Source organism: Rhineura floridana, chromosome 1 (assembly GCF_030035675.1).
Source record: "Rhineura floridana isolate rRhiFlo1 chromosome 1, rRhiFlo1.hap2, whole genome shotgun sequence".
NCBI lineage: Eukaryota > Metazoa > Chordata > Lepidosauria > Squamata > Rhineuridae > Rhineura > Rhineura floridana.
This window is the reverse complement of record NC_084480.1, coordinates 162,464,662-162,608,840: the sequence shown is the minus strand read 5'-3', so window position 1 is coordinate 162,608,840 and position 144,179 is coordinate 162,464,662. Positions and strand designations below refer to the sequence as shown.

General features: G+C 43.0%; 3 protein-coding genes across 9 annotated transcripts; 2 read left to right on the top strand and 1 right to left on the bottom strand.

Moving 5' to 3' along the window:
- The first annotated feature begins 21,257 nt into the window (after positions 1–21,257).
- Positions 21,258–24,597, top strand: AICDA (activation induced cytidine deaminase). Its single transcript, XM_061630661.1, has 4 exons — positions 21,258–21,419; positions 22,614–22,884; positions 22,991–23,106; positions 24,544–24,597. Exons 1-4 carry the CDS (start codon positions 21,258–21,260, stop codon positions 24,595–24,597), a joined length of 603 nt encoding a protein of 200 aa, XP_061486645.1.
- Positions 24,598–48,802: 24,205 nt separating this feature from the next.
- Positions 48,803–108,127, top strand: PHC1 (polyhomeotic homolog 1). 7 transcript variants are annotated; one of them, XM_061583050.1, is made up of 15 exons: positions 68,100–68,279; positions 81,214–81,372; positions 84,101–84,211; positions 85,798–85,875; positions 86,634–86,783; positions 87,677–87,826; positions 89,179–89,680; positions 90,540–91,333; positions 92,730–92,892; positions 93,398–93,606; positions 93,840–93,951; positions 94,473–94,581; positions 97,631–97,778; positions 106,550–106,781; positions 107,175–108,127. In XM_061583050.1, exons 1-15 carry the CDS (start codon positions 68,229–68,231, stop codon positions 107,327–107,329), a joined length of 3,123 nt encoding a protein of 1,040 aa, XP_061439034.1. In that variant the 5' UTR covers positions 68,100–68,228; the 3' UTR covers positions 107,330–108,127. The 7 variants fall into 7 exon arrangements, with proteins under 7 accessions (XP_061439008.1, XP_061439034.1, XP_061439026.1 ...); XM_061583024.1 differs by lacking the exons at positions 68,100–68,279; positions 87,677–87,826 and adding an exon at positions 48,803–49,162; XM_061583042.1 differs by lacking the exons at positions 87,677–87,826; positions 107,175–108,127 and adding an exon at positions 104,054–104,096 and having other exon boundaries at positions 106,550–106,659.
- Positions 108,128–109,764: 1,637 nt separating this feature from the next.
- Positions 109,765–125,292, bottom strand: M6PR (mannose-6-phosphate receptor, cation dependent). The gene is made up of 7 exons (XM_061582983.1): positions 125,013–125,292; positions 123,037–123,209; positions 121,782–121,948; positions 121,579–121,688; positions 120,889–121,019; positions 112,239–112,365; positions 109,765–111,340 (listed from the first exon to the last, which is right to left on the bottom strand). Exons 2-7 carry the CDS (start codon positions 123,192–123,194, stop codon positions 111,218–111,220), a joined length of 816 nt encoding a protein of 271 aa, XP_061438967.1. The 5' UTR covers positions 123,195–123,209; positions 125,013–125,292; the 3' UTR covers positions 109,765–111,217.
- Positions 125,293–144,179: the final 18,887 nt, after the last annotated feature.

Here is a 144,179-nt window from a genome sequence, read left to right as displayed (position 1 = left end):
GTTTCAGCGTTTGCATTTACGAAGTAGAGAAAGTTTAGATGTGAGGTTTTCACTTTAGGGGAAAGGAAGTGAATATTCACATGTGGCTAAATAAAAAAAATTGGCCAACTGAAGCTGTCGGCGCGTAATTCAAAATGTGATTTCTGAACAAGCAGGTGAGTGGAAAACAAATAGTTATTTATATCTCACAAGAAGATCACACCACTTCCTGTTGATTAAACAGACAACTTACCCCTCAAGTGAAGTGCTTCAGCTGAAATTTATTTCTGTTCTTGATTGATTTTTGTCAGATTTCTATTGACTGAATCTTCAGCAAGAACTGATGGTTCAAGGGATATTTTAAGGCAATGCCCATCAAATACAAACATTACTAATTCAGACCTGGTTCACACATGTATATGTATCACTTGATTTCTCTACACTTGATTAGCAACTCTGTGTGTGAACTGGTTCCGTTGGATAGCACTGCATCTAAGCAATATAAACATTCTCTCTGAGGAAGTCAAACATGCTAGTTCTCCCTTGATGTTGCAATTAACTTGATCCAAATATGAGTGCCAATATCATATCTTTGAAGGTGTTTGTCTAAGTTAGTAATAATAATGATGATGAAGTCAACGATGATAATGTAGCAGTCTGAACAGAAGCTCATTCTTCTCTATAATATATAAAAAGGGTGACGTCTTGCGATGTTTACTAGGCAGACCGTATATATGGGGTGGGATTGCCGGTTCCTTCCCCTGCCTTTCTTTACCCCCCAGCATATGCCGGGTACTCATTTTACCGACCACGGATGGATGGAAGGCTGAGTGGACCTCGACCCCTTTTACCGGAGATTCAACTTCCTCCTTCCGTTGGAATCGAACTCCGGCCATGAGCAGAGCTTTCGGCTTCATTACCACCGCTTACCACTCTGAGCCACAGAGGATCTTATAATATATAAGACCACTGTTTATGTTGCTCTTGCAATGTAGCTGATTTTATTGTCTGCCACTTGTCATGGGAAAGTTGTAGAACTGTTTTCTCTTTTGCGTGATGTGAAAATGCCCACGTCATCTGCAGCCAGGAGGGGATACTGGGACAATAATATTAAGGAGATTCCTGCTGGGGATTTCTCTCTTGAGACCGACGGCCCATCTAATTCAGCATCCTGTTTCCCACAGTGTCCAAAAACATGCCCATGGGAAGCCCACAAGCAGAACATGAGGGCAACAGCACTAACCACACTTGTGGTTCCCAGCAACTGGTATTCAGAGACATTCTGCCTCTGACAGTGAAAGTATATAAGCATTGTGGCTAGTGGCCATTGTTAGTCTTCTCGATTAATTTGTCTAATCCCCTTTAAAGCTGCCTAAGTTGGTGGCCAACACTACATCTTTTGGTAATGAATTCCATAGTTTAACTATGCTTTGTTGAAGAAGTACTTCCTTTTATCTGTCCTGAATCTCCCACCATTCAGCTTCATTGGAAGTCTTCTGGTTCTAGTATTCTCTCTCTTTCCACACCATGCATAGTTTTATAAACCTCTATCATGTCCCCACTTACCTTTTTCTAAGCTAAAAAGACCCAAATGTTGTAAGTCAAGGGATGGACAGCTTCGTCTGCTTCTATACTGTGTCCATTTCACACTTGTTCATTCATAAATCTGTTCCATCCAGTTACCTAATTAAACTGCAATTATTTTAAAAACTGCACAAAAATAACATTTAAAAACATATTTAAATATTTTATCTCATTGTATGCATTTCTAGACACATTTCATCCTAAAATACATAATTTTAAACACCATTTGGTAATTTCTTTTAGCTGAGAACTGTATTGCAAATTCCAGAGAAGTATGAGATCCAGAGGATAATTATTTTCTGATCTAGTCCAGGAGCAGCAGATCAGATTAGTTTATATTGGAATTGACAGAAATTAAATTCCTCAAACATCCCTAGTTGTAATATTTTATCATACAGGAGTTGCTTCAGCCGCCTAATCATTTTGGTTGTTTTTCTTCTTTTTGCATGTTTTGCAGTTCTACAGTATCACTTTTGAGATGTGTATTAGTGATAGTATTCCTGAAGAATATTATAGTAAAAGATTTAGTATCTAGGACCAAAAAGCCCCTGCGAGGGAGACAGGAGGGCTAGTGTCCTTTGTTAGCAAGTATCAAGTACAACCATGTTGCCATATGTGTTCTTTTAAATTGACAAGGAGTTTTGTATTTCCCCACAGATCCCAAAGAGAGGCTGTTGACTCAGAGTTGCTAAATATCATATGTGAGTTAGGATGCCACAGTAGCTAAGGGGCTTTGCTGAGCTCCAAGTAATTCCTGGTACGCAGAGCTACAATTCGCAGAGTGGTTTAACAGCTAATCCCTCTTTTCAAGGAACTCCAGGAATTGTAGCTCTGTGAGAGGAAAAGGGTTTCCTAACAACTCTCAGCACCCTAACAAATGAAAGTTCCCAAGATTCTTTGGGGAAGCCATAACTAGGTATGATATTGCTCTAAATGTATACTGCAGGTGGAATCTGAATTACATGCATTTACTGTATAGGACTCTTATGGGGTGCTTAGATAATGTATATGAAGTTCTTTGAACACTAATATAAATGCTAAACATTATTATTACTGTATGTCTTTGTTGTGCAGATTATATAGCAATGTAAATTGAACAGTTAATATCTGTACCAACTGACCATTGTGCACATTCACCAGGCTTTGTGGAGAATGTTCACAATAATCTTTCCACATTTGTGCACAATTCCTGATCAATACATATAATCTCCAACAGGCCTTAGGGAATGTATGTATTTTGACTGCATTTTTACACTCTCTGGGCAGTATGCACATTCTCCACAGAATCAGTGCCTCCACTCATCAGCTGTTGAGCCGAAGGAATGATCCTGCATGGTGTGGGTACTGCTTTGCAAGAGGCTTCCTGTAGGAAAGCCATTTGCAAACCATCACTGAGCAGAGGGCGCAGTCCTGAGAGGTGCAGATGCTGTTTTGCAAGGGGCTTTCCTGCAGGCCATAGCTCAGAGGTAGAACATCTGCTTTGATACAGAAAGATTCCATCCCGGCATCTCCAGGTAGGGTTGGGAATGTCATCCAGGTAAGGTTGGGAATGCTGCCAGTTGGTATAGAAGACAATTCTGAGCTTGATGGACCAATGGTTTCATTCAGTCTAAGGCAGCTTCCTATGTTTCACGCTATAGGGTCCCAGTCAGACCATGCTTCAAAGCACTGACACCAGCAAGGCCATAACAGACCAGTCTGGAATCAAGATTCTCACGTGCAACCTGATCGTGAAACCATACTTAAGGCATGAATCTGAAAAACATATTACCAGTAGCAGACAGTTGGGATCTTTGTAGCCAGCTATTGATGAGACACATATGTTTTATTGTGGCATACACTTCCTAGGAATGTAACGTAAGTCTATATCACATCCATTAAAGTAGAATCCCTGTTAAAAAAACAAACTGAGGCTCCTTCTGGGAGGAAGGGCGGGATATAAATGTAACAAACAAACAAACAAATAAGAGCAACCATGGAATAACTGAAAAGAAATGCTAGAAGTAAAACCGAGGCATCTTAACCTTTTTTTTTTGCTGTAACCAATAACTATTGTTCTAATCTACTTTCATTTTAATTTTATAATAGACATATATTTCTTAGGAGGGAGGACACTGATGAAATGTGAGCCAATCAGAATCAAGCATCTTTTTAGAAGTGATGATCACAGCTCCAGTGAACTGTGTGACTCCACCCCAGAAAAAACTGTCTCCTAGCAGGAGTCAAGGGGGGTGGGGACACCCACCCATCAATACTTCTCATTTCTGGACAAGGCTATTCAGACACAGCACAGGAGCTTGGTGACTCACAGGAGATTTCCCACATCAGCTCAGCACAGTCATGGACAGGTAAATGGGCAGCTTCTGCCCCTGTGCATAATTACTACATACAGCATTCATTTGGTAGGCACTTGCTCTGGTTTTAGTCTCCTTTTCCCCATCTGACTCAGCTTTCCAGATGGCTTCTTCACATATCTCTCACTAACTGATACTCTGAAGCTGCAGCCTTGGTCTCTCTCTCACTCTGACCAATTTTTGTCATCATTATGGTCTTTTGCTGTTTCCCCAGTAATTTTTCTATTCTTTCTATCTCGCTTTTGTGAACGGTTTGCTTAGATGATCTCTTTTTTGTCCCTCTTTACTCTGTTCTATATGATCTTGATAATAAGGTACAATATTATTTCTTCTTCTAAATGTCCATAGCAGTTTACAGAATAACATAAGCAAAATAGACAGACACTTGCCCCAAGGAGCTTACAATCAACAGTGATGGGTTCAACAACAGGGACAGTAAGAAGGTTAACAGGCAATGAATATATAAAAAAGTAGTTTCACGTACTTAAGCTTTGGTTACAATGCTTTTTTTGTAACTAAGATAATTAGACAAATGGACAGGAGATTTCTGTTTAACTCAAAAGATTACATTTTTCTGCATCAAGAATTGTTGCTCCAATAAAGATATCCAATACTTTGTGTGTACTGGTGTCTGGTGGGACACATGTCTAGCCTATGGCTGAATGGATCTATTTTCAAATGTTCTGAATCTGCACCCATTCACATTTACATTGACAAATATAATGCATTATAATTAGCAAATGCATCTTTTATTTTGAGATTAGCAAGACAGGAAACGGCAGTTTCCAAATCTGAATGATTAATCTCTATCTGTCTTAATATTTTTGTCCCAATGTTGGGCTCACAGTGGGATTCCTTGGCAGCTTATAAAATTTAACATTTAAAAACCTAATACAATTTAAAAAGAAAAATAATTTTAAAATGAGTTTAACTAACCTAGGTAGTGCTATCTTCACCTGATTGGTCTTAAATTATATAGGTACCTGTCTTCTAGTCTCTCGTATGATGATATGCTTGTGCTTAGATGTAGATTCCCCATTTAAGAATTTCAGAATACTGCATAACAAAATTTTCATAAATTTTCATAAAACACTTCAACCAACATGGTTGGAGGTTTTCCTTCATCACTGAGGATCATAATTTGTATTGAGTTGTACTAACCTCCTCCACTGTTTAATTTTTTAAAAATACACACAAATGACTTAGATACGAGTTACACACAAGTGAGTAAGTTAGGGGTATGTCTCATTTTGTACAGTCTGTCACTGAAAATAGTATGAGATCCTACTTGAGTTTTCCCCTCATCTTGCAATGTGCCCCGATCAAGGCTCTAGTTTTTGGGCTCCCCATCCCTCTGAGAAGTGTTACCCCAGTAAAGAGTTGACCATTTTTCTTGATTAATCTGGAGAAATGTGAAAGCTAATAACTCATTGAAGAGTTATAAGCTTTACATTATTAACCTGGAAAAATATCTTGTAGTATGTCTTTTCCCAACTTTGTCCCATCCCTCTTCCTATGGAGTAGTTTGTAAGCTCTCATTTTCAGAAGAGTAGAAACTTGGGGGTACAAGACAGCCAAAGATAAGCACTTTCAACTCCCGCATTTATTTTAATAGGTGACAGATAAGCATGTGCATAAATCTTGTCCTGTGAATTCTGTGGGTTGTAAAAGTGCTTAACTTTGGCTGGAACATGCCCCTGGTTTCTGTTCTTCTGGAAACCAGAGGTTACAGTCTACTGCTATTGAGCTAGTGGAGTTCAGTGTTACTGCAATTGATAATTGGAACTGAAACCCACGTTCAGCTATGAGACTTACAGGGTTGACTTGGGATCTTTCAGCCTAACCTACTTCGCGGAGTTGCCACGATGCTTCTGGGCTTCATGCAGGAAAGGCTGATGTTGATAATACAGGATTTAGTTGCAAGGAACTTTCAGCCCAAAGCCAGTCCTGCTTTAACATGTGATCAGTTTTTGAATTGTTAGATCAGGATTGGCTATTCATCTATAGCTTTTTCTTATTCTGGGGCAAGATCTTTGAACAGGACTACAGGACTTGAAAGCAGTCTAGGGCCTTGTGGATACTACCAGTCTGACAAAAAAACAACCAGAGCTCAGCCATTTTTCTTCTTCTTCAGACTGAGCCTGCCTCTCCTCTTCACAGTGTCCAATGCATTTGGCAGATGTATTGCTGTCTGCCTTCTACCCTGCCATTTTTATTTCTAAAATGCTTTAGTCAATTAAATGTACATTTGTCAATGTTTTAAAATATTAAAAAACAGCTTAGGGAATGGGAAGAAAGGAAGGTTCATACAAATTGCAGCCAATCTGTGCCATGCCTATGCACGGCCAATTTCTGCTGCAAACACACAAAAATCAGTTTGAGTTCCAACCTGAAGGGAAAACTGTATGTTTGAATAAAACTTGGGGTGTGCTTCCGCAGTGGGGCACACTGTTCAAATGCTGTGCATTAGTACTTACCCTTAGAATGTGTAAAAGTAAGAACTGACATCATCAGAGCACCCCATCCTCCTATGCTTCTGCTTGAGTAATTGGTCTGGATATGCTGCCTGATGGGACAGAAAGAAGCCCAGAACAATGGCTCATACAGAAACACAACAGGCAGCTTCTTCTTATGGTAGATGTTTCTTCTCTGTATCAGAAGTGACTAGAGAATCCAATCACATTTGATGTACCAGAATTACCTGAATCCAGTGAAGGCTGTATGAAAGGAGGCAAAGCCAGAGTAAAAGTACAATGAGCAAAGGTGCTCTGGGCTCACAGGGATGTTTCATCAGTTAATGGATTTCTTATGACACACTGTTATCTCACATAACTCTAACCTGCTTTAGCTGACAGCAGTGGTGGGGAACCTGTGGGCTAGAGGGCCACATAAGAGTCTAATTTCATGTTATCCACTTCAGACCATCCCTCTGAGAATCACCTCTGTGTGTGTGTGTGTGTGTGTGTGTGTGAGTGAGTGAGTGACAGAAGAAGGACAGAAGAAGGGGGAGGAGCCTTCTGCAAGTGATCAGTTAATGGATGGGGAGAAATGAGGCAGGGGGAGCTGAAATGAATCACATAGAATCATAGAATTGTAGAGCTGGAAGGGGCCTATTAGGCTACTGTCCAACCCCCTGCTCAATGCATCAATCTAACTTAAAGCATACCTGACACGTGGCTGTCCAGCTGCCTCTTGAATGCCTCCAGTGTTGAAGAGCAAATGAACAAAGATATTCAGGGTACGGCTCAGAGAGAGAAGGAGGGAGGGAGGTATGCAATCCTGCAATGTTTCAAACTCCTCTCGCATTTGACTCTAGTCCTAACCATCACTGGCCTGTGGCCTCTGACAGATTCCTCCAGAGAAAATGTAGTCCTTGACAGAAAACATGTTACCCACTCCTGGCCTATAATTTGCTGGAAATTATGCAGAAAATAATGGATATAACTTAGCACAGGCACTGTTTCTTATAGTCCAAACATGTCCATATATACTCAGGACAGCATCTTCCCACTGTAGCCCTGAACCCATCTGAAAGAAGCTATAGACTTGAGTGGTTCAAATTATAAAGGCTGCATTGCAATCTGGCCATCCATGCATGGACTCTAGTATGAAACCAAAGTAGTTGGTTGAGCCCACGTTGATATTGAGAGTTCATCAGAGAAAGGAGGCGATTATGGGCTAGGATTATTTTTAACCCATTCACTCCTGTTTTGCATTGCCTTTGGGGGTGGTGTTTCACTTTGGTTAAACATAGTGGTTCACAACTTCCGGTCTCTACTTCACACACTTGCTCCAACCCTGCTTTAGAGCCATTATACAGAAAAAAGCCTGTGGCAGACATCACAGTCGTATTATCGTTCACTTGGTTTCTTTCCTTTAGCTCAAGTACAGAGTAACAATATTGACAATATTTTTAAAGTGTTTTGCCTAGTTTGTGACGTGATTACACGAAAGAAAAAACACACCACTCTCTCAAAGCATTAGGAAATACTTCCTGATTTCCCCAAATTTCCTAACCCAGATTTCTCCTACCAGGAGGGGCACAATCCTATTAGGGATGGAAAGATCTGTCAGTTTTAGTTCTCTGAGTTTCTCACTTTTCTAATGTTAATAATAATAATAGAATTTTATTTTTGAGTCGCCTATCTGGCCGAATTAAATTCAGTCCTCTACATTTCTGCAGCAATCTGCAATTTTTTTTAAAAAAAGAATCCTCATGAAAATTCTCCACCATCTTAGCACAAATTTCTCCAAATAAACACATTTTTGTAGGCAGTTTTGACAAAGGTATGTATTTTTGCGAGCCATTTCTCATCATTTCATGCCTTTTTGCATGTTATTTTCACTCGTGTATTCATTTTTATGAACACTTTCCCCTGATATATGCATATGATATATGTTGTTTAGTTGGCGGACTGAATCCCAAAATTCTAATAAATGTGAATTTTGAAGGATGGCTGTGATTCAGTTCTCATATTGTTTCAGAAAGTGCGAATTTGATAAATTCTGCTTGAAATGAAAACTAAATTGAAATTCTTGCCCATCCCTAAATCCTATAATACCTATATGCTGGCTGAGGGGTTGAATTTGGCCCACAAGGCTGATCCTGAAAAGGATCTGACCCATGGAGCCAAAAAAGGTTTTCCATCCCATAGGCTAAAGGATATGGTGTAAGCCTGGTTATGCCAGCACAACAGCAAATATACTGCAGCCACATGTGACAGGCTGGTGCAACTCCTCAGTGGTACTAGTGTAACACTTTGATGAGCTGGTGTTGCATCTGCTGTGCTGGCAAAAATGCTCAAATGTGGCAGAGCACCTTTATCATTTACTCCTCCAGACTATGACCATGTCATCACTGATGACACAGCTTTACACCAATTTCAGATCTGGTTCAAATATTTTTTGAAAAAAAATATTCACCCCTCTTATGACTACTGCCCTATCCATGTCACCCAGAACAGGATATATGCTACGATACAAGTCAGCACCCAATCACATCACATCACATCACAACCAGCATATAAATGTCACACAGACCACACCTTGGGACTATAACTCTCTGGTCTCAGATTGTGCATATTTATAGCTCACAAAAATACATTCTGGTTAGGGAAAAGAGAAGGAAGCAGCATTCTGAACAAAATGGGAGTACTTTGTACAGTCTATCTCTAGAACTCTCATGAAAACTTGAGCTCATTGCTAACACTTCCCTGTCTAGAACCCCCAAACTACATTGGTATGAAACTACTCCAGACACAAACACCCAGACAGTCACTCCTCTCCCATAACTGAGGATGCCAGGACAGACCACCTCACAAAAGTAAGCAAGGGGAGGGGGGCAACCCTGCTACAAAGCAGAACTGCCAGAACTGTCTCCCATCTCTCTCCCTCCTCTTGCCCCCAACACACACACTTTGCTGTATATGAATCATGCCTCAAGTATATTGTTCTAACACTCTTTCCCCACAACAGTGAGAAGTGCCTCCTGCACACAGGTGAACATTCACCCCGCCACCTCCATACATGTAAGCTCTCTGCTGGCCAAACACAAACACTCACACACCAGCTGTTCCTGCACAGAGTTCTGATGCAACTCCAAGAGGGGAGCCACAGTCTACAGTGTTTCCCTCCTTCCATTTTGGAGACTGAGCAGCATTGACAGTGCACTTAAGTGGCTGGCACCACTCCGCTGTCTCTCTTACTCCCCCAGAAACATCTACGGTACATCCAGGTTCAGAGACTATACGCTGCAGCTGCTGACTATGGCTTACTGCTTCTCTGGTTCTCATTTTTCCAGACTTAAATTCAGTTCTCCACATTTTTGCAGCAATTAGCAAGTTTTTTAAAAAAACCCTCCTGAAAATTCCTTGGCATTTTATTGCCAATTTATCCCAATCAACTAACTTTTATATATGATTTTGATTAATGTACACATTTTTGCATTTTTTCCAGATATAATGCATTTTTGTATGCTTTCATTAATATAATGTACATTTTTGCCTACTATGTGGATTTCGTAAACAAAAAACAAAACTTTGGATTTCAAGGGATGGCTGTGTTTCAGTTTTCATTTGTTTTAGATAGTGCAAATTTGGTAGGTTCACATTTATATATGAACTGAATTGAATTTCTCCTCCATACCTACTCTTCGCAGGCTCGTTTCCACAGGTACAAGAACTCTCATACCCTGTGTCATGCAGGCTGTGACAGAGACCCACCCCATAAGAAGCAGCAGTGAATAGGATGCTCAATGCTGTTCCTCTCCTGGCATTGCCAATCAACTCGATCTAGCCAGGCAGGCTCCTACAGCCTTGAAAGCTCCATCACAGACATTATACAACAGGTGATGGTGTTCCTAACATGGAACTGCAATGATGAGGCCGAATACATCTGTTACCTTACCATCTGTGGAGCCAGAGATCAGCACAGAAGCTGTGCTTGGTTGACTAGCTCACAATCCTGCATGCCTTTTCCTTCAGGATCTCCTCCTCAGGGATTCTATAAAGGCTATAATTTTGCTAAATGAATATTTTAGTTGTTGCTAGAATGTTAGATAAGGATCCCTTTCACTGCCCTGGCTTCAGCTTGCCTTAGGATGGGGATCAGTGGAGTGGGTGCTTGATGGTCTCCAAGCGTATGGCCTCTCTACTCTCTGCTCACTCATGCTGCTTACACACCATACATTTAAAGCACATGACTTTCTCCCAAAAGAATCCTGGAAACTGTAGTTTGTTAAGGGTGCTGGGAATTGCAGTACTGTGAGGGGTAAAGTACAGGTTCTAGGATTCTTGCAGCCTTTCCCTAATGTTGAGGAAATGTTTAGATAGTAGCATGTAGGAATAAAGATGGATGCCCCTGAAGGCTGCCATTCTAAACACACTAAGGGAGTAAACTTCACAGAACTCAACAGGACTTATTTCTGAATAGATATAGTTTGGATTGTGCTGTTGGTAAAGCTTGACTAGGGATCCTCTGCAAAGACATCCATATCCAAGCAGGGTTGGCAACCCCCTGCCTGGAATGCCCTGCCCCTGTCTTTTAATATGGCTGCTCCAAACTTCTTCACAGATTTGACCCTTCACTTCAGAAACAGGTCTGAGAAATGAGTAAGAGTAAGAAGATTCTCTATCCTTTTCTGTCTACCCTGTGGGCTGCTATAAACTCACTTTGACAGCCAGCCGAATTCCAGTGAGTAATAACTGACAGAGAGAAAACACACATGGTTTGGTCTACCTTCACAGGGAGCAGCTTGGGAACAACTGCAGCCACACTTCAGGGAGAGGTGTTGGAGAAGGAGGAGGAGGCGGCTTTTGAGGACATTGAGGGAGGGGAAGATGCTGACAGCCCGCAAGTTCCCACGGACAGTCCTCCCGTCGAAGCAGCTCCCACTCCAACTGCAAGCACTCCAACAGAGCTGTTGGCAAGCAATCTTGTGCGTGCACCAACTCCACCCCCCCAGGATTCCCCACATGGCACTTCAAATGCTTCCCTGCCAACCTGCACCCCGCCCTCGAGGTTGAGCCAGCCATCTTGAGGGCAGTCGTTTAGAGCACAGAGCGGAGCTGCTCCTTTCCCAGGCACCTTTATCACTCCCTGTGTCTGTTATTCTACTAGCGTGGGAACCTCGACCTCATCAGGAGTGGAGCCCATGCAAATTGGTGGAGCTTGACCACGCTTGTCGGAGGAGGAGAAAGAGAAGCGCAGGAGGGAGGGGCTATGCCTATACAGTAGGGCCCCATTTATATGGTGGGTTCTGTTCTGGACCCCCACTGTAAAGCGGAAATCGCCGTAAAGCGGAAATCGCCGTAAAGTGGAACCCCATTGATTTTAATGGGGCGCATTGCGCGAAAATGATGCAAAATGACGCAAAAGCAGCTTTAAAAGAGGGGAGGAAAGCCACCGCATTAGTGGAACGCCGGGAAGCAGAGCGCCGGGAAGCGGGGCCCTACTGTACTGCACAAAAGGGGGACACCTGGCCCGAGGGTGCCCTTCCAAAAACAAAAAGGCCCTGGTGACAGAAAACTCCAAATTCCAGGTCTCATAGAGACAGGTGCACTGGGCCCAGTTCTTCACCCGTTTTCACTTCAAAATCCACTATATCCCTCAAGCACAGAACAAGCAAGCAGATGCATTGTCCCGCAAGCCGGAATACCTCAAAAACCTGATTCTGAGACTGCCACAACTGATTATACCCCCCAAGAAGATAGGAGGAGGAGCGTGCTAGGAATCCTGGCTGATGGATCTGCGGGCGGCGCAAGAGCAGGATCCATTCGCCAAAGAGAAGTGCTCAGAGTTGGTGATTCCACTCTCCAGGAATCCCAAGGATTTCGCACTGAGGGAAGGGGTGCTACATTACCATGATGCCTCCTAGAGAAATGAGAGCCAAGGTGCTGCATCAGTGTCATGACTCCCCTGCTGTGGGACATTATGGAGTCTACAAAACTTTACAAGCAGTCGCCAGGGAATTCTGGTGGCCTCAAATGAAGCGAGAGGTGGAACATTTTGTCCGGTCCTGTCCCACCTGTGCTCAGGCCAAGCATACCACGTGGTGACCTGTGGGGCTCTTGGAGCCACTCCCAACCCCTCAAGGACCCTGGCAGATGGTCACCATGGACTTCATCACTGATCTCCCTTCCTCACAAGGGAAAACGACAGTGCTGTCGGTAGTGGATGCCTTCATGAAGATGGTGCACTTCATTCTGTGTGCAGGTCTCCCAAATGCTCAAGATGTGGCCCGTTTGTATGTGAAGCATGTGTACAGCTTGCACGGTCTCCCAGACAGTTTGGTCTCTGACCAAGGAACCCAGTTCACAGCACGTTTCTAGTGAGCAATGTGGCAAATCCTGCAGAGCGAACTGAGACTTTCATAATTCCATCATGCGCAGATGGATGAGCAAATGGAAAGGGTTAATGCCATGTTAGAACAGTACCTGCATTGTTATGTCAACTATCAGAAGGACAACTGGGTCTCCTTCTTGCCCCTAGCAGAGTTCGCTTACAACAATGTTGTGCATACAACCACACAACAGACTCTGGTTTTTGCCAACCTTACTCCATACACTGCAGAGAATGTCTAGTTAGCCTAGTTAGGGTCATTAGTGAGTCAGCACAGTTAGGTCTGTGAAGCGCACTGCTTTTGATGTAACCATTACTTTAATAAAACAAGTATTCCAGTCTTGCCTCCATCTCGTGTCTTGCACTCTGGGCAAGACAGAAATGTGCAGAGAACTGCAACTTCAAGTGATAAGGAACTTCATTCACCCAGCCCAAAATTCAGAATCCATGCCACTTTAAGCTGTTTTGCAACTGTTTATACATGTTTTTATGGTTATTGGATTTTAAAGGGATTTATTTCTTATTGTGAGCTGCCTTGGTTTCCAGTCACCAACCCTACCTCACAGGATTGTTGCAAAGACTCCATACACACACAATGCAGATGTAAAAATATATACACCCCATATAATAATTTATTGTCAAACCAGTTGGTCATTGCAGAACATTTTTTTAAAAAATCAGTATTAGTTTCCTACATAATAAAAACTGTGATACCTAAGTAAGCCCTGCCTAACTGCTTTAAAAATAGGATTGGAGGAGGAGAGAAAGATTTACAACACAAACACAATTCTTTGCTGTGTTCACTCAAAAGTCCCATTAATTTACAGCACAATCCTAACCATGTCTACTCAAAAGTAAGTCCTATTGAATCCAATGGGGTTTACTCCGGGTATGTGGGATTAGCATTGCAGCTTTACTCCCAGAAAAGCGAGTATTCGGTTAAAGCTTCATATTGGGAAGGTTTTCAAAACACTGTCCTCTTCAACAGCCCAGGATAATTTAAACTTGTTTGAACTCCTGCACACAAGAAAGAAAAAAACTGAAAGCTATATACTTACTCTATTTATGAGATTTTCATATAAAAAAACAACCATTTTCTGGTGTTGCAATGGGGTCTAGGCACTGCCTGGAGGTCAACAAATCACAACCCTGACTTCACTTATTGGCTACAAACTTGAAAGGGCAATGTTAGAGTAGCTTGCTACGAGCTGATTTAACAGAGGTTGCGGGGAGGAGCTGATGTTTTGGTGTATATCTCATGAACCAGACCACCTAGATACTTAATTTTTTTTAAAAAAAATTAAAGCCGAGAGTCCAGAGATTAAGGTGACTCAGCCGGAGACCCAGAGAGGACCCCCAAAATCTGGAGTCTCTGGGCAAAAACCAGACACCTGGCAAAACTAGAGGAGATGGAGGAGGAGAGGCAAAGGTGACATTTGGGGGAGGGATGGAGGAGAGTAGGTAGACTCACATGGTTTGCCAGAGGAAGGGATTGACCAAAAGGTGTAGCTGAGCCGTGCAGGAGCCAGATTATTGGGCTATGAGGCACTCCTTCTGATCATCTCATCTGTGTCTGAATGTGGGAACTCATCCTTGCCTTTTCTAATGTGGGGATTTACCCTGGATTTGAACTTGGGACCTTTTGCATGTGAAATCTGAGTTGTTCCCCCCTACCAGGGCTCTTTTGCAGCCCCTAAGCAGCGGCATATATGGGTTCGTTTTGAGGCTATTGTAGAAGACAGATGCCCCTTGATGTGTTTGTCTGCTGCTGTGGCTGAGCATTAGAGAACTGCTCTGTAGATCTTGCAGAGTGCACTCAATTCTGAATGTACCCCCCCATTTTCCCTCTGACATTACTGTTCTTGACCAGGAATACAAAAGGTGAGTGCGTCCATATTTCTCCTTCCCCTGGTGGGGCTCTATCACAGAGAATTAGGAAGGTTATGGTTAAATTGATGAAAATGTATAAAATGTTTAAATTGACCTTGCTACACCCCAAGTGGTCCTTCCCGCTTTCCTTGCTCACCCTTCCTTCCTAAATGAGCAGTCAAGGTTGACCTTTGTGACCCTTGTTTCACCCCTGCCAGCATCCCAACACAGTGTAGGCCACTGGGTCAGTTTCACAGGCAAAGACCTAGAAAGGTTTAGCCAAATCCTGTGCTCAGAGTCTTCAGCTAGAGTTAGTTGGAGAAGGTATATGAAGTCCAGGAGGGAAGGAGGGAAGACTGCTGAATCTAGGCTGATCTATTCCTGCTGCACATAAGAGAAGGTATCTGCCAACGTTTGTTGGTTTATTATTTAAGACATTTATATACTCCTGGACACTCCTGGATCCAGCATTGTCACTGGACGCTCAGGTGGCCTCAGTGGCTAGGAGTGCCTTTCTTCAGCTCCGGCTTGTTCACCAGCTTCAGCCCTTTTTGGACAGAGATGACTTGGCCACGGTACCCCTTGTTCTGGTAACTTCCAGATTGGATTACTGCAATGTGGTCCATGTGGGGCTGCAGCCAGATTACTGACTGGGATTGTGTTGGGGAATTTTGTAGTTCATTGGACTGGGGGTCCTTGAGGGAATTGAAGACACAGGCTTGCAGCAAAAAGGTAGGCTTTTGTTGGATGACAAGCGTATGCTTGGTTGGTCTCCCTCAGAGTGAGTAGAGAACTGCCCCATGGCACTGGTTGCCTGGAGTTTTTATACACTTCACGACAAAGAAATTAGCATTAACAAATCAGGAACTTACACATCAGTATTTCCTAGGCATTCCAGTATTACATAGGCATTGCACAGACATTGCATAGAATTGCATTAGAATTGCATTGGCATTGCATTATGTTCTAGTCAATTTGGCAATGTTTAAAACTTCACATTCCAGTACATTTTAGCCATGAGCTGAGTACTCCAGCTAATGAGCTAAGCATTTTAGTTAATGAAATCCTTCCTATGTTTAGGAGAGTACAGAGATGTTCAGTGTCTGTTCAGTGTTATTTTATTTTGTAGAGTTCTAGCTGTTCCATACAAACAAAAACAGTCAGGGAAGACAGCTCCAAGAAGAAAAGAGTTCTGGTTGGCTACTAAACTTATTAAAATATTATAAACTTTTATAGCTTTATAAAAGAATATATTTTGCTTTTTGTTTGAATGTAAAAATTCCCCATCATTGCCCCATTGCTTTTAGATCTCATATAACTCCTCTTTTAAAACAGCTGCATTGGTTGCTAGTTTGTTTCTGGGCTCAATTTAAGATGATCATACTAGTGTTTAAAGCCCTAAATGACTTAGGCTCCAATCCAACACATGTCTGGTCAGAAGTAATCTCCATTGTGTTCAATGGGACATATTCCCAGGTGAATGTGTATTGGATCGCAGCCTTAGTTCCCAAATATTTAAAAGATCAGCTCTTCCCTACAGACCTTCTTGGGTATTGAGGTCAGCTGAAGGGGCCTTTTTAGTAGTTCCACCACCCTTAGAAGCTTGGTGGGGTGCTGCTGACTTGGGAGAGGACATTCTCTGTGGCAGCCCCTAAACTGTGGAACTGTCTCCCCACCAAGATATGTCTGGCAACCTTGCTGTACTGCTTTAGGCGAATGCCCTGGCCTTTGACACCTGAGATCTATATTTTTAGGACCCACCCTATTTTGTGATTCTGATTGTTTTTAACAGTGTATTTTAAGGTTGTTCAAACCTGCCCTGGGACCTCTGGAAGAAGGGCGGACAATAAATGCTAATAATGATGATGATGATATACTACTTTTCAGGTGGACCCCACAAAGCGGTTTACGTTACAACATATATAAACACAGAATAAAACCATATAAAAATTAAAATCAAAAATCAATTAACTATTGCAGAAAGATATTCTCAGTTGCCTGCGTAAGCCTAGTGACATAGAAAGTTTTCAGCAGACATTTAAAAATCAGGAGAGAAGGTGCCTGCTGAATCTCTGTCAGCCAATGACAGTAAACGCTTGATTTCTTCTTGTTGCCAAATGAGCCTTGCCTGCTTGGGGGATGGCCAATGTTGTTCTGACAGACTATCTCAGTGATTGAGCTGGGATATAAGAATTCAGGTGGTCCTAAGATACCCTGGACCTAAGTTGTTCAGGACTTTGTACATTTATACGAGGACCTGGCACCTGGCTCAGTAGTGGATGGGTAGCCAATGCAGGTGTTTTAACAATGTTAGTAAGTAGTGTAAGCTTAGAAGTCAGCTTTTAGCCAAGCTACAGTTGAGTAGCTACTGCCCTGTATGCAGTAAGTAGTGGCAGCTAACAATCCATTGGGCTATTATATTGTGGATTTAATCCCAGTATCAAAAGTGGAGCATTTAGATGACCAGGTAAATTAATCTTCCTAATGACTGCCAGGGGCCTCCAAGGTATAGAAGTGTAAGGACTTTCATAAGGATCTCTGGGTACATCAGAGGCTTGAAATTGCACCTCCTGCTTTCCAATCCTATGCAGCAAACCACTGGAGAGTGCTGCTTCTGAGTGTGTGGTTATTGTTTCCCTTGCTATGTGTCCTCATTTTCCTACTTGATGAAAAAAAAATATTTCTCTCCCTTAGTGTTGAATCCTTGTCCCAAGAAAAGTTGTTTGTCTACAGGCTTCCTGCCATGGGAGCTGTGTGGCTGTTGTATCGTATGGCATCTCCTTCCTTTCCTTTGTGCATGTGAGGAGTGTGTGGGATAAGGGGAGTCAAACCCATGGCTTGAGGGATTCCTGGGAACTCACACCGGCAAGATTGTTGCTGTCTGTGCCACTGGAACTCATGCAGTGAGGGTGCTATGGGAGTATTTTGTGTGTGTGAGGTGTGTTGTGGTGCAGAGAGATGTTTTGGGAGTAAGGATGGGGGAGAAATTCAATTCAGTTCGCATTTAAACCAGAATTTATCTCTGATATGAGAATGGAAACACCGTCATTCTTCCAAATTCTCATTCATCAGAATTTTGCAATGGAGTCCTCCAACTAAGCAATGTTTGCAAGAATGCATTATTTGGAGAAAGTGCATAAAAATTAATATATTAGCTAAAATACCATACAAAAATGAATTATATCATGGGACATTGCTTGCAAAAATGTGTACATGAGTCAAAGCTGCATATAAAAATTAGTTTAATAAGAGAAATTCTCACAAAAATGCTGGATAATTTTCATGAGGATTTTTTAAAGAAATTACAAACTGCTGCAGAAATTTAGAGAACCAAATTTCAGATTAGAAAAATGAGAAAGTGAAAGAACTGAAATGGACAGATCCTTCCATCCTTATCTGGGAGGATGTCCCCATGGCCATGAGACATTATTTATTATTATTTATTTATTATTTGATTTATATGCTGCCCTTCCTCCCAGCAGGAGACATCAGCGCCCTTGGTGTGTGGGTGGCATGTGGGCTTCTCCTTCCCACCCCATGTAACTATTAAGCTCTCTTGTCACCTTTCCAACCCAATTTCTGAAGTCACTTCTCTTCTATTCTGCAGCCCTGCTTTGCACCTGTTTTCACCTTCACCCCTACGTCTATGTCTTCTCCTTCTCTTTTTGTACAACTCCCCCTTGCACACAGACCACCCCATGGTAACCTCCTGCATCGTCCACCTCCTACACATTGCAACAACTAAGCACCCCCATTTTTACCTTCATCCACTTTTCTTCCCTTCCTCCTTCCTCATCTTCATGCCATTCCCATGCCTCCAGCTCCCTCCTTTTATACAACCCCCATCTGCACCCCCACTGTTAGCTTCGTCCACTTTTCCTCCTCTCCTTTTCTCAACTCCTCCTTGCACACAGACCACCCCATTTCCACACCTTCTCTCCTCTCTCCTAGTCTGCAGCCCCTTTTCAGACACACACAAGATGATAGATGTTGCAGTATCTTTAAGATGAATAGAATCTTAAGAGCAAGCCTGTCATTTAGCTTGTTCAGTTAGAGAAGGTTACGTTCAGTTGACAGATGTTGCACATGTTTGGGTGTTTGCTTGTTAATAAAATATCTGTTCTAAATTACTACATTGAATCTGGAACTGCATGACGAAGACAACACACGATACCAGGAGTGAAACACATTGTGTGAAGGTACTATGGAATATTTGAGGGCTCTGCATCCTTTAACTCTCTCACATCAGGCAACTGAGGAATGGAAGAGGGAGATGTTTGAGTACAGCGAGAAGGGAGGGACACTAAAGGCCCATCCTTTAATCTGGGATCTAAGCCCTTTGTGTTTCTATTAATTCTCCAATGTCCATATGATGTTCCCCACCATTTCAGACTTTCTCATACTTAAATCTGCATTTCCCCCACCCTGCTATAAACTGGTTACTACTGCAATCCCAATTGTTAACCACTGTAACATCTGTAGTGAGGACGTCTTGTCTCTTTCTTTGCATTGTGGGCGGATCATAGGGGTAAGTCCACTCTCTGTCCACGTCTCCTCCTTCTTCCCTGCAGCTCATTCGTGCTTCCAGTACCAAACCTGGGCACTTTCTTCTCGCTTCTGTAGCTGCGTCATATTGCTCATTGTCTTTCCTTTTTTCAAAACCTATATGTTGCGATCAAACGTAAAAGCAATTATTTTCTCAAAGACAGTATCACTTTTCTTTTTAAAAGCTATTTTGCTGTATTATGACAACAATTGAAAAATTAATTATTCCTTGGAACCACGGAATGCACCTCTTTCCTTCACTACAAAGGTTTATATTGTATTAATATCTTTTAAGTCCTATGTACTGTGCTCTGTGTAACAGCCCATGGAAAGGTTTTTGAGTAAAACCCCTTGTTGTTGTTGTGTTTGCTTGAGCGTTTGGCACCCAATTGCAAATCGATTATATACAAGTGCACATTTTTGCATTTTAAAAAAAAACGTACATTTTGTTATAAGATGATTTGTGGATTTTCAAGGCTTAGGAATGGTGGGGGGGTTTTGCTTGCACTTTGTGGGAGGAATACTGTTAACTTTGCTGTTTTACACGTTCATTTCCTGTTTATGTTTTGATGCCTTTTAACAAAGGGTCAATTAACTTCTGGTCTGCACACTTTTCTTTGTAAGCCTTCTTTTCCTTCCTTTGCAGATAACCATTTTCTGCAGCCCATTGTCAGTGTAGGATGGAAACTACCTGCTCCTCTGATTTCTAAGCAGGCTGTCAGTCCTCCTCCTAAAATTATTCTTGCAGATCCTCCCTCATCTGACCGACCCTATATCTTTAACGCTCTACTCAAGTTCTGGATCTTTTTTTCCTACATAAATACAAACCTGCGCACGTGCATCAATAAAAAAAAACCGCATATACATTTTCGTGCTCTCTCAGGGGTGCGTCAGAACAGAAGAACATGCAAAAAGCAAAGAACCTTTAAGTACCAATCACCAATCATATTAAAGACTTAGAGGTGTGACAAAACACAAACATGAAATAGACAAAAAAATCCACCCACATAATATCTGAAAATTCAGGTTTTCAAAAATAAACCCGAGCACAAACAGGACATGTATAGATCTCGAGGCCACCAACCAAATATGGAAAATGTGGATTTTGAAGTTAGGTGTGGATAGACCCTTAAAGGGGAAAAGTGGTTGTCAAACAATGGCAGAGGTTTGAGTAGAATGAGCAGGGTTTTGAGTACTGCAAGAAGGGAGTTACAAAACACTGTTGTATTAGCTTTTGTGTTGTACCCATCTCTATCTCTCTTGTTAAAACTTTAAAAAAACTCTCAATGTTACTTCCTTGACCATCTATTCAGACCTATCTTGTGTTAAACATTTTCACCTCTCAGTGCCCCTCCCTTCCTGCTCCCATGCCATAGCCATTGCTGTTGTGCAACCTGCCTTCTCCCTTACTTGTCCTTACTTCATGCAAATCCCAGGATTGTGATGAGGCATCACAAATTGTCCACTGGGGGTTCAGTGATGACATTTAATGTTTTTATTATATGTAAACCCTGTCCTTACATAGTTAGAATTCTGAAGCATGTTTCTCTTCCAAGGAAGAATGCAATACACTGCTGCAAGCCTGAAACTTAGTACCTCTTTTTAGAGAAATTAAACATTGCTTCCACCTCCCCTAATGATATTCTGAACATAGCCCTATTTTGTTTAGTTAGTAACATTTTATTGACTGTTTCTCATAATAAGTAAAAAGTGGTAATTTAAGCAAGATATAAAACAATCACCAAATTCATACCTCTCAAACAGATTATATTAAATTGCATTTAACACCATTGTCAGTCCATGTTGGTGTTTCCATACCAGCAGTGGTATGTTATGTTGGCACTTTGATCATTCCTGCACACTTTCATCAATGATCTTCCTTCACCCCTGTGTTTTCACTCTTTATGTGCCTGAATACATATGGAACCTTATTTTGCCAAAGTAGAAAATGGGCCACACTTTATTTTTTGTTCTCTCCAGACCTCTTCTAAAGTTGCCCTCTGTTCAAACCACAGCTGCCTTATAGCTCCCCACAATAACCTCACCACCTTCATACTTGAATACATGCTGTTAATTCTTCTGATGTCCATGTTCCCCTGCAGTCTCCTTATGAAACAAAAGAAATTCCTCTACAACTTCAAGAACTTGCGCTGGGCCAAAGGCCGTCATGAAACATACCTTTGCTATGTGGTGAAACAGCGGAACAGTGCAACATCCTGCTCCTTAGACTTTGGATATCTGCGCAACAAGGTACAGAACATGAGTGAAGCCCACATTCATAGATACAGTACATCATTCCGCATATTCACAGAAATACCCATTATCTTATCCAAAATTTTAGCCATCTGTGTCACTCTATCACAGACTAGGATCAGTTTCTCTTAGTGGTGCAAATGCCATTCTGCTTGTTCCCACACTGCTTCAGTACTGCTGGACTGGGAGAGGTCAAATTGGATGACCTGACAATATGATTACTTCCTATGCCAATGTTGCCTAGCTTTCAGGAAGAAGTGATTCTGGCACTGGAAGTAACCACATTGTGGCATCTCAGTTCCAACATTAGCATTGTGGCATGTGAACTGGTGGCATGGAAATAGCAACCACACAAAATCGGATTTGGTACCAAATTTTCTATTAATTTGCTGTTGTTGTGGATATGATTGTTATGTAGAGATTTTCCATGGCTATTTTTGGAAACAACTTTTTTTTAATCCACATCTAAAATATTGATATTAATATTGATATTTTTTTAAGAGGGGGGAAACAGTCAGTAAAAGCTGTGGCTTGTGGAGAAAGAACACACTTGAATCAGTTACCAGCTGGTTAGGTCAATGGAATGCTTTCAAACTGTTACCAGTCAACAGTTCCTGTCCCTAACTTGAACCAACACATGTATTTCTTCTTAGCTAAGCAAGCACCTCCATTACCCATTCTTCCACTTTTCCTGCCAATCATCCATATATCTTCTAAACATCTTCTTCTAATGGCCAGCTAATACAATTAACAAAACCAAATGGCAAAACTTTACCTCTTTGAGGCAGATATGGGGAGTTGTTGAATGCTCCCCCTAACCTCCTCCCTTCACACAGAAATCATACATAAGATATGGGCCCTCTTCAGGTGTTCGTATGTAAAATAAAGATGTGAGGGGGGAGGTGGGGTGGACCAAGCATGCTCATCTTCGTTGCCCCCCCATGTATTTTACACACGTACAAAATGTCTGATGAGTCATCCTAATATGTGTATATTTCACCTAATCTTCTCTCTGACATGCTATTTTTTTTGTTTACTGGGAGCTTCTGGCAGGGAGGGAAGGTATCATTGAAATATGCATCCAAACTAGTACCCTCAAGTAAAAGCTTTCATTCTACTAATTGTTTGACAATTCATTGTCTATCAGTTGTATTTTGGTCCTACCCCTATCCTTCTGTGTCACTACTTCAGTCAGGTTGCCATGTTGAAGTTCTCTTCCTGCGTTATATTTCCACTTGGGACCTGGACCCAAGACATTGTTATCGGATCACCTGGTTCACCTCATGGAGCCCCTGTTATGACTGCGCTCGGCATGTGGCTGACTTCTTGTGTGCTTATCCTAACCTAACATTGCGCATCTTTGCTGCCCGCCTGTACTTCTGTGAGGAATGCAATGCTGAACCTGAAGGGCTGCGTCGTCTCCACCGTGCAGGAGCTCAGATCACCATCATGACCTTCAAAGGTGAGACAAAGTAGAGGGATGGGTTTAGGAGATGGAAAAAAATACAGAGAAAGAGACACAGTCAAGCACTGAGATAAAATTGTACACCATGCCCCTCTTTTGTCAGATTACTTTTACTGCTGGAACACCTTTGTAGAGAATCGCAAGAAGACCTTTAGAGCTTGGGAAGGGCTTCATGAAAATTCGGTCCGTCTTGCCAGAAAGCTCCGTCGTATCCTTCTGGTAAGTGTTGCACACCTCCAATCTCCGAGTGGTGAGATTTCACGGTGTCCTGCTCTCATCCAGGGTTTGGTTTCCTTTGGGAAGAAGGTCAGCGGAGACTGCGGTGTCTTTATGAAATATGGTTTATTTATTTACACACATTTCAACTTGAGCTCAAGGATAATAATAATAATAATAATAATAATAAAATTTTATTTCTAGGCCGCCTATCTGGCTGAATTAACGGCCACTCTAGGCGGCACACATAGACTAAAATATAACATAGAGTAAAATATAACATATAATACAAAACAAAACCCCAGTAGTCTATAGACATCCCGAGCAGCAGGGTCACGCACACATACACACACACGGTCTCTGGCCCCTTCAGCAGTTGCTGCTTTTGTAGCTGGAGAGAGACAGGGCCCCGCCCTTCCAGGCCAGGTGGAAATCAGCCAGAAATGCAGGGAGCAGGTCTTGCAGAAACTCACACAGGTAGATGGTCTCTGGCCCCTTCAGCAGTTGCTGCTTTTGTAGCTGGAGAGAGACAGGGCCCCACCCTTCCAGGCCAGGTGGAAATCAGCCAGAAATGCAGGGAGCAGGTCTTGCAGAAACTCACACAGGTAGATGGTCTCTGGCCCCTTCAGCAGTTGCTGCTTTTGTAGCTGGAGAGAGACAGGGCCCTGCCCTTCCAGGCCAGGTGGAAATCAGCCAGAAATGCAGGGAGCAGGTCTTGCAGAAACTCACACAGGTAGATGGATGGAGGGGTTCAATGCATCAGCAGTCCACTATTCAGCTTTTCCATCTGGATGCAGGGGCATCCTATAGCCATGATGCAGAGGGATAGCCTCTCTGCATGCCAGCAGCCCCAGCCATTCTCTAGAATACACTAAAAACTACAAACACCTGCCAGCTCCCAGGAGTGGGGGGAGAGACTCTCCTCCAGAAGAGTTTCAATAAGAAAAGGATCTTCCTGGCCCATTTCACCAGTTGCTGGGGCAACAAAATAGGCCCATCATCTTACCTGGCCACTCTATTTGATTAACAAAGGGCTAGCAGAGCCAGCCCCCAGGGCATAGGATTCCAAATCAGAGGCTGGAAATGTGACCCATAGAAATCATCCATTCCAACCCCCCCCCCCCATACTCATAACAGTAAGGAAGTATCATGGAGTGAGGTTTTCTGCTTCCTTTCTCTTCTACCTCTCCTTGCTGCCCTTTTCTCTCTCTTGCCATTCCCTGCTTCCTCTCACTAGGTTTTTCTTCCCCGCTTATCTCTTCTTAACATTTCTCATTCACTTCATTTTCTCCCTTTTATCCTAGCTCATCCCCCTTTTTACACCCCCACCTTTTGTTCTGTTTCCCTATTCTTTTTATCCTTTTCTCTTCTGGTCTCCTTCTACTTGTACCCTCAAATGACTGATCCCTGCAAATTTGACCATTCTTCTTTCTTTCCCAGCCACTTTATGAGGTTGACGACTTGCGAGATGCCTTCCGAATCCTTGGACTTTAATGTGCTAAGGTAATGGGGAATGGGGAGGAAAATGGCATGCCAGCAACACTGCGGGAGTGATAGTCTCAAAGTATTTAACTCTTTGTTCCAGTTTTCCCTTCCCTGCTGTCATGAACATCTGCATCCTCAGAAAAGTTCGGAATAAATGAGGAAGATCCTCTGAGGCTACCTTCATTTGCACACTGGGGCTCTCTGTCCTTTTTGGGGAGAAGCCAGAGCTACAGTTATCAAGCCAAGCAAGATTGTTGCTGTCAGTGGGGACACCCAAGACAAACGGACATTGTACAGAGACAGCAAGTAGAGCTGGAGAAGGTCCAGCCAAACCACTTAGCAAAATTATTAGTTTGGATTTCAAAACCATAGACCTAGCTTAAATTCCATCTACAAAAGCACTGACTTTATTTGGAGCAACAGATAAAATTTCAACCTTGATGTCTTATACTGAGCAGCATACAGAACCTCTAATGCAGAGACCCAGGGACATGGAATGGACTTGGAAACTATAATGCCGGCATTACACAGCACAAGCACTGCTGGTTTGACATTGGCTTTGTGCTGATATGCAATCAATACACAGTCTTCATTGTGCCATGGTTCCAAGCTGGACTGATCTTGCAAGTGTGATTGTTGGTGGAAATACACTACAGTGGTCTGTTACCCTTGTTGGTAGTGGTGCTTACACTAGATTGCTCTGCACCATGCTGTTGTTATTTTCATCACGTTACAAAGAACCTAGTAATCTTTCCTTGCATATGTCTTTTCCCATTCGCAAGAAGGGAAATAGAAAAACATGCTGGAGTGGAAACTAGGGCTGCAACATTTAATTTTTTTAACTGATCAGACTAACCAGTTAAAAATATTTTAAACCAACTGATAATATACTTCTGATTAATTGGGAATAACAACAACAACAATGTTGCAAATTCTGCAGATGGCAAACGTCATCTTAAAAGGGGTATCCTCCCTTCTCAGAGACACAAGATGATGCTGGCTGCATGTATCATCTAAATAATAAAGTATGCCTCTTGTTTCAGAAATATTGTTTTAGCCCTATGCAGATTTAATCACTAATCAATCAATTAAACAGGAAGCTCATAAGATGAATTAATTAAAATACCATTAATTGGGTTGCAGTGCTATTGGAACAGAAGCATACCTCAGTGTTAGACTACATTATTTTTGTACAGAAGATGCCAGGTGCAATCTTCATCTGAGTTAGAAGATCAGGTGGCAAGGCCTCTGCTGAGATGACAGAGAACTGCTAGTAGCCAAAGTAGACAATACTGTTCTAGTTGGAGAGGACTGTTCTGATTTAGTATAAGATAGCTTCATATGCTTAAATTTAGCTGGAATTTGAAATTGTATAACATTTCATAATTAAAACCTGAATGTTAACATAAAATCCTCTTTTAGGAGAATTTAAACATTGAGGGATACTTCTGAAGAACTGGAATCTTGTTTACTTGCCAAATCCTCTACTTTTATACCTAATTTTCCTGAAGTTGTGTATCTATGTCCATTTAGTACCTGATTGAAAATGTTTGCATCTCAAACTTTGTGATGCTTGAGCTGAAATCCTATTAAGTGCTTCCTGAACAATCTGTAAAATCCTGCAGATGGGCATCTACCATGAGACATGGATAGCTTGGAGGAAAGATGCTGGCTTCCTACAATGGCTTCCTCTTTGAGGCACAAAACAGACTGTTGATTTACACAACTTCTCAATTGAGAATTGTACATGGAACAAGGTGGTAGAATTCTGGGCTGAAACATATTAGAGGGTAGGGGTGTGTGTGTTCCATATTTTTGAATTTATTTTATTTAATGAAATTTCTATACTGCTTCATTGTAAAAAACCCTCTAAGTGGCACCTTAAAAATTAAAATTATCAATAAAACAGTTAAAAACAAATAATTAAAAACATTGTTAAAGCAATAAAAACAGCAACAGAGTAAAAAGATTACGCAGCAACATCTACCCCACCTAAAATGCTACTAAATTGTAGTAACTTAGCACACAGGTTAGAACTCTCTGGTAAACTTGATATGCTAGTTTCCTCTGTGCTGTCTTTTTTTTTAATTTGAAGGGATGATTTAAAAATATGCCCACCACCACCTAGAGTCTGATGTTGCATAACCCAAGAAATTAATTTGCTCCCAAAAATTATCTTTTGTGAATTTTGATATCAAATAGTAACCAGAGGATCTCTTAATATTTGCCAAATAGCTAACAAATATTTGTATCCGAGATCTAATTATATTTGATTTCATTATAGGGATAGCTGATATGTAATTACTAGGAGCTCTACCCCTGCATACTTGGTGCACCAGCCCCACCACCTATCCCCAGGAACAGAAACCCCAGGCACCCACCATGCCAACCTGCCCAGTGGTTCCAGTCATTGCTGCATGGCTGCCATCACCTCACTTTCCTGCCCCCTCCCCCAGGTGTCCAAGACACCTCCCCCTCCTCCAGGTTGCCAGTGCCCTTCCCATCTCCCCCTCCCACAGGTTGCCAAGGCACCTTCCCCCCAGACCTCCCACAGAAGAGAAGGAAAGCTTGGCCAGCTCCGCAGCAACCATCCTGCCTCTTCCCTCCTCGTCATCCTCCATTAGTGAGGTAGGAGGTGGCAGTGGCAGCAGAAAAGCAGGACACTTGCTGAGGAGCTACCCCAGCTTGTCACTCTGCAACTCGCCCAGGCTTCCACCTGCTACTGTTGCCCATTCACTGTCTGACTGGTTTTGCCTGTCCATCCACCATCCTTCCTCCCCCACCATGGCTTGGAGGAAAGGGAGGTGTCACAGCAGTGATGCTGAGGCCTCGCATGAACTGGCTCCATGGTTTGCCCAGACTGCCACCTGTCACCACTGCCTGCTCACTCTCTGCCTGATCTCACCAGCACCACCACATGGCCTAGGTGGAAACGGAGGTCTCTCTTGGCTCACATACCATGTGCCTTGCTCCCCCATGGAACGCTGCAGTCATGCTGTGTGATGGCTTATAAAAATATTAGTTAGATATTTAGTATTAATAAATTACATACAATGGTGTTACTACATAATAATTGATATTTGCTGCATCTGTGGTTTAAAAAAAGAATAATTCTTCTCATCCAAACAGTTTTTCAGTGCTTCATTATTGCAGATCCAGAGAGGGAACTCCAAAATCATAGTAACTGTGAAATTTCTTTGCTAAGCATTATTTCCTTTTAATGTAGCAGACTAGCATGCTAATTCATGTATGTAAATAAATACATTTTTAAGTGTACAAGCCAGTCTTCTTTTGCTATGGTAATCTGTGTCAGAAGAGTTTAAATGTTGGAAGAAAAACTAGAGTTTAAAAGAGAGTAATCCTTAGCACCTGCGAAGGACAGAGGAGGGGCTGTTGGGTTCTGTGGGAGGGACCTCCTAACCACAGCAATAATTTTGGATTCAGACTAGCTGAATAGTAGGGATGGGTTGAGACATTTGGCAAACTGTACATCAGACTGCCCTAAGGTTCAAACGTTCACAATCTCTGCAGACTGATCTTGTTTGCTGCAAGCTTTTGTGACTTTTTCTAATATTTACTCATAGGCAAAAAACCTTGCGGTTTAAGAATGTACCTATAGCCCACAGATATTTCTATCAAACTTTAAAAAGCAGGGAAATTGGGCAGCTATAGTGAATGCACCAGGGGAGCAGGAGACCTGAACTCCTCTCTAAGATATTGTACTGCCCTACAAATTGGTCAAAATGCCAACACAATTTGGGTTGGTCTTTCACAGTCCAATCCACTTCCTGTGTACCTTGGAAGAATTTGGTAACATGTGCCTCTGAGCATATGGTGAGTGGTGGCAACACCTGCCATCTCCAAAGATGGAGAATTATATTTTTGTATGTTTGTTGGTGTTCTTCTTACTTTGCTTCATTCCTGTGTTACTATTGTTTCAACAGAGAATCTACACTAGAAAATTTTATTTCCCTCATTATTCATCCCAGAAATCTGTGTCAAATTTATTTTTATTAATTTCAAAGCTTTTTTATTGGTCAGTGTCATATGATGATGAAGACAGCCTTTTGTGTTTCAAATTGGAGGTTATGTTCTATTTCTATTTTGGGTGCATTAACAGTTGAATCTGAAACTGCAGTTTGATGTAAAATCAAACTGATTGCAATATGTTGCTACTTAAGCAATACTTAGCCTGCCCAAGATGGATGTTTTCAGCCTGCTGTGTTTAAACTACTTCATTTAAGGCAAGGTGGGCACGTTCAATTAAAAACATAGAGCACACTGTGATGCTCCTGCTTATATTGTAAATATGGTAAGTGCTGTTTATATAGAAGACATATGGTAAGTGGAGTGAAAGAGGAGGGGGGAGTACATGAGCAGTAGAATGCTGGATGATTGGCTGAGCGTTTGAATGGCTGGGAGTATAAATGGAAGAATGACAGTTGAATCTGGGTGGTGTTTGAGAGGTTGAGAGAGAGGTTGGAGATTTGAGGTTTGGTGGTGTTGAGACTGAGTCGGAGTTCTGAGGCAATTAGTAAGAAGTCAAGTACCTAACAGAATATAGATGAAACCATACGCTTGTGAAACATTCTAAAAGTAATCTTGTTATTTCTAATTCTTAATAAATATATTACTTGGTTAAACATAAGCTTGATTCCTTTAGCTGGGAACACATACCAGGGGGAATAGCAAAGTAACCAAGGCTGAACAGTTGTATCGAATGGTGGCAGCGGCAGATCAGAGGAAAGTGTATCCAGTCCCACAGAGAAACCCAGGGCTGTATGCTTCAGAGACAAGAGGCTGCGGGGGGGGGTTGTGAATTACCTATACCCATAGACACAAGGTATCGAGATAGCCTAGCAGAGACTAAGGCACAGTCTATTGGCTAAAAGGGATATAGAGTGTGGGGTAGTAAGGCCTAGCAGGGGGATTTGTTGAAATCTGTGCTAGAGCTGTAAAGGGTAAGAAGAAAACCTGACGTTCCTGTCTGCTGGTAGCCACAAGTGAGAGCTTCACAGGTGGTGCCGGGGAAGGACATCACACACACCTAGAATTTAGCTAGAATATATTTCACCTCCCACTGTTTTATCTTTGCAGACTGAAACACTCCTGATGTCCACTGGAGACTATTCTGCAGAATAGTGATTGCCATTATTCCACAATTATTTTTGGACTTTTTTTAGTGTAAATTTTGCAAAGTGTTGCTGTACTTCACATATTCACAGAAATAGAAGCAAAAGAAAATGATTTCCTATAGGAAACGTCACTAAAATTGCAAAGGAAATCAGACATATTTAAAGTGATTATCTGAACTATGTCAACTGTCTTAATAATGTTGCTTCCTCCCTGCTAAAACAAAATCAGGACAGCACATGTCTTGTTTCTATTATTTGGGCTGATTACAGGTGTTGCCACCACTCCCATTCAAAAGTGTGGTTATTGCACTGACTGCCCAATGTGTTCTGGTAACTGATGCAGCTGGGTTGGGCTTGAACCAGTGGAGGCCCTGCAGGGTTGGACTTGAGCCGGTGATGACCATTCAGAGTTCCTGGGTCCAGCACCTGTTGTCCTATTTGTCAAGATCATTGGGTCCCAAAACCTTGAGAACCAGCTGTGGTAGGCAAACAGCAGCTGCCAACTTAGCAGGATATAACACCAACCCTGTCACCTCTCTTTATGTCCTCCAGTCCAGGCCAGGATTCTCCCATACCTTAAAATCCAGATGTCCCTGGGATTCCAAAGAGCCAAGAACCAGACTCTGTGTTTCCTGGAGGCCTAAGCTAATAGGTTACTTCGCAGCAATTAGCTAAGATTGGCAAGGTGCTGGATTTAATACTAACCTAAAAGAACACACAGCAGTATATATGATGTAGCTTTATTAAAAATAATTAATTAAAAGCAGCAGCATAAAAAGAATCAGAGCACCAACATGAAATACAGTTAGAAAAAAACATTAAGAATAACTCTGGAAATTACAAAACAAATAAAACAAAACAAGCTAACTGATCCTAACTCTAAAACATACCAAGGGAACACCGGTGCATTGGCTCCACCAGGAACAAAGGATAGCATACAAAGTGTTGCGTGGCTGCAAGAAAGATTGTGGGGCATCAGGACAAAGAAAAAGGCTAGCTTCATAGAAGAAAAGGCATAGCAACTAAGATGAACCCTAAAAGCCAAGAAGAAGGCTTCTATGACAGGACTTTCCAGTGTTTTTCCTGTGCCATGTCATCCATGTGTTCCCACAGCCCAGGACTTTTAAAAAAGGATTTTCACTGGGGCAGAGGAATGAACACAAAAGGGCACTTGAAAATTCTGTGAAAGGGCATTTTTAATCTTCATTTTAAATAATGAAACACACATTTAAATAAACAGATGCCATGAACATGCATTTTAATAGTAAACGTTTGAAAAGTCTTTCACTATTTGGCAGTGTGCAGCTCACCTAAACACCAACATCAGAATAACATCAGTAACATGCCCTGAATTCCTGACCTCCACCTTGCCCTGCACTAGGTCCCAACAGGGTGTCTCACCTTCATTCAGAAGGGACCACTGCGGTCACACTTTCTAATGTGGGCTCATGTCACAGGAACTGTACATTACTCAGAATATGCCCCACTGAATGCCATGGGGATTGCTCCCTGATAAGTAGGTATAGTACTGCAGCTTGAATTGCTTCGTTTTAAAAGTGCTAAATGGGGGGGGACCCATAAATTTCCAGACTTACGGGAAAAATTATTCCCTTCCCCCAGCTTATTCACTTCTATATCTTTTTTCCCCATAATGTGGAATAAGGTGGATATTAAACGGACTAAGACCTGAGAGACCAAGATTAAATTAGCCATGAAACTCACAGAGAGACCTTGGGCCAGTCACTGTCTCTCAGCCTAACCTACCTCACAGGGCTGTTGTTGGGATAACATGGAGAAAAGGAGACAAGAGTTTAGAGCAGCCTTTCCCATCCTTTGGGTCCCCAGATGTTGCTGGACTACAGTTCCCATCATTCCGTACCATCGGCTATGCTGGCTGGGGCTGATGGGAGTTGTAGTCCAGCAATAGCTAGGGACCCAAAGGTTGGGGAAGGCTGGTCTAGACTAGAATCATGACTCGTAGATTAGTAGAGTTGGAAGGGGCCTATAAAGCCATTGAGTCTAAATTCAGGAATTCAAAGTAAAGCATACCTGACAGGTGGCTGTCCAGCTGCCTCTTGAATGCCTTCAGTGTTAGAGAGTCCACCACCACCTCCTTAGGTCATTGGCTCCATTGTCAAACTGCTCTAACAGTTAGGAAGGTTTTCCTGATGTTCAGCCAAAATCTGGCTTCCTGTAATTTGAGCCCATTATTCCATGTCCTGTACTCTGGGATGATTGAGAAGAGATCATCTAAACCAAAACACGTACATAATCTAAATCTGCATTTTGTTTTCCCCAAATGTAAACCAGGGCCAGGCAGAATTAAAAGGGCACGAGTGGAGGGGGGGATTTTGAGTTCATGGGGGGGGATCTATGAGGACAGGGGGGGGATTTTTCACACACTTTATGTGTTGAAAATACTCTGCCACAGCCAACCAACCATCTCAATTAGTAGCTTTGGCCTTGAAGCACCACTCTCTCCTGATAGTCTCCAGGATGAGATCATTTCTCTTATAATGTGAACAAACTTTTTGCAGAAACAAGATCTGACCCACAAATCAGGGAAGCCCTTCTCAGATTTTCTTGACACTGTCCTCCCTTTGTTATGACAAAAAGAAAAAAACTAAAAGAGGGGGAACTGTCCCTCCATGACCAGAGAGCCTACTGCTGCCATAACCATGAGGTAGGCAGATTTGAAAGTAACCAAGTGAGGCCCCACTGGCTGCTGCCCCCTCCCACATTCAGGCAAAAGAACGGGAAAAAACTGCCTCCTTCCATGGCCTCCTGCTGCCACAACTAGATGGGTGTGTAAGTGATCCAGGGACTGCCATGGTGTGTGTGTGCAGTTATGAGGCTTCAAGGTCCACCTGAAATGACACTGAGGCCAGTAGTGGGCTGTAGCCCACCATGTTTTAAGGGGATATCTATACTGCATATTTATATTAGTTTTATCTCAGCTCCATTGACAAGGGTCTTTCCCCCCCCCCAAGAATTCTGGGAGTTGTAGCATGGTGAGAGTGGTGAAAATTTGGTTAATCCGTCTCTAGCCTGGCCCTCCCACACAGGTCTGGTGCCTGCAGGTGGCTGGGTTGTGTACTGGCTGAGGGCCCATGTGGCTGGGAGGGGGCTCTGCTGCTGAGGCTGGTCAGGTGTACCTCCTGCTCTGTGATCCTTGATAGAGCCACTGCCATCTTTGAGCCCCAGTGCAGTCTGGTGCCCGAGGGCCTACTGCAGTTTAGTGCCAGCCCTGCCAGGGCTGGTGCCAGAGGGTGGTCAGGTTGGGCCCAGCCCAGGGGGCCCTGTGGCTCAGGGGGCCCCTGAAGACCCCTCCTTAGGGTAGGGGGTAGTGTTCCCATTCTGCGGTCTGTGTTAGTGTTGGCTCCTGACCCTGCCGTGGATTGCACAGAGGGAGCTTCCAGGCATCCCCCCCCCCATACAGACAGTGTGGACTTTAATAAGCCAGGCTGCTCACCCCACCTACCTCTCCTGTCCCTGTGAATGCCTTGCAAGTTGTGCTCACGTGCCTGCCCTCAACCAAGATGGCAGTGGGGGCTTCCCTAAGGGGCTGACACCCCTGCTGCCATCTTGGTTGATGGCAGGCATGTGCACTACGCTCGCATGTCATTCACATGGGTCAACGCAAGAAGTAGGTGGGATGCACGAGCAGGTGCTGTGGGCCTGGGGCAAGCTGGAGCCCAAGGGCCCAGTCATGCCTGGCACCAGCCCTGCTAGAGCTTCCTGTGGGTGCATAGCATGCTAAAATACATCTATGCACACCAACGGTAGCTAAAATATGGGCCAGAATAAATCATACACCCAAGGAAATGGGAGGGAATACAAGATGGCATTGGATCCCGCCCTGCCCAGAGCTTCCTGTGGACACATGACACAGATAAGGGCATCTATACACACCAACAGTAGCCAAAATACATAGGGAGAAAAAGTAACTCTGGGTGCCCACCCCAAGATATGCTTTGGGTCACCAAATCATACACCCCTGCATATAAGAGAGTGTTCTCTACAAGATACCAATGCATCCTGCTTGGCCCAGCGGTTCCTACAGACACATGTCCCAATCAAGGGCATCTATATACACCAACATTACTCAAAATATGTAAAAACTAGGGGCTGCACACCTGCTTGCTCCACTCATTAATCTACCATCACTGGATTGATCCCTAGACCTTCCCCTTCCTACTCCATGCAACTAAACTCCCTTTTCACCTCCCACCCAGTAATGAAGCCACCATTCTCTCCTATTCTGCAGCCCCTTTACACCCTCACTTTCATCTTCATCCCCATATCTCCAGCTTCCTCCTTTTTTGCAACCTCCGTCTGCACCCCATTTTTACCTTCACCTATTTGTCCTCCCTTCCTCCTCTTCCCTTTTCTCAACTCCTCCGTTCACACAGACCACCCCCATTTCCATGCCTCCTCTTCTCATTCCCACAGCCCCCCTTTGCACACCCACCCCATTTTTACTTCAACCCCTTTCCCTACCTCTTCCCTCTCCTTTTCTCAACTATCCCTTGCACAAAGACCACCCCAATCTCCACACCTTCTCCCCTCTCTCCTATTCTGCAGCGTAGGGTTCCCAGGTGTCCAGTTTTTGCCCACAGACTCAGGCTTTTGGGGGTCCTCTCTGGGTCTCCGAGTGAGTCATCTTAATCTCTGGACTCTCAGCTTTAATTTTAAAAAAATAAGTATCTAGGTGGTCTGGTTTACGAGATATACACCAAAACATCAGTCCCCCCGGAACTTCTGTTAAATCAGCTCATAGCAGGCTGCTCTAACCCTGCCCTTTCAGATTTGCAGCCAATAAGTGAAGTCAGGGTTGTGATTTGTTGACCTCCAGGCAGTGCCTAGACCCCATTGGAATGCCAGAAAATGATTGTTTTTTCCCCTGTTTATCTGAAAATCTCATAAACTGAGTAAGTATATAGTTTCTCTCTTGTGTTCAGGAGTTCAAACAAGTTTAAATTTTCCTGGGTGGTGTCCCATCCAGAGCCGAAAGAATGAGGCTGGAGTGTGTGTGCAAGTAAATCTCTTTTTATTAGAGTAATGGATACATCAAAGGCATTGCGCTTCATAGGAAACCCTACGCTAACTCACTAGAGTCCCTAACTATACTCTAGACATGCTCTGCAGCGTGTGAAGGAAGTTGACTCAACGACCCCCCACCGGGAGCGGCAGGCTTATATAGGAAATGTTTTCGAATGTAATCTCTGACTCCTTCGTAATTCCTGTCTTTGCCCTGTCCGTTTCTCGCGGCGACGGGAACAAGGAGACAGGGGACGCGCATCCAACGGCTCATCTGAAGACACCTACTCCCGAGCAACGGGCTCGAGGTCAGGGGGCGGTGCCACACTGGAATCCTCCTGGGAACTGCTTGGCAAGGGAGAAGCTGGCACTGTCTCTGAAGCTTCCCCCCACAAGTCCTCTGCATCAACTGGGGGCGGTGCGCTCAGCTCCTCGGAAAGGGTGTTACTCGTGGGAACTGGCTGGAGAGCAGGCTGCCCCCCTCCCGCACGATCCTGCTCAGACACAACAATCCCCAACTCGGCTTCTTCTGGCTGCGGAGGCGCCTGAAACTCATGCCTCCCCCCTTCCTGTCCCTTCTGAGTTGGCTGCAGCGCAACATCATCCCCCCCTCCATGCTTTAACCCTTCCCACCCCTGAGGTCTAGGTTTCTCTGGATAAGCCTCATGGAATTCTCTCACCAAAGTCGGAACGTGCACATTCTCCTCTGTTTCCCAGGAATGTTCAGTTGGATCGTACCCCTTCCAATGAATCAGGTACTGAAGACACCCTCGGCGTTTTCGCGAGTCCAAAATCTGTTCTACTTCGTATTCCTCCTCCCCCTCTACCAACAACGGCGGCGCGGGCTCCACTCGCGGACGGTGAGGCTCGGGGGCAGCATCCTTGGTCAACAATGCCCTGTGGAAAACTGGGTGCATCTTGAAGGTGGGCGGCAATTTTAGTCTGTAAGCCACGGGGTTAATCTGTGCCTCCACCTCAAAGGGCCCTACACGCCGATCCTGCAGTTTACGACACCGGCCAGGCATAGCTAGGAAATGTGTAGAGATCCAGACCTGGTCTCCCACTCGTATGAGGTCCCCCTCTCTCCAATGCTGGTCAGCTGCGCGTTTGTAATCCGCTTTGGCCTGTTCTAGTTGCTCTTGGAGTAGCTGTTGCATAGCGTGAAGTTCCTGCAAGTAATCCTCAGCGGCTGGGACTGAGAGACTGTCTTTCGGGGCAGGGAAGGCTCGGGGGTGGTAGCCAAAATTGGCGAAGAAAGGAGTCTGTTGCGTGTGCGAATGCACAGCATTATTATAGGCAAATTCTGCTAAATGCAGGTAGGACATCCAGTTGTCCTGCTGATACCCCACAAAATGTAAATATTGTTGCAACACTGTGTTGACCCTCTCGGACTGCCCATCCGTTTGGGGATGATGGGCAGACGACAGTCTCAGCTCACTTTGCAGCAACTTCCACAACGCTTGCCAAAAACGCGAGATGAATTGTGCGCCCCGATCGGAAACCAGGCTGTCTGGCAGACCGTGCAGCCGATACACATTTTGCACGTACAACTTGGCAGTGTCTTGAGCGCTTGGAAGCCCTGCGCACGGAATGAAGTGAGCCATTTTCGAGAAGGCATCAACGACCACCAAAACTGTGGTTTTCCCCTGCGAAGGTGGAAGGTCTGTTATAAGATCCATAGTAATCATTCGCCAAGGTCCTCCTGGAGTAGGAAGGGGTTCCAGTAGCCCCGGTGGCTTCCCAGTGGCATGTTTAGCCCTCATGCAAGTGGGGCAAGAGCGATCGTAATGCTCTACGTCCTTCTTCACCTTGGGCCACCAGAACTCCAGAGTGACAGCTTGATTGGTCTTAAAGACCCCAAAGTGGCCTGACGTGGGGGCGTCATGGCACTGACGTAGTACCCTCACTCGCAGTTCTCTGGGGGGCACATAAACAGCTTCCTGATGGTGCAGTATGCCATCCTTCCATATAAGGTCCTTCTGTTCTGCCTGGTGTGACGCGCCCTCTTCGACCCACTGCTCCTGCACGAAAGGGTCCTGTTGTTGCCCTTCATGCACTTCAGCTTCCCAAGAATCTTGGCAGGCCCCTACTACTCCCCGCTCGGGAGGGATTATGTACTGTAACGGTCTTGGAGTGGGATCCCTCAGAAATTCTGGCTTCCTTGAGAGGGCATCAGCCCGCTTATTCTGTGCTTGGGAGATATAATGAATTTTGAAATGGAACCGTGCGAAGAACTCAGCCCAGCACACTTGCCTCCGATTGAGCTTACGGGCAGTATGAAGACTCTCTAGATTACGATGGTCCGTGCGCACCTCAATTTCATGCTGCACCCCTTCCAGATGGTGTCTCCAGGCTTCAAAGGCATCTCTAATGGCTAATAGCTCCTTTTCCCACACAGTGTAGTTTTGTTCAGAGTCGGTTAACTTTCTGGAAAAATAGGCAAAAGGCATCAGTTCTCCCCCTTTCTGGGCCGGTTGCAAAAGAACCCCTCCAATCGCGACATCCGACGTATCCGTCTCTACCACAAAAGGGAGCGCCGGGTCGGCATGCTGTAGTATGGGTTCGGTAGCAAACCTTTGCTTCAGGCTCTCGAAAGCCTCTTGTGCAGCTTCTGTCCGTTGGAAAGGTCCTGAGCCCTTCAGGCAATCCATGAGCGGTGCGGTCTGATGGGAGTAGTTGGCTATGAAACGATGGTAGTAATTCGCAAAGCCCAAGAAGCGTTGCAAATCCTTCTTGGTCTTGGGGGGTTGCCACGTAAGTACACAACAAACTTTTTCTGGGTCCATTTCTACTCCTGCTGGAGAGAACCGATACCCCAGAAAGTCCAATGTGGTTAGGTCAAACCCACACTTTTCCAGCTTCGCGTAAAGACGGTGTTCCCGTAACTTCTGCAGCACTGCACGTACATGCGAGTCATGTTCCTCGGGAGTATTCGAATAAATCAGGATATCATCCAAATACACTATCATAAAGCGGTCCACAAAGTCCCGAAAGATGTCATTCATAAAATTTTGGAAGACTCCAGGTGCTCCCGACAACCCGTATGGCATCACCAAATACTCAAACTGACCGTAATGGGTCTTAAACGCAGTCTTCCATTCATGACCTGCCTTAATCCTCACCAAGTTGTAAGCTCCTCTCAAGTCCAGTTTTGTGAAAATTTTGGCAGAACGCAACCTCTCCAACATTTCCCTAATGACCGGCAGCGGGTAACTATTGGGGATAGTGAGCTGGTTTAGGGCTCGATAATCATTACAGGGATGGAGCTCCCCCCCTTTTTTCTTCACAAACAGCAGGGGTGCACCAGCTGGGGACTGTGAAGGGCAAATGAAGCCTTTCTTCAAATTGGCATCCAGAAACTCCCTTATCGCTGCCAACTCTGGTTCAGATAGAGAGTAGATCCGCCCGGCGGGGATGCGTGCCCCAGGCACCAAGTCAATGGCACAATCATAGGGCCAGTGAGGAGGGAGTTGCTCCGCTTCCTTTTTATCAAAGACGTCCCGAAAACTCCCATACTTGGTGGGCAAAGTTATCTCCCTTGGGGGAGGCGCCCCTGCCAACACCTGTGGCTCCTTTTCAGGCTGGCAATGTTGATGGCAGTACTTGAAGGTAAAAACCACCACAGCTTCATCCCAAAAGATTATGGGGTTGTGCCTAACCAGCCAAGGCATACCCAACACCACCGGGAAACGCGGCAAGGACGCCACATAGAACGACAGGTCTTCCCGATGCCCAGGGACCTTCACTTCCACAGACTCAGTCACCCGAGTCACCCCCCCAGACTTCAGAGGCCGGCCATCTCTAGTTTCTACTGCCAACGGCTGACTCAGTTCTCTTGTGGGAATAGCGTGGTGTAGCGCCAACTCTCGGTCAATGAAACAAGAGGATGCTCCGCTGTCGATCATAGCCTTGGCTGAGAAGCTCTCGCCTGAGGATAGGGTGATGCGAATGGGCAACAGAAGGGCCCCTTGGGAGGGAAGGGGTCGTAACGGAGGCTCAGTGTCTGTAGCACCCCCCAACTCTCTAGCCTCTACGAGAGCAGGGATGTGAAGTTTTCCGGCGGCTGGGATCTTCCAGTTTTGGCTGCACAATTTCTGGCGAGGTGTCCAGACTTTCCGCAATAGAGACACAGTCCTTCCCTCTGGTGTCTTTCCCTCTCCTCCTCTGTCAATCGTGGTCTAGCCCCCCCAATCTGCATGGGCTCCTCTCCCGAGACAGTAGGGATGCCAGGATTGGGCACAGGGTGCGCACGGGGCAGCGGAGCAGCGGAGCAGCAACCTGACTCCGTGAAGGCTCCATTCTTCGCTCCAACTTTCTTCCTTCTAAGCGGCTGTCTATCTGCAAACTCAGTTGAATCAAACCCCTCAGTGAGTCGGGGTGTGTGGAGCGCGCCAGTTCATCCAACACTTCTGGACTCAGTCCATTTCTGTAGAAGTACATCAAGGGTGGGTCATTGTACTCCGTCTCCTGAGACAAAACACGAAAAGCATTCGTGTATTGCCCTACAGACCCCCTTCCCTGTCTCAGGGTCCCTAACTGGCGGGCAACCGTCTCCTTCCTCTGGGGGTCTCGGAACATGTCCCCCATCGCATTCTTGAAGGGGTCAAACTGGTGCAATATCTGGTCATTGCAAATCAAATACGGGGTGGCCCATTTTGCTGCTTCCCCTTCCAATAAACTGATGATGAACGCCACCTTCGCGTCATCAGTTGGGAACTCAGCTCTGCGCACTTGAATGTACAACTCACATTGGGCTAGAAACGTGGCAAACTGTTCACTCTGGCCCCCGTATCGCACAGGGAGCCCCACTGGAGACTTTACAGGGGCTGCCGCCCCGGGAGGCGCAGCCTGGACTTGGGCGACCAAGGCATGGAGATTCTGGTTATCCACTTGCAAGGCTTGCGTTGCAGCTCTGAGGTTTTGGTTCTCGGCTTGTAGGGCTTGCGTAGTCACTCGGAGGTTCTGGATCTCGGCATACAAGGCTTACATGGTGATAGGTACTCCCCCTCTTGCTCCGTTCTGGTCCATGTCATCCGCCATGGGAACAGGTATGAGTAGGGATGTTGGTTGAGTCAATCTGTCCCATCCAGAGCCAAAAGAATGAGGCTGGAGTGTGTGTGCAAGTAAATCTCGTTTTTACATCAAAGGCATTGCGCTTCATAGGAAACTCTACACTAACTCACTAGAGTCCCTAACTATACTCTAGACATGCTCTGCAGCATGTGAAGGAAGTTGACTCAGTGACCCCCCACCGGGAGCGGCAGGCTTATATAGGAAATGTTTTCGAACGTAATCTCTGACTCCTTCGTAATTCCTGTCTTTGCCCTGTCCGTTTCTCGCGGTGACGGGAACGAGGAGACAGGGGACGCGCATCCAACGGCTCATCTGAAGACACCTACTCCCGAGCAACGGGCTCGAGGTCAGGGGGCGGTGCCACACTGGAATCCTCCTGGGAACTGCTTGGCAAGGGAGAAGCTGGCACTGTCTCTGAAGCTTCCCCCCACAAGTCCTCTGCATCAACTGGGGGCGGTGCGCTCAGCTCCTCGGAAAGGGTGTTACTCGTGGGAACTGGCTGGAGTTCTGGAACTGGCTCCCCCCTTCCTGTCCCTTCTGAGTTGGCTCCAGCGCAACAGGTGGTTGAAGAGGGCAGTGTTTTAAAAACCTTCCGAATATGAAGCTTTAACCCAATACTCGCTTCTCTGGGAGTAAAGCTGCAATGCTAATCCCACGTACCTGGAGTAAACCCCATTGAATAGGACTTACTTTTGAGTAGACATGGTTAGGATTGTGCTGTAAATTAATGGGACTTGATTAATCAAAGAATTGTGTTTGTGTTGTAAATCTTTCTCTCCTCCTCCAACCCTATTTTTAAAGCCACTGGCAGGGCTTACCTAGGTATCACAGTTTTTATTATGTAGGAAACTAATACTGATTTAAAAAAATGTTCTGCAATGACCAACTGGTTTGACAATAAATTATTATATGGTGTGTATGTATTTTTACATCTGCAGTGTGTGTGTATGGAGTCTTTGCAAGAATCCTGTGAGGTAGGGTTGGTGACTGGAAACCAAGGCAGCTCACAATAAGAAATAAATCCCTTTAAAATCCAATAACCATAAAAACATGTATAAACAGTTGCAAAACAGCTTAAAGTGGCGTGGATTCTGAATTTTGGGTTGGGTGAATGAAGTTCCTTATCACTTGAAGTTGCAGTTCTCTGTGCACTTCCCTGTTTGAGTAAGCCCCATTGAATACATTGGGACTTGCTTCTGCGTAAACCAACATAGGATTGCACTATAAATATCTTTACAGGTTGTGTAAATAATAAACATTTCTTCATTCTATGTCCCAATAAGTATTTGATTTCACTCTATGGTTGTAGATTATTATTTCCTCTACATTTTAAGTGTGAAACAGGAGTGAAACACATTGTGTGAAGGTACTATGGAATATTTGAGGGCTCTGCATCCTTTAACTCTCTCACATGAGGCAACTGAGGAATGGAAGAGGGAGATGTTTAAGTACAGTGTCCACAACTCAAAGATGAGGCCGCACCAGTGATGAATAGAGGGCAAGTAGTACTTCACGCAATTTGCAAGCTATACTTCTGCTTAAGCGGCTTAAAATTTGGTTTCTTTCCTAGGTGTAGAACTTTGCACATATCCCTGTTAAATTTCATTCTGTTGTTTTCACCAAAATGCTCCAGCCTGTTTATTATATTTGTGAAATTATGGAAGACGGGTAAAGTACTGGATAACTGGAAGAGGGCTAATGTCCTAATCTTCAAAAAGGGCAAAAAGAGGAACCTGGGAACTACAGACCAGTCAGTCTGACATCAATCCCTAGGAAAATTCTGAGCAGATTATGAAGCAGTCAGTCTGTAAGCACCTTGAAAACAATGCAGTGATTACTAGAAGCCAACATGGATTTATCAAGAACAAATCCTGCCAGACTAATCTTATCTTATTTTTGATTGGGTAACCTTCCTGGTAGATGGTGGGAATGCTGTGGACATAATATATCTTGACTCCAGGAAAGTTTTTTACAAAGTGCCCCATGATATTCTGATTAGCAAGCTTGCTAAATGTGGGCTGGATGGAACAACTATCAGGTGGATCCACATAAGAACATAAGAAGAGCCTGCTGGATCAGGCCAGTGGCCCATCTAGTCCAGCATCCTGTTCTCACAGTGGCCAACCAGGTGCCTGGGGGAAGCCCGCAAGCAGGACCTGAGTGCAAGAACACTCTCCCCTCCTGAGGCTTCTGGCAACTGGTTTTCTGAAGCATACTGCCTCTGACTAGGGTGGCAGAGCACAGCCATCATGGCTAGTAGCCATTGATAGCCCTGTCCTCCATGAATTTGTCTAATCTTCTTTTAAAGCCATCCAAGCTGGTGGCCATTACTGCATCTTGTGGGAGCAAATTCCATAGTTTGACTATGCGCTGAGTAAAGAAGTACTTCCTTTTGTCTGTCCTGAATCTTCCAACATTCAGCTTCTTTGAATGTCCACGAGTTCTAGTATTATGAGAGAGGGAGAAGAACTTTTCTCTATCCACTTTCTCAGTGCCATGCATAATTTTATACACTTCTATCATGTCTCCTCTGACCCGCCTTTTCTCTAAACTAAAAAGCCCCAAATGCTGCAACCTTTCCTCGTAAGGGAGTCGCTCCATCCCCTTGATCATTCTGGTTGCCCTCTTCTGAACCTTTTCCAACTCTATAATATCCTTTTTGAGATGAGGCGACCAGAACTGTACACAGTATTCCAAATGCGGCCGCACCATAGATTTATACAACGGCATTATGATATCGGCTGTTTTATTTTCAATACCTTTCCTAATTATCGCTAGCATCCACAGTTGGCTACAGAATCATACTCAAAGAGTGCTTATGAATGGTTCTTTCTCAAACTGGGGGGAGGAAACAAGTGGGGTACTCAGGGCTCAGTCCTATGCCCAGTGCTCTTTAACATTTTTATTAATGACTTGGGTGAGGAGGTATAGGGAATGCTTATCAAATTTGCAGATGATAGAAAATCAGGATGGATAACTAATACCAAAGAAAATTCAAAGTGATCTTGATAGGCTGGAGAACTGGGCTGAAAACAACAGAATGAAATTTAACAGGGATAAATGCAAAGTTCCAAACCTAAGAAAAAGCAACCAATGCGCAGTTATAATATTCAGCTTGTGCAGTTATAAGATGCAGCATACTTGGCTCAGCAATACTACATGTAATGAGGATCTTGGGATTGTTGTTGATGAAAGCTGAATATGAGCCAAAAGTGCAATGTGGCTGCAAAAAAAGGCAAATGTTACTTTTGGCTGCATTAACAGAAATATATATTTATGCAAATCGCATAAAGTACTAGTTACCCTCTAGTTTTGGACACTGCATTTAAAGAAGGATGCAGACAAATTGCATTCGTTTAGAGGAGGGCAACAAGGATGATTAGGGGTCTGGAAACAAAGCCCTGTGAGGAGAGACTGAAAGAATAGGGCATGTTTAGCCTGGAGAAGAGAAGACTGAGGGGAGATATGATAGCACTCTTCAAGTACTTGTCACATCGAGAAGGGCCAGGATCTCTTTTTGATCATCTCAGAGTACAGGACATGGAATAATGGGCTCAAATTACAGAGAGCTAGATTTTGGCTGAACATCAGGAAAAATGTCCCAACTGTTAGAACAGTACGTCAATGGAACCCATTACATAGGGAGGTGGTGGGCTTTCCAAACCTGGAAGCATTCAAGAGGCAGCTGGACAGCCACCTGTCGAGTATGCTTTAACTTGGATCCCTGCATTAAGGAGGGGTTGGACTCAATTGCCTCATAGGCCCCTTCCAACTCTACTATTCTATGATTCTATCATTAGAATGTACAATGGCTAAATTTCTGCACATGTGAAATTGTGTGGATTTTGTTAACACCAAAAATGTCTTTCTCTTTTTAAAAAATGATTATTTCTTTTAATAATTCACCAGTCACAATAACTACATTTATAACTTCCTAACATTCAGATAAAATTGAAAATAGGTTATTCAGAGACAGAATAAATCAATTACATATTTTTATTTATTTATTTATTTATTAAGCTTATAAACCGCCCGACTAGCAATAGCTCTCTGGGCGGTGAACAAAGTACAGTAAAATCATAATACAATACCACAGGACATAAAAACAATCAAAAATCAATTACAACAATTTGTATAAATTTAAGTTAAACTAAATTAAAATGCTTCGGTGAAAAGAAAGGTTTTCACTTGGCGCGGAAAAGAAAACAGCGTCGGCGCCAAGCACACCTCCACGGGGAGACTGTTCCACAATTCGGGGGCCACCACCGAGAAGGCCCTAGATCTTTTCACCACCCTATGATCTCTGCTGGCATGGTAAAAGGACACTTGGCTGGGTCTACAGACAAAAAATGATTTATTCCAAAAGCACTGATATAATTTCATATATGAGATTTTCCTGTATGTGTTGGTGTATGAGTTGTGGCAGCCCAAACTTATTTTAGGTTCAGAACCCCAAAGTTACTGTTTTTTTCCTACATATTTGGCTATTCTTGGTGTGCATAGATGTCCTTCACCACGCCATGCGTCCTGGTAAGATCCAATGCCATCCTGTAGAGTACGCTTTCTTGTTTACTATGATTTGCACTCATCAAAAGCACATTCTGGGGAAGGCACCAATAGTTACTTATTTTTCCCCTACAAATGTTGGCTATTATGGGTGTGCATAGATACACTTGAGCTCTAGACCAGGCAAGATCCAATGCCATCTCGTAGGAGACATTCTCTGCCTTGCTTTGGATATATGATTTGTGCTGGCCCAGCACATTTATTATTATTATTATCTTCATCATCACTATTATTACATTGATATCCCGCCCTTCCTTTCAGAAGGAGCCCAGGGTAGGCACCCAAAGTTACTTATTTTTTTCTACATATTTTGGCTATTTTTTGTATGCATTGATAAACCTGACCATGCCCTGCGCCTGCAGAAAGCTCTGGGCTGGGCTGAGCAGGGGCCAATGCCAGCTGGTAAGAGGACAGTCTCCCATATGCATGCATGTACGATTTGTGCTGGCCCATAGCATATTTGAGAGGGCACCACCAATTCCTTATTTTTTTCTGCATGTTTTCAATATTTTTGTTATGCATAGATCCCCTGGTTCGTTCCACGTGTCCACAGGAAGCTCTGGCCTGCGGGGATGCATTAGAATCTTATAGAGAACACTCTCTTGTACACATGGGTGTATGATTTGTGGGGACCCAAAGCATATCTTGGGATGGACACCCCCAGTTTCTTATTTTTGTTATATCATTGTGCATTGATTAGTGTTTTGCAAGCATAATTTTGATTAAATAACTCTTGTTGGGATAAGAGCAGGAAGTCCCTTGATCATAAAGATACACAATATGGGCTTTCCCAATGCTTATTTTGGGTTCAGGTACATATAAACTTCATTTTGGAGTTCAAGGACACACAGTGGTGGCTGGTGCCTACTAGACTTGGTGGGGCTGCTGAGAGCTCATGGGGCATGGCCAGTAAGAGATCATGGGGGCATGGCCAAGTTGCTACATTAAAAGAGGGCGCTGATACCTGACTTTGGGCCAGCCACTGTCTCTCAGCCTAACATACATCATAGAGATGTTGTGAAGTTAAATGGAGAAAAGGAAACACATGAATGCCATCTTGAGTTCCTTGGGGGTTTGGAATCATGAAAAAAATACAATCACACAAAAAAAGAAAAAAAGAATCTGGAACACAACCAGGATATTAAGACCTACAAACATTGGACTTTGTATGTAGGTCTTTAGCAAATCCAATGGGTGGCTGCCTCCTGGGACAGGACTGCGGGGTGTGTGTGCGTGCAGGCAGGGTGTGATCCATGCTCCCATACTACATACATGCTCCTGTCTGTCTACAAAAAAACTGCTTCGATCTGTTTAGAGGCAAGACCTCGAAGGAAACAGCTCAGAGCATACTCAGAACAGCTCCCTGGTCTACTCAAATAGCCTGGTTAAGCTTAGATACTGACAACATGATACTGACAACTGCAGAACTAAGGGAAATAAACAAGTAGCACTGGTGAAATAAAATAAAAAATCCTATTACATGTGTGTGTGTTTTCTGTCTGGAGAAAGATCGGTAGGACCTTCTGGCCATAGCAATCCTTTTGGACTGAGACTGACTGAGTGGTGCAGAGAGCTGACTGGCCAGACAACAAGAGACTGACAGGAAAGTATCCAGGACTCGCACTACATTGAAATGGATTCACTAATAGGCAAAAAACCTTGAGGTTTAAGAATGTACCTATAGCCCACAGATATTTCTATCAAACTTTAAAAAGCAGGGAAATTGGGCAGCTATAGTGAATGCACCAGGGGAGCAGGAGACCTGAACCCCTCTCTGAGATATTGGACTGCCCTACAAAGTTGTCAAAATGCAAACACAATTTGGGTTGGTCTTTCACAGTCCAATCCACTTCCTGTGTACCTTGGAAGAATTTGGTAACATGTGCCCAGACAGCCTTGCTATGGGCGGTATAAAAATTGAATTAAATAAATAAATAAATAAAATTTTGACACTATAGCTGCCCAATTTCCCTGCTTTTTAAAGTTTGGTAGAAATACTGTGGGCTATAGGTACATTCTTAAACCTCAAGGTTTTTTGCCTATTAGTGAATTTCCCTGCTTTTTAATCCGGGAGGTAAGAAATGGGATCCTGTGCAAGTTTGCTGAGAATGGATTGATCATTTGCATGCTTATTGAGTTAAGTGGGATTTACACACACACACCAGGCAATCATGCTTAGGATAGGTGAAACTGACCACAGGGGATGGGGAAGGGAGGAGGAAGAGGAGGGAGGGGTGGAAAGGCAGAGGGGAGGACTGGGATGGGAGCAGGCAGGAGGGGGAGGGGAGAAGAAGGACAGATGTGGTCGTTTGCATGTTTATTGAGTTCAGTGGGATTTACTCCCGTGCAATCATGCCTAGGATAGGTAAAACTGACTGGGGGGGAGGGCTGGAGGGCTGGAGTGGGCAGGGAAGGCGGAAGAAGGAAGAGGGGAGGAGAAAGGGAGAGGAAAGGGGAAGGAGGGAAAAGACAGGTCTGATCATTTGTATGATTATTGAGTTGAATTGGATTTACTCCTATGCAATCATGATTAGGATAGGTAAAACTGACCAGGCTGGGCCTGCCAACCAAGACGTCTTCTGTATCTTTCACAGTTGGGCAGGGGGAAGGGACAATTCTACCTTGTGGTTTTTCCCATTACAATGTTGCAAGAACCAGCACTTGGCTGACTTTCTCTTCTACTAATGATACAGGATCAGTGTCAGGCCCTGAACCTGGCAACCTTACCTCCCACACAAATTTAAAACAAAGCTGTCCCTGGCCACATCCACACCAGGTCTCTATTACACTTTGGACAATCATTTATTTATCTATTTATTTAGTGTATTTATATACCGCCCCATAGCTGAAGCTCTCTTTGCGGTTTACAATAACTAAAAACATTAAAAACAAATATACAAATTTAAAAACACATCTTTTAAAAACAATTTAAAAGAATTTATCATGGCTTCTCTCAAAGCCATGGCTCAAAGCCAATCATGGCTTCTCTCAAAGAATCCTGGGAAGTGTAGTTAGTGAAGGGTGCTGAGAGTTGCTAGGAGACGCCCTGTTCCCCTCACAGACCTTCAATCAGAGTGGCTGACTGTTAACCATTCTCTCAGGGGAATAGGAGTCTCCTCTCAGCACCCTTCACAAACTACACTTCCCAGGATTCTTTGAGGGAAGCCATGACTGTCTCAAGTGAAATCAAGCCTGGTGTGGGTGTGGCCCTCTGATTAGCCAAGTCCAGCAGCTGTGAGGCTTTTAGAACACTGACAGTTGGTCCTTACTGATCATGCTCACCCTTATCATTGGCTTCCAGCCAAAATTTCTTAAATTAATTAAAAATCAACCAGGCATTTTTTTAACTTTTAAACTGCAGTAGATGAAGGTCAGAGTCAGTATTAGGATTACAGGTACTCTGTGAACATGGCTAATTTTTAATGAATTTCAACAGATTATGAGAACTCGCAGAAAAAAGTCCAAAAGGGCTCTGAGTTTTTCTCTCTCTTTTTAGACTTTGAACTCTCGATTCTCTCTGTTTTGTGTATCACCATGAAAACTGACAGGGTTGTTAAGCAAGCGTTTCTGAGTTCAGAACTATAAGTTTTGTAAGGTTTTGTTTTGAAATGAGTTTATGGGAAGCCACAGAATGGCATGGGGGGATATTTTCCATTTAACATTGCGGAATGTGAAAAATCCTCACTGACTATAGTATGATATATAGTATGATAGTATGACTATAGTATACAGCCACTCTTGTGGCTGTATAATTATGGCAGGCCCTGTGGTACTAAAAAGAGTGTGGCTTTGAGATCTTTGGGAAAACTTTAAAAAAATTGCTGAGCATTTCATTTAGTAGGGCTGAGCTCTGGTAGCCCTAATGAACCAACCTCCGCTGACATTACATGTACTTTCCTTTTTTTTTAGTTTTGAACTTTCCAGCCAATAAGAAATGGGGAACTAGTAACCAATTTCAGCATCCTCCAACACGATGCTTATGGGCAGCTCCTAAGCAGGGAGTTTATACAAAAAGAGAAGTCGCATGATGCAAAACCCTGTTTAAGGCACGTATGGCCATGGCCAAATCTTTAGCAAACCCTACGGTTTTCCCTGGTCTGTTCCCCTTTCTTTCTAGTAGAGCTCACGAGCTTTTGAGTCATTCATTCAAGCGGATCAGGCAAATATTCATCAAACAAATCTTTCCCACTCCAGTTGCATCTCCTGAATTCCTGTCTGTGGCTGGAGTTGCAGCTAAAATTAGGCGACCCACCCAAGGGTAAGTAACTATTAGAGAAGGGGGTCAGCCCCAAAGTAGACGACGGGGGCGGAACTTGCTAGGCCCTTCCGGGCCAATTCTCCATCTCTATGGCAACTATAAACCTACAAAAGAGAGAGGGAGGGGAAAGCGTGATCACGTGGCCCGGAAAAGCGGCCCTTTGGCGCCCCCTCTGGCAGGAAGTGGAAAGAGGAGAGAGAGGAACGGCGTATGTGGAAGAGGGAGAGCCCCTCAAGAGGAGAGATTAAATCCTCGGCGGCGGCGGCGGCGGCTTCGTATCTGGAGAGTGGAAAGCGGCGCTGGTCTTTAAGAAGGGAGCTCTGCTGCGGGGGTGCGCTTCCCGACTGCCGGGCCCTTTCCTTCACCCTCTATTCTCTCCGCTGCCCGCTGGGCCCCGGCTCCGCCCCCTCCATCTCCCGTGGGGGGCCCGTCTGGCTAACTGCCGGTGCCCCATGAGGCGCGGCCCCCTCGGGATACAAGTTGGGCCTAGGCGGAACTGAAGGTAAGCAAGTGTCTCAAGCCCAGGAGCAGCTCAGCGCCAGAAGACGAACAGCAACCCTCCGCCTGTCGTCGTTCTGGCCAGCTCCATCCGCCCACGCCCCTTCCCCGTCTCTACCCATTAGTTTGTTCTTGGGCCTCCTTTTAGTCGCCGAAGGGTCCACTTTTCTCTCTCCTTTTTTCTGGGCTCCTTCTCATATTACGCAACTTAAGCCTGGGTTTGGTACCAAGGATAAAATATGCAGGGAACTGCAGTTGATCCTGGCACCTTTGATGACTGTCTATATTTGTAAACACGTGTTTGTCACGGTCCTGCTTTTGGCATAGAGCATATTCAGGATTTTCCTACAAGCTACACCTGTTAGGAGGCTTGATAGGCAAGAACTTGATTCTTCTGGAGTTCTACTTTGTCTTTGAAATTCTCTCTGCTGCTTTCCTTTGGCTGGATGGTGTCCTGGCTGTTTTTGGCCACCATGCTTCCTCCCCTTTGAGATATTTTCTTGTGGTTCCCATCATGCATCAGAGGCTTTGAGAGTACTTGACAGTTAGAGTTTCCTCGATGTCCCCCCCCCCTTGCAATATGAGCATAATAATATTGGCCTACCTTACAATTTCTGGGATTATGTATGAAAAACAAATTGAATGATCAAGAAATGTTCTACATATGCGTTGCTGTACACCAGGCATCAGGAACATTTTTAGTCTAGAGGACTGCATTCCATTCTGGGCAGTCTTCTAGGACCAGAGTACCAGTAGTGGATAATGGGGGCAAAAACAAAAATGGGTGGAGCAATTAATGTAACTATTTACCTTTGTACACTAGGTTTGCTTCTTCACACACTCCTTTCTATCCTCCATCCAGGGAAGCAAGAGACATTATCAGAGTTCAAATACTCATTTTAGCCCAACAAAAATACTCAAGGAGGGTTTGCAGGCCTGGTGAGGGCACGTGGCCTAGGGCAGCCTTTCCCAACTAGTGGGCCACCAGATGTTGTTGGACCACAGTTCCCATCTTTCCTGACCATTGGCAATGCTGGCTGAGGCTGATGGGAGTTGTGGTCTGACGACACCTGATGGCCCACTAGTTGGGAAAGGCTGGCCTAGGAAGACTCCTGAGGGCACAGGGAGGTTTGGGAGGCTGCACATGGCCCCCATGCCTGAGGTTCCCTAATCCTGCTATACATATTTATATGCCAACTATGTTTGCAGTGTCTACAGTGGTGTTACACAAGTGTTTCCTATGGTAACTATAAGTATAAAGATTTGATGTGTATCCCTAAACAATCTCCAAACCACGGAGTGGTTTTTCACTAGGAGCTGTAGACAATTGGGGAGGGGTGTGTGGGAGATGTACCTACTTTCAACCTTTCATGCTTATGGAGTTAAAAACTGAGGGTGCTATGAACATATTGGCTTCAAGATGTGAAGTGGCTCTTGTATTGTGTGTTTCATATATTGCAAGTCCTTCAGTAATCTTAACAGCTGTGAAAGGTAGACTAGTGTTATAATCCCTACAGATGGTATGTGTGTGTGAATGTGGGAGAATAGTGCCTTGTGAAGACCAGTTAGCATGTGCTGGGGGAGGCAAAATTAGAACTAGGGTTTTCTAGCTTATCCCTGCAGCAACTTGTTACCCCAACATAAATTACATTGTTTGTTTCAATTGCAGGCCAGGGGGCAGCTACTTCATAGCTACTTCATGGCCTTCCCCCCCCCCACTTTCCCATGTTGTTTGTAATCCTTTGAGGAGGGGACCATGAGAGCTGGCTGCAAAGTTTGTAAGAAGTCTCGGAAGCAATCGACTCGTATGATTTAACTCTGAGATCTTACCTAGATTCAAGTGGAATGTGTTTTATTTAGGACATCTGGAGATAAATCAACCTAACAGTCCCTTCTGTAGAGAATAGAAGGGACAGAAGTAAACGCAGTGAGAAACCTAACATGTCAAGAGCTTATGTTCATGATTATTTGTGAATAAATGCTGTTTCATAATGCAATTTTCTACATAAATGAAACAAAAGTATGTACACAATATATAATTATGTGCAAGCTAAATGAAAAATGTGGATATTCTGTGATTATAAGTGTTGGGAAGCATTCTGTGTCAAAATGTGTACAACCAGGATAAAACAGAGGTTGTGTTTATTCGCACATGACAGTGCAACTTTCTAAGTAAAAACAAAAAAAAGGTTACCTCTGGTGACAGAAACTGGTTGGGGAGAGTAGTCTTCATATATGGAAATTAGGAGAATTCTAGAAGAGACATCCATTCTTGTTTCTCACTAGTGAGAAGGCACAAGTACTTCCTGTGTTAGATAGGAGTGACGTGAGAGTATCAGCAATGGCCATCTTAGTAGTGTGCCCCTTTTGATGCATATCCTTAAATTTGTTTTTAAAACATGCGTATCCTTTTAAATTTGTTTTTAAATTTAAAAAAATGCTAATTTTAGATGGTATAAAGGTAGAATTTAATGTATAGATCTTTTGTGTCCTCCAAGCAAGATTTACTATCCAACGTACTCTTTTATATTTCCTTTGACTATATAAAAATTCACCCTATCCTAAGTTGTAAAAAAACAACAACCCAGGCTTAGTAAATACCTTTTCAAAAATAAAAATAAGATGAGTAAAGATTAACATCTTTAATTGCCTTTTAGTCGACTGATTCAAACCACAGGAGAGGCTAGTGTCTTAGATTTTCAGCATTTTGCCAGTATAAAGATTAAACATTCTATTCTACATAAGATAAATTATGTTGATTTTAACAGTATAAAAATTGGCTTTGATGATCTGCCTTGTTATAATAATTTGGCCAAATTTCAGAAAAATCATTTGAAAAGTGGTGGAATTATAGCAATTTACCAGTTTTGCATTGAGGTACGAAGGTTAAACATATAAGTATGTCTGTGTCCTCCCAAACTTTAACTTCCATTTCTGCTTTTGGTAGTTTAATGTCGAAAACTAAGGTATGTTGTATGGTTCTACTTCTTGCTGCTTTGGTAAGCATTTATTGTGTAAGACGTTGCAATCAATGGACTTTGGGCAAGTTATGCTGCACGTGTTTTATTGGCCGAGTGGAGCTTCCCTTGTGCATCCTTCATCCCACGAGTCAAATGGCAATTCAGTAGGTGGCAGCAGCAGAAATCAGTAGACTGGGTATGGGAAGTACCATTCTGTATACCTGATGTGTGTGGTATGTATGTGGGCAATATTTATATACCAGAAAATCTTCCCTTTCTGTAAACTTTATAAATGTTTTCCATGTGCTTAATTCTCTGACTGTACTGTTTATATTTTATTCAGCCACAAGAGTGGCTGTATACTATAGTCAGCATGGATTTATTTGCATTCCGCAGTGTTAAATTGAAAATACTCCCCATGCCATTCTGACCCTTCCCACAGGCTCATTTCAAAACAAAACCTTACAAAACTTATAGTCCTAAACTCAGAAACACTTGCTTAACAACCCTCTAAATTTTCATGGTGATACACAAAACAGTCGGAGAGAATTGAGAGTTCAAGATGTAAAAAGAGAGGAAAAAACCCAGACCCCTTTTGGACTTTTTTCTATCAGAGTCTCATAATCTGTTGAAATTAATTAAAAATTAGCCATGTTCACAGAGTACCTGTGATCCTGTTACTGACCTTGCCCCATACTCTGACCTTCATCTTCTGCAGTTTAAAAAATTTAAAAATGCCTGGCTGATTTTTAATTAATTTAGGAAATTTTGGCTTGAACTAAATGATAATGTTGGGCATACTCAGAACAAACTGTCAGTGTTGTAAAAGCCAGACTCCCAGCTGCAGGGCTTGCCTAATCGGGGCCACATCCATACCAGACTTTGATTTCACTTGAGACAGTCACGGCTTCCCCCAGAGAATCCTGGGACATGTAGTTTGTGAAGCGTGCTGAGAGGAGACTCTTATTCCCCTGAGAGAGCTCCAGTGGCCAGAGAACCCAAATTGTGTTTGCATTTTGACAAATTTGTAGGGCAGTCCAATATCTCAGAGAGGAGGACACTAGAGCTGTCCAGTCTCCCTGCTTTTTAAAGTTTGATAGAAATATCAGTGGACTATCGGTACATTCTTAAACTGCAAGGTTTTTTGCCTATTAGTGAATATGACTTTAGTTGTAATCTCTGCCTTGGCTCACTTCTTTAAGTGGTCCGTGCTGTACCTGTTTTAAGATCTATTGTGGATTCACCTGATTTCAGTTTGCAATAATAGTGAACTCACTATGTAGTATGATTGTCATAAGTTATGCTATATCCCTTTTGGCTTCCCGAGTTTTGGAGCAATATGGTTATGACAATAATGAGCTTCCTTGTTCTATTCTTGAATCATAGGCCAAATTATGAGGAAGCTGATCTAGGGTAAACCATAGGAGAAACATCTGAACAGTAAGTTATTTGATAGTGAAACACATTCCCTTGGGAGGTGGTGGGCTCTCTTTGCTTATATACCTTCAGCGAGAGACTGGATGGCTATTATTAGCCAGGGATGCTGTAGTTGCAGCAGAACCTGCATTGAGCATGGGGACTAGATGACCTTCTATGGTTCTATAATAACACAAGGATCATTAACTACCTTACAGGGTTAATGTAAAGATTATCAATATAATGTCTGTGAAGAACTTTCAATATCTTTACGTGCCAACTGAGATACATAGCTGCAATGAAGTCACATTTTTTCACCTAGTAAAAAAGTGCTTGTAATTCAGTAAGTTTACTCATGCATCAAAAACCTTGCTTACAGCTTGGTCTCTTTGCACTTGCAGTTACTCTTGGACTTTTCAGCCCCAGTCCGCTTTCTGTGCAACTTGGGTGCAGCTAGGATGTTGGTCTTTAAATATGTGCTTGTAAATTCTGAATGTTTCACTCTGACAACCAATTTCTTTCAATGAGTACAAGGCTTGTTCTGCTTGTAATTTCTAATTAAGTCATTTTCAACAGAGCCAATGTGCTGCAAAATCAAATCCTAAGCATGTTTGTTCATAATTGTAGGATTTCTCACGCCCCCTTTTTCTTGTTGACTTGTATGTCACATTAGAACACAGAGACTAGTCCCAATCTTATGTCCACTTCTACATTTTTTTTATCTTAGAATAAGATCCATTTGGCTGGCCTTTTACCTCCATTCAGCAGCATCTTGAAGCAGGGAAGAATGATTTAATTTACCAGTTTTTTAAAGAAAAAGGCAGTTTTCCATCTGAAATTAATCTGTTCTCTGCACCAGTGTGTATACCAATTAATTGCTAGAAAATCTCAACCTGTTGACTTGCAAATAAATTTAACCTTTTTATATAACCTATGAGCACAAGCCGAAACCTTTGTTCATGTAGCTCACATGCCCTCCCCCGCAAAACTAGATCTAAGTGTAATATTTCGTTCTTTCTATACGTATAAGGTTTCTTAACAAGATTCCTTATTTGTAGGCCAAGCCTGCAGTCTTTGGTATATTATTTGAAAGTAAGCCCCACTAACCAAATGGAAAAACTTCTATGTACACATGCAGGATCAGCCTGTTAATGTACAGAGCTTCCTAGAAGCAAGGGATTGTAGTTAAAGGGCAAAATACTGTTTTTCCACTAGATGGAAAGTAAATATCTGCCTTTAGGTTAGTAGAATCATAATCTGAGAACTGAACACGTGGCAGAGTTCAGAGGATATGAAACGAGAGTACAAGATCACCCAGATGGTTCAGTAGAGGATCCTGATGAAGTACTGGGTCCTGCAGAAGACCTATAAATAAATACAATTCATGATTTATTGGCCACATTCAGACAATCATATCTTGGTTTATTAAACTGAAATATGCTTGAGCCTTTTGCCTAAACAGGCAACCTCTGTGGTGTTCTCTTTCCCACAAGCTTCAGTTAAATAAGGAAACTTCTAATTTACCATACTTGGCTTCAAACCATAGTTTAGTATCTTGGCTTGTTCTAAAGCTTATAAACATAGGTCCCCAGTCTAGATGAAGCAGGAAGTATGGTTAATTAGAAGCTTCCTGGTTTAACCATAGCACCTATGAAGGAGCGTTGTGTGTGACCAAAAGCTTATGCATATCGACTTAATAAGCTGATACAGAATATGATCGTCTGAACAAGCTTATAGTGTGTCACACATAATGCTTAACCTTAAAAGTAAGATATTCCCTTCCCAATTTTTCTTTTACAACAGTAAAAGCAACTCAATGTGCCTGATATAGTCATGATTCAGTTTTAGAGCTGTAGATTTTAACATACCTGTTTGCATTAAATTAAGATTTACTTTTAAACTAACATATTAATAATTACTATAGTCTTAAAAATAAATTAAATTTTCTATTAAAAAAAATTAAAAAATTATTTAATGTTATCTTACTCTATTTTGTCTATTCTGTGCAGCCAATGCAGTCCTGTAACGATATTTAGTACATTTATATCTCACCTTTTTTCCACCATGGAGTTCAAAGCAACCAGAAATATAGTTTCGTATCTGCTCTTTGTTGCTTTAAACAATTTGAAGACTATGGCAGATTTTTGGGGGAGAGGGAGAGTGCACAATTTTCAAAAAGCTAAAGCATTTGATGATGCATATACTGTCTTAGAAAATAATTGCATTTTCTCAGAAATAAAATGGAGCATAACTAATGCTAGAAAATTGCAATATCCCTGCAACAGAATGTTGGGAATGTCTGTAAGAAATAAGTTACATCTAAAATTTGATAATCTCAAAAGGGCAAGTGCTGTATAGATAGATAAAAGCTTTATAATGCTCCATGGTTGGGTACATCTTCTAAATTTAGACAGGATGTGCAGTGTTGAGCTAAAAAAAGCCATGGGTACAGAGCTGTTCCATCAGAACTGTACAGATAGTCTCATTAATAAGAGTAATGATTTGGTAAACTAATGAGAATTTCATGAGAGTTCCGTTCCAGTCACTCATACCTTGCTTACAGGGCTCCTAACTGTAAACAAGTTACAAAATATGTAATTTTATATCGTCAAATAAGTGTGCAGGTAGGATTTGAGAATATGTAGATCAGTTATATAATATATGCAATATTTGGAGGGTAAAATTTGAATTCAGTTGGAGTATGTGGCTTTTCTTTAAGTATTCCATGCTTCAACACAAAAATAATTACTCTTACTTGTGATACAGTTCTCATTGTGATGCTGTGTATTAAATCTCCATGTTAATATTTTTAATACAGTACCAGACTGGAAAGCTCCTAGCTGTCTAAACACTTGATCTTGATGCTTAAGAGTATGAAATATCTTCCTAGCCCTGGTGTATTATGTGTCTTAAATATCTGCATCTCCCCTGTTTTTTCATGTTTTTCTAGTTTAAGCTCTCTTTTGAACTGTGTTTAGCTCTTTTAAAAATATGTACAATTAAGACAATGACTAATATCTGTACAACCTGATTTTTATTGTATAATTTGCTAGACTGTATTCTGATCCTGGCAGTTTCTTGCATGATCTGCCATAGAAAACAATCATACTCATGACCTGTTACTGTTGGCTCTCTGCTTCCTGGCTACCTTACATGAAAGTTTGTATCGTTTAGAGATGTAAACCATCACCCCAGTTGATCCAGACAGAAATGTCAGAACACTGACACTGTGCTTCAGATTTGGTAGTGTAATGAGCTGTGAATCTTTGCCTTTTTAGTAAATCACAGTGAGGCCTGGTTGGAATGTTTTCTGGCTTGGCATTCTGACAATTGATAAAGAGGGCAAACCAATGCAGTGACACTTTTCTTCGCTGATTATTATTTATGTTACAAACATGTTTGTATAGTGCTATTTCATTTAAAAAACATCAAAACGGTTTACAATGAATAAAACCTCAATAGAGAGCCAGTGTAGTGTAGTGGTTAAGGTGTTGGACTTTGACCTGGGAGACCAGGGTTGGAATCCCCACATAGCCATGAAGCTCACTGGGTGACCTTGGGCCAGTCACTGCCTCTCAGCCTCTTGAAAACCCTATCCATACGGTTGCCATAAGTCAGAATTGACTTGAAGGCAGTACATTTACATAGTAAAAACCATTAAAAATACAGTAAAAACAAAGGTCAACTACTGTAAAAAAGACGTCTTCTTGATTGCCTGCAAAAGCCTGGTGGAACAGAAAGGTTTTCAGCGAGCTTTTAAAGGTTAAAACAGAAGGTACCTGCTGAATCTCTATTGGCAGAGCATTCCAGAGAACTGGGCTGATGACACTGAAGGCTTTATTTCATGTCGATATTATATGAGCCTCGCCAACTTGGGGGATGACCAGAGCCGCTCCTGCAGATGATCTCAGTGATTGAGCTGGGATACAAGGGTTCAGGGGGTCTATAAAATATCCTGGACCTAAGTTGTCCCCGGGTTTGTAAATTAATACAAAGACCTTGCATTTGCCTCTGTAGTAGATGGGCAGGCAGTGCAGATGTTTTAACAGTGGTGTCACATGATGTTGGTCATGTGTCTGCAGACCTATGCCATTGTGTGTGTGCTTCCTTTTGGAACCCTGCATCCTTATTTTGAAATGTAATGTGAGATATTTAAGAACAGAAAAGGCAGAATCTTTCTGGAGATAGTTTTGAAACTTGAGATATTTCATCCTAAATGCAGGGTTTGTGTGCACCTGTGTAACCTTAGGTCCTGCAGGGCTGAGAAGTAAGGGCATCCATTCCTGCCACCACTGCTATTAGATGAGTCAATGAAGCAATAAAAATGGACGGCTGCCACTTAATGCAAGGGCAATCTTGACTATATGGAATCTTTGAGTGGCTAATTAGTTATCACCCCAATGAAGAAGGTAGTCTGGAATTACGCAGCCACATATTATACAGCCACAAGAGTGGCTGTATACTATAGCCAGTGGGGATTTTTCATGTTCCGCAATGTTAAATTGAAAATACCCCCCATGCCATTCTGATGCTTCCCATAAGCTCATTTCAAAACAAAACCTTACATAACTTATAGTCCTGAACTCAGAAACGCTTGCTTAACAACCCTGTCAATTTCCATGGCGATACACAAAACAGTCAGAGAGAATAGACAGTTCAAAGTGTAAAAAGAGAAAGAAAAACCTCAGAGCCCTTTCGGACTTTTTTCTCTGTTCTCATAATCTGTTGAAATTCATTAAAAATCAGCCATGTTCACAGAGTACCTGTAATCCTAATACTGACGTTGCCCCATACTCTGACCTTCATCTCCTGCAGTTTAAACGTTTAAAAAATGCCTGGCTGATTTTTAATTAATTTAATAAATTTTGGCTGGGACCCAATGATAGTGCGGAGCATGCTCAGTAAGAACCAACTGTCAGAGTTCTAAAAGCCTCACAGCTGCTGGGCTTGCCTAATCAGAGGGCCACACCCACATCAGACTTTGATTTCACTTGAGACAGTCATGGCTTCCCTCAAAGAATCCTGGGAAGTGTAGTTTGTGAAGGGTGCTGAGAGGAGACTCCTGTTGCCCTGAGAGAATGGTTTAACAGTCAGCCACTCTGATTGAAGGTCTGTGAGGGGAACAGGGCGTCTCCTAGCAACTCTCAGCACCCTTCACTAACTACACTTCCCAGGATTCTTTGGGAGAAGCCATGACTGTCGAAAGTGAAATAAAGGCCTGGTGTAGATGTGGCCAGGGAAAGCTTTGGTTTAAATTTGGGTGGGAGGCTACATGTGTCTGCTGTAGAATAGAAAGGTGCGGGAAAGTCTGAAAAAGAATGATTCTGTTTATAATGTTTTTGTTTTGGAAAGGAAAGGGGTTTCCCTTCTGCCCAGTGCCCACCCACCCAATCTCCTCTCCCTCCCACTCCCTGCCCCTTCCCTGGGTCAGTGTTGGACTACGACCTGGAAGACCAGGGTTTGAATCCCCACACAGCCATGAAGCTGACTGGGTGACCTTGGGCCAGTCACTGCCTCTTAGCCTCAGAGGAAGGCAATGATGAAATCACCTCTGAATACCGTTTACCATGAAAACCCTATTCAAAGGGTCGCAATAGGTGGGGATTGACTTGAAGGCAGTCCATTTTCATTTTCAAACATGATTGCATAGAAATAAATCCCACTGAACTCAAAAAATATGCAAATGATCAAACCCACCCTCCCTTCTCTTTCCTCCTATCCCCTGCTCTTGCCCCTTCCCTCCCCCTTCCTTTGCCCCTCACTCCCCATCCCCTTCCAATCCCCTCTCTTGCCCCTTCCCCCTCCTCCCCTTCCTCCTCCCCATGATCAGTTTTACCTATCTTAAACATGATTGCACGGAAGTAAATACCATTGAACTCTATAAGCATGCAAATGATCAAACCTGCTCTCCCCTCCACCTTCCTTTGCCCCCCTCCAGTACGCTCCTTCCCACTCCCACTCCCCCATGGTCAGTGTTTCCTATCCTAACCAAGATTGCATAGGAGTAAATCCCATTGAAAATAAGCATGCAAATTATCAGACCTGCTTTTCCCCTCTCCTCTCCCTTCCTCCTCCCCTGCCCACTCCAGCCCTCCGTTCCTCCCTCCCCCGGTCAGTTTGACCTATCCTAAGTATGATTGCACGGGAGTAAATCGCACTAAATTTAATGAACATGCAAATGATCAAACCTGTCCTTCTCCCCTCTCCATCCTGCCTCCTCCCCTCCCAGTCCTCCCCTTTGCATTTCCTCTCCTCCTCCTCCCCTTCCCATCCTCTGTGGTCAGTTTCACCTATCCTAAGCGTGATTGCAGGGGAGTAAATCCCATTGAACTCAATAAGCATGCAAATGATCCATCCATTCTCAGCAAACTTGCACAGGATCCCATTTCTTACCTCCCGGATTAAAAAGCAGGGAAATTCACTAATAGGCAAAAAACCTTGAGGTTTAAGAATGTACCTATAGCCCACAGTATTTCTACCAAACTTTAAAAAGCAGGGAAATTGGGCAGTTATAGTGAATGCACCAGGGGAGCAGGAGACCTGAACTCCTCTCTGAGATATTGGACTGCCCTACAAATTAGTCAAAATGCAAACACCATTTGGGTTGGTCTTTCACAGTCCAATCCACTTCCTGTGGAGCTTGGAAGAATTTGGTAACATGTGCCTCTGAACATATGGTGAGTGGTGGCAACGCCTGCAATCAGCCCAAATAATAGAAAGAAGATATGTCCTGTGCTGATCTTGTTTTAGCAGGGAGGAAGCAACATTATTAAGACAGTTGATATAGTTCAGTTGGTCACTTTGAATATGTCCGATTTCCTTTGCAATTTTAGTGATGTTTCCTATAGGAAATTATTTATTTATTTAATTCAATTTTTATACCGCCCATAGCAAAGCTCTCTGGGCGGTGTACAACAATAAAAATATAAATTTACAATTCAATTTTAAAACCACATAATCATCAAATCAACAATTAAACAAACAGATGAAACATGTAACTGACATATACAACAATAATACAGATACTACAATACTAAAATATTAAAAATATTAAAAATATTAAAATGCCTGGGCAAAGAGGAAGGTTTTCACCTGGCGCCGAAAGGATAGTAAAGTAGGCGCCAGGCGTACCTCGTCAGGAAGGGTGTTCCACAGTTCGGGGGCCACTACCGAGAAGGCCATCTTTCTTGTAGTCGCCTTCCGGGCATCTTTCTGAGTAGGCACCCGGAGGAGGGCCTTCGATGTTGAGCGTAGTGCACGGGTGGGTTCGTATCGGGAGAGACGATCCACCAGGTATTGTGGGCCCGTGCTGTGTAAGGCTTTATAGGTCAAAACCAGCACCTTGAATTGGGCCCGGAAACGTATAGGCAGCCAGTGCAAGCCGGCCAGAATTGGTGTCACATGTTCCGACCGCTTGGTCCCGGTTATTAATCTGGCCACTGCATTCTGCACAAGCTGCAGTTTCCGAACCGTCTTCAAGGGCAGCCCCACTTATAGTGCGTTGCCGTAGTCCAATCTTGAGGTTACCAGAGCATGGATAACTGAGGTAAAAATCATTTTCTTTTGTTTCTATATCTGTGAATATGTGAAGTACAGCAACTCTTTGCAAAATTTATAGTAAAAAAAACTCCAAACATAATTGGGGAATAATGGCACTGACTTCTGCAGAATAGTCTCCAGTGGACCTCAGGAGTGTCTCAATTTGCACAAGATAAAACAGTGGGAGGTGAAATATATTCTAGCTAAATGCTAGGTGTGCTCTATGTTTTTAATTGACTGTGCCCACCTTGCCTGAAATGAAGTGGTTTAAACATAGCAGGCTGAAAATATGCATCATCTTTTTTCCAACAGCTAGAGTCATTGCTGAAGTAGCAACATATTGGAATCAGTCTGATTTTTCATCAAACTGCAGTTTCAGACTCAACTGTTAAAGCACCCAAAATAGAAATAGAACATAACCTCCAATTTAAAACACAAAAGGCTGTCTTCACCATCATATGACACTGACCAATAAAAAGGCTTTGAAATTAATAAAAAAAAAATTTGGCACAGATTTCTGGGATGAATCGTGAGGGAAATAAAGTTTTCTAGTGTGGAGACTCTGTAGAAACACAGCAAAGAAGCAAAGTAAGAACACCAGCAAACATACAAAAATATAATTCTCTATCTTTGGAGATGGCTGGTGTTGCCACCACTCACCATATGCTCAGAGGCACATGTTACCAAATTCTTCCAAGCTCCACAGGAAGTGGATTGGACTGTGAAAGACCAACCCAAATTGTGTTTGCATTTTGACCAATTTGTAGGGCAGTCCAATATCTCAGAGAGGAGTTCAGGTCTCCTGCTCCCCTGGTGCATTCACTATAGCTGCCCAATTTCCCTGCTTCTTAAAGTTTGGTAGAAATACTGTGGGCTATAGGTATGTTCTTAAACCACAAGGTTTTTTGCCTATTAGTGAATTTATATATGAGTTGTTAAATACCCATTCTTCAATAAGTATTTTCAGGGTGGCTTGAAAACAATATAGTACAATCAACAATGAAGAAGAAAAAACAGCAAAACAATTTTCCTTGCAACAGGCACCATAAACAGTTTACAGTCTTCTGGATTTAAAACACAAATTAAACTGTTAATAAAAAGGTCTCACTGAAAAGGCGCCCTTGGCAGCCCATCTGCTACGCTTTACTTGGTGGGGTGAGAGCCAGTGTGGTGTAGTGGTTAAGGTGTTGGACTACGACCTGGGAGACCAGGGTTCGAATCCCCACATAGCCATGAAGCTCACTGAGTGACCTTGGGCCAGTCACTGCCTCTCAGCCTCATGAAAACCCTATTCTTAGGGTCGCCATAAGTCAGAATCGACTTGAAGGCAGTACGTACACTTGGTGAGGCACCTGAAGCAGGATCTCCAAAGATTATCAAGGTCCAGGTAGGGATATATGTGAGGAGGTTAACTTTCAGGTAACTTCAGTGATATGAGACTATTTTTTTCCTGAAAACTTCAAGTGCTTTATTTTTCCATGGGAAAAAATCTGTTTCATAAGTTCATTAGTAACAATCAATAGATACTAGTTGCAGATACAATATTGGACAAGCTTGGCAAAGTTTCAAAGTTGTAATAAATTTAAAAGTTGTAATTTGTTTCAGACCCTTGGCCTCTCAATTGTGGTGTGCCACAGGGCTCTATCCTCTCTCCCATGCTATTTAATATCTATATGAAGCCGCTGGGGACTATCATTAGGAGATTTGGGCTGCAGTGTCACCAGTATGCAGATGACACTCAGCTCTATCTCTTGTTTAAATCCTCACCAGAGTTGGCTGTGGAGACCATGTCCAAGTGCCTGGAATCCGTGAGTGGATGGATGGGAAGGAACAGGTTGAAGCTGAATCCTGATAAGACCGAGGTGCTACTCGTGGGGGACAAGGGAAGGTTGGGAGATATTGACTTGATGTTCGATGGGGTGAAACTGCCCCTAAAGGACCTAGTCTGCAGCCTAGGGGTTGTCCTTGATTCCAAGCTGTCCATGGAGGCTCAGATTTCGGCAGTGAGCCAGGCAGCTTGGTATCAATTACACCTCATACGTAGACTGCAACCCTACCTCCCTGTTCATCAGCTCCCATTGGTGGTACATGCCCTGGTCACCTCTCGTTTGGACTACTGTAATGCGCTCTACGTGGGGCTACCCTTGAAAACGGTCCGGAAACTACAACTTATACAAAATGCGGCGGCTCGACTACTTACAAACTGTCGTCGCCGGGAGCACATCACTCCAGTGCTGCTCGATCTGCATTGGCTCCCAGTTGTTTTCCGGGCCCAATTCAAGGTGTTGGTATTAACCTTTAAAGCCCTACACGGTCTCGGCCCAGTTTATCTGATGGAGCGCCTCCAACGCCACCAATTATGCCGCCTGACAAGATCAGCCACACAGGGCCTTCTCTCAGTCCCACCAACTAAAACAGCTAGGCTGGTGGGGACTAGAGAGAGGGCCTTCTCAGTGGCGGCCCCCACTCTCTGGAACTCCCTCCCATATGATCTTCGACATGCCCCTTCCCTGAATGTATTCCGCCAGGCCTTGAAGACCTGGCTTTTCAGACAGGCCTTCGGGACTTCTGGGGAGGGTTAATCTTTTTGACTAATTGCCTGCTACTCTGAACTGTCACTGTTTTACTGTTTTATTGTTGTACTGTATTTATTATGATGTATTTTAATTGAGTTGTACGTCGCCTAGAGTGGCCATTGGCCAGATAGGCGACTTATAAATTAAAATTATTATTATTATTTGTTTTCCCTAGCAAATACGTAAGTCAGCATATCATGGCTAGTTCTTTGGATTGCTAAAATGTATCAGTGCTATTGACTTTACTTTTTTACAGGTATTCCAGTAAAAAAATCTGCATTTTATAACATTTAAGCCACGCTAAGTGTGCTTTAATTTCCCTTCTCAAATATTTTGAGGTACATTTTTAATTTTATTTACTAAATACAAGTAAAATAAACATGCAAAATTCGACCAGACTTTAGGGTGAGGGGGCAGGAACCTTTGTCCTGAGGACCTATTTAGGCCTGGCATGAGTCCCAGTTTGGCCCACAAGCCTATTGCCCCTAAAACATCCCCACCTGCCCCACATCTGACATATATGGTGACAGTTGGAGTTTAGGTACAGATATGGCTGTCAAAGCACAATCAGGAGCCTTAAAATGTGCACTGGCAAGGAAGGCTTCCTGTCATTGCAGATCAGCTGATTGAGAGAGAGAGCAAACCTGCTGGTTTGGCTGCACTACAGAGGTCGCCATGGAGAGCCTCATAGCACAGCTGACCCTAACATAAAGCAGGGGTTAAGTCAGCTGATGGGCAGTAACTTCAACTCCACTTGCCTTGGATTTTCTTTTGTGATGTTACTTGCTGTGCTACAAAGGAAAAATGCGTGACTCATTGTCAGGTGATAGGCAGGTGGATGGGCCCCCACCCACCTATCAAAGTGGCCTGCTGGGGTTGGGGGAATGTGACCCGCCTAGGGCATCAAAGAATTTTCTAACACAAATTTACTTCCCCCCCCCAAAGCAAATCACACTAATTTGCATAGTAAAATATTCCATTCAAAAATTTCCAGAAAACCCACATCATTAGTTACCTGGTCCCAAACCATTTTAATGGGCCTGGAAACAAATAGGAACCAGTACTTTACTAGCTGCATTGGTGTGATATGTTCAAAATGCCCGGTCCCTCTTAATAGTCTTGCAGTCCTATTTTGAACCATCTGCAGTTTCTGTACTGTTTTTAAAGGCAGCCCCATGTACAATATATTGCAGTAGCCTTTAGTGAGAGGCTATCAGTGTGTGGGTAACTTGTGGCAGTTATTTTCACCCAGATATAGTTGCAGCTGGCATACCAGGTGAAGGTGATTAAAGGTGCTTTGAGCAACAGAAGCTGCTTGAGCTTCTAATGACAATGTTGGGTCTGAAAGCACAGACTGTGAACCTGACCTTTAAAGATAGTACATCCCTTTCCAGAGAAGCTACCATTCACTTGGGTGGATGAACCACCCACCAGTAGTCCCTGTGGGTTAAGTCTCTGTCAGGTCACTACCATCCAGTTCATTGTCATGCCCAAGTCCTGATTCAGGACATCCCCTACCTCATGTGTGGTGGAAAAGAGAGAGAAAGGTGGGTATCTGCATATTGGTGACATCTTAGTTCAAATCTGTGGATGACCTCTCCTAGTAGTTTGATGTAGATATCAAATACCTGTAACCTTCCACATACCAAATGGTGTTCCTGTAAGCCCTTCTGCCACTAGGAAACCTGTCTGGCTGCTGTTGTTGCATTGTCCCCTGTTGCCAGAAAGCCCTTCCTGATCTACTGGCCATGAACTCCTCACCCCCTCTCAAGCTTGTGTAACTGTCAAGTCTGAGCAACAACACTGTTCAAGGCAGGCAGAGTCTGCTGCCTTAAAACTCCACAATCAAGGATTAGGATGGCCAGAAGCAGGTGATGCACAGGCACCACTAGGCAGGGATCAAGATTAAAGGGGGGAGGAATTTAAGCAAGGCAGTGTTTTTGTCAGTGCTCATACCACTCTTGGGGGTTTTCCAGAAAATTTTGAATGAATAAAATATTTGATTAGGAAAAGTTAATAAAGTATACCAAGGCTGCAATCCTAAGGTGTCCTTCCAGGCACAAGCTGGCAGGGTGGAAGTGAAGGTTGGGGAACGCTATGGATTCCTCGGCCCTTTTCCAGGCTGTGTCTTTTAATATATTTTTTTTGCCTTTTCCCTCATAATGAAAACAAAGGAAAGGAAAGGATTTAGCAAACTGAGAAATATCTCTAAACTTCTTTGGGGATATCAGGGGACTGGGATGACTTTGTATCCTTTAGGTACAAGCAGCTTCTTAGAATATCCCCAACGCAAACCACTTGGAGATTTGATGTTGGTTGGAGCAGGATGTCTTGAGGAGCTGGTAATGTCAGAGAGGGAGCTTCTCGTCTCTCCCACATCAGAACTCTGTTGGAACTGTGGATCGAATTTATTATACAGCTCTAGGACACTGTCCCAGGGACCATAAGATTTCATTCTTAGTGTAGTTTTAATGCTATGTCCAAACAATTCAAAGCTTTACATGGAAAAATGTGTTTATTTCAATACTTGTAAATATTTTAAGACAGGATAACCCAAGAGCATTCACTTTCCTTTCATAGCTGGATTTCAAGGAAAATACTGTATATTGAAGGCACTAAAAACTGTTAACACGGGTGGAGAACCTTTTTGCGTCAGCAGACCAGAACTTCAACTCATCCCACCCCTGTAGGCCAATTTTGACAGATGGGCAGGATTATCCACCTGTCAGCTGATGAGTGGAGAGTTCCGTCCTGCTTTCTGCTTGGTTTGGGTGACTGAGCGAGTTCCCCACGGCTGGACCAAGGAGGCTTGAACTCTCTGCCCCTCAGTCCTGCTTTCTGCAAGGATCTGTGCATGTCATGTGTGGGGTAGGTGGACATGGTTTGGGGAAAGCAGTCTTAAGTGCCAAATGGGGAGGCCTGGTGAAGGTTTTTATAGGACCTGGTGAACAAAGATTGCCATTGGAGTCACCTGGCTGGATGCTCAGGCAAGCTAGTACTGCAGCTTAGTACTGCTCTCACACCACAGAACTCAAATCTGCTACAAACTATGCAGTTGAGTTTCCCATGTTTGGGGGAAATTGCAGGGGTGAGCATATTTATTTATTTATTTAAGCTTATATACCGCCCGACTAGCAACAGCTCTCTGGGCGGTGAACATTAAAAATACAATAAAAATAACACAATACAGTATATCACAATACAAAACTGTACAAAAAACTGTACAGTCTAAAATCAAAATATAATAATTTAGAATTAACAGGAATTAAAATGCCTCAGAGAGGAGAAAGGTTTTAACCTGGCGCCGAAAAGATGATAGAGTCGGCGCCAGGCGCACCTCCTCGTGAAGACCATTCCATAGTTCGGGGGCCACCACTGAGAAGGCCCTAGATCTTGTCACCACTCTCCGGGCTTCCCTATGAGTCGGAACCCGCAGGAGGGCCTTCGTAGTAGACCGTAGTGTACGGGCCGGTTCATATCGTGAGAGGCGTTCCGACAGATATCGTGGTCCCGCGCCGTATAAGGCTTTATAGGTAAGTACCAACACTTTGAATCTGGCCCGGAAGCATATTGGAAGCCAGTGCAAACGGGCTAGCACAGGTGTTATATGCTCAGACCGCTTAGTTCTTGTTAGCAGTCTGGCCGCCGCATTTTGCACTAGCTGTAGCTTCCGAATCGTCTTCAAAGGTAGCCCTACGTAAAGCGCATTGCAGTAGTCCAGACGCGAGGTTACCATAGCATGTACCACTGATGTGAGGTCCTCCTTACTCAGATAGGGACGTAGCTGGGCTACCAACCGAAGTTGGTAGAACGCATTCCGGGCCACCGAGGCTACATGAGCCTCAAGTGTGAGGGAAGCGTCTAAGATGACTCCCAGACTACACACCTGTTCCTTTAGGGGGAATGTAACCCCATCCAGGACAGGGTATATATCCACCATCCAATCAGAGAAACCATCCACCAACAGCATCTCAGTCTTGTCAGGATTGAGTCTCAGTTTGTTAGTTCTCATCCAGTCCATTGTCGCAGCCAGGCAACGGTTCAGCACGTCGACTGCCTCACCTGAAGAAGATGTAAAGGAGAAGTAGAGCTGCGTGTTATCAGCATACTGATGACAACGCACTCCAAAACTCCTGATGACCGCCCCCAGCGGCTTCATATAAATGTTAAAAAGCATGGGAGACAGAACCGAACCCTGCGGGACCCCACATTGGAGAACCCACGGTGTCGAGCAATGTTCCCCAAGCACTATCTTCTGGAGACGACCCGCTAAGTAGGAGCAGAACCACTGCCAAGCAGTGCCTCCAACTCCCAACTCCGCAAGCCTCTCCAGAAGGATACCATGGTCGATGGTATCAAAAGCCGCTGAGAGGTCAAGGAGAATCAACAGAGTTACACTCCCTCTGTCTCTCTCCCTACATAGGTCATCAAACAGGGCGACTAAGGCAGTCTCAGTGCCAAAACCAGGCCTGAACCCCGATTGAAATGGATCTAGATAATCGGTTTCATCCAATAGCGCCTGGAGCTGGTCAGCAACCACACGTTCCAGGATCTTGCCCAGGATATCCAGAAATGGAGCATGGGTGTAAGGCACCAGAGGCTGACTACTAGGAACCATGGTATGAGAAGGGTATGTGCATATGCTAGGGGTGTACATTGGTTCTTTGGGTACTCCGAATTATGTGGTGAATTTGGGGTGATTTGGGGTAGATTCTTACACTCTCAAGACAGATAGTTTTGTTAACAAGGCATCTCGAGTCAGATCAGGGATGCCCTAAGCTTCTCAGTTGCTCTGTGGCCTTGGCTGTCCCTCCACAAACTGACTGGTGAAATAGTTGAGAGGAGAGTGGACAGCTGGGGGGGATCTTGCTCTTGGGCTGGTCTAGCTTTTATATCTGAATTAACAGTAACACATACATATGCTGCAACAATTCAGCCACATCGGAACCAAAGAAACATTATAAGCAAACTCTTCCATCAGGCCAAGGGTTAAAAGTAAAAGGTCTAGCTTCTAATTACAGTGAATTTCCTAGGGACTGTAATCAGTGTTTGAGGGAAGTGTTAAAAACTGTTTGCTTTTAATGTGGATAACACATGAAATGATGCAATCAATTGAGAGATCTTTCTCCCTGGAAAAAGAAGCTGTATCTTCAAAAGTCTGAGCGGAGGGCAAATGCCCATCCTGTACCAGTGACTCTTGGGTAACAGGGTCCTTGCTGGGGGGGTGACATTTCCCACCACCACAGTCTTTCTGGGGATCCACACTCTTTCTTCCTTCTCCACCACCTCCACCCCATCCCCCACAACTTCTGTTTTATTCGCCCAAAACAGTAGTCTGCTCTTGTGGGACAACCGTTGCCACTATCATTCTGAAATGTTGCAGGCTTCACCCTCTCAGAGCAGGCCTGCAGATGGCAATCTAATTCAGATAAGGGAAAAGTTAGAAGCGTCAAAATGCCCTGCATCAAAATCCCTAAATGTATCTGCTTACAATCTGACAAGCTTAGTCCACTCTGAAGGGGCTGCTATGCCTGCAAATTTCAATTGCTACTGTGAAAAGGGAAAGAGTTACGGCTGCTTTTAGATTTCGCATTATAGTGAATAGGAGGGAAACAGAATTGTGTTTTTAACACATCTGATTCAGTCTTGAATTAAATTGGAAAGACACAGAGCACCTCCAAAAAGACCAGACTGCTTCTCAAAGCTGCAAATATCAGTCAAATCTTGTGGCTAGTGCACACCCATAGCATATACACTCACATTGCTGCACCACTTATAAATTGTTAGTTTTTCCCCATGCTGTTTCCTTAGTGTAGCGCATTAGAATTATGTACCTAGCTTGGTGCTGGAGAAAATCTCTTTGGTACTTAGCTCCAGGGCCAGAAGGTGGTTCTTATGAAATTCACATTTGTTTTATGTAGAAGCCTTATCTGTTGTGGGACAAAACCCTTAAAATATTTGCTTTTATTGATGAAAACCTGTGATGAACGCTTACCATGAACAGAGCTTGGAAGATTTACTTCTAAAAAGTAATAAATTACAGTTACAATTACATGGCCCAAAAAAGTAGTAACTACTGTTATTACTCTGAAAGTAGCTGATTACATTTTCTCAAAAATAATCACTACAATTACATTTCAGTTACTTTTTTAAAAAAGGTGCTGGCCTTGGCTGCTGCACATCTAAGTACCCTAAAACAACATTAAAAATAAATACACACATACAGTAGTAGAATAATTCTTTTTATCCATAAGATAGCAGTGGTAGTGTCTCCGCTGGTAAGGGAGGTGGGAAGGGAGGCAGAGGCCGCTAAGATCTTTGCATGTCAAACCAAGTGCAACCCCCCCTCAGCCAGCAAGCATAATCTCTGTCTCTTAACCACCTCCCAGACCCTGCCCTGCCACCAGCTCAGGGACACTCACCCAAGCAAACATTTTCCCCTGAGATGCAAAAATGTTAAAATACTGCAAATGCAGCACGGTAGCCAGAGAGGGTGGTGGAGGCCACTTTGTGTGCCAACTGCGTGCGCACGCACGCACGCACGCATGCACGCACGCACGCACGCACACACACACACACACACACACACACACACTGTCATCTTTCACCTCCACAGTTCTTTATCTCCATTCTGCTGCCGCCTCCTTCTCCTCCTTTATCCATGTTCTTGCCCTCCAGCTCCTTTTTCCCTCCACTCCATTCTTCACCATCACCATCCATTTTTTTAAACAGTTGTTTTCTCCCTGGATGATAGGCCATTAAGTGGGTTATGGGCGCCACCTAGCGTCCATAGGAAGGCAAAACAGCGCAATTGCTGGGTAGTAGGTTGGCTCACACACGTGACCTCCCCAGTCTTTTCTGCCTCATCGTCCTAGTCGGTTTAATTTTCTTCTCTCTCAGTTCATTAGTTAATCTTACCTTTTGATCTTTGCTCTGTCCTTTCCCCTTTCTTTGTTTTCCCACTTGGTAAGTGTGTTCATCATCGTCAGTACCTTGTTTTAGAAAAAAGTTTGTCAGGGTCTCTGAAGTGTTTCCGTCCGTTCTGTTTCTCCACACACACACCTGCTTTCTTTCCTTTCCTGCCTGGGCCGGTTGGAGCAGGGAATAGGGGCTTGTCTCAAGGGCATAGTCTGGTTGAATCAGAGCCACCTGTTACACCGCCGCACCCCAGAAAGGCATGTGTGCGTGAGAGAGAGCGGGAAAGTGAGCGATGGAGGCTTGCGACATCTCAGAGTAAACAGCCTGAGCCTTCTGCAGGCATCCTGGCTGTTCATGAGACAGTGTTGTCAGTGCGCACTGTAGCGGATGGCTGATTATCTCAGTCAGCGCCTCGTAAGGCTTTTAAGAAATCCAAGCACTTAGCAGGGACACTAGCAGAGGGTCCAGTTGCCACCACCTCCCACGTCAATTCCCGCCAAAAAGAGAGCTGCCGCCATTTTGGTAGCAGTTCCCTCAGCAGCCCCTCTAAATAAAAAGCTAAGACTGGTGCCGCTGCTCCTTCAAAAAAGGCTGTTTCCTCAAACAAGCCAGTGCCTTCTCTGCCCTCAGGAGGGCTAGGGGCTGTTACGAAGCCCAGTTCTAAGCCAGCAGTCAGCACTAGCAGCTGCAATCAGCACACCGTAAGCTCTCAGCTCCATCACAAAGCCTCTGTTTTTCCCACCACAAGCCTCCGCTACCCTGTAGCTAGGCACCCTCAGGAGTCACTTTCGGAGGATGAATTTGCTGCCATCGCCAGCTTCATAGCATCTTGGTTTACAGACCTGGCAGATCAGATCATAGGTTCTTAGCGTACAGACCTGATAGATCAAATTCTGCTAGGCAACAATTTTATGCACAATGATTCAGTTGTTGCTCTGGAGGAGGAAACAGATGAATGGAGTGATTAGTTCACAACCTCATGAGCAGCTCAAACTAACATTGCACAGATGTGGTTAATGAGCAGCGGTGGCAACAGAGAACATGTACAGCACTTCACCAGATCCACATGAGGTGTCCAGAGGCTGATGGTACAGAGGTTTGGCAGACAACCCACTGAGTCGCAACGGAATGTGTATGATGATTCAGTTGTCTCCCTGCAGGAGGATATAGATGGTTCACAGGGGGAAGAGCAGTCCACCTTGATGCTTTTCCATAAGAATGTCAGAGTCAATTCCTGATGTCTGTGGAATTGTAAATTAACTGTTTGGTCTGAATAATCCTCCTGCGTTCCCTCAATAGTCTTAGGTAGTTCTGTGGTAATGATCAGGCAGCAACTACCGGTCATTACAAGGGCAGCTGAATGGCTGGAGAGCAGGAAGGTAGGCTATATGAGGGAAGCTTGACCTGGATGCCCTGGTCAGTTGAAGTGCATTAGTTCTGCTTGGCAAACAGCAATCAAGCATGCAGATGAGCTCCTGTCAAATGCGCAGCGCCCACCTCAAATGTAAGTACTAGAGGCTGTTTCATGGACATTATCTGCATGAAGTGATGAATTTGTGGGTTCACGTAATAGCGCCACAAAGAAAATACGGGCTATATATGCTTATTTGCCTACATTCAGATAATCTGAGCAGGACACTTAGTCCATGCGGTTATCTGATCTGCATCTGCTTTGGCAGCAGATACGGAAGCTGGAAGACATTAAATCTCTCATTGGCTGAGATACAGTGGTTCAAGTGCACTCAACAGGGCCATATAGTGGCACATCAGGTGCGCTGCAGTTGTCTAATTCACAGTGTGTAAGTCCAGCCACAGACAGGCTGGTTATCCACAAATTGTTGCTGCCAAGTCATGCAAAAACAATGATGAGGGTGATTAAAAAATGAATAAATAAAATAAATTAGTTGGACGCACAGTCAGATTACAAGAAAGCCATACCATGGGCACACTTCCTCTTCAGATGAGGAGGGTGTTAAGTTCCCAGACTTGCATGCAATTCCAGTGGGCCATGGGCCCGAGTTCAGAGTGACATCACAGGTGACTAGACAGTCAGATGCTGCTAGGAACACTGATTCACTTGATCCTCAGGTGACACCAGATATTGAGGAGGGGAAGTAATTTCCTGGTACAGATTGGAAAGATAGTATTCCACGCTCTGTTGAGGATGTACATTTTATTCGTTTTGTAGAATGTTAGCAGCATTGGATCATCCTGACAAACTAGCTGATCCAAAGCACAGAGGTTCCAAAAGAACCTAGTACTAATCACAAGGTGTTTCGGTCCAGTTCCTAAGTAGAAGACTTAGATTGAAGGGGTAACACTTCTTCAGACTAAAAGACTAATAGTTTTGGCAAATAGATACTATTCTACAGACCCAGTCTTTATGTATAAACTCTGACTATTAGCAATTAATCTGCCAGTGCTTATTTTAGTGACCAAAGATGATGATAATAATTATTATTAAATTTTAGTTATACCAAAGGCCCTCAAGGCGGCTTACAAAGAAAAATAAACACAGGTGTAGAAATACAATAAAAACACAATAAAAACAATACAATTTACAAAAATTAAATTTAATAACAAATAACATTATCATTATCGGCACTGCCAAGAAATAGGAGGTGGTGTTAGTGGGGGCGGCAGCTCCCGAGAGGCAGAAGGGCAACATGCGTTTGTTACAGCGAAGCTGTTTGCTGTTTCAATGTTGTCTTCCTCTCCATGTCCTCGGGGGGCTCGCTCGGCTGCTGCTCTCCCCCGGGCTTTTTTTTGCTTCTGTTCACCCTCACAGTTATGAGAGGGCTCTCTGGTAGTCCAACTGTCCATTTTGGGGACTGATTTCCAGAATACAAAGGGGCACACATGAGATGAGCATTGTGGGTACAGTGGCCAAAATCTACTCAACGAGACAGCACCTCCATTTGACACAGCTGTTCGAAGAATAGCTTGGATGCAGGAAGTGCATCCTACTGCTCAGTAACAGTATTCAGTTCTGTGTTGAGCCTCATGCTATTCCACAGCAACATCTTATTACTCACTATTCCACTACATGGCCACAGTTGCCAAGTACTGTATATGAGGCCAATTTGGGCACTTCCACATCAGGAGGGGAAGAGTTATTGGGTTCCAGCCTCCACATTCAGTAAACAGAAGCTTCAGTCAGCCTTTCAAAGGCAGAGAGCTGTCACTGCACTCTATTGTAATGTGAGTAGTAGTTTTCCATAATGTCCCATACTGGACAGTTCGTTTCTTTATTATCAGAGCAGCTTTTGCTGGCTCAGCAAAACATTAGATCAGTTGGGGTTAGATATGGTATGTTCTGAACGTAGAAAGAATGCAGAAAGAATTGACAAATGGTCTCTAATAAATCATGGCCTACACCTGTGTTTAAGGCTTCCACGGCCTCGGACACAATGCTCCAGGTGTCCATCCCTTCTACTTCTCAGGGGTGTTTGCTGCTCCTGATACAGGTCTTGAGGATGGGCTATTTCTGTTCCACCTCCGTCTCAGAAGCTGGTCAGATCACAGTGGCAAGATGCTAATGCATTTTTTCTTATGTGGCAGACTGCCTTGGTGGCCATTATTAGCTCCATGAAGACTGAGTCTCTCAACGAGAGGAAAATAAAACGAAAATGATAGCGATTATGTTGAGGATTATAACAACATATAATTGGATACTACTTAGTAACCATGGGATTGTCACATTGCTCATTCAAGAATGTTGCATAAGATCCAGCTACAAGGGTCAACATCTTTTTTTAGTTCTGAAAGCCAATTTGTGGTTATTTGTACCCGAGAATGCTAATACCATGTTGAAGAGATATAAGACATTTCTGTGGAGACTGTTCAGTTTTCCCCCTCACCACACTAGAACATTTGCTGCTTGGGAAGAGTCTGCTGGTTCTTCTAGAGCAGCCTTTCCCAACCAGTGTGCCCTCCAGATGTTGTTGGACCACAACCTTCCTGACCATTGGCAATGCTGGTTGAGGCTGATGGGAGTTGTGGTCCAGCAACATCTGGAGGCACAATGGTTGGGAAAGGCTGTTCTAGAGCAGTGATTCTCATACGGTGCGCTGCAGCACACTGGTGCACCACAAGAGGTGGCTAGGTGTGCCACGAATATTATGAAAGTATATTATTATTAAGTTATTTTTATTCATAGTTTAAAATATATTAATATATTTTTAATTTTGTACACGAAATGTGCCAGAAAATTTTTATATGTTTTACAGTGCGCCGCGAACAAAAAAAGATTGAGAACTGCTGCTGTAGAGTGCCAGAGGCATATACATAAGTAAATATCAGTTGCCTCATGACCATCATGAGCAGGTGAAGGTTATTTCTAGCAGATAGCCCTGGAAAATTTTTGTTGGAAGTGTTTTCCAAGAGTAGCAGCACATAGCACAAGTTTGCCCTCTTGGAGAACTGCAGTCCTTAACAGTTGAAGGAATGGATAATTATATACTGTATATCTTATCGATTCTTGAGGAGCTCAAGGGTCCCCTACAGGATGACCATAACAATGATTAAATAGCAGCAAATAAATAGAATATAGATTGCTTTGTTTTACACGTTTTCCAGCAGGCTTCAGCCATGTCCTCTGCAACAAAAATATTCAGTATTATCTTCTGAAACGACATACTATTATTTTACTAGGGGGTTCAGTTCATTAGCTAAGGATCTGTTGAAATGGTACTGATGTTCAATTTATTGCCTGCCCTTCACCACCTGGTCCCAGGGCAGCATAAAACAGTTTATAGATTAATATCAATATTACAAATATTAGTTTATAGATTAAATTATTTGTGAGATCGAAGTAACCTTTGGTAGGGATTACTACTCTGCACAACTTGGTAACTTGGCTAAGGTCAACACATATGCAGTTCATTTTTGCTTCCTCCGAGAAAGATCAGTAGCAAATTTTAAGTTAACTTGTTTTTATTCCTTGTCTTCAACAGGTAGATAATTTCTATATAGTTTTTGAGCATGTGGGCAACAGATCGAAGACAAACACATTCTATTTATTCAATCCTTAATTCACTGGAAATTAAGGCTACCAGGTCTTCTGTTGAGACCATCCTCTAGAGCAGCCTTTCCCAACCAGTGTGCCTCCAGATGCTGTTGGACCACAACTCCCATCAGCCTCAGCCAGCATTGCCAATGGCCAGGCAAGATGGGAATTGTGGTCCAACAACATCTGGAGGCACACTGATTGGGAAAGGCTGCTCTAGAGTGTGCTTGGCTTTCATTAGTTGTAAAGTGAGCCCTTAAGGTCTGTATAAATAGGACAAGGCCAATAAGGCAGCTTGAGGATGTTGACAGGATCCTTGGACTGGTGCGGGCGACCACGTCTGTACTGGATCCTTGCCCCTCTTGGCTGGTGAAAGCTGGCAGGATCGGAACCGCCGGCTGGGCCAAGGAGGTAATAAATGCCTCTTTAAGAGAGAGAGTGGCCCCTGACTGCCTAAAAGAGGCGGTGGTGAGACCACTCCTGAAGAAACCCTCCTTGGACCCAGACAACTTGAACAATTATAGACCTGTGGCGAATGTTCCGTTCCTGGGCAAGATCCTGGAGCGGGTGGTTGCCGGCCAGCTCCAGGGGCTCTTGGATGACACTGATTATCTTGATCCATTTCAATCCGGTTTTAGGCCCGGTTTTGGCACTGAAACAGCCTTGGTCGCCCTGTATGTCAGGAGAGGGACTCTGTTGATTCTCCTTGATCTCTCAGCTGCTTTTGATACCATCGACCATGGTATCCTTCTGGGAAGACTCACGGAGTTAGGAGTTGGGGGTACTGCTTGGCCGTGGCTCCGCTCCTACTTGGTGGGTCGTCACCAGAAGGTGGTAATAATAATAATAATAATAATAATAATAATAATAATAACAATAATAATAATAATAATAATAATAATAAATTTAATTTCTGTGTCGCCTATCTGGCCAATGGCCACTCTAGGCGACGTACAAAATCGTTGAAACACAATATGATAAAATACAGTAATACAATATAAAAACAGTATAAAAGCAATACAGCTGGAACAACAATATTAAAACAGGGCAGGAGGCATTTCAGTCATAGCTATTAACCCTCCCCGGAGATCCCGAAGGCCTGTTGAAAGAGCCAGGTCTTTAAGGCTTTCCGAAATACATTTAGGGAAGAGGCGTGCCGGAGATCTTGTGGGAGGGAGTTCCAGAGGGTGGGGGCCGCCACTGAGAATGCCCTCTCTCTAGTACCCGCCAATCTAGCTGTTTTTGTCGGCAGGATTGAGAGATAGTTAGTGCTCGACACCCTGGACTCTCCATTGTGGAGTCCCGCAGGGATCGGTACTGTCCCCCATGCTTTTTAACATCTACATGCGGCCTCTGGGTGCGGTCATCAGGAGTTTTGGAGTGCGTTGCCATCAGTACGCTGATGACACGCAGCTCTATTTCTCCTTTTCATCTTCTTCAGGTGAGGCTGTTAACGTGCTAAACCGTTGCCTGGCCGCGATAATGGACTGGATGGGGGCTAACAAACTGAAGCTCAATCCTGACAAGACTGAGACGCTGTTGGTGAGTGCCTTCACTGCCCAGATGGAGGATGTTCATCCTGTTCTTGATGGGGTTACACTCCCCTTGAAGGAACAGGTTCGTAGCTTGGGAGTTCTTTTTGATCCTTCCTTGTCTCTCGAGACCCAGGTGGCCTCGGTGGCACGGAATGCTTTCTACCATCTTCGACTGGTAGCCCAGCTACGTCCCTATCTGGACAGTGACGACCTCGCCTCAGTTGTTCGCGCTCTGGTAACTTCTAGGCTGGACTACTGCAATGCGCTCTACGTTGGGCTGCCCTTGAAGATAGTTCGGAAACTACAGCTAGTCCAGAATGCAGTGGCCAGATTACTGACGTGGACCAGAAGGTCTGCTCATATAACACATGTTCTGGCTCGTCTGCACTGGCTTCCTATTTGTTTCCGGGGTAAATTCAAAGTGCTGGTTTTGACCTATAAAGCCCTACACGGCATGGGACCGCAATACCTGGTGGAACGCCTCTCCCAATATGAACCTACCTGTACACTGCGCTCAACATCTAAGGCCCTCCTGCGGGTGCCATCCCATCGAGAAGCCCGGAGGGTTGTGACTAGAACTAGGGCCTTTTCGGTAGTGGCCCCCAAACTGTGGAATAGTCTCCCCGATGAGGTATGCCTGGCGCTGACGCTGCTATCCTTTCGGCGCCAGGTGAAACCCTTTTTATACTCCCAGGCATTTTAAAGTGTATTTTAAATTGTATTTTATAGTGTATTTTATCAGTATTTTCATTATTGTTGTATTTTGACGTTGTTGGTTCTTTGTTATTGTTTGTTTTGATCTTTGATTTTGTTATACTTATTGTATTTATATATTGTCCTTGTTTTATCTCTTATGTACACTGCCCAGAGAGCCTTTTTGGCTTAGGGCAGTATATAAATAAAATTAAATTAAATAAATAAATAAATAAAGGCACACTGACTCGTTGTTTGTTTCTTACTGCCCAACTACTTTGGGTAAAAAGGTGTCCTCTTCTACTTTAGCAAGATGGATTAGGGCTTGCATTGCTTTAGCTTACAGTTCTCTAAATATACCATTGCCACCAGGTATAGTTGCTCATTCAACAAGAGCAGCAGCTGCTATTGCAGCTTATTCAGCATATGTACCTCTCCAAGAGATTTATCGGGCGGCCACCTGGACAAGCCCGAATACTTTTACTAAACATTATAGGATAGACATTTATGCATAGGCTGAGGCAGCCTTTGGGAGGCGGGTTGTTCAGCAGGTGCTAAGAGATAATTGAACATTTATGTACCCATCCAAACAATAGGTCCGCTCTGGAACATTCCGAAAACTATAACAGCACACTCTACACGTTCCGTCTCAACTTCTGTGGCTTTTTCGGTCAGTGCTCCTCTATTGGCGATTTACCAGGTGGCCGCTTGGTCCTCCTTCCAATACTTTTGCTTCCCATTATAAAATGGTCTTAAGGCGTGCCAGCATGTTCATAGAGGCTGAGCCACATCACCCTCCCTATTCTTGGTGGGACTGCTTTGGTATATCCCACTTGATGGACTGTCACCCAGGGAGAAGAGGACTTTGGTCCTTACCTGAAATAAATTTCTCCTGGATGATAGTCCATCAAGGCCCACCTACCTCTATGTGGCTGTCTGAATGTTTTTCCTCAGGTCAGTTAAACAATGATAGCCTTCCCATCACCTTGTTCTTTTGTATAAATACATACATACTTTACATACAGCAGAAACAGGAATGATTTGAAATAAGCTAACTAGTGTGTTTTCTTTTGCTTCTCAATACTGCTGATTTGTGACAATACCTTGGCACTGTTACTGTACCACTTTCCCAGGCCTTTTGCCATTGATGTGGGGGTCATGGCTATTGATAACCTCTTCTAGTGGGCCAGGACCTGCATACTTGCCCTATATTGGTATTGATTGTTGCTGATTTTCAGCAATACAGTTTATTCTTGTTTCTCAATTGTGTGGTGTTGTTTTCGGTATGCCATTTTTTACATTCAAGGCAGTAGGTTGTCAACTGTTGAAGCTGCCACGCAGCTAGGACCATGGTGTTCATCCCGTCATGAAAATACTGGGGTGGTCATGTGTGTGAGCCAACCTACTCCTAGCAATTCAGCTGTTTTTCCTGCCTATGGACGCTAGGTGGAGCCCATAACCCACTTGATGGACTATCATCCAGGATAAATTTATTTCAGGTTAGGACCAAAGTCCTCTTCTCCACTCCACCCCGTCTCACTGTCCATCTCCTCCCTCTTCACCTCTTACCCACCCACAGAGCATGAGGGAAGAGCGCACAAAAGACCAGTTTGAGGCACATAATTTTCATCCACAAGTCAGAGGACTAGAAGACTTCCCCTGCTTCCCCCTCCCCCAGTAATGCCCATAAGTAATGCTGGAAACATTACAGTTAGTCCACAAAAGTAATAAAATTACTCCTAGTTCTATTACAATCAAACTGTAAAGGAATTACCCACTCGGTCCTCTAAAAAGTAATGAATTACAAGTAATTTGTTACTTGTAATGAATTACTTCCAAGCTCTGATTATGAATCATCTGCATTGATCTTCACTCCCCTGACTTTAAACCTGTGCAACTTTTAGTGCTAGCAACAGATGGCTCTAAATTGGGGAAGTTTGCATATTGAATCTGTGAAATTTTAAATAGTTATTTAAACAATATCCCTAATTATTAGGTGTATTCAGTTTCCTCTGTCTATATTGTAGCCTGGAACAGACATTTTAGAGCAAGGGTGGGGAATCTTTTTGACTCGACAGGTCAGATCCTTATTGGGCCAAATTTGATAGATTGGTGGGGCTGTCCACCTGTCAATCACATGATGTCATTATGGCATCACATGAATGACAGACAGGTGGTTTCCGGCCACTTGTCAAAAATCTCATGTGGCGTTCCCAATTGCCCACTGCCGCTAAGGGCATTTTACGGTTTCGGCCCAGTCTATCTAAAGGAGCACCTCCAGCATCATCAGCTATGCCGCCCAACAAGATCAGCCTGAAAAGACCTTCTCTCCATCCCATCAGTCAAAACGGCCAAACTGGTGAGGACGAGAGAGAGGGCTTTTTCAATTGTGGCCCGCACCCTGTGGAACTCCCTCCCAAATGATCTCCGCCATGCCCCTTCTATGATGAGTTTCCGCCGGGCCTTGAAGACCTGGCTCTTCAGGCAGGCTTTTGGGGTGGGCTAGATTTTATCTTCATTGTTTTTAGATTTTCAATGTCTAGGTATTATATGCCTATGTTGTATGTCGCCCAGAGTGGCTGGACAGCCAGCCAGATGGGCGACTAATAAATTCTATAAATAAATAAATAAAATGTAGACTTCTTGTGCCTTCCACAGTAGTCGGGGCGAGGGGAGCTTCTACTTCGTCCTGCTGCTGCCACTTAAGGAAGCAAGAGAAGGCAGCCTGCGTTTTAAAACGCAGGGTTCTTTCTCCTCCCTGCAGGAAGGCTTGCAAAGCCCTTGCTGCTGCTGAAGGAAGCCCGAGAAAGTCTGCATTTTAAAATGGGGGGGGGACACGAAGTGGGGAAAGAAGCTTCTTTCTCCCCTTTGTTTCTCCTCCTTCGGCTGCTGCCACTGCAGCAGTGGCAGGAGAAATGCTGGAAGACTTGCAAAGGCTGCCCCTTGCTGATTCCCTTCAACCTTGGACACCGGAGGTTGAAATGAGTGGTGCAAGGCAGCATCAAAGAGCAGGAGGGAGATTCAGTTTCCACCAAATGGAAACGGCTTCCTCCTCTGAGCAAGATGCTCTCCTACTGATGGGTGGTTGAGAGTGCGCCTTTTCCAGCAAAGGAGTATTCAGGAGCCCATGCTAAGCTCCTGATTGTTCCTTTGAAGCCCCACTCCACACCTGATGGTGTGTTTGTGTGTGTGGTTGCTTCCTTAAAACTGCTTTGCAGGCCAAATGGAGAAGCGGGAGGGGGGGTAAGTTTGACCCATAGGCCAGAAGTTCCCAATCCCTGTTTTAGAGGCTTTGGTTAAACTGTGTAATAAGCTCTGGAAGAAAGTGTTCCAGAAATTTGCAATGTAGGGGGAAAGACAAATCTGACAGTTTCTTTGACATGAACTAACCTCTAATTTCCTTCATCTAGTGCTTGAGACAAAGCTTCAGGCAAGGATCTTTGGGACCTGACGTTATGGAGACAGAAAGTGAGCAAAACTCAAACTCAGCCAGTGGCAGCTCAGGCTCTGGAGGAAGCACTCGCCCTCAGATATCTCAAATGACCCTCTATGAGCGTCAGGCAGTGCAGGTGAGATGTCATCTTTGTTCTTGGGAATTGCCCTAGAAGGTATTGTCATAAGTAGTGTACAGCAGTGCTTCCCAACTTGTATGAGTATGGGACCCCTTTTGTAAGCTCAAAAAAATTCGTGACCCCCGTATGGTAATTATAATTTTAGTCTCTGGTAATTGAAAAAAATGGTGCATGGCAAAATCACATCTGCAAATATCCCTTTCCATTAAAAGCACCCTGCAGACAGGAAGCTGTTGCTTTCTTTTCTTAATCCAAAGGTCATTGGTATACCCCTCCCTCCCATTCTGAAGATGTACAGTCCTGTCTCCCAACAACAGTGGGTTACAGTGTTGAACTAAGATCCAGGTTCAAATCCCCACGCAGCCATGAAACCCGCTGGGTGACCTTGGACCAAAAACAGTCTCTCAGCCTGACACAGAATTGGTGTAAGGATAAAATGGAAGGGGGGACATATACACCATCTTGAGCAACTTGGAGGAAAGGTGGGATATAAATGCAGTAATAATTAAATACATTTCAGCTGGTGTATGTGGACCAACCTGCTGGGCTTTTAAAAAATAATAATCAAGAAGCAGCAATGTGATAGTGGTGGGGATGCTAGATGGTGAATACAAAAGGGTGGATAGATTGAGGAGGGGGGTTAGTGCTTTTAGGCCTTGGGATGACTGTCAGAACTGATGACTTGATTAGTGTGCACTTGGGGAATGAGAGTGGAGCAGAAGACAGATCAGCACACAGAAACACACCTGTCGCTCCTGCAAGCATCTGCAAGTATGCATTCATTTGGGTACATGGGATGGGGGAAGCCCTCAACTGCTGCAGCGTCTTGGAGAGAGAGATTGGGGAGTGGAGTGGAAGAAAGTGGGGATGCTGACACACAGACTTAGCCTCAGAGATGGGGGCAAGTAAGTCCTGAGTTTCCTCACTGCTTCTTGGCTCCGTCTGGTCCAAAAGTGAAATCTGGACGGCTTCGCAAATAAGGATAACTTAAAAGGAGATGGCATTGAATTGGGAGCCAAGAAAGGCAGGTAGGCTGGCTGTCAGGAAGGAAGGGGGAAAGCAGCCCTTCCTTGCAGCCTTGCTTATTTTGCTTCACGAAAAGCCCTCTCCTCTCATTCAGAGGAAGGGCGTCAGCAGCAGCAGCAGTGCAAGGAGACAGGAGTCGGCAATAGTAATCCCCTCTTCTGCCTGGTAGCTCCACCCTCAGCCTCCTTCGGCGTCTGCCACATGTTTTATAGGGAGCCATCTGCCCTCGGCATGCCTGAAAGATGCTCTGCCACTACAGCAAAAGTCTTCCCCTCTCTTTTGGAGCAAGGGGGAGGTGTTGTCTGCAGTGACAGTGAGGAGCAGACAGCATCCAGGGAGTGAAGGACTTTAAAAAAAACAATTTCTTTACTGTTTGCGCCCCCCCCCCCCCGGATTACTTCACGGCCCCCTTGGGGGTCCCGGCCCCTAGGTTGGCAACTACTTTAATCTGCTGCTTAGCCAGCAGGTGCCCTACTTATTAACACACAGGAAGTTGCTCCAGAGGCTTCTCCAATGCAGTGAACCTGTAGGAGACCAGCATAAAATTGGTTGAATTAATCACATAAGAGTTTGCATCAACAGATACCCTACTCTTCAGGAAAGAAGAGCTCAGTCTGGAGAAGTGAAGGCTTCTAGAGTGACCTTTCCTTATTCCAAGGGTGGGAAGCCTCCAGCCTACAGGACTTATTGCTATCATTTATTAAATTTCTATCTTGCTCTTCTAAAACAATAATTACGCCCAATAGTGGTCTCATTTTGGCCTACAAATCTGTTTTCCCAAAACAACTCCCACTTGCCCCAAACCTGAGATCATATGTGATGACAGGTATGAGGCAGGTAAATGTAGCTCCCAAGGAACAGATGGAAGCTTAAAGTGAGCTCCCAAATGTTCCTTTGCAAGCAGAGCTTGCTGATGTCACAGATCATTGTTGATAACCAGCCCCTCTGGAATTGGCTGTACTAGGGAGTTCCCTGTCAGGAGCTCCTTAATGCAACTAAGGGATTGCTTCCAGTGCCAGTTGGTGAACCCCTTTGAAGGTCCACTTTCAGCTCCAATGAGCTGATTGGTGCTGACAATGCATCTTCAAGAGAGCTTGCTGCAGCCCGTCTTTGTCCATGTGCAGGAGCAACTTGGTTTCAAACCACACCTGAAAACATATTTTTCCTCTGCAGACAGCTTGGTTTGAATCCAAACTGTACCTGCAGAAAGAGGTCAAAGGGGCTTCCTGTAAATGCTGATCATTGGTTACAGCGACTCCCTTTGAAGTTGTTAAAAGAAAGGAGGGGGGTAGATAAGGACCCAGCCAGTTGGTCAGATCCAATTCTTACCCAGCGATGTTGTGTTGCTTACCTTGCCAAGTAAAAGGCTCCGTAGTGCTTTGCTTTTCAATCAGGTATAGGGAAGTGTGGCAGGGGCCTAGAAAAATCACTCTGAGGCATCGGACATGGCCCTTGGGTTGCTAGTTGGCCATTTCTGCTTAAAATCTAATAAATTTAGTGTGATATCCTGTTCCTGGCAATTCTGATCAAGCTAGTGGAACCATTTTTAGTCTAATAATCTGTCGCTCTACCATGGATATGGTGGCACAGATCTGTTTATATGGAGCTGAGAGTCTATATACTTCCATTTAGTTTGTCCTGTGGATACCTTGGGCATGTTAGGTTGTGTTTTCTGAATTTGTATTTTTTTTTATTACAGGCGCTTCAGGCACTGCAGAGGCAGCCCAATGCAGCCCAGTATTTCCACCAGTTTATGCTGCAACAGCAGCTCAACAGTGCTCAGTTACACAGCCTGGCTGCAGTCCAGCAGGTGAGGCAGACTGATCAAATATAAGAATTGCCTAAAATTGAGAAGAGAAAAACACCTTGTTTGGAACTGAAATTTGTTTGGAAACAAATGAGGTTTTGGATGGATATGGCCCAAGTAGGGGATATGAAAGGATGGGGTAGGAAAAGAATGCTGTACTTTCCACAGTAATGGACTTCCTGGCTCTTTTTAACTTACGTGTGTTTAAGAGCTCATTGGTGGTGATTTTCCAGTATACAATATTATGTGTTTCTGGAACTATCAGCTAATTTACTACAGTCTGTAGCACTCCTCTGTGATTTAGGAATGGAACCCATGTTGGGGCTAAGTAGGTAGGAGTGGGCTTGGTTAGCAAGAGGGAGAGTATTTTTAGTCCATATCTCAGTGGTGTCTCCAGATAGCCTCTTTATGCCATATGAGCGAATGATTGCTGTTCATTGCTATGGGGAAAAGTAAAGAGCTCCCGTGGGAGCACTGTTGCAAAAGAACAAAAACTGTACACCTTACATTTGGTGGCATGGCTCTTGCTGACAGGGATCCTGCAGAAAGATCCAGTGTGGAGAGGGATGTACCTTGTAATCTTTCCATTCATATCCTATACTTGAATGATGAAGCAGGGAATTTTGCTAACTTTCATTATTTGTAGCTGTTTGCCCCTCTCTGCAATTTAAAATATTCCTTCTTATATCTTTATTTCCTCCTCACTCCGTTTTACATTTGTTAAACTGTTCTGTTCCAGACAGGTAAGAGTTAGGGAAGATTATTACAACTTAGATTAAATGTTTTGAAAATTATCTTAAATGTATTCAGCACAATGTGTTTTGAAACACCTTGACTCAGTGTTGTAGATATGAGCCTGAATAGGTGTTTCTTCTATGGCTGGTAAATGTTTAAATGCTGACAAGTTTATTGTAGTTTCTATCTGATGCATGCCCATGTAAAGTTCTAGTAACAGGTCTTGCCTGGCTTCTGCCATTGCCTTTATATTGGCTGCATTGCTTTCAGAATGGTTGTGTAGTCTTGTCTCACACATCATAAACTGTACTCCAACTTCCTTGCCTCTAGAAATACTAACAATTTGCTCCAACTGACTGAAAATAGATGGTCACTTCAGCCAAAGCTGATGAAACAGAATTAAAATGTTCATGATTATTTGCCTGATTGAAGAGAGAATATATATTAATGACAGGCTAACTCCTCACTTCCGTGGCTCTTTGTTGGGGAGTATTGTGAATAGCAAGTATGACAGATTGAATGACATGTGACAATATTTTGATGTAAGGGGGGATGACTTACCTTTGGCCCTCCAGATGTTGCTGGATGGCAGTTCCTTTCAGATCCAGGCAGTATGGCCTATAATCATGGATGGTGGAACTGGTGTCCAGCAATATTGGAAGAGACAAAGATTAGACACACCTGGTGTAGGGGCTGTACATAAACTAAACTTAGGAAATACCCACAAGGCAGATCTATATGATCATTTTATTGTGCTTTGCCTTTTGAGGACTAGAAAGGATGGGAATAGTGGGAGCAAGAGCTACCTGTTGGCTAAATCTTGGTTTTGGACAAAAATCTAATGTTTCTTGCAGGCCACAATTGCAGCAAGCCGACAGGCAAGCTCTCCAAACACAAGCACCTCTCAACAGACAGCTACCACACAGGCTTCAGTAAGTAACTGACTTTTTGCCCTTGCATGATTTGCCATCCCATGTTTGTTTCCTTAGAGAAATAGTTGGCTTTGAATGGATAACTTCACAATTGAATTTGGCAGTTTGGAACCAAGAGATAATGTTTGCTGTTTTGGTGGAGTAGATAGTATTGCCAGTAAGAAATAAACAAGAAAGAGACCTCCTGTTGTTGGGTAGTTCCTTATTTGTGAGCGAGAAGACTGAGCATCATATATAGAGGGATGCTCCTTCCTACTGAGGAGGCAGCTCAATGAAAGGGGAAGCCTTCACTAGCATCCACAGAAAGGGGCTGTTCCTTAGAGCACTTGTCATGTGTAGAAAATAATACTGCATGTACTACTTTTATTTAGTAATTCTGATGCATAAAGCATGACTGGATGGTCTTGGTTTACAAGTCCATTGTGACATTCCCCCAGTTACTGAAGTTCTGAGGCTACTTTGGGTAGAGGTTTTTGAGAGCAGCTGTTACTTGTCCCCCCCTGCCCCCAAGCTCCTTTTCACATAACCTAGTAGTGCTGCTGGGAAAAATGGGTTGTATGCCCAGCTCTTCCAGATCATTTCTGGCACGCTGGCAAGTTGGGGAAAAGCATGAGATTAGCAGTTATAGGGGGCTGATGGGATCTTGCCGGTGGGTGGGTGAGTGCTTGTCATTCCAGTCCTGTTGCTGGAGTTCAGATTCTGTTAATATACTTCTCATCTCCCCACTGCACGCGCACACACAATTTTTCACTTTTCAGATTAATTTGGCTACCACATCAGCTGCACAGTTAATCAGCCGTTCACAGAGTGTGAGTTCACCTAGTGCCACCACCCTGACCCAATCAGTGCTTCTTGGGAACACCACTTCACCACCTCTTAACCAGTCACAAGCTCAGATGTATCTTCGGGTAAGAGTTGTACACACATTGCTTTCACACATTACAAATATCTCTCTTGGTCCCCTTTATGGGTTTGTAGCTTTGACATAGTCTACTGTTCGTTGCTGAGCTATAGGTTGACAACCTCTATTCCCTTGAACAGTTGGTTGATTCTCAATTCAGCAGATGTACTACAGGGACAGAGGTTATTCTTTGAGTCTAATGTACAGTTTTATTTTCCATGAATCTTAAAGACCCCATGGCACTTTGTATGATTTTATGTAATGCATTACAAGATAGATCTCTTTTAAACCCATCCTGGTAAAGTGCTAATCTGCAGTACAATTCCATTTCATCAGTTTAAATACTCTGGCTTATAATGCTGTCTCTTCTGTTCTTTAAAGAGTTTCTGGAAGGAAAGACATCTTCTTAATTAGGTTAAATGAGAAACAAGTTACTTGTGTGTTCTCTCTCCTCCTCCCCACCCCAATTCCGTCTTTTGTTTTAGTTGCAATAATTATCACCTTTTGATCTAGTTGGCCTCACGTTGTATTAATTTTCTTGGTTATAGCTTTACATTATGAAAAAAATGTCTCTCAGTTAATCTAAGCTACCAAGTGTCTCTTATTCCTTTCATTCCACCCTTAACTTCGCCCCACAAATCCATAGGTATCTATCCCTAAGTAGGCAATGCTGCTAGCCCAGTATAGAGAAGTGGAGGTGATTTGACCTTTATAAATAAATAAATATCTGCTTTCCATCTCCTGCGGAAAGGTGGCCATGATGGAGGACACTGCTGAGACAGGGTGACAGCCTTATCAGTCCCCATGGCACATTATAACCTATTTGCTTGTGGTTCGCTTTCTTCCTTTTTCTCCCTTCTACTCTTCCCATCTCCATACCACCTAACCCTCCCTCAACAGCCGCAGCTGGGTAACCTGTTGCAGGTGAACCGGACCTTGGGCCGCAATGTACCTCTTACATCCCAGCTCATCCTGATGCCTAACGGGTCCGTGGCTGCTGTTCAGCAGGAGGCGCCACCCACTCATTCTCCTGGGGTCCACACAGACCAGGTCAGTGACACCCTCTTCTGGGGTTCCCATGACCAGCCTGGCCTGCCCCAGTCTTGGGCATGTCCCACCAACTCAAACATTTCACAACAAGAACATTAACTCTTTGCTGGGCTCTAGCGCTCATGGCAGCATCTAATCAGTTCCTGCACACTTCAATCAGTGGCCTCCCAGTTCTCAAGACATGGGTTCATTTTTGCAGTTCACCGAAACTAGCTAATCAGCTGCACTTTTTGAATTGATTGGTTATCCTGTGTGGAATGTACTCTCATCTTAACATGAAAAACATACACTATTTGGTGCTTAAGCATTAATAAGTACTCCTGATTTAACAAATGTTAGTTCAGAACTTGATTGGGCTCCAGAAACCTGAGGTGCCTGCCCTCTGCCTGAGGAGTGAGGGGAACTAATTTGACAAGAAAGGCAAAACTTGTACTAGTTGTTTTGGAGTGGTAATGGTCACATGATAAACCATGGCCTCTGTGGACCTTCAGTGTTGCTCAGGATGCTGCTGTGGCTTGCTGCTTGCTTGTTTCCCATCTTGCCCTGTCCTCCTTCTCCTGCCCAGCATTTCTTGGAGCCTTTAGAGGCATTTTGGAACTAACTGCTGTGCCGTTGCTCTCATCTATGGTTTGTCTGCATCTGTTTTCTATCTTAGTGTATCTTTGGCAAAAGTCAACTTTTATCCAAAAACGTATCTAAACACAGAAAATAAGATGAATTAGCCCTACTGAATATCAAGCACTGCACTTCACGGGGAGCGGGGGGAGAGGAAAAAGGTTCCGTTTGAGTTGGAGGAAGCAGCCCATCAGCACAAATTTGAGGACTGTTAGACAGGCTTGAGTTAAATGCATTTTCTTCAAGCTCCTTCCAAAGTGCCATGAGATCTTTAATTTTACTCAAAATGAGCAAGAAAGGAGCTAGTTTTTTAAAACAGGTTTGATTCTTTGTTGATTCCTCACTCCCTGTAGTACCTTGTGACACTCACTTTTGGGTGCAAAAAAAAGGGCAGTACCAAAATGAAAATGAACTGAGGTTCAAAATGGCTTTTCACCATGCTCAGTTTTTACTGTTGGTTAAGTCACAGTAGATTCCAGGGCTCCCTGCCTCTTGTAACCTAAAGCTAATGGATTCTTTCTTTCTTTCTTTCTTTCTTTCTTTCTTTCTTTCTTTCTTTCTTTCTTTCTTTCTTTCTTTCTTTCTTTCTTTCTTTCTTTCTTTCTTTCTTTCTTTCTTTCTTTCTCTCTCTCTTTCTCTCTTTCTCTCTTTCTCCCTCTCTCTCTCTCTCTTTCTTTCTTTCTTTCTTTCTTGCCCTCTCCCTTTCTCTCCTACCTCCCCCCCCCCGTTTTTTCCAGGTGCAGAATTTGGCTGTCAGAAGTCAACAGACCTCAGCAGCTAATGTGCAGCTCCAGGCTTCTGCTCCAAAGGCTGCTTTGTCAGGGAATTCCCAGGCTTCAGTACTTCCCCAGGCCACCCATGCTGGCCAGACCTTGACAGTGACGCAAGCCTCTTCTGGCAATGTAGGCCAGTCACTAAATCTTAGTCAAGGGGCATCAGGAAGTAACGGCATTTCTGGGGGTGTGGCATCCTCTGTAGGGAACCATGCTACTTCTGGGCTGAGCCATGCAACTTCATCTGGCCCAGGGAGCAGCTGCCAGAGAAAAGGTACTGGTGTAGTTCAGCCTTTACCTGTAGCTTCTGCTGCTCAAGCAGTGACTGTGAGCCAGGGAAGTCAGACAGAGGGAGAAAATGCAGCCGCAAAGAAGGCTGAAGCAGATGGTAATGGACAACAGACTGTGGGCATGAACCTGACCAGGACAGCTACACCAGCCCCAAGCCAAACTTTGATAAGTTCTGGTAGGTGACAGTTCATGCTTTCCTTACTGGTAAGCCTTCCAGTAGCTGATTGGTATCTTCATCTATGTATTCTTTAACCAGGTTCACTGTCTTGACAATTGTAGATGCCATCGGGAGGATTGGCTGTAATCTATTTTAGCCCATACAATGCTTCTCAGTGGGGAGTTGGTTTGAAGGGAAAAGACTCCACATGTAGGCATCTTGACTTGGGATCAGTGTGGTCTGGAAAGCAAAATTGTACGCTAATCACTTTCTTCATTTTGGGCTGATGGATTATTTGTGAGATGTTAAACATACAAAGCTACCTTATACAGAGTTGTACTGCTTGTCCTTCTAGTCTGTACTGCAGGAGACACCAGTCTTTTTGAGGCAGTGGGCACATTTGCAAACCAGAGAAACTGTCGTGGGCACCATATATACACCACAGCTGAATTAATCCTTCCCAGCTAAAATCTCCTGGAAGATGACTCTTTCCCCCTGCTCCCTTGGAACAATTAGACATGGGAAAAGCCTTCTCTTAATTACAGTGTCAGGTTTCTTTCAGTGGTGGGGAAAAGTTGGGTGTCAAGGAAGGCCTCTGTATCTTATTCAGCTCTGCTACCTTAGTTCCTTAACTGGTGATGCCAAGATTGGGCCAGGGACTCTCTGTATCCACTCTACCACCAAGCTGTAGTCCCTCCCCACTCTTTAACATAAGTGGATGCAGCTGCATTTGCTTGCATCCAACCCTTTTCCTCCTGTTCTCAAAATTGTAGTCTTCTTGGGGTAGGTAGGTACCTGACTCCTTTTGCTTAAGTTACTTTATAAACTGGCATGTATCCCGATGGTGAGATATAATAATGTTTTTTGATACTTATAGCCACATATACCCAAATCCAGCCTCACTCGCTGATCCAACAACAACAACAGATTCATCTCCAGAAGCAAGTAGTGATCCAGCAGCAAATTGCCATCCATCACCAGCAGCAGTTCCAGCATCGGCAGTCTCAGCTCTTGCACACTGCCACGCACCTCCAGTTGGCGCAGCAGCAGCAGCAGCAGCAGCAGCAAGCTCCAGCTCTGGCCCAGCAGCAGCAGGGGCCACCACAGGGTCAGCAGCAGGCCCCGCCTCTTCAGGGCCAACAGCAAGCACAGACCCTTGTCGTCCAGCCCATGCTGCAGTCACCATCTCAGCCAGTGCAGCTCCAGCAGGACAGCCTTTGCCAGGCAGCTACTAAATCACCTGTCCCTATTCAGTCAAAGCCACCCATAGCCCCTTTCAAACCTCCACAGCTTGGTGCTGCCAAAATGTCAGCATCCCAACAGCCCCCACCTCATATCCCAGTGCAGGTTGTAGGCAGCCGCCAACAAGGCTCAGCCCAAGCTCAAGCACTGGGCCTTCCGCAGATGAACACTGCAGCGCAGGTCCCCCGGGGCATGCCAGCTGTAGTCCAGCCGGTCTCCCAGGTCCCCACAGCATCCTCATTATCCCAGACCTCTTCTGCCTCATTTTCTTCTTCTTCTCTTCCTCTACAAGAAGCCCATTCTCCTCTCACTTCTGGGGTCAATGTGGCCCAAGTCCAAGGCACAACACAGGTGAAGAGCACTGCTTCCTCTCCAGTCATGGCTCAGGCACCGGCATCGGCATACTACGTGCAGCCTGTCCAGTTACCTGTAAGTGACGCCACAATAACAGAGTGGGGAATGTTGTGGGGGAGGCCTGGGTTTGTCACTTGCTTACACACATGGCTTGGGGTATGATGTACCTTAGTTAGGCAGTAACTGAGAGTTCACCATCTACAGACCTGCAAAATATATGGTCTGTCTGCCATGTATGGTGGTCTTTTTGGGGACTGAGACTGAGGCAAGCAGCTAAACAGGAAGTTTATTGAGCTCTTGGTATGGGTGGGCTGCATTTGCCTTAGTAAGTTACAGATTTCACAGACTTCCTAGTGGCCTTGGTTAACAAGAGCAGACAGGTGTCCCCCACTAGAGTTACCTGAGAAGGTAGCATTCCTCAGTCTCTAGTTTTTGACAAGCCAAAGATAGGATGAAACAGCAAAATGTGATCTCATGTCCTCTGGATGTAGATTCCTCCAAGGTAAACAAGTGTTTTGGAAGTTTTTTTCATGGCACTTATTGGGAGATCCTAATTTACAGCACCACTGGGTATCAGGCCTTTTTTCTTCTTTTAATGGTTAGAAGTCCTGTTTCCTCTTGGAGTTATATGGGCCGCTTTCTTGGTGTTTGCAACACCCTTCTTGATGTAGCCTGACATTGTTCAGGGTGCCAAATCTGCAGTGGCTTCTCAGGCAGCAGATTTTGGATGGAGATAATGACAGGTGGAAGCTGTTACAGACAATGTGCTAAGATGTTCTTGCACACAACAGCACTACTTTCTTTTTGCCCATCTCTTGTTCATTTTTATGAGGCTAACAGGAAAACATCCTTGTGGATTGCGCCTCCGTTAATGAAACAGATGCAGTTCCATTTCATATTTTCTGTCTTAGGCACTGAGATTTCTTGGCCAGCTTTGTTCATATAAAGCTATATTTTTAAAAGAGCCCTCCAGTCTTTAATATTTGTTTGGGGAATGAGAGGGGGATTATCAGTTGATGCGGGTCTCGAAACGCTAACTTCAACACAAGAAGCAATCCTGAAATGGCATAAGATTGCAGAATGTGGCTAGCACTGTTACTTCCTCTTGAGCCAGAACATATTTTTGGCTTGGATCCACAGCATCTCTTGTGTGAATGGAAGGCAATTCTGCTCACACAAGGTCCTACAGCTTCTGATTCCTCACTCATGCTATAGTATCTTCTGTGTAACTTACCATGCTGTTCCAGATACTCAGGAATAGCTTTTTGGGCTAGATGTGCAAGGAGATGCAGTGTGAGGAAGTGGCAGATCTCTGTTGTGTGAGGTGTGCTTGCACTTCTTTAGATGCAGCCTATTGTGTAGGAGCTTGCAGGAGGTGGCCAGCATTTCCCTGCCCAAAAAGTTTTTGGAATAGTTCATTCCTTTCTTCTCTTGGAGTCTGCCTGTCCCTTCCAATCTTCTCCCCGCACAGAGCAAGCCACAGACCTTGGCAGTCAAGCGCAAAGCAGAATCTGAAGAGGAGAGGGAAGAGTCCATTGCACCACCTTCGCTCCTGCCAGCTAAGTGTCCTCCTGTGACTGAGAGTCCCAAAGCCACAGAAGAGAAGGTTGGTCTTGGAGGTGAAGGAAACAGGGGTAAGTTTTGTGTGCTCCATATAGAGCAGTTGCCTGGTTGGGTCTGGTGGCAGATTCAGGATGGAATGTATCAGTGGACAAGAATGTCCGTCCCTGTAACACAGAACAGAATATGAGTGATGGTGTATAACTTTTGAAAAACACATACATCGTAGATAAAGCTTCTGAGTCTTGGGGATAGACTTGGGCCAGGCCTTATTTCATTGCTTCCTTTCTCCCTTCTATGGCTCATCAGTGCAGAGTTCTGTGTATTTCTTTGGTCAATGCGATCATCTCTGTGGCTGGAAGTAGACATGAAGCAGCAGGTGTCCTGTTACAATTGACTTCTTTCTCAGCCCATCATTGCATGCCCTATACAAGCCATACTGATACAGGAATGCTCATGTTCCACAGGTGTCACAAATAAAATAAATCCTGCCTATTTAATAACTGTATCCAAATATATAATTCATATAGATACAGGATTCAGATGAGTCTAATCTGTTAATATTATTTGTTATTTCAGAGAAATCTGAGTCCTTTCCCAGTGCCACTCCAAATGCACCCCCAAGTGACCCCAGCTCTATCACTCCTACAACTGCTGCTTTGCCTACCTTAGCCATGTTGTCACGCCAGACGGGAGACTCCAAACCTCCACAAGCCATTGTCAAGCCTCAGATTCTTACACACATCATAGAGGGTTTTGTCATCCAAGAAGGGGCAGAGCCTTTCCCGGTAAGAGGGTTGAGGCCTAGCGTACTACTTTCGTCTGGACTAGGCCTTCCTTCCTGCCTGCCTTCCTGCCTGCCTGCCTTCCTTCCTTCTCCTAGCATGATCAGCTTGGTAACTTGACGTATGTTATCTAAAGCCAGGATGAAATTGTGAAGCATGCTCAACATTTAAAGACAAATACTCTGGATAAATTTGCTTTCTAATGCAGGCTTCTCCCCCGCTCTCCTTTAATGTAGGTGGGCTGCTCTCAGTTTCTAAAAGAGTTTGAAAAGCCCCTTCAAGGAGGAGTTCCCTCTAGGCAAACTGAGAACCAGCCTAGCAACTCCCTAGGAGAAAGCATAGCAGCAGGTGAGTCTCCTCGGGGGGCTGTAGTAGATGGGATGGAACAGTGTGGGCTTAGGGTTAATTACATTGGTCTTTCAAGATTCCTGTCCATATTTTTCTACTTTTGTCAAGTGTGTAGGTGGCTGAGAGCCAAGCCAAGTGCTTAGATTTAATTACTCTTCTTGAAGGGGTTCCTGGCAGAAAGGATCAGAACGAGTCTGGTCCTAACTCTCAGTGGAGGTTCTCGATGTATGCTGAAGAACTGCTCACTTTTTTGTGCTGAGTAAAAAAGGGCAGTACTTTGAACTCTCAGAAGCATATGTGAAAAAGTGATGTGCTTTTGTTTTACATTGCATATAAGCTTTGCAGTGTAAAGCTTATGAGGCTTCCAAAATTTCTCGTTTAGGAGGCTCTTCCATGCTTGTCCTTCAACAGAGTACAGCTTGCTATAAAATTAGACAATCTTAAGTGTGTGCATTCTGCTGCTGCTGTTTGGTGACGTTAGCAAAGTAACTATTAAGTGTCTACTTCTCTCGCTTTCTCAGAGCAAGACAAAAAAGGGAATCTGCTGAAATGTGAATTCTGTGGAAAATACGGTCCAGCCAATCAATTTCGTGGTTCCAAAAGGTTCTGTTCTGTAACATGTGCCAAGAGGTAATGTTAATTGGACATCTCCTTGTATTGAGGGCTCATGTGACCACTGAATTTTAAATAGGAGGTTTCTAATTCTGTTATCAAGGTATATCTAAGGAAGTTCATAATTTGTAAGCCTGCAAGCAAGGACCTGTTCATTTTATTTCTCTGGATGGGATAAAGGACGCATCCAGATGGTCAATATAGGAATCAAATTGATTATATAATTGGCAACAAAAGATGGAGAAGTTCCATACTTTCTGCAAAAACAAGACCAGGAGCAGACTGCGGTACAGATCATGAACTGATCATATCGAAAATCAGAGTAAAACTAAAGAAGAACAACAAAGCACTCGTAATGCCAAAATACAATTTAAATAACATCCCAGAAGAATATAAAGATATAAATAAGGAACAGATTTGAGGCTTTAAACTTGGTTGACAGAGAACCAGAAAAACTATGCACTGAAGTCAGAGACATTATCAGGAAAGAATGCAAAAAGACAATACCTCTAGTTAAAAAGAGAGAAAGACCTCAATGCATGACTGAAGAAACTCTTAAAATGGTTAAAGAAAGAAGGAAAGCAAAAGCAAAAGAAGATAGAAACGCAGTCAGAACCCTAAATGCAGCAATACAGCGACTAGTATGTAGAGACAAAGAAAACTATTACAATAGTTATTGTATAGAAATAGTAGAGGACAACAAAAAGGGTAGAACAAGAGCCCTATTCCAAAAGATTAGAGAAATGAAAGGGAAGTTGAGACCACGAGTAGGGATGTTGAATAATCTGTAGGGGAACACACTGACTGACCGAGATGAAATAAAAGGAAGATGGAAGCAATACATTGAATATAAAAGAGATGCCAGGATGACAGATTCATTCACGAAGGAACCATGTGATGAAGAACCAGAAATTTTAGAATCTGATGTAAAAGCTGCTCTTAAAATACTTGGAAGAAACAAATCACCAGGAACAGATGGCATACCAATAGAGTTGCTACAAGCTACTGAGACTGAATCTGTCCAAATTTTGACAAAAATTTGTCAAGAAATACGGAAAACTAAACAATGGCCCACAGACTGGAAGCGTTCAATATATATCCCAATTCCAAAGAAAGGGGATCCCAAGGAATGCAGTAATTATCAAACTATTCCCTTAATATCACATGCAAGTAAAGTAATGCTCAAGATTCTACAACAAAGGCTCTTACCATATATGGAGCGAGAAATGCCAGACATCCAAGCTGGATTTAGAAAGGGAAGAGGCACCAGAGATCATATCGCAAGCATACGTTGGATAATGGAACGGAGCAAGGAATTTCAGAAGGAAATCACCCTGTGCTTTATAGATTACAGCAAAGCCTTTGGCTGCGTAGATCATGAAAAACTATGGAATGCTTTAAAAGAAATGGGGGTGCCACAGCATCTGATTGTCCTGATGCGCAACCTATACTCTGGACAAGAGGCTACTCTAAGGACAGAATATGGAGAAACCAATTGGCTCCCAATAGGAAAGGGTGTGAGACAGGGGTGTATTTTATCACCCTATTTGTTTAATCTGTATGCAGAACATATAAAGAAAGTGGGATTGGACCAAGATGAAGGAGGTGTGAAAATTGAAGGGAGAAATATCAATAATTTAAGATATGCAGATGATACCATACTCTTAGCAGAAACCAGTAATTATTTGAAATGAATGCTGATGAAAGTTAAAGAGGAAAACACAAAAGCAGGACAACAGCTGAACGTCAAAAAGACTAAAGTAATGACAGCAGAAGATTTATGTAACTTTAAAGTTGACAGTGAAGACATTGAACTTGTCAAGGATTATCAATATCTTGGCACAGTCATTAACCAAAATGGAGACAATAGTCAAGAAATCAGAAGAAGGCTAGGACTGGGGAGGGCAGCTATGAGAAAACTAGAAAAGGTCCTCAAATGCAAAGATGTATGACTGAGCACTAAAGTCAGAATCATTCAGACCATGGTATTCTCGATTTCTATTTATGGATGTGAAAGTTGGACAGTGAAAAAAGGGGATAAGAGAAAAATCAACTCCTTTGAAATGTGTTGGAGGAGAGCTTTGCGCATATCATGGACTGCGAAAAAGACCAATAATTGGGTGTTAGAACAAATTAAACCAGAACTGTCACTAGAAGCTAAAATGATGAAACTGAGGTTATCATACTTTGGCCACATGATGAGAAGACATGATTCACTAGAAAAGACCATAATGCTGGGAAAAACAGAATGGAGTAGAAAAAGAGGAAGGCCAAACAAGAGATGGATTGATTCCATAAAGGAAGCCACAGACCTGAACTTAACAGGATCTGAACAGGGTGGTTCATGACAGATGCTCTTGGAGGTCACTGATACAAAGGGTCACCATAAGTCGTGATCGACTTGAAGGCACATAACAACAAACATGTTCATCATCTATTGCAAATTCAGGAGGGAGTCTCTTTCATCATCAGGGAGTTCCTTCAGAGGAATGACTGCCCTCTGTTGATCTCATGGAGAGGTATCTCCATATGCCCATTGCACAACTATAAAAGAGGTGTGCATCATCTACCGGGATCATCACTATCAGAAAGGTTATACCCTTCAAGTGCTGTATTCCAGTCATGGGAGTTATCCCACCGAGTTTCAGTTACAAGTAGTTCTATATGTTGCTCCTGTCTCCTGATGGGAACAAGATGTCAATAAGCTTGGGTAGATGGTGGATGCAGGAATGACTCTTCTTTTAAGTACAGGAGGGCCCCACTCATATGGCGGGTTACGTTCCAGATCCCCGCATAAAAGTGAAATCTGCCGAAAAGCGGAACTCCTTCAAAAAAATGGCGCCTGACACCCAAAAAACGCTGTAAAAGTGGAACAAGCACCGTATTAGTGGGCCGCCAAAAAGCGGGGTCCTACTGTATGTAGAGCTTTAGCATCCCCCAACTCAAACTGTTTTTTTGGAAAAGGGCAACCATCTTGGACCTTTTGGCTTACAAAGGAATTCTCTGTTGATCCTTGCTTTATTTCAAGTGGACAAGACTTTTTAGTCTTCCTTCTTTCTTGTGCCAGGTACAATGTAGGCTGCAGTCACCAGCTTCGGCTGCAAAGGAAAAAAATGAAAGAGCTTCAGGAAGCAAACTATGCACGGCGGCGGCGTGGACCTCGGCGCAGCAGCTCAGAGATTGCCCGAGCCAAGATACAGGGCAAGCGTCACCGGGTAAGGATATAATCTCATTCCTTATTCTCCCTTGCTTAGGAGAGCAGAGTTGCATCTGCACTGGTTGCTGTGAGGGGCTTATCTAACAGAGGCTGGAAGTCTGTCGCTTAAACTATTTATACTCTGCCTTCATATTGTTCAGGTAAAAACAGCAACATGTGAGAGAAACAGCAACAATAAAAGCCAGCAATAAAAACATGTTAAAAATCAATCATTATCAAAACAATAGAGGCCAGGGTAAAACAGTGAGATTAGATATAATTATGATATGAAGCAACCAAAGGCCTTCTTAAATAAGAATGCTGTAGTGGAAAGTCACCAAACAAGGAACAAGATGAACTTCTGCAGGCAGAGAGGAATTGTAAAGTCTGGATGTAGAACAGAGAAATCCTGTCCCTTGTCCCAACCAAACATGGGTGTGGAACTGACAAGAGGGCCTCTGTTGTGGGAGAAGACCGTCTGTCAAACTGTTCTTCAACTGTCCTGGGCTTTAAAGTCTCAGCCAGTACTTTGGATTGAGCCCCAAAACAAACAGGGCGCCAGTACAGTTGTTTCTGCAGTGATAGGCTTCCAATATCCAGCTTCAGTTAACATGGCTGTCACATTTTGAAAATGCTGAAGATTCTTGATGCTTTTCAAAGGCAATCGCATGTAGAACGCATTGTAGTAGTCCAGTCATAATGTAACTAAGGCATGCATTGCCATGGCCAGATCTGCCTTCTCTAGAAATGTATGTCGTTGGGATACTGACCTCAGCTGGACAAAGGCACTTGTGGCTATGGCTGTCACCTGAGCATCCAGGCTCCAGATGGCAGTCCTGTGTCCTCAAAGGCAGTGCTACCTCATGCAGCACAGGCTGAGCTCTTACTTCTGAATTGGTTCTATTGACTGAGAGCACTTGGGTCTTGTGTGAATTGGGGTTCAGTTTCCTAGCCCTCATCTAGTCTGTTATCAACTGTATACACTGGCTCAGAACTTCCACAGCTTCCCTGGAACGTGATGGAAATGTGGGGTGGGGAAGAGCTGGGTTTTGTCTGCTGTTGGTTGCACCAAACTCCAAATCTCCATACATCCACTTCCAGTGGCATGTTAAATGAGTTGTATTGTTGAGTGAAGCCAAAGTTCTTTAGTGTTTAGTGCATCTTATTCCATATAACAAACCTCTTCTACATTGCTTTCTTCTCCTCTGATTCAGAGAGCAGTATTAATTGCACAGTAATTGCACAGCAAAAAGGTTTATCTCTGCATCATATCTCAGTAGCTGCTGATATTATACAGCCATGAGAGCTGCATGGATTTTTCACATTCTGCCATGTTAAATTAAAAACACCCCATGCCATTCTGCTGCTTCCCATACCTAATTTCAAAACAAAATCTTACAAAGTTTATACTCCTCAACTCAGAAACACTTGCTTAACAACCCTCTAAATTTTCATGACGATACACAAAACACTCAGAGAATCCAGACTTTAAAAACTGAGGTTGGACTTTTTTCTATCAGTGGTCTCACAAGTTGTTAAAATTAATTAAAAATCAGCCTATTACTGGCCTTGCCCCGTATTCTGACCTTCATCTTCTTCAGTTTAAAAGCTTAAAAAAAAAAGCATGGCTGATTTTTAATTAAGTTAAGAAAATTAACATTGGCATCTATGGTAACGCAAGCATGCTCAGTAAGAATCAACTGTCACTATTCTAAAAGCCAGACTAACAGCTGTTTGGCTTGGATAATTGTGGCCACACCCATGCCAGACATTTATTCCACTTTAAACAGTCATGGCTTCCTCCAATGAATCCTGGGAAATGTAGCTTGTGAAGGATGCTGAGAGTTGTTAGGAAACTCCTATCCTCCTGACAGAGCTCCAGTGGCCAGAGCGGTTTAACAGTCAGCCCTCTTCCCAGAGAATTCTTGTGACTGTAGCTCTGTGAGAGGATATAGGAAATCTCCTAACAACTTTCAGCACCCTCACAAACTACACTTCCCAGGGGGGAAGCTGTGACTGTTTAAAGTGGGGGGAAATGTCTGTTATGGATGTGGCCAGTGACAGCTCTGGTTTAAATTTGGGTGGGAGACTCCAGGTGTCTGCTGTAGAATAAAAAGGTGGGAGAAATCCTGAAAAATAGTGATGCTGTTCAAAATGTTTTCCTTTTGGAATGGAAAGGAACTTTCCCTCCTCCATCCCTACCCTTCCCTTCCCTGCCCCCCCTCCAGTCAGCTTCAATGATTGCACAGGAGTAAATCGCATTGAACTCAATAAGCATGCAAATGGTCAAACCTGCCCTCCCCCTCCCTCCTATCCTGGCCCTCCCTTGTCACCATATTCCACTACTCACCAAATGCTCAGAGGCACATGTTACCAAATTCTTCCAAGCTACACAGGAAATGCATTGGACTGTGAAAGACCAACCCAAATTGTGTTTGCATTTTGACAGATTTGTAGGGCTGTACAATATCTCAGAGAGGAGGTCAGGTCTCCTGTTCCCCTGGTGCATTCACTATAGCTGCCCAATTTCCCTGCTTTTTAAAGTTTAATAGAAATATCTGTTGCCTATAGGGATGTTCTTAAACTGCAAGGTTTTTAGCCTATTAGTGAATAAATGCAGGTGTCGTTGTCAAATTATATAGATTTCCCTTTAGGATGTTTGCTTGCTTGTTATTAGGCATTATTAGTGACCCAAGGAGTGAAGGGAAACTTGGCCTCCCTGTAGCACATACTCGAAAATGTAATTCACTGGCTCTGACCAGATAAGTGAGAGAGAAGCCATGATGGAGGTTAGCAACATCCTCGGGGAGTTCTTCCCCTCCCCATTTATAAAACTCAGGGTGCAGTGACTCTTTGCCCATGAATTTGGAAGTTATGGTGCCAGATCATCTTGAGAGCCAAGGCAGAACAAAAAAGCACCCCAAAGTACCTGCTGTTGACTACATTCTAACCCTTGCAAATCCATCGTTCTGGAGAGCAAAAGGGTGTGGCTGTGGAGTCAACAGCCAGTTAAGACACAAGATTACTCAAGCCATTCACATGGCAAGTTCCCTAGACTAAGAGCAGGCTATGTGCAAGAGTTTATAGACTCATAGAATAATAGTAGTGGGAAGGGCCCTGTAAGGCCATCACATCCAAGCCCCTGCTCAGTGCTCCCACCGGAGCAAAGCAGCACACGCCTTGCAATCACAAGGTCACCCTGTTTATCACTGTCTAGGGCTGAGGATCCTACAAAGACATGTGACGCGCATACACCTTTGGGATCTGCAGAAACCAGAGACCCAGTCATGTTAATATGGACCACATGACAACTCTAGTATCTGTATCTCTCTCTCTGTCAATTTCCTGTCCTTATTGAAGTACTGAAGTTGGACTAATTGGAGCCATAGAACCTGGCCAAAGTGTAGAGGAAATATTCCCCAAAGATATAGATTAAATCCTTCCTTTTCCTGAAACTTTGAGGCCACCTTGAGAGGGTCTATCCCCTAGAACTGTCACTGGTGAGTGTAAAACACAAACAAATCTCTCTGTCTGTCTGTCTGTCTGTCTCAGCTTGCCAGTGGCTGTGCATGTCTCTGGTGCAATTTCTTATTTATTTATCAACTTTGTTAGTCACTTTTCTACACAAATATGTGCATTCAAAGTGAGTTAATAAAAATTAAGAGTAAAAGATATATATACTGGTGGGGAAACCCTTCTTTGAAGGCTGTACAACAAAAGACTTCCAAAGCTGAGAAGCAAATGTTCACATTTAATAAATAGGGATTATTAATTAGAAAACAGCTACTGCTCCATGAATTACGTAAGGCCTGTCTTCTGATACTCATGTTGACTCCGTCTATATTAGACAGAGCCTAAAGAGTTTTTGGAAAGCATTCCTTTGGTCAATCCCCATCTCTAATATGGGCTAGAAAATATTGTCTTTATGGCACGTGCCAGCCTATGAAATTACATGTCAGTGCCATAGGTTCCAACATCTTAGTCAGGCAAAATCTGTGATTTAAAAAGACACACACTGGACTATAGACTCAAAATCCAAATTGAATCTGGCCCGCTTTCCCTTATGGTACACTTGGATTTATATGCACTTCACCATGAGACAAATTCCCAGAAAGGCAGAAACCCCCAGTTACCAGACTTTAATGAAGTTTGCTTGTTCAAAATCAGTGGATTGCTCTTCTCTGCTGCCACCCCTAGAAGTTGGATGGGATCTGCTGGATAAGCCCTTCTAGAAGCCAAGTCTTCCCACTAGTTACCTAGACACATCTTTGGGGCAAAGATCAAATTTCTGGGAGTCCAGCTAGGCTTTGCTAAAGGTTTTAGTTTCTTCCCTACTCTGGTAAGTGTAGCTCAAAAAGGTAATCACTGGGTAATATGCATAACCACAAAACCAAACAGGTTAGAGTTTTAAAAAGGATAATAGTGCTTGAAAATGACTATATCAACAACAAAAAAGAGTTTCCTAGTTACAGAATCAGAGCCAAGGAAAATAAAAAGTGGCATAAATACATCCTATTTCTTGGAAATGAGTAAACACAAACATTCTGTTATGAATCCTTTTTCCTTTTAATACATATCTGTGGGATGGATTGTGGGCTTATGATGAATTCTTACTCCAGTAAAATATCCAAACAATCTAGACAGCAACTACCTTCTTGGAACACAAGGTATGGTGTACTGGTTAGAGTGTTGGACTGGGAACTGGGAGACCAGACCCCACTCAACCATGCAGCTCATTGGGTGACCTTGGGCCCATCCCTGCCTCGCAGCCTAACCTTCCTACAGGGTTGTTGTGGGGATTAAATGAAGAGGGGGAGAACCATGTAAGCTACCTTGAGCTCCTTGGAGAAAAAGTGGGATATAAATGCAATAAATCGTAATAATATAGCACTCTCCTTTGCTACATCTTTCACCTTTGTGCTTACAATAAGGATAGTAATTTTCCATGGGCTCCTGTAATGTTCAGTTACTGGACTTTTCTTGGTATCTGTTCCCTCACTCCATAAGCATTCTCAGCCCTTTTCTCCCAGATAACTATTTAATAGACAAGGAGAATCTACATATCAGCAGGTGTCTGTCTGTTTCTTCTTGTAAACTGCCCTGGGAGTATGATTCAAGGGCTGTATAAAAATACCTAAAATAAGTAGATTGAGCAAATTTTAGAGCACTAGTCCAACCTGGAGAGGCTGATATGGGTTCACCTCTGAACATAAGCAAAGTGCAAACTTAGGGAACATACAGTTTGGATATTCTCAAAGAAGAAGGTCTGTTTTTATTATGTTTTAAAGTGTTTTTAAGCACTTCTGTTTGCCGCCCTGGGCTCCTGCTGGGAGGAAGGGCGGGATATAAATCAAATAATAAATAAATACATAAATAAAGATTTCTGATTAGAAAAGAAACAAAGGCCATTCATTCCATATCAAAAATAAGGGGACAAAATTGCACAGAGCCAAGTAAGAGTTCCTTTCATACAATCGTAGAGTTGGAAGGAGCCTATAAGGCCATCAAATCCAACCCCCTGCTCAATGCAGGGATCCAGTTTTAAAGCATACCCAACACATGGTTGTCCAGCTGCCTCTTTAATGCTTCCAATGTTTGATAGTCCACCACCTCCCTAGGTCATTGGTTCCACTGTTGAACTGCTGTAACAGGAAGGTGTTCCTGATGCTCACCCAAATTCTAGCTTCCTGAAACTTGAGCCCATTATTCTGTGTCCTGCACTCTGGAATAGAAAAGAGCTCCTGGCCCTCCTGTGTGTGGCAACCTTTCATGTACTTGAAGAGTGCTATCATATCTCCCCTCAGTCTTCTCTTCTCAAGGCTAAACATGCCCAGTTCTTTCAGTCTCTCCTCATAAGGCTTTGTTTCTAATCCCCTGATCATCCTTGCTGCCCTCCTCTGAACCTGTTCCAGTTTGTCTGCATCCTTCTTAAAGTGTGGTGCCTGGAACTGGACACAGTACTCTAGATGTGGCCTAACCAGTGCTGAATAGAGGGGAACCAATACTTCATGTGATTTGGACACTATACTTCTGTTAATGCAGCCTAAAATAGCATTTGCCTTTTTCAGCCACATCACACTATTGGCTCATATTCAGCTTGTGATCAGCAACAATCCCAAGATCCTTCTCACATGTAGTATTGCTGAGCCAAGTATCCTCTATCTTGTAACTGTGCATTTGGGTTTTTTTCCTTAGGTGTAGAACTGCACTTATCCCTGTTAAATTTATTCTGTTGTTTTCAGCCCAATGCTCCAGCCTATCAAGATCCCTTTGAATTTTGTTTCTGTCTTCCAGGGTATTAGCTATCCCTCCCAATTTTGTTTCATCTGCACATTTGGTAAGCATTCCCTGCACCTCTTCATCCAAGTCATTAATAAAAATGTTGTAGAGTCCTCCGCCCAGGACCGAGCCCTGCAGTACCTCACTCATTACCTCCCCCCAGTTTGAGAAGGAACCATTGATAAGCACTCCTTGAGTACAGTTCTGTAGCCAACTGTGGATCCACCTGATAGTTGTTCTATCCAGCCCACATTTAGCTAGCTTGCTAATCAGAATATCATGGGGTACTTTGTCAAAAGCTTTACTGAAGTCGAGATATATTATGTCCACAGCATTCCCATAGTCTACCAGGGAGGTTATCTGATCAAAAAATGAGATGAGATTAGTCTGGCAGGACAAACGTGCTTACAGACTGACCACTTTATAATCTGCTTCAGAATTTTCCCAGGGATTGATGTCAGGATGAAGGGTCTGTAGTTCCCAAGACCCTCCTTTTTGTCAATTTTGAAGATTGGGACAACATTAGCCCTCTTCCACTCATTCGGCACTTTAACCATCCTCCACGATTTTGCATAGATAATAGACAGTGGCTCCCAGAGTTCTTCAGCTAGTTCCTTCAATACTCTAGGATGCAGTTTGTCGGGCCCTGGAGACTCGTGATTAGGTATTCCTTGATAATTTGTCTATCAATCTCAAGCTGCAATTCTGCCCCTTCAGCTTCATGTTACTTAAGAGGGTTATAGACCCTCTTTTGGGAGAAGATTGAGCCTTCCTTTGTGGCCTGGCTTTTCTTCCATTTCCTTTGTGACCTTTTTTGTTTTCAGGTCATCTCTAAGTTTTTTATGAAGCCACATTGGCTTCCCCCCCTTTTTATGGAATTGTTTGCCATTGTGCCTTTAGAATTTACTTTTTTAGAAACTCCCACCCATATTGGACTCCTTTTCTCATTAGGGTTGCTTGTCATGGAACCTTGCTTACTGTTCTGAGTTTATTAATACCAGCTTTCCTGAAGTCCAGGGTACACGTATGGCTATTCTCAGCTTTTGTTTCCTTTAAAATAGCTATACTTTAAGTTCTTGAAGCGTGGTCACTTTCCCCCAGAGTTCCTGTAACAACCACTTCACCCACCAAGTCATCTCTATTGGTGAGAATCAATTCAAGGATAGATTATCCTTTAGTTGCTTCCTCCACTTTCTGTAGGAAAAAATTACCTCCAACACAAGTCATGAATTTCTTGGAGGAGCCGTGTTTGTTTGTTTATTTATTAGATTTGTTAGACGCCCATCTGGCAGAGGTTAATCTGCCACTCTGGCCGATGTACAACAAAATACAATACAATCCATGGCAGAATTTGTCTCCCAACAGATATTGGCCTGCTCGAAACATTGGCAATTTGCTTTCAAAGGTTTTATCCTCGTCTTCTCCTTTTGTCCCTTGAAGGCAGGGCTGAGGAACTTGTGGCTCTCCAGCTTTTGATGGACTACAATTCCTGGTGGCTGGGGCTCGTGGGAGGTGGAGTCTCAACAACATACAGAGGGCCACATCATCCCCCCACTGCAAATGTAGGGACTTCAGAAATCCCAGGTTATCCTGGAATAGGCCACAAGGACAATTTAGGAATGCCCATTAAGTCCTCCTTCAAGGCACAATCTAGGTCAAATAGACAACTGCATGATTCTTCTCCCTCCCTCACTTCCAGTATGTATGAGTTCACATGAACATTTGGTATTCTAACCCTATATTTTGTTCATTGTTATAAGCTGGGCTTCTTTGCCTAAGCAAAAGGTACTTTGGGAAGGCAGGTACTTCAGCAGGTGGTAGAGATATGTTCTTACACAGTGAGATGTCCCATCCTCAGATGAACACTTAAGGATATCCTGTTCTGAGAAAGAAAGGTTAGACTTCCTTTGCTAAGTACATTATTTTCAGTGGACTGAAGGTCTCCTTCCCGCCAGGGTCTTTCTTGGATGTCTTCTTGTGAGGGAATATATCCTGATGGATCTTCAGCTTCCCAAGGAATTTCCATTAGAAGTAAGGATAGAAGTGCATAATCAGTTCTCAGATTATTCTGTCTTCCTCTCTCTTTTTAGGGCATCTTTACCTTGTGAGTTAAGAGCTTTTAAAAAATGATTCGAACAGCTATGCTGCAGGGTAGATACTGGCTATTTTCTAGTAGTCTAGAAACAAACAGTTGAAGATTATAGGTCTTGAGCTCTAGAATCGTTAGTAGCTTGGGTCCAATATGTACTTGATGACTGCCTTCTCTCAGCATTCTTTACCAAGATCAGCCAAGAGTGCCTCTTGACTGTGTCAAATTTGGCTATTTTGGGCCCAATCATGAACACATCATTTTTGACTGCCCACCTGCAATGTAGCTACTCCCAAGACCTGCCAGGCTAATGCAACAGGGGAATTGTGTAAGGCCCGGGTCTTGTGTGTCTTTGTTTTTCAGTGACTTCCCTACCTAGCATTTTTTCCTCTTGTTGTATTTCTGGTGCATGGGACTTACAGGGCCAAGAAGACTCTAGCAGAGGATCTGATAACTCCAGTTATGATGAAGCATTGTCCCCTACATCTCCAGGACCCCTGTCAGTGAGGGGTAGTCATGGAGAACGAGATCTTGGCAGCTCCAGCGTGACTCAATCTGCTCCTGACCTACATGGCATCAACCCTGTATTCCTATCCAGCAACCCCAGCTGCTGGAGTGTAGAGGAAGTGTACGAGTTCATTGCATCTCTGCAAGGTGAGTCTGACATCCCCAGAAGAAAAGGGGTGGGTTTAGACAGCCAGGTGCTTGGGTATAACCAAGGCTTCAGTTTATGGAACTGTGATACAATGTGAACACCATTCCCCATGGTCCAGGAATTAATGAAGGTTGTGAGGACAATGACTTTTCTGTATGTTAATATAACATAATGGCTAAAAATGTGAATTGTACCTCAGGAAATTCCAGTTCAAGCAGGTTTCTTTCAGCAAGTGTTTATTCTCTGAACCCCTAATTTCAGGACTGATGTGAGAATTAATGAGATTGCTAAACATTGGGGTTTTTTATACAAACATCCTGATCTTCAAAATGGCATCAGCTGCTCGGCTCTTTGACCACTCACAGGGTTTCTTGGCTACTTGAATCCTTTAGGCTGCCAGGAGATTGCAGAGGAGTTTCGCTCTCAGGAAATTGACGGTCAGGCTTTGCTCCTACTGAAGGAAGAGCACCTCATGAGCGCCATGAATATCAAGCTGGGTCCTGCCCTCAAGATCTGTGCCAAGATCAATATCCTCAAAGAGACCTAATAACATGAGAAGCCAGAGTTCTCCCCTCTTCAAGCTAGGACAATTTCTTCAAACTCCTAACACTGAATGAAGAGGAAACTGACTTCTCTTAAAAGCCTGTCTTGGTGCTATATGGGGAACAACTCCCCAGGAGGCCTTGAAACATCTTTTCAAGATAGTCTTGTGTGGCCTGAACATTCTCTATCCCCTGGATTGTTCTGATGGTAAAACAGTAAAGATGAGAATTCCGTATTGAGGCTTTTCAGAGGAAGGGCTGAGAAGGGCCCTTCCTCTCCTCATTGTTTTGTTTTTTTATTTTGTTTTTATTTTTTTTCCTCCATGGGATTTTTTTCCTTCTACACAGGGAGCCAGTTAGTGCTGAAGTTTGGCAATGGATTCTCTTGCTGAGGGAGGGAAGCTGGAAGATAGCTTAAATGGCACCTTTCTTAATCCACAAGTGTCAAGTGGAGGTAAGTAGCAAATGGACCACATACAGAACACTGAAAAATAAAGTGTTATGGATCACTTAAAGACTGAAGCTTGTTCACGCCTAATAGGATCCTTTTAATTCTACATGTGACTTGTGGAATTGGGAGATGCCATTCAAGATCCAAAGGAGAACCCAAATATACTGAAGCACCATTTGTTTACATCTTGCTTTTAAATGTTTTCCTTTATCTGTTTTGTATCTTTCCTTCCCCCTGAGAACATATGGGACAAAGTTTCTTCTAGCAGGTTTGTATCTCCTATCAGAAACCTGTTTATTTTTGTTTATTATGCAAATATTCTCTTCAGTAAAAAGAATGCTTCAAAAATTAAGTTGCTCTTGGCTGATTTTTCTTTCAACCCCTTTCATGAGACACACCTGTACGATCGTTTCATAGGTCTATGGCAGGCTTTAAATGAGGTCAAGCTTTGTTGCTGTTAATTATTTTAAAATATTGCTGCTCTGCTTCTTTTTCATTCAGGCAAAGCATGTCCCAACCCTTAGACGGATGTGACAGGTATTTCCACTGTTCTGCCAAAATTTATGTATTTCAGGCTTGTTCCAATCAGTGGGTGATGTCCTGTACTATCATTATCCCTTTGAAGCATGGGTCTTCCAATAATAGGTTTAGAAAGTTTCCAGTTGTACAGATATCTAGAGATTTCTATAGCAATTTACTAATTTCTATAACAAAAATAAAATTGTGCTTAATATCTTAACGTAAAGGAAAGCTCAGCTTAAGCATATTTCTCTTAATAGAAAAAGTTCTATGTGCCAAAATACACTGAAGGGAACCAGTTGCCTTCTAACTGTACCTTGCATTTCTGGTGCAGTTTGAGAGGTGGTGGTGGGAGACACTATCCACCTGTCAATTATTTGATGTCACAATGACATCAGGTGACCTGCTTTTGCCCACAAGGTTTGATATCAGCCTGTAAAGCACCAATCAGCCGATTATCAAGTCTTCTATAGTGATTCATAAGATGTCAGGTGTAAGGCAAGGTGGCTGCTGGTCGAGTGTATTTTTTATAAACTGAATAGTTTCATATCCCTAATAAGAGCTTTTAATCACATGAAGGTAGTGTAGAATACTGTCATTTGATAGTAATCACCATTCTAGCCTGAATTGAACTGAGCAAACTACTATTGGCGATCACTTGTGGCTGAGTAAGATTGTCTTCCAAGATAAGGTATTTGCTTGGAAGACACCTGTGTGTGAATTTGTTTTATGTGGGGAGATCAGCACATGATCAACACACAATCTTGATAGAAAAAAGCTTTGATCAAATGGCATGGATACCATGATGATTGGAAGTCCTTTATCTGCTGCAGCCTTCATCCACCTTCACAGCCGTTGTAACGTACACATTGTTATCCTCCACCTGTTCTGCCGTTGAGGACTTTCTTGGATCATTCTTTGTCTGGTTCTTCTCCCTTGACCTTACCGCCATGGGTGACCTTGCTGGGAGTACGACTCCCAATGGCATCGCTCACAGGGTTCATTGGAACACGCAAGTGCACTCACCGCTACAAGGTGACGATCTAGCAAGGGCAAACTATCATAGCTATTATGGATAAAAAACACCCCTTGTGTACTGGCTTGTAATTCCAATCACAAGAGATATTTAATGCTGTAGCATTATTCCCACTAAATGTGTATGATTGGTATAAGGCCATCTCTGATAGTATGCTGTATATCTACATAAACATATTCTCATGTGGGTGGGAGAGCAGGAGGAACTTGCATGTATGCTATTTTGCCAATCAAGAACAGGAAAATGCCGCAGACAAACAGTGGTGGAGAATCCTGTGGCCCACTGGCTATTATTAAACTTCAACTCTGGGATCCTAGGTAGATTCTGGTAACATGTGGAAGGCCACAGGTTGTATAAGACTTAACTACTGTTGTCCAAGGTGACCATTCTAACTACCTTATTCAGAAATGTATGATTAACTCGCAAGCACACAGTTCAGGGCATTCAAGCCATTTTAATCTTAAAGTTGTGTCTTTGTACAAAGTCTTTTTAACACCACCATGAAAAAGTGATAATTGCAGTGACCCGGTCTCCTCCATTAGAAGGGAATGTGATAAAGCTGCATTTCAGTATCTAATTTCATTTCAGCAAGAGAATCTATCCCTGCACTTTAAGTGCAAGGACAAATTATGCTTTGCTGTGTACCCCACCAATTTATTCCCAGTTTGAACCTCTTACAAAATAGGAAGTAGATATTATCCCCCCCCCAAAACAGCTGGTGTTACTAGTGAATTAAGGAGTCCTTAAAGTTTATTTGAACTGTAAATGGCTTATCTTCAACAGCAAAGAATATTTTTGAGCCACACCTCATTAGTTCACAGCATGTGCCAAGAAAAGAAACCCCTTAAAGCAACAGACCATGCCTCCAGAGAGCAAATAAAGGGACATCTTAGACTTAACATCCCCACTATGAGCAGACAGCAGGAACATCTGAGCTAGTCAAGGACAAAATAGTTGCAAAAACCTTGCTAGAGCCAAGTCCAAAAACAAAAGGCTTTGAATATAACCAGCCAGGACTTGCGTTCTGTTGGGTTGCTTAGTCACCTACAGGCAAACTATTAAGAGGTCCTGTCTTCCATATATTTTTCAATCGCATCCACAATTAAAGCTGAATGACTCCTTTTATCAATAAAGCATTTAAAGGGAATGGAGTGATAATGCAGAAACTGCTCTCGGGTGCACCTGCTGTTTTAAGAGACTTTTCCTCTTTTTATAATTTCTAAAGTCACCTCCATTTCAAGTCAGGCCATTTGGCAAAATGATACATATTATTGGCATCACTATTTGCCAGTAACGGGGGGGAAAAGCTCAAATATGCAGGCTTTGGTGAAGGAGAGTCCCCAGACCATCTACTGCACTTTAAAAGGAGAATCTGAAACAGCAAAGGGAAGCTCCTCACCTTACAAGAAAAATGTACAAATAATTGAAAATAGAAATCCAGTGTTTTGTAGAATCCAATACAAAATATGTAAAAGCACTCAGTTGCAACAGCTCTACTCTCCCCCCCCCCAATATTTTCCTGCAGGTTCTTCCCTTTAGTAACTTCCTCTACTGAAGCCCTCTGCTACTCCACTCCACAGCCAAACCTCCAAGCATTTCTCCATACGTTGTGGAGAACAAGCCTCAGCAGGCAGAGAAATCTAGAGAAGTATCTTGCCATTCAGAGCTCTTGGCACTCGCTCCCCTTATTTCAAGTTCATTACCACAGATTTATATTCATATAAGCCCCACCCCGTGCCCCAGAAGTCATTCACATAAGAAATGGGGCAACCTTAGTAAAAGCAATTAGCTTTAAGGGGTGATCACAAGGGAGAAAAATGAGGGGAAGAGTGATCAGGTGACACTTGCTTATATGAACAACAGGGAAGGGAAAGCAGCAAGGGCAGATCACATGGGTAGCAAATGGTCATCTCGCTCTTCAGACTCTTCTCCAAGTTGATCATCACCAACACCACGATATGCAGTTGGTACATTTCTTGGTTTAGACCGGCACACAAAATCACAGCCATCCTGTAAACAAACACAGGTTAATGTACTAATATCAGACCACAAGCATGACTGCAATATGAACCACCCTATCCATCCACAAAATCTCACCTCTTGGCATGATTTGAGAACCTGATTCTATCTAGTTATCACCTACAGATACTATAGAAAATATGCGGTAGCTAAATAAGCAAACTGCCCTACCTAAAATATGAAAGCTTTTGCATAGGCAACTAGCAACAGAAACTTAGTATGATGGTGCCAGCTCAAAAGTTCACATAAGGAGACAAGGCTTGGCTGCAAGAGACCAGTGGACAATAATTTATTAGCTACAATCTCCCATGAATGCCAGGGCTGCATTTGGACACCACAACAAAACATGGTGTCTTATAACAGGAATGAGCTGCAACAAGCCTTGAGCTTGCATACTCCTCTTCCAGTGCAGCTGCAAGAAGTTGGAAACTTTCACTTCCATTTAACTAACCACAGCATGTCACTTTGTTCAAATCCAAAATGGTTAATCTTAATTATCTGACACAAGCCAACATCAAACTGGATTTTGAAGGTGGCTTGTACCAACCACAGCTTAGCACTGGACAGAATACTAAACTGCAATTAATGAAGAATGGAATCAAAAACTTCCAGTCTCATGGCTGTGCTAGACCCCAAGCTTCATTCATGATTGTTTCCATTTTTGATTAACTGCAATTTAGCATTATATCCAGTGCCACACTAAGGTTAATCTTAACAAGGACAAGCACGAGTCATCATGATGCCTGAACGCAGCTATTCTTTTCCTGGAGCACAGCCAGACACTGAAGTTTACTTTTTCAAGCCTGCATGAGTGATATCTGACAAATCCTAAAAGGGCCATAATTGCCCCTTGCTTTTGCAGCATACAGATGTCTGGTTTGCTACTTACTGCCACTAGGTTGCCCAGATCTTGCCAGAAAACAAAATGGGGGAACTGCTCCATGCCTTTTGCTCCTACCACAAGACGCTGGTAGAGAAATCCCCCAATGATGTACACAGCAACCAATGACGCAAACCTGGAAGAGAGTCAAAATGCAAACAATCCTGGAAGGCAGCTGTTAAAGAGCTATTTCTCTGGTACACACACCATGGTCCCTGCTGCTACAAAACAAAGTTCAATAACAGAACAAATAAGGCTTGGGCCTACATGGCTGCAGAGAAGGGACCCTTGTTCTTACCTGGAAGGTGTTTCTCAGAGGTGTTGTACATGTGACATGGTGGTATTACGACACCCTCTTGTGGCTGGAGACAAGAATGCAGACTGGCCTTTGTTGGCCATGCCCCCTCTCAGTCTGTTTCATGGTTAGAAGGAGCATAGTTTGTGAACAGTCGCACATGGAAAGAACCTTAAGTATTAACTGTAAATTGAGTCTTTTAAACTAAACCCATTGTAACTGGAGAATATGAGTAAAACTTGAATACAGGTTGTTTCAACTTGAATCTTATTTGACCCTTGGAGGGCCCACGTCATGTGTTCAACACTTCTGGGAACTATCATTCGAGTAAGCACAATGGCTCCTTCTCCAGAGATGGTGAACACATGTCATGGTGGGATGTACTAAAGCTTATACCTTCTGGGTGGATTAGTTACATACTTAAATAACTTGCTGAAGAACTTGTTTCATGGATGCCCCTTTCAGAAATCTTTTTAGCAACGGAGGAGGCCCAGGGACTGGGAGGCTGTGACACTCAGGACGGAAGAAATCACGGGTGCCTGGAGCTTTAACATTCTGATGGTTGAAAGGTGATGAGAGGACAGGATGGTGTTGATCACGCCCTCTGAAAAACCTGCTGTTAGTTCTCTGCTCAATCTCTAGGCAGTAAACTGGAACCACTCAACTATAGGAACCCCCTTTGTGAAATTCCTCTCCTGAAGCCACCAACACAGCGCAAAACAGTCTGTGTCATTTGCACAACCAATGCCTCCTCACACTATTGCCTTCTAGTAAGTAAGTATCTACAGCAGAGGCTTGGTGTGATGGCATGCTCACGGATTGAGCTGTATGGTAGAAATAGTAGCACTAGTGCCTTGGCTAAGTACATCAAATCTGCTGAAGATGTGTGGAAAAGAGGAAACACTGTTTGCTGCACCTTGTGGATATACCAAAAGCACCCCCTGCTTGGTGTCCAGCAGCACTCCCAAGTGGACTACTGATTGCATTGGAAGCAGAGTACTTTTCTTGTAGTTTACAGTGAATCCAGCTTGTTCCAGGGTTGCTAGGGTTAGCTGGATGTCCCTGGGTACCGTCTGTGCAGATTGAGACCTTATGACCAAGTCATGAAGATAAGGATATACATGAAGACCCTGGAGATGAAGATATGCCACCACGATCACCGTGACCTTTGTAAATACTTGGGAAGCTGAGGCTAGACTGAACTGCATTGCCTGATACTGGAAATGCTGGTACATGAAACGAAAGAAGCATCTGTGCTGTGGATGAATTGGGATGTGGAGGTACGCCTCCTGCAGATCTACTGATGCTAGCCAATCCTTATATAAAAGGCCTGCTGTCTTGAATTTTCTGTAATGTACAAAGTGATTTACGAACTTGAGATATAGCACTGCCCTCCATTTGCCATTTTTTTCATAATCAGAAAGAATACTGAGTAGATACCAAAGTAGTAGCTCTCTGGAGACACCGGCTGCTATCTCCAGCAGATGGATTTTTCTGGACTGTGGATCTTTTCTCCGCTACTCTAAATATTGGAGAAAGAAGATAACATTGGAGGGGTGAAGACTTTAGTTCCACCTTCAACCCATACTGCACCAAGTTGATGACCCACTTGTCACTGGTCAAAGACTGCCACCTTTGATGGAAATACTGGAGGCAGCACCCTAGTGGAATCACTTTGGTGTCAGAATTGTATTGCGGATTCCTTTACCCTGGTTACCTGCACTGCCTTTGCTGTGGTTGCTTCCTTGACCAGCCCTTGAAACCTTGGCCCGGACCTGACCTTGAACCTCTTCCTTTTGTCTGGTATCGTAAAAAATAAAAGGGCTGTTGATACAGTGAGAAACAGCAGCCAGCGCGTCTGTCTTCTTTCCTTGTGGTGAATAGCAAGTACTTGTGCTCTTCCTTTGGGTCTACCAACACCTCTTCCAAGACTTCGTCACTAAGCAGTTTGCCACCTACACAGGGGGCAGTTGCCAAATCCAGTCTTGATGACTAGTCTGCATCACAGGAAACCATAGGGACTATCACACTGTTATAGTTGCTGCCATAGACCTGACCACAAACTAAGTGGTGTCCAGAGTCACATCAGCAATGAAGGTTGCAGCCCTTGAAATTTTTAGAAGCATCCTTAGACTGGTCTGGGTCATCTAACAGTTCATCAATTCATACAAAAGATGGCCTTGCAATACGGAAGTTGCACATGCTGACCAGCTCAACAGTGCTGCTGCTTCATGTACTTGTGCAAAGTGTAGTCTATACACCTATCTGTTGTGTCCTTTGGCTTCACCTCTCATTTTGGAATCATTACCTTGGTCACCATGGAAGCAATGGGGGTATCGACTGAAGGGGCTCTAAGTTGATCCATAAAGTCTGGTTCTAGTAGGTAGTACTTATTCACCAGCACCATCGGCCTCTTGGACTGGAGTGGGCTATCCCACTCATCCTTGGTCACCTCCTTAAAGGGTGCTGGGACAGGAATTACTTTGTTAGTAATTGGTGCCTTCAGCACGTCTGCACTCTTTAAAGCCATTGGAACAGGATCAGGTGTCACTGAGATCCAAAGCTGACTGCTTGAAGTGATAATATGTCACTATGTGCTCTACACCTGGAAATGGCATATGGGTCTGGTGACACCGCACCTTCATCCTCTGAGGAAGAATTGTATATCCGATATGTCTTTGCCCTAATTAAAGGGAGTTTGCCATTGACATGCTTTGTTTTTTGGGTTACTTTGGATGGTAGAGCTGATTGCTGCTTTGACTAAGTTGTCTGCTGCTAGACTACATTTTGAGTGTATTCTGACTGCAATGTATTTTTGTGACCACTGGATGTCCCTATAGAATGGTCTTGTGCAGCTGTTACAGCTCTAATTTACATTCCTTGTCTGCTGTAGCATGCCCTCAGATAATGGCGTGGGCTGTGTCTGTGTCTGCTCTACTTGCAATTGCAGCATAGAACATCCATCCCAGTAGCCATGCAGCCCCCACTGACATCCATAGTATGTAAGTGGCTAGAGGATGGTTGGAAACCCACAACGTCCTCACTTGAGGAGGCCCTTGCTCCACAAATCCTGCCCTGTACTTGTGCCTGTGGAGGCATAAGGATCCCTTCCTCAGACAACAGCTCTGCCATGTGCTTGCTGTCAGCACTTAGAGTTGACTGGCTTTAAGTGAGATGACTCAGTGGATGAAGTGGTAGCTATGGGAACTCTGGGGGAAAGCGTCCATGCTATACTTGAGTTCTTGATTTTAAAGGAAGCAAAAGCTAAGAGTAGCCATACGCGTACCCTGGACTTCAGGAAAGCTGATTTTAATAAACTCAGAACAATGGTAAGTAAGGTTCCATGAGAAGGGACTCTAATGAGAAATGTTCAAGATGGGTGGGAGTTTCTAAAAAAGTGAAATTCTGAAGGCACAATGGCAAACAATTCCAACAAGGAAAAAAGGGGGAAGACAGCAGAACCTTAGAGATGAGTGGAAAACAAAAAAGGACACATACAGGAAGTGGAAGGAAGGCCAGGCCACAAAGGAAGAGTACAGACAAGTAGTACAGAATTGCAGGGATGGCATCAGGAAGGCTAAAGCTGAGAATAAGATGAGGTTAGCAAGAGATAAACAACAAAAGCAACAAAAAAAACAAGGATGATCAGGAAATTGCAAGCAAAGCCCTATGAAGAGAGACTGAAAGAACTGGGCATGTTTCACCTTGAGAAGACTCAAGGAAGAAATGATAGCACTCTTCATGTATTTGAAAGACTGCCACACAGCAGATGACCAGGATCTCTTCTCAATTGTTCCAGACTAAAGGACATGGAATAATGGGCTCACGTTGCAGGAACCCAGATTGTAACTGAACATCAGGGAAAACTTCCAAAGTGTTAGAGCAGTACAACAATGGAACCAATTACCCAGGGAGGTGGTGGGCTCTCCAACACTGGAGGCTTTCAAGAGGCAGCTGGACAGCCACCTGTCGGATATGCTTTAATTCGGATTTCTGCACTGAGCAGGGCTCTTATACCATTCTATGAACTAGGCATGTTTTGCCTTAAAAAGAGAAGACTGAGAGGAGGTATGATAGAACTCTTCAAGTACTTGAAAGGTTGCCACACAGAGGATGGCCAGGATCTGTTCTCGATCGTCCCAAAGTGTAAGACATGGAATAATGGGCCCAAATTGGAGACTTCGACTGAACATCAGAAAAAACGTCCGGTTAGAGCGGTATGACAATGGAACTAACAACCTAGGGAGGTGGTGGGCTCTCCAAAACTGGAGGCATTCAGGAGGCAGCTGGTCAGCCACCTGTCAGGTATGCTTTAATATGGATTCCTGCATTGAACACGGGGTTCTGTTCCATGATTCCCCCATGTAACGCGCCTTCTTGGACCCTAACAACTAGGCTGGTGCCGCTCTTGCAACTGTCAACCACTACTCTGCTATGGTCCAGGCTATTGAGTTGGAGGCAGTTGCGTTCTGTTCTTCCGCAGCAGTTGCAGCTGCCATTTTGTTCTCCGTTCCCCCGTTGCCCACCTCAGTGAGCAATGTCTGAGTGGGATTTGAGGGGTCTAATGTCACCTGACACTGCAGCGCAGTAGCCTTTTTACTAAATTTGCCCATCAATATACTTGTCTGTGCCTGTGGCAGCAGGGTTTGGGGAACGGGAAGGTAGGTTTTTCCCCTCCCCCTCGGTGGGGGGAGGAAACGCTCACACTCCATACACACTAAGGAGGACAAAGGCCAGCCACACACACACACCTGATGAGGAAAGGGAAAGCACACAGGCCTTAGTCAGATGAAGTGAATAGTGTGAAACACACCTGCTCTGTACCTAGACAGGAAACAGGCTGACAGGAAGCGTGGAAAACAGAAAAAGGCCAGTCTGCCTGTCTCTGGCCATGAGAGGATGATGTAATCCCACCATGACAGGTGTTCACCACCTCTGGAGAAAATTCAACATGTTCTCTTACAAACTGCTTAAGAACTTGTCAAGAGGGTGGCATAGGATATTCCAGTCTTGCTTTGCATGATTTCTAATCTACAGCCTTTACTATATAACGGGATTATTCAACACGTGTTTAGTCAAATCCTTTCACATCAAAACATGTGAGATGTAAAATGTCTGCAAATTCTGAAGCCATGGAAACAAAAGGGGATGGGAAAAACTCAAATTTCAGGGAAAAAATTCTAATTTTGAGCAACCAGATGACAGTCCAAGAACTGAGATTGTGAGATATCACACTCCCTATCCACAGCATCATTACAATATGCAAATAGGAAAGAAACTGGGAAGACTGATCAACATGGCAAGACAAAGGATGGAAAGGAAAATGGGTACACTTTAACAAGGAAAAAAATGAGGCAAAAAAACCCAGACAGACCATGCTTGATACTTATGCAAGCTTATTTCTCTGTATCTATTTGGAGCAAATTCAGGTTCTCCTATGTATCTCTTTAAAATTGCAAGGCCCAGGGTTCTTGGTAGCTATGTCCAACATAGACATGAAGAGTTAACTGTGTGGCAGCACAAGGGAGGGATGAGCATCATAATAATTAGACACTGAGATCACGGGCAAGAGGAACCACTGGTGTTTATAGGCCCTAGAACACTTTCCAAAGTTCATAGAAGAACTGGCACTAGATCCCAGTTACAGGAAATAGTGGCTACATTCAGATGATCAAAGCATGGCTTAAGGGGGCATCTGCATGAACTCTGCATTCACACAGCCCCTTTACTGCTGTTTTACTCCTTCATGTAAACAATCCAAGAAGCTACATTTAGCCATATATTCCAATTATGCCCAAAACAGGAATTATGGTTCATGGCTTCCAAACAGGCCAGGATTCAGATAAAGCTGGATTCTGAATCTGGCTTGTTTAGAAGCCATTTCTCATAGTTCCTGGTTCAGACATTATGAGAAGGTATAGTTAGAGATGTAAAATGTCTTGAAATTTTGAAACCGTGGAAAAAAGGGGGTGGAAAAAACTCAAATTTTGGGAAAAATGAAATATATGAAACATTTTAGCACCCTTTACAGATTGCAAGTCACTTTGTTATTTTATTATTTATAAATATATATTTTATGCCGCTATTTCATTTAAGAAAACATCAAAGTTGTTTACAACTATTAAAAAATACAGTAAAAACCATTAAACTCACAGTAAAAACACTGGTCAACTATTATAAAAAGACATCTTAATTGCTTGCATAACTCTGGGGTTTTCAGCAGGCATTTAAAGGTTAAAACTGCTGAATCTCTATTGGCAAAGCATTCCAGAGAACTGGGCCAATGACACTGAAGGCTCAATTTGTATCAATGATAAATGAGGCTCGCCAACTTGGACGACCAACACCGCTCTTGCAAATGTTCTCAGTGATCAAACTGGTATATGTGGGTTCAGGCAGTTCCTAAGATGCCCTGAACCTTAGTTGTTCAGGGCTTTGTAAATTAATACAAAGACCTTGAACCTGGTTCAATGGTGGATAGGCAGCCAGTGCAGATGTTTTAAGAGTGGTGTCGCATGATGTCAGCCATGTGCCCCCATAAGCGGTCTGGCCACTGCATTTTGCACCAGGTGAACCTTCTGAACCAGGACAAAGGGCAGTACCACATAGAGCACATTGCAGTAATCCAGCCTTGAGGTTACCAACGCATGGTCAGGCTATCCCTGTCCACGAGCAGCCATTTATATTACATATAACTTGGTTTGCCATAAAATTACCATGTTTGGTACATAAAAATACTGTTTATTTAGACAATAATTACAAATTAAAATTGCCGGGGCCTGGAAATTAATAAATTCAGACAGAGACCTCGAGTTTCTGGTTGGCATTCTAAGTTCAGTACTTCCATGGGACACAGAGATGACTTAGATTGATATGACTGTCCCTAAGAGCCCTCTCCCTCTGATTAAAGCTTGCTTGACTCCTTGATTTATCCCCAGGTCAATCCAGGGGAGGTCAGTCTGATGCCCCCTACCAGTTTGGAGCCATAGACCAGAAGTGGGTGCTATGCACAGCCCTAATTTTAGAACCTAATCTGCAACAATGACACTGGTACAGCAACAGTGTTCCCCTATCTTTACTGTGCTGTCTAGTAGAGTTTTTTCAAGTGGTTTGAGCCTTCTTCAAGTTGATCCACAAACTGAATTAACTTTGTGGCAATGCCCTAAGCACTTTTGAGGATAAAGTCAATTGAAGCCAGGACTTGGATACTATTAGCTTACAGTTAAGTCAGCGGATGTACCCAGAACACAAACCAGGTTTTGCTGGGTGAGCTTCAGTTATTTAGGTATAAGGATGTAGATTAAGTGAATCCTACCACCTGTTCGCCTCTCCTGGTTCATTCCATCTAGCAGGAGAGGGATGACTAGCAGAAAAGGAATGCCTCTTTGTGAGAGGAGGGGCCAGCTGCCTTGAAAGAGGCAACCATAAGACTATTCCTAAAGAGGCCTTCCCAGGACTCTGAAGATACCAGCTCCTCACTAAAATTTCAAGCAAGATGTTTGAGTGGGTGGCTGCTGTGCAATGCCAGATATTTCTGGATGTCACAGATTGTCTAGACAGATTTCAGTGTTGTTTCTCACCCAAGTTTGGCAGTGAAACAGGTAATGGATAACTTTTGTCTAATTCTCCTGGATCTCCCAGCCTTTGATACCAGACCAAAGTACCCTTCTGGACCAGGTATTACCTGGGATGAGGAATACTGTGCTCCAGTGTTTCATTTCTGTCCTGTGTGGTCAATTCATGAGGGCAATACTGGGGGAACAAATGCCCCACCAGGGTACTCTTCAGAGCCCTATTTTATCCCCCTTTCTATTTAAAATCTACATGAAACTGCCAGGTGAGGTCATGTGAAAATTTGAAGTACTTTGTTGCCAAGTCCTCACGAGATGAAGATACTTGTTGGTGGATGGTCTGTCTGTTGTGGAAGGTGGTTCTCAACCTATTTTAGATGGAGTTGCACTTTGCAGGTTGAGATGCTTTTAGTTTTAGTCTTATATTGAATGCTCAAGTGGCATCTGAGTTACAAAGTGCCTTCTAGCAGCTAAGGCTGGAACACTCCCCTTCCTACACAGAAACAGCTGTTGTTAATGGACTGGTAACATATAGATTACATTACTGTGATGTACCACATGTGGGGCTGCTTTTAAACATGCAACTGCTCCAAAGTACAGTTCTTAGACTGTTCGCTGGGAATGACCAGTGTCTTTTTGGCGTCTTTCTATTCAAACCAGGCATTATTAAACTGTATTATGCTTCGAGGCTCCTCTGTTTTAATTGTATTTTTATTTTATTTTTTAAAAATATAAGCTACCCTGGAAGTTGCTAAACTGAAGGCAGAGTATTAAATATTTTAAACAAACTTACGTAATGAGCAATATAGAGCCAATACTTAGGTGAGAATCCTCTGGAGGGCAGGCCAAGCTGCTCTCCAACTCAAAGACATAGAAACATTCCTTCAACTTCTCCCGCTCTTCTGTTATCATGGTAAAACCATCCTGTTCGTGGAAGATAATAGACTCATGACAGTTCAACAAAATACACGTCACCTTAAACACATACCTGGACTGAATTCCACAGCCTCTCCTAGAGGCACGGTACTTCACCTTCTTCAGAGTATTTCCTCAGACCAAATTAGCTTATTCGCAATAGTGCAGTCTCCCACTTGTGCGCTAGCTAGATGCATGTTCAAATAAACACGTGGTATTGTCCTCCTGGATTGTACCATTTTAGAATGCATGTGGCAGGTCGCATGTTTGACAGTTTCCTACACCAAGAACTCTCTAGCCTTCGCTAGGGCTCTAGCCTAGCCTTCTCCATGTGCTTATTTTCCTAAGTGAGGGAACATTCAAGCATGCAGCATGTCCCCTCCCCCAACACAGATGCTAGCATCCCAGCCAAACTAAATAATATTTTTCTGTGCATGCAACTCAGGTCTTAAATTATACCCAGTGCAATTAATACTGGAGTGATGAGGGCCAATTCCTAGCCACAGGCGAATGCATTGTGGATTTTTTATTAAAAAAAAACCTTTTCCCTTTCTCAGTAGCTACTCACCCCTAGTGTCTTCTGGTTGCAGTTGATCATCACTATGGCTTTTCTCTCCTCGTTCCCACAGTGGGTCCCATAGGCCTCTCCCCCCTTATAGATGAGCATAATCCACTTACCTGCCAAAACAGAAAACCAAGAGACTCCTTGTGAGGCATATGTGGTATTGGAACAGCAATGAAGAAAGTTGTTGAGGAATTAGCATTTCTTACTTCCACTGGCAAGGTGGGTGTCGTTGATTCGCCCCACAACTGTTATCTTTTTGTTCTTCTTATCGATCTGCACCAGGCCAGAATTGGACATATTGCTGAAAACTTCTCGACACACCCTGAACTGGTAGATGTAATAGTCATCTTCACTCACAATTTCTGTTTCGAATCTGCAGGGGAAGATGACACAGACATAAAGCCCTACAAACCTTAGTGCACATTTAGGGGGGAAAAAAGTCACAAGGCCAACAGTGGGTCATGAAAAGAATTGGTAAAAGACCCTTTTGAGAACCCTTACTCAAGTCCTTTCTGCTCAAATTAGTCAGTAGTCAGAATCTTCTTTCATTTCAAATAACTTTTTCTCCAACTTTTTTAAAAGAAACATGACTCTACAACCTGTGTTCTAGGTCAAATGGGCAACACCCCAAGTCTTAGGACTAGATTAAGACATGAAAAATAAGAAGACCTGCATATATGTCCTTTATTTTTATTTTTTAATAAATATTTGCCCTCCACAAGTTGTCTCAGGATAGGAACAATAAAATACAATTATATCTAAAATCCAAGAACATAAAAAACAATCCAAATTAAATACAGCATCAGATACGGAAGATATCTCACATTCAGCCACACCCAAACCAGAAAAATGGGGGGGGGCACATTTCCCTCTTAATTTTTCCAGACTTTCTAGGCATGTCACAAAAATGTGTACAATGCAGACATGAGACATACACCCTGGGGAGCAAGTTCCAGAGTCAGTGGACCATTCCAGAGAAAGCTTTACCATATACTGCCACACCTTGAATGTCTGAGGACAGCAGAATTGTTAACAGAGCTTTCCCCAATGAACGCAGGTCCCAATTTAGTCTGCATGGGAGGAGTTGATCTTTCAGGTATGTGGGACACAAGCTGTTTATCTGTGCATTTTGTAATGGTAGGGGCTGGGAAAAGTATTAGAAGTAGTGCAACAAGAAGTAGGTGGTCTATTTGATAAGGCCTTATGAGGACCAGACTGTTGCCAATGGGCTGTTAAAAGATTTCTGAGAGAAACTCTTCAGAAGCCATATTTGAGCAACAGGAATGCAGTCATTATGAGCAAACAGAAATCTTATGAGAATTACTGTCAATCCTAGCCAGGACTGATTAACAGCGAAGGCTGTTGGATATTTCCCAATTGCAATGACTCAAAAATCCCTCTGAGCACTGAAGCCACAACCACCCATTTTCTGTGAAAGTCAGTCAGCCACAGGTACTGTACCTTCTGTTGTAAAGCGGCTCCAACTTCTTCAGCAGTGTCTGTTCTTTCAAGGATTCACTGCCTTCCTCCCCAACTAGATCACACATGTTTTCCTTTGCCATCACAGTGGTTATGAGGACAAGCACCATGGCATGGAAGCAAGAATGAGCCAGGAACATTCTACAACCACTTGTCTACAGAAAGGACAGGTGATGGAAAATAGATGTAGATAGAGTGTTATTATGTCTCCCAGACACTCCAGAGATCAAATGGACAGTCTGTCAACCTCTTCATTTACGTTTTTTAAACTTTTTGGTTATTGTTGATTTTAGTTTTTTTTTAATTTTTTTAAATTCCTGTTTTTAACTGTCCTTTTACTGATAATCTTACTTTTTTTTGTAAACCACTTTGAGGTTTTATTACAGTTTAGCGGTATATAATTTTTGTTAAATAAGGGCAATCAGCGAGGCACAAAATTTGCTGGACTTCCAGTCATTCCAGTTGAAGTGCGATATATAATGGAAGTGATCTCATTTGGTGAAGTAGGGGAAGTGGACTTCTTTGGCACTGGAAATTGCCCAAAAGACACAGTGATGGCTTCAGTCACTAATTTGCATGAGTTCTTAAAAAGAATTATTAGATGAAAGCAGGACAAGATGGTCCCAATTTGGTTGGATTCAATAGAACACCTTTTATGATCAATACATCAGAGATCATCATATCAACATTTCTATAACATTTCAGGACCAGTTCATGAGAATTTAGTTCTGCACATTCACTGTGGAATGTTCATCTTCCATTAGTCTTTCATCTCCTTGAATAACCTTCAGAAATTCAGTTACTCATTTTGCATTGTCAGATGCTGTTTTTATGCTGTTTGCATAAAAGCCAAGAAAGATGCTTCTCAGAAATAATGATTCACTTAGAACTGGCATGGAAACTTTTGGAAACCAGACAGTATGTGTTTTATTTGTTTGTGTTTTGGTTTTGCATTTCAAGCCATCCAAATGCAGATAGGCTCCATGATAACTTCTGTGAACGTCTTAAGTAGAATCTATTTTTGATACATCATTAATCATCTTTTCTCTAACCTTTAACAATGTGTACAATCCAGTCAAGTTTAAGCAGTTTATGAAGTCTTATTGGTTTTGTTGGGAATATTTAGTATGTACTTATTAGCTGACTTGAAAGTGCTCTGTTTTGGCCAAATTGATTACTCATTGCAGTGAAAGAAAAGGATAGATCATTCTGCTCAGGTCCTTAACATTGGATATTATGTTGGAAACTTGCATCTTAGAGGCCTGCCAACTGTACTCCAGGTGTGGATTCTGAAAGGTCAAGAAAAGCAGGCTATCAGTAACTGGGAATCCACTCACATTTTAATAGCCTGGAATGCCTTTTTCAGAAAGCCAGCAATAGAATAATCAAATCCTAAGCATTCACTGTTGTTTTGTTTTAGAATTAAGAAAAGTAATGCCTGAGCTATGAAAGAAGCTGCAGACAAGGTGGGGGGGAACTGCCTTGTATGGACTGCGGTTGTGGATCCGCCTGGTCCAGAGTTAAAGGTAACTGGCCGAACCAAACGCAATAGAGCGGCCACGTGCTTTACCCACGTTGGCCTCCCTTACGCATAAAGGTAATTAAGATGCACGCAGGCGCCATCATCTAGTTCGCCCCTGAAGCCCTCGTCTACTTTGGGTTATAGCCTGGGGCCCTCCTGGCGCAGAACACATCCTCTGCAACCCAGCCTTCTCCACCCCGCTGACCCTAACGGCCCGCGACCTGACTTCTTTCAAAGCCCTCCTCCCACCAACTCTGCCATTGAATAAAACGGCGACTGGTGCGTTTTCACCACCAGCCGTTCAATATGAGGAACTTCAAGAGGAGAAGGAAGGACGGAGAGCATCGCCCAACTTCAACGAGCACCGAGGGAGGGAACGCAGCACGCGCTCTGCCCACGCACGAGCGGGAACAGCCCCGCGTTTCCCCTCCGTCACCTGGCGCCGCCACAACCCAACGGGGCACTTGACCACGTCGTGTGACGTCACGTCACAGCCTCCCGCCTGTCGGCGAATCCCGCCACTTGCTCTGGAAGCACCTTCGAAGCCGTTACAGAAGACCTAAGGAGGCCGCGTGACTATTCATAGTGCACAAACAGAAATCCCCTCTACCGGTGCCTGGCGGAAGAGGAAACAGCCACCGCCACCCCTCAGACTTAATTCATCCTCTGAAGAATCCCATATACCGGAAGCAGGAAGCGGTGCGGCAGGAAGTGGAGGTGGGGTTTCGTAACTGAGACACAACGATTGGCTCCCCAAGGCCATTTTATTCAATCGGATAGAGGAATAGTCAATACCGACCCGCCCATGATTGCTTCCTTCCCAATGAAAGGTCGAGAAAATTGCCCTTTACGGGCTCCGCTAAGGTAAGGCGGAGATTTATCGTGACCAGCAGCTCGAGGCCCAATCCGCGAGTGAGAAACCTCTATTAACGTGCTTGTTCCTACATTGTCCTATCCTCGCGTGTTTAATTTGTTTAATGAGAGAGTCAAAGGAGGATGCATCTCATTAGATGTTCAGCGCCAATCCTCCTTTTGCCCAATAAATGTTCTAAAAAGAGCCTTGTCGGATCAGATCAAAGGCACGTCTTGACCAGCATTCTTATTCTGACCAGGTAGATCACGATCGTAAATCTCACAGGCTGCGCATGAAGACTATTTATTTATTTATTTATTTATTTATTATACTTGTATACCGTCCCATAGGCGAAGCTCTCTGGGCAGTTTATAGTAACTAAAAACAAATACAATTTAAGATACGTCTTTTAAAAAACAATTTAAATCACAATTTAAAAATTTAAAACAATATAAAACACATGCTAAAATGCCTGGGAGAAGAGGAAAGTCTTGACCTGGTGCCAGGCGCACTCCGTCAAGAAGATCATAACATAATTTGGGGGCCACCACTGAGAAGGCCTTCTCCTTTGTTGCCATTCTCCGAGCTTCCCTTGGAGTAGGCACCCAGAGGAGGGCCTTTGATCTTGACCGTAGTGTACGGGCGGGTTCGTATTGGGAGAGGCGTTCCATCAGGTATTGTGGTCCCAAGCCGTGTAAGGCTTTATAGGTCAAAACCAGCACCTTGAATTGAGCTCGGAAACATACAGGCAGCCAATGCAAGTGGGCCAGAATCAGTTTTATATGTTCAGACCGTCTGGTTCCTGTTACCAATCTGGCCGCTGCATTTTGCACAAGCTGCAGTTTCCAAACCGTCTTCAAAGGCAGCCCAACGTAGAGTGCATTGCAGTAATCTAATTTGGAGGTCACCAGAGCATGGACAACTGAAGCCAGGTTATCCCTGTCCAGATAGGGACGTAGTTGGGCCACCAACCGAAGTTGGTAGAAGGCACTCTGTGCCACTGAGGATACCTGAGCCTCAAGTGACAGAGATGGTTCTAGGAGAACCCCCAAGCTACGAATCTGCTCCTTCAGGGGGAGTGCAACCCCATCCAGGACAGGTTGGACATCCACCATCCGGTCAGAAGAACCACCCACTAGCAGCATCTCAGTCTTGTCTGGATTGAGCCTCAGTTTATTAGCCCTCATCCAGTCCATTGTCACAGCCAGGCACCGGTTCAGCACATTGACAGCCTCACCTGAAGAAGATGAAAAGGAGAAATAGACCTGTGTGTCATCAGCATACTGATGGCAACGCACTCCAAAGCTCCGGATGACCGCACCCAACGGTTTCATGTAGATGTTGAACAGCATGGGGGACAGAACTGGCCCCTGCGGAACCCCATACTGGAGAGTCCAGGGTGCCGAGTAATGTTCCCGAAGCACCACCTTCTGGAGGTGACCTGCCAAGTAGGAGTGGAACCACTGCAATGCAGTACCTCCCACTCCCAACTCAGCCAGTCTCCCCAGAAGGATACCATGGTCGATGGTATCGAAAACCGCTGAGAGATCAAGGAGAATCAACAGCATCACACTCCCCCTGTTTCTCTCCCGACAAAGGTCATCATACCAATGCTGTTTCCGTGCCAAAACCAGGCCTGAAACCCGACTGAAATGGATCCAGAGAATAACTCCCTGGCAGCTGATACTGAGAAGTATGCTGCCTCGGAAATCTGGAAATGGTATATATCCATCAGGACTGATTTTTCCTCCATGAATTATTCTTTCCCCTTTTTATAGCTACCTAAGTTAGCGGTCATCACAACATTCTGTGGTAGCAAGTACTATACGTTACTTTTGTTTTGTAACTCCCCGATAATTTTGATTGCCCCTTTCTGCACAAATTTAGCTCTACGGTATCCTTTTTTTAAAAAGGGGAAACGAGAATTGTCCACAGAATTCATTATATGGCTGCACCATAAAATCATTATAAGGTGCTAGTTTTATTTTCAGTCCTTTTCCTAACAGAATGTGCCTTTTCCACTGTTGCCTTACATTCAGTTTACATTTCTCCCCCTTCCCCTGCCTCTGGTTTATTGCCTTTATCAGTTGATAGACATGATAGACATTCCACAGGAGGCTTCCTGCTGCACCTATTTAGATTCCATTTAAAGCTAGAAGGGAAACAGCAGGGGGGGTGTTAAAAAATGAGTGAGTTCCCTTGATAACAAAGTCTGCAGTAGCATGCACTTATTTTCCACAGCACCTTGCCGCTGGTGTCGCTATAATCATGAGCACATTGCACATTGCCAGAGGCTCATATTGGAACACAGATGTGGCCAATTGATTTAGCAATTTAAAAAATCATTCACAAAGAAAAAGCACTCTATACACGCTTAGGGGCATTTCGCCTCAAAGTGGGACTCTACATTTGCTCAAAGTCACACAGCACGTGGCAGAATTTGTGGGTGAAATGGCTGCCAACCCAAGGGCCTGGACATTAATTTGAGCAGAACTCAACCCTACCTGTGTGAAGTAACAACGAAGACAACATGTCTTATGGCAAACATGGTCATGCTCATTCCCCATTTTAGGGTCAGAGGGTACTGCTCCTATGCAAGACGGGGTTCCAGGGTTTTAGTAATAATAACAAAGGGTTACTGTTTTTATTTAAGGAGCTAAGTCTGGATTCTGGACTGCACTAGAAATATGACACCAGCAGAAACGCACCTTTGGTTTCCACCTTAATGGTTACCAAAACTCTCCTTACTATGTGGCTGCATGATACAGATACCCAAGCTATCCCAGGGTGAGGAAACATATCGTCATCACACCAAAGTTAGTATGGAATCAGGCAACTGTCACACCCACATGTCACTTTGGGAAGTTACTACTCCGTGAATAGCTGAGTGTATATTATACAGCCACGAGAGTGACTGTATACTATAGTCAGCATGGATGTTTCGCATTCCACAAAGTTAAATTGAAAATACCCCCCATGCCATTCTAATCCTTCCCATAAGCTCATTTCAAAACAAAACCTTACCACAACAAAACCAAACATTGCACACACCTTGCAGGTTACCACCACTGGAGTGTCCTTTCCTTCCACAGTCTCTCCTTTTGTTTGTTTCTTTCTACTTGTATTGGAATGACCTGTGCTTTGTCCTGTCCTCCTTCAGGGTAACCAGGAGAGTCCCACTAGTATGTGGTGCCCCATACAAGAAAAAAATGGTTAGGGACCTTCCCTGCCAAACTCCTGCTAGCTCTCCCTCTACGAAGAGCTCTTTTAATTCTTGCCCCATTGGCTTGACTGCCTAATCCAGCTCAGCCAGCATTTTACTTTCTGGGCTACTAGAGCTTTCCAAACTACCAAATAGAAAAGAAAATGACAACAACAAAAGAGAACTGATACGTAGATGCTGAGGTATTCTCTTTGAGATACTGCTATTTCAGTTTTTTAAAATATATTTTAATTACTTGTTTTTTAATTGTTTATATAATTTTAATATTTCTTGTAAACCTCGTAGACGTTTTCCACAATCAAGTGGTATATAGTTAGAATTTATTTCGATCAAAGATAGTATATAAAAAGCATGGTTAAACAAGATCATATAGAGTACATAAAACCATAAATAAGTAAAAAGTAGAAAATTGAAATCAGTATCAAATTTCCTATATAAGATCATTTATCATTGTTTTCCGACATGCAATAGCAGCAGCACAGAAGCCAGCCACTCTTACTGTAACTTGTGGACTCCTGTCTGCCAATAGGTGCGTTAAGTACAGCTCAGTAGGTAAGTCTGAGGTGCTTTGTAAAATTGGGGTAATAAAGGAGTGACAGAGATCACTATAAAAGGTACAATACAATAAAACATGACCTACAGTTTCCACTTCCTCCATTCCACATGGACAGACCCGTTCGCAGTAAGGTACCCTTCTATATTTTCCATCCGGGAGGGCGGATGAAAATACATTAAACCTGGCAGCTGTAAAAGCTCTTCTATATTTGGGAATGTTCAGATTTGTTAAGTAATGCATGGGCACCAATGCCCTACCATTATCCCTGAACTCAGGGTGCCTACCAGCAAGACTCAAATGATTTTGTAGTTCTATATCCCAAATTCGCTGTTGGATGGTGGTTTTTGCTTTAGCATATCCAAGAGCGAGAAGAGCACAGGGGGTGTGCAATTTCTCAAACACCAAGCTTTTCCATCTTGACTGATGTGCATCAATCAGTCAAAGGGGCCAAACCCACAGGAGAAAAAATCAACTTCAACCAGTAATGAAGCCTAAGAATCCATGCACGGACTTCAATAGATATTAGCCCCGCTACTAAATGAAGCAGCACATTAGGCACACAGCTTGGAACTCCCAGCATGGCTCTCAGAAACTTAGTCTGTGTGACTTCGAAAGGGACAAAGTTATCATATGCACAAAACTGGGCACCATATAGCATCTTTTAAATAGCCTTTGCTAGAAACACCTGGGGGGCTGAAGGCACGCATTCGCCCCCCTTTGTGTAAAAGAACCGGAGCAAGGCCTTGATACTCCTCTGAGCATTCCCAGTAGCATTTTTATTGTGCTCTCCAGGAGCCTGATGCATAGAAAGTTATACCCAGATAAGATTCAACCTGTTCAATGGGATGATTATTGATCTGCCATTTATGCTTTGTCCTTTTCCTGGAGAAGACGAATACTTTGGACTTGTCATAATTAGATGTCAGGCCTTCCTTAATGCAATGGGAGTCCAGGGCTTTTAAAAGGCGTCTCAGACCTATACTTGTCCGGGCGAGAAGCACTGCATCATCAGCATACAAGAGGATTTGCAGAGCTCTGTTAGCCAATCTTGGTGGATGCGAGTTAACTATCTGATTACAAAGAACAAATACTTTCATAAGCCTACCTACGACAATCTATGGAAGAGCTTGGAAGCTATGAAAATCCATTGCCTTAATAATGCTATAACTTGTATTTCTATGCTGAAGATTGGGTGTGGACTTGACCACCTGAATTGGAGTAAAGTTTCATCAATGCTTCATGAAGTTTTTGAGGATACAGATGTTAGCATTACAGTTTATACCCTTTAATTTATTATCCTATTGTATTCTGTGTTTGTAACTGATTTGTGAAAAGATGGTGATGTGATTTTGTTCTATTTCCCTTTCTCTTTCAGACATTTCTCACCATTATTAATATCCAATCATAGAGTTTTGTAGAAATTTATAGTTAAAGCTTTTAATTTTTAATCTCTAATTTTTAGGATTTTGATTACCTCTATATGGAATGTACTTGTGTTTGGTTGTAAGTTGTCCAGAGTGGCAGATTAACCTCTGCCAGATGGGCGTCTAACAAATCTCATAAGTAAATAAATAAATAAACTTCCGCTAAACTCTTTAACTAGAGAGTTAATATAAAAATTAAATAAAGTTGGGGCAGGTATGCACCCTTGTTTAACACCATTAAAAGTTGGAATGGGATCAGATAATTGGCCAGCACGATTGCAACTAATCCTCATGCAGGTGTTTTTGTATAGTTTGTGCATAAGAATTAACAAGCTTCTGTCAATGTTGGTAGACTCAAATTTTTCCCACAGTCTGTCTTCTTAGAAGTTTTCCACAATCAAGTGGTATATAAATTTTGTTAAATAAATCAATATCCAAATGGGTGTAGCAACCAGAAAATGTTTTATTCAAAATACTGTGCTGAATATTGGAAAGATGTACGTCTAGATGCAAGCCAAAAATCAACCCGCTATCTTCCATATTTTAAGCACATTTGCTGGAATGATGATTTTCTGATCCACATCACACAAGGATACAGTTTCTGATCTTCCTGCTGAAATAAATAAAAATTCTCATTTAACAAATGGACAGAAAATAATACATATGTTTAAAAATGGGATTTTAAGGCCTATTTGCAACAAAGTGTTTAAATGAGCCATGGAGGTGTTTTTCCCAATCTCTGTAAATAGAGTTCTGGATACAGGAACATCTGTGGCTGGCTTGTTGGGTTGCACAGCTGACCCGCAACAAGGGAGGGGCCAGCTCCTGGGGGATCTCACGAAAGAGAGGTGGAGCTCTGGCCTTATAAAGGCCCTTACTCCATGTCATCTTAGCCTCTTTGGATTCTGTCGCTGAGTTTGCCCAGCCTACCCAACCTTGGTTTTAAGAGCTCCCACTGAGACTTTACTGGTTGATGGGGCCAGAAAAGTATTTTACTCCCAGTGAATAGCTAAGTTTTGTTAGGTGGTGTTTTTCATTCTTCATAACTTTGTGATACTCCAGTTGCCTGGCATGCACCATGTTGCATACTTGTGTGCTGGTCAACTCGGAAGGACGATCCTCAGCAAGTGTGCTTAGGTGGTTGTCAGGCAAAAGCCATGTTGTTTGAATAGATACCGATCCTGTGTCCAATGCCATTCCAGCCCTGTTTACCTGCTGTAATAAAAAAAGCTGGGCCTGTTTCAACCCTCACCCACACCCAGCTTTGGTCTGTTACTTCCCACACCTAGTCTAGAGGGGCAGCATGCATGTACTCCACAAGGGAGGGATAGCACCACTTGTCATTGTAGTGGTATGCTGTGTCTAGCACTGCCTTTCCCAACTAATGGGCCACCAGGTGTTGTTGGACCACAACTCCCATCAGCCTCAGCCAGCATTGCCAATGGTCAGGAAAGATGGGAATTGTGGTCCAACATCATCTGGTGGCCCACTAGTTGGGAAAGGCTGGTCTAACAAAAACAAACAAGACTGTTGTTGCAGATTTATTGATTTTATACTGTTTTATATTGTATCACTGTATTTTATTAATTGTATTTTAATGATTTTGTACATCGCCTAGAGTGGCCATTGGCCAGATAGGCGACACAGAAATTAAATTTATTATTATTATTATTATTATTAAGACCACACCAGTAGCAGGAAAAAATGCAACAGGCAAAGCCAATAAAGATGTAATTATAATAAATAAATATAATTATCTTCCTCATGGAAAAATGTTCAATAGCAGTTAATCAGACAAGGAAGTAGGTGTGTGCTGAAAGTTGCGTGAATGGAGGAGCATGAATGAAAGGGCATAAATCAGGTCTATATTATTGCTCTGTTCTCCTTTTTTGTTTTTTACTGTTGCTACCAAAAAATTTTCCTGGACACGATTGCCCTTGAAATGACACTATGAGATGAAGGAGCATTCACAGGGGCATTGAAACTGTGAGTGAATGAGTGAGATACTGCCTGTTACAAAGGAACCTTGAACTTCCTCATGAGCAGAGCTCACTAGAAATCCAAATTCACCAAAAAAGAGCAGAAGGATCTTTTGCTGGAGTTACCTGCACGTCACCCCCAGAACATGTATAATTTTACCCTTAACTCAATAACACATACACTGCAAGTAAAATAAAGAGTGGTTTTATTAAGAGAAGGAACAAGGAAAAATATTGCAGTTTACAATTGCAGTTAACAATGAGTAGTTTTCTAACTATTATTCATTCATTCAGCAACACTGGATAGACTAAAGCAAAGATACTAGCCCTATAAACACTTTCACATTAAACTCACCCACACAGAAAGAAAGAAGAAAAAGGAAGGAAAAAGCCCAGATAGTTGCATATACCTTTTCCTGGAGAGTTGCTTCAAGTCTAAAATTGAGAGAGACCTTTCGTATACAGTCCAATGAGCAAAAGCTCCACCCTTTGTAACCAGCACCAGATTTGAAAGTTCTCACCCAAATCCATAGCTCTGAAATTGTCCCAAAGATGCTAGCGTGCGTTGATAAGAAAAGCAGTTGTCGCAGCCCCCCAGAAGATGAACTGAACTCCCCTTCTCACTCCTCATGTTTTATACCTTTTCCTAACTAAACTGACCCCAAAGTAAACCCAAAGTAAATGTGATCAGGAAGGTGGGAATCCACTCATTTCCTGATAAGTTCCCAGATGGTAGGTGTGATCTTTGTTTCTTTGTTTGACAGGAGTTTATCCTGTCTTCTCCAAAGGCTTAGAAATGCACAACACCTCCTAGTTTGAAAGGAGCTATTCTGTTTCCTCGTGATGGCCTAGATTATCATAAACATTTCCTTTGTTTGAAAGGAGCGCCTATTCTTACTGGGTGACAAATCCCAAATTTCCATGAGGCAGGAAGTCTGTACCTTCAGGCATTGCAAGATATGTACTCAGAGGTCACAGAGGGGCTGTTTCCCAGGAATCTTTGCTGTTGCAGGCCTTTTCAAACTCTGGTTCACTGAGATGAATCAAAGATTAAAAATTCCCAATACTTGATACCTCATAACACTGCCCACCAGCTGTGGCCTTCAAAAACAATTTGCTAGGTTAGTTCCACCATCCCCCTTTTGCCTTATTTCACTGACCCCACAGTCACTGTTGGTCCCTGCAAATGTGTGTGTGTCTGGAGGGGGGGTAGGAATGGGGAGAAATTTGATTCAATTCACATTTAAAGCCAAATGATCAAATCTGCATTTTGCCCCCACACCCAAGAAGAAGACACAGAGACAAGGCATTGCATTGAATGTTATATTTATGAAAATATAACAATATTCAAATAATAATCAAACATCTCAAATTAACCAAATTAGAATATATGGGCAGGTGAGGAAATCAACTACTTCTGGTAGGGAAGTGTTCTCCCAGACACCTGGGCATGTCGTCGAGCTCATAGCTGTGACCCACCAGCCAAGAATATGGAATAACTTTCCCTACTTGCTGGGTGAGCCTTGGGCATGGCCTCCCATGTGCACCCTGAGCCCACTGTACTCACGTTCAGCCTGATGCACATGAAACAGAGCAGGAGAAAGACTTACTGAATTCTGTGAAGCCAATAATTTGTTTCTTGCGAACACATTTTTTGAACAACCGAAAAGATGACTATACACGTGGACATCACCAAATGGTCAATATAGGAATCAAATTGATTATATAATTGGTAGCAGAAGGTGGAGAAGTTCCATACTTTCTGCAAAACAAGACCAGGAGCAGACTGCGGTACAGATCATGAACTGGTCATATTGAAAATCAGAGTAAAGCTAAAGAACACCAACCAAGTAATCATAATGCCAAAATACAATTTAAATAACATCCCAGAAGCATATAAAGATCAAATAAGGGACAGGTTTGAGGCTTTAAACTTAGTTGACAGAGAACCAGAAGAACTATGGAATGAAGTCAGAGACATTATCAGAGAAGAATGCAAAAAGACAATACCTCTAGTTAAAAAGAGAGAAGGACCCCAATGGATGACTGAAGAAACTCTTCAAATGAGAGAAGGAAGGAAAGCAAGAGCAAAAGGAGATAGAAACACAGTCAGAACCCTAAATGCAACAATACAGCAGCTAGTATGTAGGGACAAAGAGAACTATTACAATAGTTACTGTATAGAAATAGAAGAGGACAACAAAAAGGGTAGAACAAGAGCCCTGTTCCAAAAGATTAGAGAAAAGAAAGGGAAATTCAAGAGTAGGGATGTTGAATAATCAACAGGGTAACACAGTGAATGACCGAGATGAAATAAAAGGAAGATGGAAGCAATACACTGAAGAATTCTATAAAAGAGATGCCAGGATGACAGATTCATTCACGGAGGAACCATATGATGAAGAACCAGAAATTTTAGAATGCGAGGTGAAAGCTGCTCTTAAAATACTTGGAAGAAACAAATCACCAGGAATAGATAGCATACCAATAGAGTTGCTACAAGCTACTGAGACTGAATCAGTCCAAATTTTGACAAAAATTTGTCAAGAAATATGGAAAGCTAAACAATGGCCCACAGACTGGAAGCGTTCCATATACATCCCAATTCCAAAGAAAGGGGATCCCAGGTAATGCAGTAATTATCGAACTATTGCCTTAATATCCCATGCAAGTAAAGTAATGCTCAAGATTCTACAACAAAGGCTCTTACCATATATGGAGCGAGAAATGCCAGACGTCCAAGCTGGATTTAGAAAGGGAAGAGGCACCAGAGATCATATCGCAAACATACGTTGGATATTGGAATGGACCAAGGAATTTCAGAAGAATATCACCCTGTGCTTTATAGATTACAGCAAAGCCTTTGACTGTGTAGATCATGAAAAACTATGGAATGCTTTAAAAGAAATGGGAGTGCCACAGCATCTGATTGTCCTGAAGCGCAACCTATACTCTGCACAAGAGGCTACTGTAAGGACAGAATATGAAGAACCGATCAGTTTCCCATTGGAAAGGGTGTGAGACAACGGTGTATTTTATCACTCTATTTATTTAAACTGTACACAGAACATATCATACGGAAAGTAGGATTGGACCAAGAAGAAGGACATGTGAAAATTGGAGGGAGAAATATCAATAATTTAAGATATGCAGACAATACCATACTACTAGCAGAGACCAGTAATGATTTGAAATGAATGCTGATGAAAGTTAAAGAGGAAAGCACAAAAGCAGGACTACAGCTGAACGTCAAAAAGACTAAAGTAATGACAACAGAAGATTTATGCAACTTTACAGTTGACAAGGGGAACATTGAACTTGTCAAGGATTATCAATATCTTGGCACAATCATTAACCAAAATGGAGACAATAGTCAAGAAATCAGAAGAAGGCTAGGACTGGGGAGGGCAGCTGTGAGAGAACTAGAAAAGGTCCTCAAATGTAAAGATGTATCACGGAACACCAAAGTCAGGATCATTCAGACCATGGTATTTCCGATCTCTATGTATGGATGTGAAAGTTGGACAGTGAAAAAAGCTGATAAGAGAAAAATAAACTCGTTTGAAATGTGGTGTTGGAGAAGAGCTTTGCGGATACCATGGACTGCGAAAAAGACAAATAATTGGGTGTTAGAACAAATTAAACCAGACCTATCACTAGAAGCTAAAATGATGAAACTGAGGTTATCATACTTTGGACACATCATGAGAAGACATAATTCATTAGAAAAGATAATGCTTGGAAAAAACAGTAGAAAAAGAGGAAGGCCAAACAAGAGATAGATTGATTCCATAAAGGAAGCCACAGACCTGAAGTTACAAGATCTGAACAGGGTGGTTCATGACAGATGCTCTTGGAGGTCACTGATTCATAGGGTCGCCATAAGTCGTAGTCGACTTGGAGGCACATAACAACAACAAAATGTTTGTTTACTCAGAAGCAAGTCCCAATGTATTCAATGGGGCTTACTTAACCAGGGAAAACTGTACCCTGAAGTAATAAGGAACTTGCTCTTTTAACGAGCCTTTTAAGTTGAGACCTTATCCCAGTCTGTGTCTGTGTTAGAATTGCTTTTTAATATGTTTTTAAACCTTTTCTTTAAAAAAAATGTTTTTAAAGCTTTAAAAAATATTTTTAAAGATGTTTTATTTTAATATATTTTAAAGTCTGTTTTTATTATTTTTAAAGCGTTTTTAGTGCTTTTGTTTGCTGCCCTGAGCTAGTACTGGGAGGAAGGGCGGGATATAAATAAAAAAATAAAAAAATAAAAATAAAAAAATAAACTTCATTCACTCAACCCAAAATTCAGAATCATGCCACTTTAAGCTGTTTTGCAACTGTTTATACTTGTTTTATGGTTATTGGTTTTTAAAGTGATTTATTTCTTATTGTGAGGTGCCTTGGTTTCCAATCACCAACCCTACCTCACAGGGTTGTTGGAAAGGACACACACACACACACAGAGGTGTAAAAATACACCCCATATAATCCTAACCATGTCTACTCAAAAGTAAGTCCTAATGGAGTATTGGATTAAATAGTTTCATATTTCATAGCCCAGGATCTGACTCTTGCACAGAAGAGGAAAAAAAACTTTAAGCCATATTACTTACACAAACTGCAAAATCTGAAAGCCTCCATTTTCTGACGTTGAAATTACGCTTAGGCATGCCTGGATCAAGAAGTCACAACCTGGCTTCATTTATTGGCTACAATCCTGAAAGGGCAGGGTTAGAGCCAGAGCTTCAACAAGTTACTTTTTTAAACTACAACTCCCATCAGCCCCAGCCAGCATGGCCACTGGATTGGGCTGATCGGAGTTGTAGTTAGAGCTAGGAGCTGTTGTAAACATCTGTAAAATAGATTTAACAGTTGCGCAATGTGGTGGTTGACGTTTTGGTGTATATCTCGGGAACCAGACCACGTAGAAACTTATTTTTTTTTAAATTGAAACTGAGAGTCCAGAGATTAAGGGGTGCTAGCCAGAGAGACGGAGGGCCCCCCAAAAACCGGAGACTCTGGCCAAAAACCGGAGACCTGGTAACCCTACGATGCATAATAGGTTGTGGGTTCTTCAATTTTAGACTTCATAAATAATATAAGATAGCAAGACATAATATACAGATATAGCAAGGAAATTTTTGAAGAGATAGTTTTTCTGTAATATGTTCATATCCTTTGTTCTTGCTACACTGTGTCAGGTATTAAGATTGGTAACTGGATGTAGAAGAACAAACAGTACTGTATCTTGCTGCAATAGCTGAAGTAACTGAAGACATTGGCTTTAAAGAGTATGGGAGGGTCAACTCAACAAATAATGGTTGAAAAGTTGTCACTGAGGTAGGCCTTGAGAGGCCAAACCCAGCATTGTCTTCCACACAGAATGCATTGGCTTCCCATTTAGTGTTAGTGTCAGCTACTGTATATGACAGATTGGCCTTCCTGCTAGAACAGAAGCATGAGAGGAAGAAATTGCAGAAGCTTCCTAAAGTTTGTTACTACAGTTAAATGTGTTACTAACAGCAGCTTTACAAGAGAGAATAAGAGACCTCTAGTCTGGAGCCCAAACATTCTGTAAACATACAAATTGAAACACCCTGGATGATTTTGAAATCGATGAAAAGGTAGTATTTCCATCACCAGCAGCTTCCAAGTTTATTCAATTAAAATCCTGCCCAGTGCTTTTTAAAAACGTGGGGATTTTGTTTTAGCAAGTTGCTCAAATATCTTAAAATGAATCTAGCAAATAAAAGCCATAACGAAGAAAGGATTATCCAGCTAAATGAGGTTATGATATTGTTAGCAAGAATGGGTGCTTTTTTCTATACAAGGACTCTCATATTGAAAACTAAAAAAAAAAAATCAAGAGGAATTTTAGAAAGATTTACTCAACCAGAACCATATCCCAAATCCAAGTTTCAGGAAAGTTTGTTCTCACTGTGTTTATGACACTATAAGCAAAACCACCAAACACAACAGACACTTTTGCTGAAAAACAAAGCAAAGTAATAATGAGGAGAGAGAAGGGGATTTACCTTCTATAATAGAAATGGCACTGAAAAGGCTTAGGCTGCTCTCCAATACACACTTATCTGGGAGTAAGTCCCATTGAACCTAATGGAGCTTAGACATGTATTGGACGTGTATTGGATTGCAGCCTCAGTGTTTAATTCAGGAACACTGGATAAGTTAATGCTTTATATCAAGCATCACATTAAAAGCAGATCAAGCATGAATGTTGTTGAAGTTATAGATAACCTTCTTCTGTTGCCAGTGCTAAGTGTCATTACATGCCACTGCACAAATTGTAACCATTATACAAAAAGAGACAATCTTTTCCAGATCTGGGAAGTAGCCATAACCTTCACGAAGAGACCACCTCTTTTCTTTTTTGGCTAATACGACACAAAATATTTATTCCCAATTAAGAGAAATAATGAGGATCTTAAACCACTTAGTATCTCTTGCTCCAAGTGGAAGTTTAGCTTCTGGGAATGTTACTGCTTCCAATCAGCCCCCAGTATTGGCAGAGAAAGCTACCTCTTCAGTCCAATCCAAATCACCAGTGCAAGTGGCATGCAGGTGGGGAGGAAGCATTCATGCTTTAGTTTGCTGTGCCACCTGTCTGTGTTGCTGCAAACTGCAGCATGGTGTTTAGATTTTTATTTAGATAGATAGAAATTGCAGTATATTAAATATTTGTATAAACAAACCATCTCTGTCAGGGACTATTAGTGGCTGTTTCAAGGAAACAATTAAAACACAAGTCTATTGGAGTACTTTAGTTTCTTGGGATGATTCACTCTGGCCTTTTAGAGTGCAGTCTTATAAATGCCCAGTTTTATACCTGTGCACTAATAACTTCACAAATCCCATTTATATTTTGGATGGTAATAGTGCTGTCCCCTGGACAGGTTGGCCATACATATATCTAACAGGACAAACATAAAATATATCAAATCATTTGAGAGATCATGTTGCAAGTTTCGGCTTCCAGGAAGGGTGACTTCGCTTGTGCCTGCTTTTGAGACGGGCTCCCGCCTCAAAAGAAGCTTATTCAGATATAAATCAGTCAGAACATTTTTTTTTTTGACTGATGAAATTTCTCCCGGGCAGGGAGAAACGTAGAGATCAACCTCAAAAGCCTGTTTTTGTTGGGAGGACTGGATTTCATTAATTTATGAGAAAAGGTCCAGCCAGCAATGCCGGACGGACTTCCGAACAAGCTCTATCTGATTAATGCGATACGTTTATCTTTTATTCAAAGAGAAAACAGACTAACAGGCAAGCACCCTTCTTTCTATTATTTTTTTTACTTGGTTTAAATTGTTGCAGCAAAAAGAGATTTGTCAAATGAATCAGCTTTAAAGAACTTCTGGGTGAGCTATAACTCTTCTCTGTTATTCACGAAATTAACAGCTTATCTCTGTTTCTATTGCAAAAAGCTGTCCTGGAAGTGCATTCTAAAGATATAAACAGAAGAGGGATTTCTATTCCGAGGAACATTATACTGTCTGGGACTATTCTCTTTTTGGTCTATTTTATTTTGACGAATCTGCTTCTTCACGACGCCACTAACTGTTTTGATGCTGGGAACTAAATTTGTTTTGTATTCTTGAACATAGAGAGATAAGGCAGGCTGCTCTGTTTATACTGTGATGTCATCAAGCCTGGAATATTAACCCAATTGTTGCTGAAATAAGAAGTGGTTCTTCTTTATTTTTGTTTTGTTTTGTTTTCGTGGTTTTAAAAATGGCAATCAAGAAAGTGGCTGAGAATCTGGAAGTAATTATGTTTCAGAAAATAATGGATGAGATTGAGATAACGAAACAAACCCTGCGACAGGGCAGTAAGGAGCTGAAAATTGAACTGAGCAAAATGACGCAGGAGCTTAAAGAAATAGGGGATCCTGTGAGAGAGGAGAATGAGATCAGAGATGAGAAAAGAAAAAATAAAGGGAAGACACAAGCCTTGGAGATTGGAACAAATGTGGAATTGGAAAAAGATCTGGAGTTTATGGATATTAGAAATAAAATCTACTGTTTGGAATTTAACGTTATCTCTGAAGAAATTAATGAAGATATTAGAGATAAAGTTATCAATGGCTTGGATAATCTTCTGGACTGGAATGACGTGATGGAGCTTGATATAGAGAAAATCTATGGAATTAACTGCAGCCATGTGACAATGGAAAAACTCTCAAGAGATGAGCCAGTGCATTTTGTAAAAAAGAAGAACAGAGATATGACTTTACAACAATATTTCAGCAACTTATTCAGAATTGATGGCAAGAAAATATTTGGGATAGAGGAAATTCCCATCAGACTCTTATTATATGACTATGGCTATGACAGCAAGATTATTATGGAATACTGATAGTGGAAGATTGGACACTGAAATTACTGGACTTAACAGGACTATTGAAGATGGAAGATGGAATTAATATGGATAATGGAATAATGGCTATTGAAATTATTGGACTTAACAGATTTTGATGAGATGGATTAATCGATATGTTTATTTGGATTATGGTTATGACAATAAGATTATTATTATTATTAACGAGATGGATTAATCGACATGTTTATTTGGAGAAAAATTGATAGATATATTTCTTAAAGAATTGAAACCTCTCTTTGACTTTTTGTGGAAAGAATAAAGTAATGTTTATGAGATTTGATGATTAATTAAGATAACTACTGGAGGAAAGTGATTTTATAATATAATTTAAGAGACAGGATTGTTATATATTGTAGACCTATAACTGATTTGATCTGCGACAAATGGGAAGTCAACATCTTATTTTTTTGTTTAATCATTTTTGTTTTGTTTTGTTTTTTGTCTTTGAATGTTTTATGCTTTGTTTTGTATGTTTTATGAAAATTTGAATAAAAATTATTGTAAAAAAAAAAGAGAGATCATGTTGCAAGTTTCAGATCACATTGCAAGTTTCACCTAGTCAGTTAAGTGACCTACTTCAGACAAGCCTAGGGATGAGAGGGATGACGTTGTTTTCCTTGACAAGATTTAACCATGAGCAGAATGGAGTAATTGAATTTCATGCCATCAAAATTCCATAACTCATTCCAGACAATTGCAGATAGCCTGTAAAGCTTCTTTAGTTTTGGGAGCACATATGGTGAGGGCTTATTATGGCCCAGGGTTGCTCTAGGAGACCATCTCATATTCTCCAACCTTTTTCAGAGCATCAGTGGAATGTAATGGCACCATGGACCCACATCGAAAATGTTCTTCCCCAACCAACACCCAAAATTCCCTTTTGACAAAGTAGAGGCAAATTGGAACAGCTCAGCCTCAGTTCCAACTCAGCAGTAACCCATTTCCACTAGATTTGTTGACAAAATTGTATCCTAACGTCTAACTTTCAAAAATGTTGAAATACAAATTTCCATATTCACTTTCTCTAGCTTCAAATCCTACCCAGCACAAATGCCTACTGTGAATTCTTCATCAAAAGCAGAGACCCTCTGTGGTGCTTTGATGGTCACCTCATACATTGGCAACACAAGACAAATATATGGCAAATGTGATTAAGAAAGTCTCTCTTAACCAAATAAATTGGATGCATAGTATAATGGGGAAGATCGTTGGGTCAACTGGTTACACATAAAGAGGAACTGTTAAGTGATCAATCATTTAATGATCCTGAAGCGGATTAGTCAAATGTCTGACCAACATTTTAAAAAATTAAGCAATTACATTGCAAAATATCAAACAAGATTAATGATTTTGCATTCATGTTTTTGCAATATATTTTAGATATGCAGACAACAAAGGTGGGATAGAACTGTGGAATAGAAATGATGATATGGAAGCATCAAAGCTATTTTTTCAGCTAGTTGTGGAATAGCAGTAGCAATTTCTCACACACAGGTATCTTGACATATAAGTCATTAATGACCATGCAGTTAGTCTATTGGTGAATCATTTCTTCCTATTTGTTATTATATTCTATGAATGTATGGGAGCAGGATATCACATAGACACTACACAATCATTGTAACATCTGGAAAAAAACCTGCATGTACTGGCAGAGGACTGCAATGTGACTGGGAATCCTTCTTTTTCAGGAATCCCAATGCACAAAGATGCAAGGCCATATATAATCAAATTCCCACCATCCACACATTCATATGACATCTAAAAATAAGGCTATTATCTAGCTTATTTATACCCCCAAGTAAAACTTCTTAGGGGTCCAGTTTCATTTTAGATATATAAATGACCTAATTTTTTCATATATACCAATAGACTACAAAAATCTGATGCTCGCAGACTCAGGTTCTATAGCAAAGTAACTATAGAAGATTTATGGGAAGTTGCTTCTCAGTGGACCAAAATGATACCACTAACACCAAATCAATGAATTCTGATATTGGTACTCACCATATTTTTCTATTATGAACCAGTGATAGGTTTTATAATGTGGTGATTTGGTAGGATACCAAGTTTGCATCTTGGACTATTGATAATCCAGATTGGAGGATACCAAACTAAGGTGTTTGATTCAGCCACTGAGCAATCCAACTTCCTTGAGGATCCTGGGTGGGCAGCTGGAGATAAACCATGTCATTTTCTATTTTCTTCCAGCTATGATACCTGTTGTCATGGGGTCAGGTCAATTCATCTTGTTGGCGTTTATTCATTGTGAACTAGAATGCCTCACTAGCAATCCATCAGTATCAGTATCTTTGGTGAAAAAACACAATAAAAGACTGTAAGGCTGGATTGAGCGTTGAACTAACTATACCAGAAAGAGTTGTTTAACAGCCAACCATTTTCTGGAATATATACATAGCCCATATAAAGGCTGCTCCTGTGAAAAATGTTTAATATAGTGTTAACTGAAATGAAGAAATGCCTTTAATTTTGAATCTAGAACTCATTCATTAATGTGGATTAGTTTATACAGTTCAGACATGGAAAAAGGCACTTAGGTATTATCAGTGTTGGTAAATCAAATTAAAATATCCAGGAGAACTGTAGATTTTAAAACAGCAGCATATCATATTTTTTGGGATTTCCAGCCACTTGAAGCAACTATTACCTGTTAAATAATTTAATAGCAGTCCTCAGACCACCTTGTAAGTACTGTGGATGGTTTTAAAGAAAAAGGGATAGCACTGATTGCATTTTGAATACATGAGAAAATAACATAAACCAGAATTGTGAATACATGTGAAAGTGAAACTGGAATCCATCCATCCCTAGTTTCAGCGAAGGAAATTCACCCTGTAGCCATAGTTCACCAGCAGAAGTATTTGTTCTCCTGAGCACCATACAAGGTTCAAGATCAACATTAGACTTGAAGGACAATTTCTTATATTTTTAAGTTCCTTGAAAAATTTGGTGACTTCCAGTTATAGTTTTGTTTACTGGCTTGATCACTAAAAGGAAAGAACATAAAATAATCCTATTTTATTTATTTAAATATGGTGGGTTCACAATCACATTTCTGTAACATTTCTGTTCTACTGAAACTCTGTTTAGTAAAGAACTACTTGAAAGTATCCAGGATTGCCAGTCTTGAGTAAGTGTGTGGATCTG

What these genes read in the sequence shown, in the direction of transcription:
- AICDA (XM_061630661.1), top strand. Translation starts at nt 21,258, where the DNA reads ATGTTCCCCTGCAGTCTCCTTATGAAACAAAAGAAATTCCTCTACAAC. An exon ending in TTGGATATCTGCGCAACAAG is followed by an intron (nt 21,420 to 22,613) that starts GTACAGAACATG and finishes TCACTACTTCAG; the next exon opens with TCAGGTTGCCATGTTGAAGT. An exon ending in CACCATCATGACCTTCAAAG is followed by an intron (nt 22,885 to 22,990) that starts GTGAGACAAAGT and finishes CTCTTTTGTCAG; the next exon opens with ATTACTTTTACTGCTGGAAC.
- PHC1 (XM_061583050.1), top strand. Translation starts at nt 68,229, where the DNA reads ATGGGTGTAAGGCACCAGAGGCTGACTACTAGGAACCATGGTATGAGA. An exon ending in TGGAGGTGAAGGAAACAGGG is followed by an intron (nt 92,893 to 93,397) that starts GTAAGTTTTGTG and finishes TTGTTATTTCAG; the next exon opens with AGAAATCTGAGTCCTTTCCC. An exon ending in TACAGGGCAAGCGTCACCGG is followed by an intron (nt 97,779 to 106,549) that starts GTAAGGATATAA and finishes TGGGACTTACAG; the next exon opens with GGCCAAGAAGACTCTAGCAG.
- M6PR (XM_061582983.1), bottom strand. Translation starts at nt 123,194, where the DNA reads ATGTTCCTGGCTCATTCTTGCTTCCATGCCATGGTGCTTGTCCTCATA. An exon ending in GAGCCGCTTTACAACAGAAG is followed by an intron (nt 121,949 to 123,036) that starts GTACAGTACCTG and finishes CTTCCCCTGCAG; the next exon opens with ATTCGAAACAGAAATTGTGA. An exon ending in GCAACCAGAAGACACTAGGG is followed by an intron (nt 121,020 to 121,578) that starts GTGAGTAGCTAC and finishes TTCCACGAACAG; the next exon opens with GATGGTTTTACCATGATAAC.